Source organism: Hordeum vulgare, chromosome 3H (genome assembly GCF_904849725.1).
Source record: "Hordeum vulgare subsp. vulgare chromosome 3H, MorexV3_pseudomolecules_assembly, whole genome shotgun sequence".
Classification (NCBI taxonomy): Eukaryota; Viridiplantae; Streptophyta; class Magnoliopsida; order Poales; family Poaceae; genus Hordeum; species Hordeum vulgare.
In genome coordinates, this window is record NC_058520.1 from 249,670,666 (window position 1) to 249,814,844 (window position 144,179).

General features: G+C 46.8%; 1 protein-coding gene across 8 annotated transcripts; it reads right to left on the reverse strand.

The window, feature by feature from the left end:
• Positions 1-32,244: 32,244 nt before the first annotated feature.
• Positions 32,245-89,573, reverse strand: LOC123443615 (tetratricopeptide repeat protein 5-like). Of its 8 annotated transcripts, XM_045120083.1 has the most exons (14): positions 89,233-89,571; positions 75,410-75,519; positions 75,211-75,321; positions 75,077-75,134; positions 74,040-74,129; positions 63,507-63,601; positions 63,305-63,358; positions 63,079-63,216; positions 48,324-48,381; positions 48,118-48,232; positions 33,769-33,838; positions 33,329-33,400; positions 33,078-33,197; positions 32,395-32,562 (listed from the first exon to the last, which is right to left on the reverse strand). In XM_045120083.1, the coding sequence occupies exons 1-13, from the start codon at positions 89,471-89,473 to the stop codon at positions 33,084-33,086; spliced, it is 1,326 nt and encodes a 441-aa protein (XP_044976018.1). In that variant the 5' UTR covers positions 89,474-89,571; the 3' UTR covers positions 32,395-32,562; positions 33,078-33,083. The 8 variants fall into 8 exon arrangements, 6 of the variants coding, with proteins under 6 accessions (XP_044976019.1, XP_044976017.1, XP_044976022.1 ...); XM_045120084.1 differs by lacking the exon at positions 33,078-33,197 and having other exon boundaries at positions 32,245-32,562; positions 75,410-75,447; positions 89,233-89,567; XM_045120082.1 differs by lacking the exon at positions 33,078-33,197 and having other exon boundaries at positions 32,245-32,562; positions 89,233-89,567.
• Positions 89,574-144,179: the final 54,606 nt, after the last annotated feature.

A 144,179-nucleotide genomic window follows, 5' to 3' on the forward strand; every position in this document is an offset into this window, starting at 1 on the left:
GTATAAGAAGTGTCCTTGGTCATGTTGGACTCTATAGGTGCTTCATTAAAGATTTCTCAAAGATTTCTAGGCCATTAACTAATCTTCTCAAAAAATATGTTCCTTTTATTTTTGATGATGATTGTGTAGAAGCCTTTGAAATACTTAAGAAAACCTTAATTTCTGCACCTATTGTTCAACCACCTGATTAGAACCTACCCTTCGAAATTATGTGTGATACTAGTGATTATGATGTTGGTGTTGTTCTAGGGCAAAGAGTAGACTAGAAATTGAATGTTATTCGTTACGCTAGTAAGACCCTAGACACCGCTCAAAGGAATTATGCTACTATTGAAAGGGAATATTTAGCAGTTGTGTTTGCATGTGATAAGTTTAGACCTTACATTGTTGATTCTAAAGTAACTTTTCACACTGATCATGCTGCTATTAAGTACCTATGGAAAACAAGGGTGCTAAACCTAGACTCATTAGGTGGGTTTTACTACTCCAAGAATTTGATTTGAATATCGTTGACAGAAAGGGAACTGATAACCCTGTAGGAGATAACTTATCTAGGATGGAAAATGTTCTTGATGACCCACTACCAATTGATGATAATTTCTCTGATGAGCAACTTGCCATTAAAAAAATCACGTAGTACTCCTTGGTATGCGGATTGTGCTAATTACATTGTTGCTAAATATATTCCACCTAGTTTCACCTATCAACAAAATAAAAAATCTTCTATGATTTACGACATTACTCTTTGGATGACCCACATCTTTATAAAGGAATAGATGGTGTTATTAGACGTTGTATACTTGAGCATGAACAGGAATATATCCTAAGGAAATGCCACTGTGAAGCTTATGGAGGACATCACGTTGGTGACAAAACGGCACACAAGGTATTACAATTCAGTTTTTATTGGCCTACTCTTTTTAAATATGCTCGTATGTTTGTCCTTTCTTGTGATGAGTGCCAAAGAATTGGTAATATTAGTAAACTTCAGGAAATGCCTACGAATTATTCACTAGCTATTGAACCATTTGATGTACTTTATGGGACCCTTTCCTTCTTCGAATGGATATAATCATATTCTAGTTGATGTTGATTACGTTACTAAATGGGTAGAAGCTATTCCAGCTAGTAGTGCATATCAAAACACTTCTATTAAAATGCTTAAAGACATTATCTTTCAGAGCTTTGGTGTACCTAGATACTTAATGACTAATGGTGATTCACATTTTATCCATGGCGCTTTCCGTAAACTCCTAGCTAAATATGATGTTAACCATAGATTTGCATCACCTTATCATCCTCGGTATAGTGGACAAGTTGAACTCAGCAATCGTGAAATAAAAATAATCTTGCAAAAGACTGTCAATAGGTCCAGCAAGAATTGGTCTAAGAAACTTGATGATGCTTTGTGGGCTTATAGGACTATTTATAAGAATCCCATGGGGATGTCCCCATATAAAATGGTCTATCGAAAATCTTGTCGTTTACCTCTTGAGCTAGAACATAAATCCTATTGGGCAATTAAAGAACTTAATTATAATTGCAAACTTGTCGGTGAAAAAAGGTTGTTTGATATTAGCTCATTAGATGAATGGAGGATGCAAGGTAAAAAAATGCTAAGTTATTTAAAGATAAAATTAAAAGAGGACATGACAAGAGAATTCACAAACGAGAATTTAATGTAGGATACCTAGTGCTTTTTTACAATTCTTGTTTCACATTTTTTGTAGGTAAACTCCTTTCCAAGTGGGAAGGATACTATGTTGTCGAGGAGGTTTATTACTCCAGTGTTTTTGTACAATTTTTGTTTTAGATTTTTTGCATGTAAACTCCTTTCCAAATGGGAAGGATCCTATGTTGTCATGGAGGTTTATTGCTCCAGCGCCATAAAAATTAATAACTTCGTAGGTAAAAACCCGTGAGTGGTGAATGGACAAAGAATCAAACATTATATTTCACGTGCACCTTAATGAGGAGACCAATATCATCCAAGTCATAACACCAGAGGAGCACATAAAGGAAGTCTTCCACAACACTCCAGAAACCTGAAAAGGGGTAAGTACATGGTACGGTAAGTAAATCAACTCCAAAAATTCCAAAATAATAATTTTGGTAGGTTTTGGTATTTTAGAAAAAATACAAAAATAAAAAGGAGCCCAAGGGACCCACGAGGGAGGCACGAGCCAACACGGCCTCCCGAGGTCGCGCTCTCCTGGCTTGTGGGGCCCTCGTGTGCCTCCCGGCCTCTCACTTCTTCCCGAGCATGTATTCTGCTCTAGAAAAAATCATTATATATATTCCCGCTTGTTTTCACTATCGCATCACAATATTTTCCTCTCTTCTCATTTCATGTTGTTTTCAACACGCCTGGGAATATGCCATCTCAAAATTCGGATGGAGAGAGCTACGTCTCCCATTATATTTCACACCCAAGGATCTTTGGTGATATCTACCCCAATCTTTGGTCCACTGATGAGTAGGAGGACAGTGAATTGGAGGAAACAAAGGAAGCCAGCTCAGATGAAGATGAAGTTCCACTACCTCAACCCGAAGATATGCATGTGCAATTCAAGAAGTCCAGTCTACCAAATAGGGTAAAGATATAAAAGGATCAATTTATCCCCTCATGTTTTCTGCAGGAAAGAAAGATGGCATTATGCAAAAAGATATTGAAGCTCGAGAAAGAGAACGATGACTTGAGAAAGGAGAATTTTATCCTCCAATGTAAGTTGGAAAATAAGAATGCAACTACACCACCACCCTCACGTGAGAAGGGCGCTTGAGTACTTGGGTATGGGCACCACCCTTGGGTTGTTCCAAGCTTGGGGGAGGTGCTACGGTATCGTACCACCATCAGCCCCATCATCATTACTATCTATTTTAGTTTGATCCTTAGTTATTTCGTGATTTAGAGAAATACATTTTAGGCTTGCTTTGCTTAGTATTTTTCTTTGAGTCCCATCTACCCTTGTAGCCGAGTATGCGAGATATATAATAAAGATTAGTTGAGTTTTTGTGGTTTACTCGTGGGCACCCGTCATCATAGCATGTCCATAAAAAGAAAGTTATAGATCATATTCTTATACCATGTGGAGTAATGACTTCACATAGTAAAGAGTATAAGTGATGAAGATCGTTGAAAATAAACAAACATAGTATTAGTCGTGGTTAATCCAAGAAAGACTATGAAGGAGGAGAGGAGATTCTCATATAAATATATTATATTGGACATCTTTTGTTATTGTGAGCCCTCATCAAATATTATATAATGATCAAGTGTTGACCTAGGACATGGAAGACAACATAACAGTGATGGTATTTCACATTCATATAGAAGTTATATGGTCCTAAATCCTTTAACATGTGATGCTTGCATTAGACCTTTTGCTAGCTCCAAAACTTTGCACTAAGTAGAGATACTACGTGTGCATCCATAACCCGAAAACCCGGCTTATTGACATGAGAGTCCACCATACCTACCCACTGATTCAGTAAAATCCTTCAAGTAAGTTGTCATCACTACACCAAGCAATATAAAGTTGATCCTAAACATGTATGGTCTTTTATTGCAAGGGAAAATAAATTTTGTAAGCTCTTGTGATGGCAAAGAAATAAAAGCGACAGACTGCATAATAAAGTTTGCTATCATAAGGGGTAATATAAAGTGGCGTTCCTTTTCATTAATAGTTTGCACATTCAAAAACTTAAAAGCGCATGATAACCTCCGCTTCCGTCTGCGAAGGGCATATCTTTTATCTTTGAAGTTCACTCTTGTGCGTGATTCACTAGATTCATTCTTCTTTCTACCTATTAATTCTATAGTGGCAAGCAACATGTGTTGATGAAAGATTCAAATTTATATATCCAAGTGAATGTTGATTATCATGATATATTATTTTTGACATTACCCTTGAGGTAAATGAGCTGGGTGGTGAATCATTTAAGCCCCTATCTTCCTATGTGTCCTATGAAAACATGAGCTCCAAAAATATGAATTGAGTATGAGCAATCATAGAAGAATAAATGATAGTTGAGTATGTGAACTTGCCAATAAGAAAGCTCTTACATAGACTCTCCTCTAAAATATGTTTAATTATGATTGTCACAATGACTAAGAACATAGTTTGTTGTTTGTCAACAAAGTTTATTCTTCATACTCCAATATTTGTGAATGGATCGTTACTTATTTATGATAAGATATATGATAAAATAGTTGCTTCTATGCTAATATTCATGATGCTATCATGTCTGTATTTTATTTTTATCGACTTCTCCCTCTCAAATCATGTGGCCATTATTCTCGAGCTCGGCTTTCGCTTGAGGACAAGTGAGGTCTAAGCTTGGGGGAGTTGATACGTCCATTTTGCATCATGAATCATTATTGATATCTATCTTATTATTGTCCATTATTCTCTGTCATTATGTAATTCTTATGTATTTTCCCTCTGAATATGCAAGGTACATTACGAAGAGGGAAGTATCTCAAAACTGGAATTCTTGATCGAGAAACTGGGAAAAAGGCAAAAAAGTCAAGTTGCTCCAAATGACGTGAAACTTCACGTAGAATTTTTCTAGAATATATAAGAATTATTCAGCCAAAAATATACCAGATAGGGGCAGCCACGTGGGAACAAGCCAACAGGGCACCCACCCCCCTAGGCCGCGTCTTGATGGCTTGTGGGGGCCATGTTGGTCCTTCGACGCCCCTCTTCTCCTATATGGTGTGTTTTACATAGAAAAATCAAGACATAACTTTCGAGATGAAGCGCCGCCATATTGATGCAGAAACCTGGGCATAGGCCCTTTTGCTCTCTAGCAGAGCAATTCTGCCAAAGGAACTCCTCTCCGCGAGGGGGAAATCGAAGCCATCGTCATCACCAACGCTTCCTCCCTTGTGGGAGGACCAATCTTCATCAACATCTTCACCAGAACCATCTCATCTCCAACCCCAGTTCATCTCATGTATTCATTATTTTTCTTAAAACCTCAGATTGGTACATGTGAGTTGCTAATTGTAATTACATCTTGTAGTTGATGCTAGTTGGATTACTTGGTGGAAGACATAATGGTTAGATCATTAATAATATTTGTTACATATCCGAGGTTGAACATGTTGATGAGGACTGAGTAGTTACTATTGTTCCTGAGGACATGGAAGAAGTCTGGTTATAATTAATCATATAAAGTTGGCATCCATTCGATATTTTTATCATATGTATGTTGTTACTTAATTTAGTGGTGTCATATGAACGTCGACTACATGCCACTTCACTATGTTATGGGCCTAAAGGAAGTCATTATGGAGTAACAAGTAGATGATGGGTTGTGAGAGTGATAGAAGCTTAATCCTAGTTTATGTGTTGCTTCATAAGGGACTGATTTGGATCCACGTGTTTCATGCTATGGTTAGATTTATCTTAATTCTTCTTTCCTAGTTACGAATGCTTGTAAGAGGGGTTAATCATAGGTAGGTTGTTAGTTCAAGTAAGAACAACACCTTAGCGCCGGTCCACCCACATATCAAATCATCAAAGTAGCGAACATGAATCAACTTAATATGATGAACATCACTATACAGAAATTCCCATGTGTCCACGGGAGCGCTTGTTTTATATAATAGAACTTTCAGGCATGTCCTTTTCTATAAAAAGTGGGTTACCTTGCTGCATCTTTGCTACTATTGTTACGTGTCACTTGTTACTAATTACCTTGCTACAAAACTACATATCATTGTTACTTACAGCACTTGCAGATAATATCTTGATGAAAACTCTTTATTGTTTCCTTCTGCTCCTCGTTGGGTTCGACACTCCTACTTATCGAAAGGACTACGATTGATCCCCTATACTTGTGGGTCATCACCTATACCGGCAATGGAAGCCCCTCACGCTCTCCACCCCGTGAATCTCATCGACGACTATGATCTCTACAACACGGATCATAAGAGATTGGATGTCTGTCCCAGATCCTCACCTTGCACCCTGGTCTTGTGAATCGCCTTGACATCGGCAGGTTCTGTTTGAACAACAAGGTGCAAGCCAAGTTTCATGAGTATTTCCTATCATTCGTCCTAGATCATCTCTAGGAGCTTAGTTTTGAAGATGGACATCAACGTTTGTTGTCGCTGTCCGCACTCTGCCTCACCACCACTCTGTGGTGGGTGAGGTTCATGAATTACCTTTTTCCTTGGAATGATTAAGCACCCACTCTTATTGCCCCTCGAATGAAGCAACTCGTTCTCTTCTTCATCTTCATCTCTAAGGATGATATGGAGCGCCTACTCCACAGATGTACTATGCTCGAGTACCCTCATCTTTAGGTGATGTGTGGTTTAGTAGCCTCCAGATTGCCTCAACAAATGTTCTGTCGATTTATCTGTATTGTTGGTGCCGCAATAGAACTTTGAAAGCACAACTTCTCCCTAAGGTGGTTTTGGTAATTAATAACAACTTATGTGTCATTGATCTAATGATTCCATCTAGTATATTTTAGGAAATGTTCAATGATGCATTGGCGAAGGATTTTGAGGAGAACCCCTAGATGCAAGGAACATCTATTGGAAACACGCTTGAAGACTCTACATTTTATACTTTGTGAAAAAACACATTTGAGTCCATAGGAAAGCCAATACTATTAAAAGGGGGTGAGGTGAATATGATGATCTGGTAGCTCAAGTGCTTAGAGATAGCCACCAAAAATACTCATGAAATTCTCTCACAAATATTCTATCCAAATCCACAAAAGTCCAAAATATGGTGCCACCAGCTTTTTCCATTCGGCCCTATCAAATTTTACCTCGTACAAATCCCATGCCAAATCCTAGCATCTCGGTGACACCAAGTGCCATTTCGGCGCAACCGAAATCAGTGCCCCCAGCTCAGGTAACCAACTTCTCAAAATCAGAATTACCAAGTTTTGAGAATTGGTTTCACTAAGTTGTGGAAACTGACAAGGTCAGCCAAAATCGGTACCACTAAGATTCATATATCGATCTCACCGAAAAGACAAAAGTTGTCACATTTTGCACTAGTCGGTGCCACTGAGTTTCACTTTGGTTTCACCGAGTTGGGCAATAATGTTGTAATGGTTGGATTTGTGGAGATGTCTGTATATACCCCTCCACCACCTCTCATTCATAGGGGAACCAATCAAAATGACCCAACACTTGCCAATATCAATTTTTCTGAGAGAGAGCCACCTACTCATATGTTGAGATCAAGATATTCCAATCCTACCATTTGAATCTTGATTTTTAACCTTCCCAAGTTTCTTTCCACCCAATCAATCTCTTCTACCCAAGCCAAATATGTGATAGAGTGATTGAGTGTTGAGGAGACTCTCTTTTGAAGCACAAGAGCAAGGCGTTCATCATACTACCACATCTATTACCTTTTGGAGAGTGGTGTCTTCTAGATTGGTTAGGTGATGCTTGGGAGCCTCCTACTTCGTGTTGTGAAGTTGAACCAAGAAGTTTGTAAGGGCAAGGAGATCGCCTACTTAGTGAAGATCTACCCCGAGTGAGGCTAGTACTTCGTGGATATAAGTCGTGATGGAATAGACAAGGTTCCTTCTCCATGGACCCTTCGTGGGCTGAGCCCATCGTGGACTCGCGCGACCGTTACCCTGCGTGGGTTGAAGTATCCATCAACGTGCATGTACGATAGCACCACCTACCGGAACCACGCTAAAATCATCATGTCAATCTTTGCGTTTTGATCTTCATATCCCTACCCTCTATTTACATGTGCATGTATTTACTTTCCGCTGATATACTCTTATACTTTCATGTGTAGGGTGTGCTTGACTTGCTACAATTTCTATAACTTGCCCACAACTAAAACTGGGAAAAGACAAGTTTTTATTGGACAAGTAGTATAATCACCCCCCCCTCTAGACATAATTCATATCCTACAAGTGGTATCACAACTTTCGTCTCCATTGCATTGTATTCACAACCTAGGAGAGTATGGCGTCTAGTGAGGGAAATTACCAATGTATTGGTCATAACCCCGCCGTTTGGGTTGTTGTTCGTCTTGGTCTGCAAGGTGAATTCTTTAGTGATGGAAGGGAATCGTATCATGAAGTGACAGCGGAAGAATCAAAGATGTTGCAATACAACGCTCAAGTTCTATTCAACTACCTATTCCCTGAAGAGTTCAACAAGATAAGTTGTCTTGAGAATGCAAAGTAAATTTGGGATAATTTGGTTGATATGCATGAGGGTGCCGAATCCATCAGAGAATCTAAGTTGGATATACTACAAAGATAGCTTGATGAATTCAAGATAAAGGGTGCTCAAGGAGTCGTCGAGATGTACTCTAGACTAGCTCTCATCACAAATGAGATTACCGGCTTAGGAAGCGATGAGATGACCGACAAATTCATCATTAAAAAGATCCTTAGAGCCTTGGATGGAAAATACGACATCTTGTGCACATTGATCTGAATAATGCCAAACTACAAAGATCTCAAGCCAACAGAAGTAATTGGAAGGATTGTTGCTCATGAAATGTCACTCAGGACAAAGAAGAGCATCATAACAAGTTAAGCACGGCATACAAAGCTTCAAGTGATACTACCACTACTTAAAATGAAAAACTTGTCACCAATAAAGAGAAAAGCCTCATGGTCAAGAAATTCAACAAGTTCTACAATAGTAGAGGCAAAGAGAGAAACTCCAACTCAATATATGAAGAGAAGCGTTCATCTAGCCGTGATCAAAACTGCTACAATTGTGGAAGGACACTGCTCCAATGAGTGCTCGGCCCCCCACAAAATAAGAGAAGAGCCACCTAGAAGATGAAGCTCAAGAGATGAGTGTAACGCCCAAGATGCGATCCTATCCTCAATTTGGCACGAGGGCCTCGTCAGGGATAGAAGCGCATCTCGTCGCTTCACAAGAATGTATATCGTTACAAGTACATGTACTGAAAAGAAGAGATATATAGAATTGGCTTACACTCACCACAAGCTACATCAGAGTCACATCAGTACAATGCATAAACATCATGAAGAAGAGCAGGGTCCGGCTACGAACGAAAACAAACGAGAAAAGAAAACGACGCCCATCCTTGCTATCCCAGGCTGCCGGACTGGAACCCATCCTAGATCGATGATGAAGAAGAAGAAGCAACTCCAAATGAACAATCAACGCACTCGCGTCAAGTAATCTTTTCCTATACCTGCAATTGGTGTTGTAGTAATCTGTGAGCCACCGGGGACTCAGCAATCTCATTTCCAAAGGTATCAAGACTAGCAAGGCTTAATGGGTGAGGTATGGTTAAGTGGTGAGGCTGCAGCAAGCGACTAAGCAATGTATGAGGTGGCTAACTTACGAGTACAAGAATAGAGGGGGTGATCTACGCATAATAGACGTGAACTACTGATGATCGAACGAATGATCCTGAACACCTACCTACGTCAGACATAACCCCACCGTGTCCTCAATCGGAGAAGGAACTCGTGAAAGAGACGGTCACGGTTACGCACTCAGTTGACATACATTAATTAAGTTAACTTCAAGTTATCTCGAACCAGTGTTAAACAAAGTTTCCACGTTGCCACATAACCGCGGGCACGGATTTCCGAAAGATTTAACCCTGTAGGGGTGCTCCAACTAGTCTATCACAAATTACCACAAAGCCGCATAGAAATCCTCGATCACGACACTCGCGATCTCGTCGGAATCCTTAGTGGAAAACCTCAACTCTGAGATTACCCAAAGCATCACCGGAATCCCGACGCACAAGATATTTCGTCAAAGGTAACACTAATCCAGCAAGGCCGCCCGACGTGTCAACGAACCCGATAGGAGCCGCGTATCTCATTCTCAGGACACGAGCGGATGGAACTAGCTACGAGTGCCAAACCTCGAGTTTCCTCGTGGTGGCCCTGCAGGCAGACCGTTTTGGACTAACACTCATGCAGAGCACTGGACCGGGGGGGTTGATTAATTATCCGCGGGTGCCTGCGGGTTCCTATGCATTATTTAGTTATTAGGCAAAATTAAAACCAAAGTTGGGCCTTGCCAGACTAGTCTTTATCTAAAACGAATTATCAAGGGGTCCCCATAACAACCCCGAACGTGTTAGGAGCGCTCAATTATGGAACATAACACCGGTAGCCGAAACTAAGGGGGGCAAAGGTGGAACAAAACACCAGGATAGAAAGGCCGAGGCTTCCACCTTTTACCAAATATATAGGTGCATTAAATTAAATAGCATTAAATAGGGTGATATAACAAGGAACCCATGTTATCAGATGGAAGCAACTGTACCTGCAACTAGCAACACTAACACAAGGTTAAGCAAGCGATAACATAGCCAATTAGTGGTTTGCTAGGTTGTGAACAGGTTGAAGGTTTTCATGGCAATGATGACAGGTTGATATTTAACAGGTGATAGGAAACGAGACATAGTGACAGAAACGATAATACTAGCATGGCAATGATAGTAATGGTATCTGGGGAAATGGTCATCTTGCCTGGGATCCCGCTGAGAAGAAGAATGACTCCGTGAAGGAGACGAACCGATGTAGTCGAACGGGTCCTCACATTCCGACAAGCTTGCGAAACTCTATCAAGACGAAGCAAACCGGAAACAGGAATCAACACACGATATTCACCACACGATGCACAACACAAATGATGCATGAGCTCTGAACATATGCAAGACATGGCATGACAATTCGCAACAAACAAACACTACACATTAAGTGAAGTTTAATATGCAACTCGTTGCATGTTGACGGAACTCCACATTTTAATTATTTAGTTCACTCCCGTTTAGGTACACGGCAATTTTTAAATGTTATTAAACATGGCAAGAGGTGAAGCGGAATAAAACTGCCTATCTAGGCATTTTAAATGAGGCCGGAAACAACTTATAGCATCTCCAAAATGACCCCACGCGTTAAATTCTAATTCTGTCCAGATTTGTCCTAATCACATTTTATGTTTGTTAAACGGCAAAACAAAGTGGTTCACGTGATTCTACTCGTTGTTCTACTTGATTTACATATATAGATCATCTTCAACGGAGCTACGGATCAAAAGTTACGGTTAAAACGGTATTAGCACGGCACAACACGCAAAACAATACAAACAGCAAGCTTAACAGTTTTAATCATGCATGAGAGGTGTAAAATATTAATCTACGCGAAATTCTAGTCAATTTTCATATATAAATCACTCTGATCCGATGCACGGTTTAAAAGATATAAAGTTTTTAAAATCAATGGTTTTATATGAAATTAGCAAATTCGCAGGTTAAATAAAAACACTACAGGCAGGGTCTGACTATTGGGTGGAATGTGACAACACGGTGTAAGCTACTAGGTGCACAAAACGAAAACATGCAAAATAATGGTTCACCTGGGACTTGAACCTTGCACCTCTCAGATGAAAACGAGTGGCGCTAGCCACTCAGCTATGATCATGTTTACGTTCTACACGGGAACTCTTCTCCATATGATCAAAAGAAAGGCCAGGCCTTGACTTCGTGAATTAGCAAACTGGGCGAAGGATTCAGACCTTGGGGCGGTGACGGCGAGCCTTTCGGTGGCTGGAGGCGAGCTGGGGCTGCGGGGAAGTTCGCGAGAACGGGCGGACCGACTTGCCCCCGTCCAGACCCAGCACTTGGTGGTCCTTTGAAGGCGGGCGACTGGGTCAATGGCGACGGCTATCCATGGTGCTACTCCTGAAGAAAAGGAGAAGAGGAAGAGTGCTGAAAGGGGGAGAGCACCAGCGAGGGGAATTAAGCAGGGGCGCACGGGGTACTAGCCTGAGCAGCGACGGCTTGGGCGTGGCGATCCACCTGGGTGCAGCAATGCGCGAGGCGATGGGAACGGGGACGAGCCGGGCTCGGGCGGATCTGAGCATGGGAATCCATTCCCGTTGACTAGGCGGTCTGGTGCAAACTGGAGCTTGTGGTGGCCATGGCATGGAAGTCAAGGGTAAGGCGCCCCCCTCCTCTGCTCGATGCAGAGGCTACAGCCGAGCACGACGGCTGTCGAGGAGCGTACGACGAGGTCGAGGGAGGTGGATTCGGGGCGCCTGGTCCATTCCCGAAGGCGGGGCTCGACGAGGTTGACCATGGAACGACAGTAGTACTCCGTTGGGCTGTCCATGCGGTCCATGCTTGTGCTCATGCAGAAGAGGCGAGAGGAGGGAGATCAGAGGGAGAGCGCGAGAAGGAGGAAGGGAGGGAGGAGCCGACGGCATGACCTACTGCTGACTCAGTCACCAGCGGCGGTCGGGTCCTCGGGCGGAGGCAGTTGCCTTGATCTAGATTGGATCGAGCGCTGCGGGAAGAGGCGCTAGGAGGCCCATGGGTCGTTGGATTAGGGATTTGGCGGCTCTGATCAGCGTTGGGGAGATGGTGGCTGCGGTTGGTCAAGCACAAACTGCGAGGAGGGTTGGATCAGGGATGATTCTGAGGTAGGTGAGGCTAGCGGCGGCAGGTTGGGACAAGCCTCCTACTCCCTCCGTTCCTAAATATAAGTTTTTTAGAGGTTTCACTAAAAGACTACATACGGATGTATATAGACATACTTTAGAATATAGATTCATTCATTTTGCTTCGTATGTGGTCTTTTAGTGAAATCTCTTAAAAGACTTATATTTAGGAACGGAGGGAGTAGTTTTTAGGATTAGGCTAGATTTAGGTCTAGGTGGTCTATAAATAGGAAAAATGGGTTACGTTCGGACACTCCGATCATAATCGGACGATCGCGGTTAAATAGGTTAGGAGAGTCCAATAAACAAACCGATGACGATTAGCAGTAAAACGGGGTTGATCCGGATCCAACACTCACGACCACCCGGTTCGGGTCCCGGGAGGTTTTCGGGCTAGGTTGCACGCTGGTCAGTGCACTGTGTAGAGAGGCTAGGCGGAGATGAGAGGGAAAACGGGCAGCCCGGCATCGGGGTCTAAAACAACGAAAACGTTCGACGATACACCGAATACGGTGCCGCTACGGTCGACCGTTCGGGTACCAGACGGACTCCGATTGCGACGAAATCTGATAGGCGGCCTACCTATATTAAAATAATACCGCACGTAAAATTTCAACCCAATCATAGAAAGTTTTATACACACTTTTCAAACAGGGTTTTGACGATGCCACGGGCGCGTGCGTGTGTGGTCGGGCTCAGAACGGGCAACGACGAGAACCGGCAACTAACAACGGATGCAAGTTTGAAAACTGGCGGCAACGGGATGCCGATGCAATGCTGATGATGCGCATGATGCGACAAATAAAAATAATCACACGACAAAAACGGAAAGAAAAGGGGAATCTTCTGGAACGTCGGTCTCGGGCTGTCACAATGAGTCTCCTTGAAGAGAGACAATGAGTACAGAAGATCGGTATGAATGAAGACCCTCTCGAAGAAGCAAGGAATCAAAGACGAAGGACAAGTACACCAAGAGCCACCCAAGAAGAAGACATTAATCTCATGTTGGTGAATGGGTATTCGACTCCGAATTCGATGACCATTCTAAGAGAAGCTACCACTCCAAGTCTAAGTATAGTCAAGATGAAGGTGTTGTCGATCTTGCACTCGTATCCTCCAACTCCTATGACATATTTGATTCACCGAACGAAGGGATTGGAAACAGCTTCATGGCTAAAGGCCCCAAGGTATCACACCCCGAGTACTTTCACTTTAATAGTGATGAGGATGACTTACTTGGATATGATGACTTGCTCTTTGATCAAACTAGTGATATCAATGAAAATTAACTTGATGATAATCATGCTAGTCAAGATAAGTCATGTGATGATGATAATAAGTAGATTCAATATCTAACTAAAGAATTAAACACTCTTAAGTTAGCCCATGAATCTACTCTAGAAGATCATAGAGCTTTCAAGAACTTATGAGAAGCTACGCTTCGAGAAGATAAATTTAGAGCAAGAGCATGAGTTTCTAAAAGAAATTAATGATCATCTTTGAAAGAAGAGTTCTTCTTATCTAGCCAAGCGATTACTCTTCTCTACTTTTGTTCCACAAGTCAAATCTAAGCAAACTAGTAATAAAGGGAAGAAAGTTTCTTCATCTAGTAACAACAACACTAATGCTAAATCTAACAATGTTGTTGCTAGTAGGTCTCTTGATTACACTAATGATTCTCTTAGCCAAGTTACACTTGAGAAAGAAAACAATTTATTGAAAGGAATTATAGAGAGAGGTGTATTCAAGAGTCTTGTCGGAAGCAAGCAATTCGAAGTAATTGTACGCGAACAAGGAGGACATCAAAAGAAACAAGGCACTGACTACTTCAATGCCAATGGATTTGAATGGGAAGAAGGTCAATACCCCAACCCTAAGTTTGTTCCCCAAAAGGAGAAGTATGATCCTACCCCCCCCCTCCCCCCCCCCAAAGGGAACAAATGCTCAAGATGACCTTCTACCACAAGACCACAAGATCACGGGCAAGGACAAGCTTCAAGAGGAGATTGACTCATTTCAAGAAGAATCCCAAGCCATGGTCAAGTGGATTCCGATGTCCACCCCTAGCTCTACTTAATCAAGTGTTACCTCAACTCCAAGGATCCCCATCAAGTTTATGTGGGTCCCTAAGAAGAAGAACTATATACTTTCTTGAGGGGTGACTCCGCCAATGAAATTCACTCTTATTAATCTTGGTAAGAACTATTTGCAATCAACTACAACCATATGCATTAGTTCGAGGGGTCACATATTCTCTCAAATGTAAGCAAGGGACAAGGTAATTAAAGTATCAATGGACATAATCTCATATGTACTTCACTCCATGTCCTTAGATATCCTCGTATTTGTTCCTTGTGTGGGACTAACCCATGTAGGTGAGAAGAGTATGAAACAACAAGGATAGATCCCAACTCAAGATGATCTTCATCAACAATGAGCATCCACCACTACTACACCTACATGAAGTATTCTATGACAAAACCCAAGGTTAGTTTATACCTCTTAAGGGGGTATGTCACATCAAGGGGGAGCTTTACTCTAAGACTTGAGTTAAAGCATCTCTTAAAGTGTGAACACATTGAAAGCTATATGTAAAAGTGGCAACCCCACTTGTGCTTAACCAATGAGTATGACCTATGATCAAGTATTCTTGGTTGGATCCTAAGTCAATATACTCGTATATAGATGACTTTGTCATCGCCAAAGTGCTTGGTAGATACTAGAGTGGTTGTGCATGTTTGCGATGTTTTATTTGACATCTTATTGTGTGAGCATGTTGGTATGCATATTTTTGCTCATTCGAGGATATCCAATTGTTGTTATTTGGTTTTTCATTTTCTTTGGCCAATTGGATATACAAGAATGCATAAGTACCCCTCTCTAACTATGTATGCTTTCTCGTCTCAAATTCTATTCAAGCTTCACCACAAAATTTCAGCAAGCACTTTTCACACACTCTATGTGAGGTGCACTCGGAATTCCGTCTCGACAAGAGCTAACATCCAAAACCTCCCATGTGTGACTCGGTGTGACCAACACCACAAACTCGATCTCACCGAAGCACTAGGGTTGATCTGGTTTTTGAGCCTCAGTACAACCAATTTTGAAATCTCGGTCTCACCGAGTTTATGTGCCCTAGGAATATAAGAAACTCGGTGGCACAAAAAATTCTGAATCGGTGTCACCAACTCTAAGGGGATATATATATCCAGCAGACCTGACTTTTGAAATTACTCTTCAAGCGACGTCCACCCGCAAACCCTTGCTATAATGCTCATGTCTACGGACGTCTTGGCTTCATCTCCATGCGCCCTCGCCACCGAAGTCCTCGTCGTTGACTGCAATCAACCCTACCGTCGCCGCCGTAGGGGATCTTCACCGAGTTAGGGTAAAGATCTCACCCCTCTTGCGCTCCTCCTTATCAAATTTTGCACATTAAGAAATTTTCCTCTTCATTCCACAGATTGAGATAGATCCAACCACAAAAAATCATGTAGATTAGTCGAACGAAAAAAATTTAGGGTTAGCTCTCGCCTTGTGTGTCTCGGAGTCATCCAGGTGGATTGGATCGGTGTCGCCCATTCTTTGTTAGGTATTATGAGAACCGTCTCGGTGATACAGAGTCCCTCTTTTTTGTGAAACCGAAAGAGTGGCCAAGTCTCTATTAATGACATAGTCAGTCTCGGAGGCGCCAATTTTCTCAACTCGTTAGAACCAAACCACGCATAGCTGAAACTTAAAACTAAAATTTTGAATTCAACCTTTTGAAAACGTCTGTGTTTTTTATGCTCATCCATTCCTACTCTTTTATATCTATTCACAGGGTCAGCTTGTCAGCTTTTCAATATGACAAAATCTGAGGACAGCTAGAATGCATAAACAGAATATAATGTGGATGTGAACTCACGCACTAGCCCTGAGAGGAGTGATTCTGATCCAGGCATTCCTAGTTCTCATGATATGCCCAAGGAAACTACCGGGACAAGGAATAGGCTCAACTCAGATGAAGAATGTATTGATTTCATTCCTGGGGAAGGCACTTCTCACAAGCATAAGGAGAAAGTCACTGTTAAGAAGACTGTGAGAAAAGAGTATGCCAATCCTGAAGCCGTGAGAGCGTGTGAGATACATAGATGAGCTAAAACTCTAGTGGCTTATAATACCTCCAAGCTAGCCCATAAGCCAGGACAAAAGAGAGCCATGAATAGGATTGTGCATGTTGTTGGAAGGCCAACTTCCATGTATAAAGATCCAGTAGAAGCTGAGGAAGAAGAGGAGGAGTTACCTGCAATTCCACCTCCTTCTGAGAAGAATAAGTTAATGGGAGATGTTATGCCCAGCAAGCCAGCAACTAAGGTCAAGACAACTGCTCCCAAGGCTAAGAAGCCTATAGCTCCTAACCTTGAGAGGACTATGATAGATATACCTACAACAGAGAAGAACATCACAGACATCTTGTTGAATCAGAAGAGTCTCGAGAGGATCGTGGAAACCAAATTACATGACCTCGATATGAAGGTGATTGAGCTGACAACCATTGTTAATCAGTTGAAGCATGAAGTTGATGCAGTGCACACTCCCAGTTCCAGCATGGTGATGATGATGATACGTCTATCCCAACTAACACTCAGTTCAGGACCTAGGCCACATCTGCAGTTGTGATTGTTCCGGATTACAGACCGTCTTCATCAGCCCAAGCATCACCTCCATTAGCTCCACCAGCTCCTCCACCTCAAGTGTGTACACCACCACCTCAGAGGACATCTGTTGAAGCCTTCAAAGACACTCTCCTGTCAACTCCATCAACTACTATCGGAGGAGATCGAGCCTAGAGCGACGCTTAGTTCTAGACCTTTGAACTGTTTGGTAACTTGTTGCCAAAGGGGAAGAAGTGTATAGATCAATAGGGCTTCGAGAGAGAGTGTGTGTTGTTTTTGTTGCTCTCTTTGGTTTTCTAAACATTTGGTTATTTTGGATGTCTTAATTGCTATCGTTTTTTATCATATGTTTTGATTTTTTATGCTACTATTTCATATGTTTGAGCTATCTATATGATGACCATTCACTCATTTGTTTGGTGTTATGTGCATTACTATTCCATATCATTTATGTGCACCACTAGTTTGTATGTGAAATGGAAGAGTGACCCATGCTCCTAATCGATTGCGCATTTGCATTCCAACGCGATTTTAAAATAATGCACAAATTTAGGGGGGGGGGCTCATGCTTATCATATACTTCTCAAAGCGACGATGATATTCATTGATTTTATCTTATGTCAAAGCTTTGTTCTATATGTTGTCATCAATTACCAAAAAAGGGGAGATTGAAAGCACAAATTCTCCCTACGGTGGTTTTGGTAATTAATAACAACATATGTGTCATTGATCTATTGCTTCCATCTAGTATATTTCAGGAAAAGTTCAATGATGCATTGGCTAAGGATTGTGAGGAGAACACCTAGATGTAAGGAACATCTATTGGTAACAAGCTTGAAGACTCTACATTTATTTTGTGAGAAATCACATTTGAGTCCATAGAAAAGCCACTACTATTAAAAGGGGATGAGGTGACTATGATAATCTGGTTGCTCAATGTTTAGAGGTAGCCACCGAAAATACTCATGAAATTCTCCCAGAAATATTCTGTCCAAATCCAGAAAGTCCAAAATTCTATGCCACCAACTTTTTCCATTCGTCCCTACCAAGTTTTACCTCACACAAATCTCATGCTAAACCTTAGCATCTCGGTGACACCAAGTGACATTTCGGTGCAACCGAAATCAGTGCCCCTGACTCGGGTAACCAACTTCTCAAAATCAAAATTTCCCAGTTTTGACAATCGGTTTCGCCGAGTTATGGAAACTAACTAGGTCAACCAAAATCGATACCACCGAGATTCATATATCGGTCTCACCGAAAAGACAAAAATTTCCACATTTTGCAATAGTCGGTGCCACCGAGTTTCACTTCGGTTTCACCGAGTTGTGCAATAATGTTGTAACAGTTGGATTTTACGATATGCCTATATATACCCCTCCACCACCTCTCATTCGTAGAGGAAGCACTCAGAACGACCCAGCACTTGCCATATCCATTTTGCTGAGAGAGAGCCACCTATTCATGTGTTGAGTTCAATATATTCCAATCCTACCATTTGAATCATGATTTCTAGCTTCCCCAAGTTGCTTTCTACCCAATCAATCTCTTCTACCCATGCCAAATCTGTGTGAGAGTGATTGAGTGTTAAGGAGACTCTCTTTTGAACCACAAGAGCAAGGAGTTCATCATACTGTCGCATCTATCACCTTTTGGAGAGTGGTGTCTCCTAGATTGGTTAGGTGTCGCTTGGGAGCCTCCTACTTCGTGTTGTGGAATTGAAGCAAGAAGTTTGTAAGGGCAAGGAGATCGCCTACTTCGTGAAGATCTACCCCGAGTGAGGCTAGTCCTTCGTGGACATAAGCCATGATGGAATAGACAAGGTTGCTTCTCCGTGGATCCTTCGTGTGTTGAGCCTTCCGTAGACTCGCGCGGTCGTTACCCTCCGTGGGTTGAAGTCTCCATCAGCGTGGACGTACAATAGCACCATCTATTGGAACCACGCCAAAATCGTTGTGTCAATCTTTGCCTTTGATCTTCTTATCCCTACCCTCTATTTACATGTGCATGTCCTTACTTTCCACTGCTATACTCTTAGACTTGCATGTCTTTACTTTCCACTTGCTAGAATTGCTAAAACTTGCCCATAACTAAAATTGGGAAAAGGCTAAGTTTTTATTTGGTCAAGTAGTCGAATCACCCCCCCCCCCCTCTAGACATACTTCGGATCCTACAAACTTCAACTAAGTTCTTTAACGATATACTCATTGATGATGTGCCTTTACTTCAGAGGTTGATTGCAGTTGATTAAGAAGGTCCAATAAGAATCAAGGTCATCGATGTGCTAAAATTGATAGTGTTGGGTTATTCGTGTGCTAAATTCTTTGAACTTATTATCCCATCAATAACCATTCGGGTAAAGAAGTATTCTTCTTCTCCTTCTTTTTTTTAAATTATCATTGGTTATAATTTTGTTCATATATGTTCGTTTGTCATCCAGAAATTATTCATGTGAACTAGACACCGTGTGTGCGCACAGTCAAGGTCTTGGAACAACAATCTGTTGGCCCTGATCTAAATCAAATAGTTTGATTCCTTAGAAGCTTTCCATGCACCAAAAATTTATACATCAAGGTGATGTTCCTTTCGTGTTAAACTTTATCCACAATGGAGTTCAGTTTTTTCATAATTTTTCGATAGTGTACAATCAGGAATGTACTACGATTTCTGAATGAATTCAGAAGAATCTCAAAACATGGAACCTATATTGGTTGCGTGATTCATAGGATTACAATGCCTACATATTTGTCCTTTCGATTCAGCTATACTAGTATTTATAGGACTTTTCCTTACACTCGAACATCTTGTGAAGATTTTTTTTAAATCATGTAGGATTGAAGATGACATGCCACTCTATTGTGTATTTTATGAATCCTGCAATTCAAATAGGCTAGTAGTGTTCAAAACTTCATTTGGGGACTAATATGTTCTCTTCATTTGCAAATACAAAGAGGCCCGAAAGTGCAAAATCTGCCACAATATAATAATCCCATTGAATGCCTTGATCTCCATTTCATAGAAATTACTTTGAATGACCATCGAGGTACCAAACCAAAGATTAATTTCGCTAGGGTTTTTGTTCTGAAAGCAAATGTGCTCAACCTAACGAGGTTTGCCCTAACTTTAGTGCGCACAAATGATTGGTTTGTTAGTTAGCGTAGGTGTCTATAGCTGGATGAAAAAGGTTCTGCAGAAGATGAATTGCATTTTGGAAGTGGAGGTAACAGATTAACCAGAAGTCATTCTGTCAAGCCCATACATGACTTCTCAGTGCTTAATCCCTTTGGGAAAATATTGAAATGGAGAAACTATTTTTAATATGAATTTTAAGCTTATGTTCATGTTAGGGTGGTCAATGCACGGTCTAAAGTTGCATGACAAAGTTTCTATGAACCTGAGTTCCATTTGTAATATAAGTTTGAAGTTGTAGTCTATGAATTTGAGTCTCGTTATACTGAAATTTAAACCTTATAATATTTTGCCATTTGTGATACAATGATTTAAATGGCATTTTGGTATTGTTTATTTTAAATGTCCTCCTGCAATTTAAATGAGGAGTTCCGACTTAGAAAGGCCCTTTCTATACTCTTCAACATTCTGTATAAGATTGGATGCCATTGTAAGTAGAAATCTATGTATCAACGATTTTTTATTCTGAATTTTGTATGAATTTGGATTTGGTCTACAGTTGCTCAAGGAGAAGCATAGTTAAAATGTTGTACTACTCACTTAGATGCTCGTTACATTCATCAAGATTTAGTACTTCTGTCTCATTATATTTTCTTCAAATTATATAATAGTCCATCCTTTTCAATTGCGAGAATAATAGTCCATCCATTGTATATGTAGTTACATAATGCATAAGTTAGTACTACTGTTCTTTTACCAAGATATGATTATTAAAAGTGTACTACATAATGTTTAGGAGAAAAATAATTAATCATAGTGGAAATTCGAAAGATGAAACTTAGTCATCTGGCCCGAGTTTCAGCACATATTGCTTAATCACGTGTATATAAAAATTCAATCCATCTATGTTTTGAGTAAATTTATTTGTGGCCATCGTTGTATTGATAAACATTCACACTTTGTTTTTTGGTTGCTTTGCATCTACTCCTCCGTGAGCCGTGCATGTGTGAGTAGGTTGTCCTGAAAACTCTAGGGATAGATCCTATCCTTCTATTTTCCTCATCTTTGTGCTCGGGCGCTATGTTTAGTCTATAAACCTTGTTCCTTCCGTAGTATGCTAATTTATCTACATTTGCCAAACTTTTCGCACACAATATCTACAGCTTTTACCAAAACAAAAATGCACATTTTTGACGATGCATACATCTTAATACTTACTTCATATTTATTTGTGCCATCAAGTATGTATTTTTTATTAAATTTCTAAAGATCATTGTTGACAACTAAACGAGCATGAGGATGGTGTGGCGACAACAACATAACTCCATGTCACAAGGTTAACTTCGCTTGCAACCAAATATGTCTGCATCTTCCTGGCGATTTTCTAGACTGTGATGTACATTATAATGCAAATAATGTATCACCTTACGATTACTAACTTATATTCCCGCAAAAAAAAAAGATATACTAACTTATATGAAGTTGTCCTGAAATTGTTTAATAGCTGCTTTCTTTGAATTATGTTCAGCGCATCTTTTGTTGGAGAAGAACTGAATTCATCATAGAGTGAACTAGTTCGTGCAGGCACATGAAACATTTGATTAAGATGGCCTTATTAAATAATGCCACACCTTTCACGCTTATGTTCAGCAATGACCGGTGTCGAACATATTTCAATCGATTAATTTGTATATAGAGTGCAATTTTTCGTTGTATCTTGATTAACCACAGCATGCCAACAACATCCATCTGTTGCACTATGTCCTGTTGTCACCATAGCAGTTGCTTATAAATTGTCGTGTCATACGCATACTGATATCATACTAGTAGTGTATTTGAAATATATTTTGTATGTTGTTATTATGATATTATATTTAAGTGTTGAACGTTAAAGTCTTCATAAGCTAAACAATATATTTAACCAGTTCTATATATGAATCTACCATACTACATTCTGTTTTCAATTTCATAGCAACCAAAACAATGCCATTAACCACTAATTCCCTCTACACCCATGCCCACGCCCATCGTCAAGAGCACATGCTCTGCCCTCGGCCACCGTCATCGTTAACAGCACCAGCGACAACACCAGTGGAACGACCACGACCATACCCAAGGCCATGCCCGCGGCCACGGCCCAGGTGACAAATGCGACTAGAACCATACACCAATCTGAAGATGTTGAGGTTGTCTTCCTCCTGCACCTGGATCTCTTACTGAAACTCGGCCTTTGCCTGGCATCCTCCTCTTCCACAGTGTGAAGCCACCAAATATCCCGCAAGACCAGCTGCAACTTCACCCAAAACTCCGAAAGATGATCCTCTGACAAAACTCTGTGTTCGCTGTTGTCCGATATTGTTGAACAAGTGGACAGTGGATAAGAAAGGAATCGGTTATGAAGAGAGGAACTACCCCACGAAATACTCTAATTATATAAGAGGCCAGTGGACCGGTCAAATGTCTCGTCTTCCCATATTGTGTTGGATTCTTCTTGGGCTCGCTGACGTCCTTGTTGCTCCGGTCCCGATGACTTGGATCTACGTTACCCTCCAGATCTCAGTTTGCTTGGGCCTTCGTCCACTGTCGCACCCCCATCGCACCTCATCCTTCCAGCCATCCACCTTCATGCCCCATTTGTCCCACCTTCGCTTCATTACCCGCACGTCCAGTGATGCATGTTGCCTATTCATTGGCGGGCATGTCTCCCCTTCCTATGTTCATGGTTTCATTCTATGCCCGACTTCCTCTTCTCTGACTCATGCTTCGACGACTTGGGATTGCTCGGACTCTCGCCGGAGAGAAATCTTTGCATTCTATGATGGCAGCGACGACACCCGTGAGTGTCGTTCCCTTCTTGGAGGCGCTGTCATGGTTGTTATCTAGGCCCTTCTTCGAGCATCGGGGGAAACCCTAGGTATGATCTTTCAGATCGAATGTCGATGGCGCCTCGACGTCGTACTCCTTCGTGAAGGCACCGTCTTGGTTGCTTGCGGTTACCTCGGGCCTGGATCGGATGATGTCGGTTGTCTTGGTGTTGGTCTCAGCTACTTCTTAGGATGGCGAGTTTACTTGTGGTTTTATCTTGTTTGAACCAAGCATTCCATGTCACTCTGCTCTGAACACCGTGTTCACACCTCTTACGTTTGTGTCATGTGTTGTACCTCATTTTATACTTGTTCTAACTTCTTCTATCAATGAAATAAATACTCATACGTATTCATGAAAAAAAGCATTAGTAACGAATCTATTCGTTGCCATCAAACTTACACTTAAAAACTTACATTCAAGATTTACTTGCTCCTTCTTGGGACCTGTAAATACACCATTGATATTATGATACATATTTTTTTATTTTTTCATATTGACATGTGATTTGACCAATTCTAAAATAGCTATGAAATTACTTGTAATCATTATTAACACTATTCAATTTGAAAATATTTTCTATTTTCCGTTCTTAATTTAATTTGAACTATTTTCTTTACATGATTGTTTATTTTACTCTTATAATACATACTCTTCTTTGTAGTAACATTGATACCTCATGTACATCTTTTTTTAGAACGAAGGCTCGAGAAAGAGCCTGGCTTTGAATTAACAGAACCATCAACCGGCCAGGAATAACATAGGACAACACCTTACAGAGAAGAGAAAAGAAAATGGCAGATACATAGTGCTACTAGGCAACTTACACACATCAACTACACCAAGCACTACAACAGAATGGAAAAATAAAGCCCCGCTTGATATCGATGATGCTTCCTGCCATGTAATGTGCACCATACATGAAGCGGAACCCGGAAGAAGATGAGACCCGACACAGGGAGGGAGCATGCCCTCATCTACACAAGGAGAGGTGAGCTGAAACAACCACCTAGAAACCATCTCCGAAGGGGACCCCTGCCCCTCGTCCTCGCACGAAGGACGTCGTACCGTCGGAAGATGGGTAAGCTCACCCTATAGCCAGAATAGATGTCAACCACGAACTACCATCGTAGATACTCAGCCCTGCCCCCAACTCGCCTTGGAAGAGCCATACCCACACGCATACAACAACATACACGAAGAAATGAAGCCATCACGATCGAAAGGTGCTCAGGAAGGAAGCGAGGAACGAACAAACTGGATCATCCAGTGCAATGAGGTCAAGGACAAACCCGCAAAGAGCAGCAACATGTCCACCCCATCGTCATTGTGCATCTGCAGAAGAGGGGTGGAACCCGATCCACTCCTAACCCTAATCAAAGGGCGTCGACCCATCGGCAAGCAGACGAAGACGACGGAAATAGGGGATGTCCAAAGAAGATGTTGGATCGCCTATTGCCTGTCGAAGCACAACACTGATGCGACCAATCGAACCACGCGGCCATCGATTCCCCTATCCCTAAGAAAGAGCGTCGCCACAGCTCTAGAACCACCACGGTGGCACCTCCAGGAAGGTGACGACGAAGAGCGTCGCTACCGCCCCATCCACAAGGATGAGGTTTTCACCCGGGGAGAGAGGGGAGAGTGTGAACAGAACCTCAACGGAGCCTCCAGAGAGGGGCACGACACCAGTGATGTCGTCACCGTCGTGATCGGGTGTCGGGACCCCGAAAGCCATAGGAATCCAGCCTATAACACATCGCATCTCTTTGCGGTCTCACGCACGGTTATCCCCACGGCTGCAGCCTTACCTTAGCCGGGACCGCTTGCGCCTTTTGACTCGCGTATGCAATTGTGTCGCTAGCAATCCAATGTCAAAGAACCCGGATCGACATGTCTAGTCATAAACTAAAGTGGCAGTTCCGTACAGGGACAGGCATACATGACCCAGCAAAGCAGGTGTCGGTCATTAGCGAATGTAGACAAGTCGTAGCAAGCTACAAGGACTCCATTACAACGCGTGACATTTCCCAAAGGGACAGACACAGCAGCTAAGAAGGACACATGCCGGTCAACCAATGTGTCCGGAGAAGTAGCGAACTACCATGGCTCGATGGAATCACAAAGGGGCATTTCCCCGTAAGGAGTGCTACTAAGGCATACGACTAGGTATTCGAACCCCATACATACCAAGTACAACACACATACGCATGGCATATCGATATGTATAGATACATCGATGGCATCACAACATAACCATAAACATACAAACTTTATTTAAAAGGCTCGGAAGAGCCTCACACATAATATTACAAGGTAGGGGTCTCACGACCCATCATCACAAGTCATACACACAATTCTTACAAGCCAGCGAAAGATTTAAAACTGTCTGAGTACAGACAGATGGAAATATAAAGGCACATGGACTGACTATCTACAGACCCATCCTAGGGCCAGATCGTAGCTGGGATACCAGCTACTCGTCATCGTCGATGTCTAGATAGAACCCTCAATTAGGGTCATTAACAACCTATGCAACAATGTATTAAGCAAACGTGAGTACGAAAGTACTCAGCAAGACTTTAGGAAATCTATCTACTCATGCAATGTATCAACAAGGAGTTGTGGAGTTTCATGCGGAAAGCCAGCATTTGACTCTTGGCTAGACAACTTGCATTTTTAAATAGTTTTGACAACTATGTTTCTCGCACAACGAGTCCACTAACACCACAACAATACTCTATCATGGAATCATTTCATCTCCCTACGGAAATGCCGTCCATGACACTCACGCTCATCTTGACAATTTTATGAGTAGCCATTATAGTTGTCTATGAACAACATATGTTTCCAAGTAGTCCATATCCGCGGACGCGGCTATTCGAATAGATCATAACCCTGCAGGGGTGTACTTCTTCACACACGCTCTCGCCACTTATCGCCATGTGCACGTCATGCACCTTGGCAACCTTCAAGCGGAAGCCCAGCGAGGGAGTCGGCCATGACCGTTAACCATGCTAATACTTAGTCTAGGTCTATCGCCTATCTGAGGGTAACTCGCACGGAAGTCCGACCGAGGTTTCCGCCGCGGCCCCAAACGATGTGTGCAGGGTTCCCAAGCCCACCATCCGGGTGCCACTTGGTACACCGTGCCACTGCCTACCGCATCATAACCCACCTCTAAGGTCAGTGCTACGCACGGCCTCCAGCATGACTATAAACACCAGAAACTACTTGCAACTCCTGGACAGAGTACTAAACGATTAATAAGTCGAGAGGGTCAATTAAGTATCCCAACGTGTGGCAGTATCTAGTCTTGGATTACATACACAGAACTCGGTTCCTAAGGACGGTTCCAATGAAACAACCCGCCATGTACTCCTACATAGCCTTTCACCGGTACCTTTACCAAATCAGGTTCAACACACGACCTTTACTTACTGAACACATTCTCACAATTCTGTTCACCCAGATGACAGATCATACACAACTCTAAGCATAGCATGCATAGCAGGATAAGGCACATCATGGCTCAAGCATCTACCAGGTATGCTAGGTTGCAAGGTTCAGCTATTTACTGTGACAAGGACAGGTCATGCAAAGGAAGTGGGTTCAATTAATGTGGTAAATGCATTGAAAGCATTTTGACCTACTGCAATAAGTAAGAGCAGGAGCGAGAACATGGGATTTATCGGGATGATCAAAAGGTTGCTTGCCTTGTTGCTCAGCAGAGGGGTGATATCCGTCAGTCGGATAATCAGACGTATCCGGAGGGGCGGAGCCTACCCGAATAACAACAATCAATCAATATCAAACATATGCACCAAAATGATGCATGAAATGCAATGTACCATGGTTTGAAATGACTAGCAGAACCGTTTGGGGTGATCTTGATTTGAAATCATAATTCAAATATCATTTGAATTATAATTTATCAAATTATTTTAATTGATTTGACCTGATGTTGTTTCATAACTTTGTTTTTCATGCATGGAAATAGCACCATTGGATTCCTTGAATTTTTTTTCATCCATTTACATATATTATTTGTCAAATTTGGAGTTATATTCAATTTTTTATGAATTTCCAAAGTTTTGAACTTATTGTGGAATTATTTTTAAACAGAAAAGTCTTTATTGCATCAACATGACATCAGCAGGTCCAACTGGCCGTTGAAAGTCAAACCTAACCAGTGGGACCCACTGGTCAGTGTCTCTGGTCAGTTTTAATTTAGTTTTAACTTAATTAGTTAATTAACAGAGAAGGACCCACCTGTCAGTGTCCGTTTAAGATAATTAAATAAGTTATTTTTAATTATTACTAAACTTAATTAGCCAGGGGCTGGCCCCACCTGTCATAGGCTCAGGGGGGTCAGATCCACCGGCGGCGAGGTCGATCTCGCCGGCGGTGAGCCTCCGGCGACCACCAGAACGGCGGAGGGGCTCAGGAATGCATCTCCGGCGACCAAATGCATGGCAGAGGGCACCAAATGAACCAGCGCACAGCCGCGGTTCCATTTCTGCAAAGACCCGGAGCTAATATGGCTGGAGATGACGCCGGCGACGAGCTTGGCGGCGGCCGAAGCTCGGGCATCATCGGGGTCATCGAAACAGAGGGCATCACGCGTGGGGCTAGGCTCCTACAGCATCTATGCGACGCACTGAAGCCATTGGTGGCTTCAGATGGACCAGCCGATCATCGGAGAGCTACCGGCGACGAGGTCCCGCCGCGGATCTCGTCGGGCTCCGGTGGAATCAAGGCCTAGAGGAAGGGGTCGAGAGGGAAAACTTAGGGGAAAGGACCCTGAGCTCACGGGGAGTGCAGAGGCATCGAGAGTGGGCGCGGGGATGGCCTGAGAAGGGAGAACGACGGCGGCGAACTCCGGTGACCCGAGGAAGAAGATGATGGCTTCATGGCGTCTCAGGGGTTCTTGGCGTCGCGCGACTAGCTGGGGAGCTTCAGGGAGCGAAGGCGAATCCGTTGTACGGCTCAAGAGAGAGGGAGAGGGACAGGAGCGACGGCGAGCTCAAGCTTGACCTTGCGGTCATGGCGGCCGAGAGGGGGAGAGAGAACATGGCAAATGGGGAGGGGATGAGCACGGGGAGGCCTCAGAGAGCTTATCCCCGTTCGCGCCAGCGCGACGCGGCGGCCAGGCAGGCACGCAGCTACGTGGGCGCGCCGGGGAACGCGGCGGCCACCTCCTGCTCCGACTCGCAGGAGGAAGACGAAAGGCTAAGGTGGGCTGGGCCTCAGGTAAGCGCTAGATTGGATTTTTGCATTTTCTTTCCTTTCTGTTTTCTGTTTATTCTTTCTAACATTTGTTTTGTTTTATTTTTGGCTCCAAACTATTCCTAAAATAGTTTGAAAAATACTAGGGGGTTAGTTGGAATATTTCCAACCACTCATAAAGTTTTCAACAATTTTGGAAACTTTGAATTATTTGAAATCAAATATATAATTGATTTCAGTAGCTTTTAACTTAATTTTAAAATACCAAAAGTAGTTTGAAAATAAGTTTCATCTCTGATATTTTGTTATCAACATTTATCAGAAAAGGTGAACTTTTCTTAAGGCCATTTTGGGTTCATTGATTTGACATCAATTTCGAAATGCTTTTGAATGAGGGGTTGCTAGGGTTTTGCTTTGGTTTTCTTGCTTCGCTTTTGGGTTTTCATTTCATTTCCTTGGATGCATTGAAAGAAAACATGAGCACATCTTACTAAACCTAATAGGGATCAGGGATGTGACATCGGGCACCAACCAAGGATTTATCCCGGACTGTCGCCTCTCCCACACCCCAAACGCACCAGATCCGGCGACCAAAGACCGCCAAGGACAGGGGACGGGAGGAGGCAGGAGGACGTTATGAAGGGGGAGGGCAAGACCTGTAGATCTAGCGTCGTCCACTGAGGGGAAGACTGCACCCAAAGACCAGCCACCAATGACCGCCGCCACCACGTCGCCCATGCGACTGAGGGGAAGGAGCAACGCCCGCTACCACTGGTCGCCGGAGAGCCAGGGTCGTCGCTCCTTCTGAGGCCGCCGCCTCGGTGTTCGGGGCTCTCCACAAGGAAGCGAAGCAGCAGATCCTCGCCGCCACCGTCCTCGTTGGTCATCGTGGCTTGCCCGGAGACCTTCTTTGGCGACGGCGAGGGAAAAATAGCAGGATGGCGGCGGCGCGTGCTAGGGTTTCGATGCCGCCTATCTTTTTATACTCATATCATTGTGAAATAAAATTACACAAAATTAGGTCATACATATGCTTTACTCTGACTAACACACACACACACACATACATACATACATATATATATATATATATATATATATATATATATATATATATATATATATGTATATATATATATATATATATATATATATATGTATATATGTATATATATATATATAGGGTGGCGCTATTCATCACCCTGGATGAGGAATGGTTATTTTTCACTCCCCTTTATTTTAACATCAATGCATCGTAATTTTACTTTCGTAAATTTTGTCTTCTTTTATACGTAAAAATAGACCATAAAAAATATAATCAACGTGAAAATATTTTATGTCATGTAAAATTACGAACATAAAAAAATTGTGCAAAAGATACAATAAATTCATTTTTTCTGGTCTTGTGACCTATATTTTTTTTGTCAAATTTTACATTGTAATTCACTATAAATGTAACTATTTGTATTTTAAATGTAATTTATTTGTAAATTGATCGCAAGATTATCTCGGGTGAAGAATAAATTATTTGATGATATATATATATATATATATATATATATATAGAGAGAGAGAGAGAGAGAAACTACATTTACAGAGCAAGCATTTTGGGTTTGGCGATTAGGGCTTGCCCATTTAGCATTTAATATTTAAGGCTTAGCGTTTTAGGGTTCGGGGCTTGGAGTTTAGATTTACGATTTAAGAATTAGGATTTAGTTTTTAGAATTTAGAGGTTGGTTATAAAAAAATCATACAAATTAATGTGTACGATCTTGTAACATATACTCTTGAATTAAATATCAAATCACATTTCTTTTAAGTCTATATATCGACATCTTCAATCTATCTTTTTGTATTGAAATCATTTTGAAATAAATTATACTAAATTCGATTATACATATGATTTACTTTGACAAACATACATCTCTTACAATTAATACTCATTAAATAAGATTTCATTTTACTGGTAATAATTTATACTTATTAAAAAACATATCTTAGTGTTATTAATCATACTTAGACAGTGAGGGGTAAAACAACAGAAAATTAAAGACATAAAATGATTAATAATAGTAAATTACTATTATATTCTAATTCAATCAAGTCCAAACATTCATTTATTAGAATCATATGAACCTGTCTAAGTATGCAGGCATACAAATAAATACCAAAATAAAATATTAGGTTCATCTTAAGTTTCGCTACTTGTAACATCTCCATAGAGCGTCTCAATATAAAGTTTCGCTGACTCTAACTTGTTACATGTAGTGCCTGTAATTGTAGTCTGAGATCCAATTCTTCCAAATTCAAGTTTCAAACACAAATATTGTTCTGAGATGGGAAAAATGAAGGAACAAAGAACATTAACGACGAAATTTCAGACCGCTCATATTTTTCAAGTCATTCAATACGTGCCTTATCTCTATTGTATAGGTAAGAAATTCAAGCTTCTGAAAGAAATATGTGCCTTGTACTACTCATATATGTTGCATGTGTTCTTATGTTTCAGGGCTCAATATGCAAAGGCCAACTAAAATAAGCTTAACCATGGATGTTTTATTAAAGACAGAGATTAGAAAAAACTAGAACTAAGAAGAACAAGAAAAGAAAGGCTTAATCAATAATAGTATAAGTTATACTTCATCTTTGTGAAGAAGCTGATAGATTGGATTGCTGATAATCTGCATCGATTTGAACCAACCTTCCGCTAGAAGTTCACTTAAGTTGATAATACTCCCTCCCTCCGTCCGAAAATACTTGTCATGAAAATGGATGTATCTAGATATATTTTATTTCTAGGTATAATCAATTTTATCCATTATGTGACAACTAATTCCAAACAGATGGAGTATATATCTATTGTAACATAAGTGAGAGATAGCATGAAGAAAGAGCTAGCAATCTGTACTGTCAATGGATCGTTTTTCTTCAGACTTGTATATGTGCAGATACACTTACCAAACACACCAAGCAACAAATATATGCATCCTTGCTTCAAAAAAAAACGCATAGATATACATAACATTACAAATATATACAAAGTGGTGTACAACATAAAAAGATAATATAGTACACAGACGTATGTGTGAATCTTGAGGCAGATCAAGCGTCCGTGAATCCGCATGCCCCACACTTGCGTGCTCTAAATCCTCTACCCGTGAGGCAGAATTTTGTGTTTTGACCTTTTTAGAAAAGCAGATTGAGATCTGGCAACTTGACCTCTTTCCTACCGTTGAGTCCATAACGATAGAGTATAACAACACCGCTAAGGCCCCTAACTATAGGAAACTTGTCCACATCATCACCCCTGTCGCCAAATAGACTGACAGTAGGCCATACAACCCTACCGTCGAGGTGTGTTTACCCAATACTTACGACAAATTTACGGTGTTATTATACCCTACCGTCATGGACTCTGGCGGCGAAAAAAAAACATATCCCGAATTTTTTACAAAGTATTCCCTCCGTTCCTAAATATAAGGTTTTTTAGAGATTTCATTAAAAGACAACATACAAAACAAAATGAACGAATATACACCCATATGTAGTCCCTTAGTAGAATTTTTAAAAAGACTTGTATTTAAAAACGGAGGAAGTCATCAGATCTTGATCAACTTTCGTAAAAGAGTCGAAATTTAGCCCCGTGAGGAGCCTGACACTTTCACTGATGATCCAAATAAAAATACTTATTGTATGTACTTGCGGTTGGAGACAAAGACAGCTGCTATGCAATGCTGAATAAATTATGCATGTCTATCCATCACGTCAGCCTGCATTTCTCCTACGGTCACCCAAACACATTCTTGTATAGCCTTTACTTTGTTTTCTGGTTGCTATGGTTTGCTCTAGTCTTCTTTTTCCCATACCAACGTTTTCTCAAATTCCCGTCTTAGAACCCTTTGTTCCGAATAGGGCCTAAATTTGTTTGCTGCCATCTATAAAAATATCATGTCACCGGTGTACTCCAAAAACAAATATTTACATGGAACTACATGCATAATGAGTGGATGGACATCAATTAATAACCTTTTTGCGTACACTTTCTCTTGGACACCAACAAGTCCAGTACAACAAAATAAGGTAATAATAATTGGAGTATTTTGCCAACAATTATGGTTTATGCTGAGCACGAATTGAAGCCCGGGCAACATGATGAGCAGCTGGAGCTTTCTCGTTGATAATAATTTGTTCTGGGAAGTCCACACGAATTGACTTGAACTTATAGTGCTGTTTGACATGGAAGAACAGAACATGTAAATTTTATATGAGCGTAACAGGTTATGAGGCTTTCAACATCACCATAAAGTACAACTGACAAAGAATTTTACTAAGCCATATTTTCCTTGACTACCTTCACTTGGAAACAGTCAAATTACTAACTTCCACTATTAATATATTGTTATTTAGATTAGCCAAGTGAAAATAGCGTCTTTATATTCATTATTAACAACAGAAATAGAATTTGTAATGTTTAATATAGGTCCATATGAAAAGACTCAAAGTTGCATGCTAGAGACCATGTGTATAAGACCCAGAACAGCATGTATTGGTTAAGAGTGAGTACAAACAACACTCCTGAAGCATGCTATAAATGCTGCTGCAAGAATGGGATGCAGTCAAATCATATTGAAGACGGATTCTATGGTGCTGAAGCAGGTTCCAACTCAAGATTGCAATAAAGCTGCCCTAGGTTCTCTGTTTCAGGAAATAAAGCTCTTGATGTTGTTAAATTGGGTACTTGCCCAGGATCATGTAATGTTGCTGCCCACTAGCTGCGTATGGAGCTGGGCTAGGGAATGGCAACTTTGAACTCTGGGTTGGCCATTTTCCAGACTTTGTAACGAACTCTGTAGCCGGCGACTCTGCCAGCATGTATTAGTTTAATCGAATACTAGCTGTTCCTTTAAAAAGACAATAGAAGGTTTATGAAGAGTTAACAGGAATAAAAGGTTTATGAAGAGTTAACTGGAAGATGATGGTATCAAAGGTATACCTGTTCTTTCCAAGATATATCTAGAATTTTGTAGTATGGTTCCAGCAGTTCCACTTGATCGCCTTCTTTAATCTATGGCATACAAGGATTACACCAGAATGGTTACATAAAATACAGTATCAGGAAGAACAGCTTGGGGAACTTCAATATCGATGAGCTTGCTAGCTATTTAAATAGTAATGAATTCTGGGACAGTAAAAACTATTGGCACATGAAGGAGATTGGATCGTATGTTTTAAGATTGCTCTTAGTAATCCCAATTGGCATGGCACTATAACAGCATAGGCGCCAGTTTATGTTCCACACATTTGAATCCTGATGTTATTCAGTATACTGACGCTTTAAGCATGCAAGAACAGCTACACCCACTAGGATAAAATCATGATGCAATATCCCAATTTTTCATATAAAATGTATTCAGCAGAGATATGAGATCTTACTGCTTCATTTTGTAGCCCATAAACTGATAGTATGAAATAAGACTGATCCAAGTCACATGTTAAATAATACCTGAAAGACCATAAAACTGTTGTCTCATTGGAATGTAGCATATAACTTTACATATATGAGATAAAAATAGGAACAAACGAGATGCAACAATCTTGTATGGACTTTGTAAAAGAATAAAGTTGTATAGATTTACCTACCTAACTCTATCGTGCTTTGACATATCATAAAAAAGGTGCTGAATCTTATCAACAAATATTAAAGGGCACACAGTTGTGCAATGGAATTTTCCTATCTTTCTAGCTGAACAAGGATAATAGCTTATTTAATCTATTCAGAAATATTATTTGGCTCTGACAATACTATAATATTTCTTCTAATTTGCAATTGGTTGCATCACAACTATTCTGGAATATTTCTGTACCACATTTGCTACCTTCAGCACACTATATATTTGAGAATTTGGGTACTGCGCATCACAATTCTGTAATTGTATATGGATTTTGGCATAGCGATCTGAGACCTTGTTTGTTTGGCCTTGTGCTTCAGCCTTTGGAGCTTCTTGGCTCCTAAAAGCACAAACCCAAGCAAACACACATTGCTTTTTGATGAGCTTGTTGTTAGGAATAAGCAACTTGTATTCCCATGAGGCCATAGGCCGATATATATACATGTACAGGTGATGGACTATATGCAGGAAATCCCTTATATATTGGGATAAATACAAAAGGGTACATGACTTATATTATAAGTCTAACACCCCCCTCAAACTCATGGTGGATGAACAACACTGAGTTTGGAGAGATAAAAGCCATGTTGTGCTCTAGTCTGGGTCTTCGTCAGGAAATCCGCTAACTGTAACTCGGAAGGCACATACTGAAGAGCAACAACCTGATCCTGCACAGCAGCGCGCACATAGAAAGCATCAACACCAATATGCTTGGTGAGCCCATGCTTCACAGGATCGCGCGCAATGCTAATGGCACATGTACTGTCAGATAAGAGCAGAGTCGGCGTAGTGACAGAAACACCAAAATCCTCAAGTAACCACCGTAACCAAGTCACCTCTGCCGTCAAAATAACCATCGCTCGCAACTCAGCCTCTGCACTCGAACGGGAAACTGCAATCTATTTCTTCGTCTTCCAGGCAATGAGAGAACCACCAAGAAAAACACAGTAACCAGAAAGTGAACGGCGATCTGAAGGATCACTAGCCTACGTAGCATCCGAATAGGCCTGAAGCTGTAAAGAACTGGAGCGAGGAAAGAATAGACGGTGAGAGATCGTGCCCCGAAGATATCGGAGAACACAGAGGAGTGGGAGTAGAGACGAACTGACTCAGAATATGAACCGGATAAGAGATATCCGGACAAGTGACAGCTAGATAAACAAGACTGCCAACAAGATGACGATAACGCGTCGGGTCAGGCAGGGGATCACCATCAGTAGCAGAGAGGTGAACATTGAGCTCCATAGGAGTCTCAACAATGCGCTCATCAATAAGAGCAGCACGAGCAAGAAGATCCTGAATATACTTTTCCTGGGATATAAAAAAGCCATCAGAGGTAGAAGAGACTTCAATCCCAAGAAAGTAGCGAAGAGGTCCAAGATCAGACATAAGGAACTGCTCACTAAGACGGGCCTTGACAAAGGCAATATACTCGGGGTCATCCCCAGTGATGACCATGTAATCAACATAGAGAAGAAGAAGAGTCCGACCACGAGGATAAAGATGAATAAACAATGCTGGATCATGAACACTGGATGAAAAACCAGCGGCAGTAACCACAGAGGCAAAACGCTCAAACCAGGCGCGGGGGGCTTGCTTAAGGCCATAGAGAGAGCGATGAAGACGACATACAATACCATCAGGAACAGAATACCCAGGTGGAGGCTGCATGTACACCTCCTCACGCAACTCACCATTAAGAAAAGCATTCTTAACATCAAGCTGAGAGATAGACCAGTGGCGTGTAGAGGCCACGGGAAGAAGAGTACGAACAGTGGTCATATGAGCCACAGGAGCAAAAGTCTCGTCATAATCACGACCATACTCCTGCTGAAAACCACGAGCCACAAGACGAGCTTTGTGACGCTCAAGAGAACCATCGGAGCGAGTCTTAACCTTGTAGACCCACTTACAAGTGATGGGACGGACTCCGGGAGGAAGGGAAACAAGATCCCACGTACCAGTGCGTTCAAGAGCAGCAATCTCCTCTACCATCGCAAACTGCTATTCAGGATGAACAACAGCCTGATGATAAGTAGTCGGCTCAAGAAGAGCGGCACCAGCGGTGGAAAATCCAAAGCGATCAACAGACGGACGAGGACGAGAACGCAAGCCATAAGTAGGCTGAGACGAGGATGACGACACATCCACAGAGGCATCCACAGAACGTGAACGACGAGTGTAACACTGAGGAAAAGATGGAACAATGGAAGGAGAAATCGCCAAGATAGAATCGGGGAGTGGCGACGAAGAAGTCACCGGAGATGAAGGTGTAGAATCCGGTGACATGCTAGACGAGGAGACCGTGGAAGATGGTGGCGACAAATCGACTGGAGGTGGAGAAGCAGAGGGAGCGGAACGAATAGGCAAAGGCTCGACGGGTGTGATAAGTGTGTCAGGAAAAGTGAGGAAAGAGATATCCTCCACTGAAAAAGTCGAGGAAGATGGGCGTGGGTAGAAGGGACGAGACTCATCAAAAGTCACATCCCGAGAGATACGCATCCGACGACCGATAGGATCCCAACAACGATAGCCCTTATGCTCATCACTATAGCCTAAGAAGACACACTCAACAGACTGAGCGGTCAGTTTTGGTCAGACCGAGAGATACGCAAGAAGAACATAGCAAACACAACCAAACAAGCGAAGCATCGAATAACCGGGAGAACGATCAAAAAGACGGTCGAAAGGAACACCACCCTGTAGAGCAGCGGAAGGCTGGAAATTGATGAGATAGGTGGAGGTGGAGACGGCCTCAACCCAAAAATGAGGCAGGAGAGAGGCAGCAATCATCAATGCACGAGCCGTCTCAAGAAGATGACGATGCTTGCGTTCAGCCACGCCATTCTGAGCGTGAGCACCAGGACAAGAGAATTGAGAGAGTCCCTTGCTCAGCAACATCTTAGAGATATACTCGCCAGCGGAGTCAGCACGGAACACACGAATGGGAGAAGAGAACTGAGTATGAACCATGGCAGCAAAACGCTTATAAATGGACAACACCTCACTACGAGAAGTCATGAAATAAAGCCATGTGTAACGAGAGAAGTCATCTATGAAAATAATATAGTATTTATGACCCCCTTTCGAAGCGAAGGGAGTCGGACCACATACATCGGAATGAACTAAATCAAAAGGACGCATAGACACTGACTCACTATGTGGATATGGTAACTGAATCTGCTTGCCAAGACGACAACCCTGACACTCTAAAGAGGCATCTCCTGAGACAGACCACAGAAGACCTCGACGAACTAACGACGACAAACGAGAACCACACAGATGACCAAGTCGATGATGCCACTGCTGGAAGGAACCAGTAGCCGAGGCGACCAAAGCGGAAGAACTGGCGATAGAGTGGGCAGCGGAAGGAACATGAAGCCAGTCCAACTCCCAGAGACCCTCAGAATCACGGCGGCGAGGACCAGCCCCAACCAGAGTGTGCGTGCGACGGTCCTGGACAGAACAAGAGTCAAGGTCAAGGATGACACGACAACTAGAATCAGCAAGTTGACCAGCGGAAAACAGATTCATGGTAAGTTGAGGAACATGAGTAACATCAGGAACAAAATAAGGAGTGGTAAGAGTGCCTCTACTAACGACAGGAAGGGGAGTACCATCAGCGGTGAGGACATGAACAGGAGAATCAAGTGATCGAAGAGAGGACAGAGTGGAAGAATTAGAAGTCATATGAAAGGAAGCTCCAGAGTCCAGAACCCATGGGGATGTACCTGACTGTGTAGAAGGTGGTTGCTCAGTGCGGGAAGCTTCAGTCACAAATCCAGCAGTACCCGCCGAGGAAGAACCTGAAGCAGCGAGCAGACGCTTAAGTCTCAGAATATCCTGCTCAGTCAAAGCGATGGCTGAAGCTGTCGAGGTAGATGACGAAGTCGCTGTAGATGATGATCGCGCCTTGCGCAAGTGTTTCTTCTTCGTGTAGTAGTTGGACTCAATATGACCATCATTGTTGCAGTAGCCACAATGTGAACGGGGGCGACCGAAGCCTCCAGAAGGAGTGGGCAAGAAACGGAGCACTCGAGCGAGAAGGGGTCGGTGCAACAGGTGGCGTAGAAAGAGCCCGAGCTGCGAGCACTGAGGGAACCTCCAGCAAACCAGCACCACATAAGTGAGTCTCCTCAGCACGAATCTCAGAAAGCGCCTCCATGAGAGAAATACGGCCACGAGCAAACAACTGAGCACGGCGAGGCTCAAACTCCTTACGGAGCCTAAACAGGAACTCGTAGACGCGATGAAACTCCAAGTTGGCCTGGACAGCCTGGCAATAGGGGCAAGTACGACAACCAGCAGTGCGGAGAGAATCGAGCTGGCGCCAGATAGCAGAACTCTGTGCATAGAAGTCATCAACAGTAGAGTCACCCTCCTGAAGAGCATGCTCCTAACGAATCACAGAGAGGTATAAGGCATCACCAGAGGACTGATAGCGCTGACGAAGGCGGGTCCACATCTCAGATACAGTAGGAAGGCCCAGAAACTCTGACGCAAACTGAGGCAGAACACTAGCAGTGAGAACAGCTGCAGCACGAGCATCATCATCAAGCCACTGGGTGTAAACAGTCAGAGCACCATGATACACCTGAAGAGCCTCCTCATAAGCCAAGACCTTCTCATCATAAGCACTCACAGCGGCCTCATCAGCAAGCTTGGCCGCATCCTTTGCGGTCTGAGAAGCATCCGCAGGAAGAGCCGGTGGGGTCGGCGGAGTGGGAGCCACGGAAGGAACCGGATATGGCGGACAGCAGACCTCGCCAGAAAGAAAGCCCCAGAGGCGGATGCCACGCATGTGAATGCGCATGAAGCCAATAAACTCGATGTAGTTAGTGCCACCAAAGATCACCGGACAACGAGGAACAGCAACGTAGCCGGATGCAGTAGACATTTTTTTTTGGAACGCAGTCAACGAACCAGGTACGCGTCTGACAACAGGATTGGAGCCGACGCGAGACGAGGAGCCGGCTGATGGGAACGCGTCCGTGTGAGGGAACCACGTCCGCGTCAGGAGCAGCAACGAGGGTCCGGCGACGGGACCAAGAGCCGCCTCGATCTGGCGAGGAGCCGCGTCCACGTGAGGCTGGCAAGAGAAGGAGGATTCAATCCTATAGGACCCGTCTGGATCTCGCTGGAACGGGCGATCCCGTCCGAATCACGGCAGCAGGAGGAGGCGCTGGAACGTGCGATCCCGTCTGCACGGCAACAGGAGGAGGCGCTGGACTGGATCCCGCTGGAACGGGCGATCCCGTCTGCACGGCAGCAAGAGGAACGGGCGCTGGAACGGGCGATCCCGTCTGGATCCCGTCTGCGATCCCGTCTGCCAGAGGCGAGAAAAGAGACGAACGGGGTCTGGATCGATCCGAGACGGAGCGGGAGTAGAAGCTGGGATCGATCCCATCCTGGATCGTGGGAGAAACGATGAGGTAGGTGTTTGAACGGGATCTGGCGACGAGGATGACGAGGAGGAGCGGATCAACAACACAAGTTGCGGCGTGCAAAAGTTAACCTAGCTCTAATACCATGTTAGGAATAAACAACTTGTATTCCCATGAGGCCATAGGCCGATATATATACATGTACAGGGGATGGACTATATGCAGGAAACCCCTTATATATTGGGATAAATACAAAAGGGTACATGACTTATATTATAACTCTAACACTTGTGGGGTCTTCTAAAAATTGCACTAGAAGCAAAAAAACACTGATCTCAGTACTTCCTGGTTCCCGCAATCCCCCCTCTTCGTGCGCGTGCCATCACAGACCGAAGGTCCATCACATCATGTCCGATTATGATTCCACAAATAGAATAGATGATGATATGATATGGGATGAGCAATATCCGCCCATATTCGTCTATCTATGTTTGTGGAACTATCCGTATAATTTCATATAGGATATTGAAGTGGATCTAACTTGCTCGGCAATCCCTTGTGCCCGCCCCTCCGAAGACTCATCCAACCGGCTCATGTACTCATGCCTTAGGTCATGTTGTACTTCCACATATTTGTAATGAGAACTTGCTTCCAGAAGATGCCCTCTTATTTTCTTTGGATTATTTTGTTGGTTGTGTAACTTACACTTGGATGTGTTAATTTCCTTTAGCTTGGAACAATTACTTGGTCATGTAACATTCAACATGGATAATCTTAGCATGTGATTGATGTTAAACAAATGTTTGAATTCTTGTTGTCTTATATGTGTTGATTTGTTGTGTGATTTGGTCATGTGCATTTGTTGATTTTAACTTTCTTTTTGGAATGCAAGAAACTTAATTAAATAGCCATATGTTGCCGATTCTCAAGATGTACACAATTAATAATGATGAAGGGACTGATATGGATAGCTCAAACAAAAGAAGATGAGCTCATGCTTATGGCTGCCTATTATGTTATGGATCATAACCTAAATACTTGAAGAAAAAGAGGAGAGACCATTATGTACAGCGCAAAGTGGTATGACGAGGAATGTGTTCTATAGAGGCATTAGGCATGTTTTGTGGGCAGTTGGAGGCCCTCAATCAGCGAATCAAGTTGAGAATCACTTCAATCGGTCCACCAGGACTATACAACGAAAGTTTGAAGAGATGTTGCGAGTGTTTGAATTGTTTGACTACTGATATTACTAACCAAGAGATCCCCCGTTTACCACTTTGCATGAAAGGCTTCAAGACTCTACATTCTCACCCCACCTTAACAATTATATCGGTGCAATTGATGGGGCACACATACGTGTCGTTGCATCAGCTGACCGGATTGTTAACCATGTTAGACGACAAGGATATATGACACAATGTGATGGCACTGTGTGACTTTGACATGAGATTAACATCAATTGTCGTTGGATGACCTTGCCCTGGAGAATGAATGAACGATTGGTCCCTAGGATCTCTTTGATTCAATGGAATTAAATGTACTTATTAATAAATAGAATTTAGTTTTCACTAAAAACCCGTGTTAAGCATTTGGTTTGTGCAAAGCTACAATAGAATCAGATAAATCATGCTTAATCGGGACTTAAACATCATCTTAAGCCTACGGGGATATTTCAGACTTCCCCCCACCATCTACAGGTCCACCAATCAATAAACCCAAAGCATCTTGCCTAATGATTCTGATGTTTCTCACTAGCTGTCCAGCTCCAGTTGCTTCTCAAATCCAACGCGCAACCCCATCCTGTCCGCCCGCGTTCGTTTGGGGTAAAAGTAGACACAACGGAAAGACCCAAACAGACAACTCTGGCCGTTGGTGTCCCTTTTTGTCCGGTCGGACCCCAAATGCTCCCGGACGGATAGAAACGGACGCTCTCGTCCGTCCGTGTCCTGGTTGGTCCCACAAAACAGACACATGACGCTTCCTTCACGACCCGTGCGACCAAGAGAAGACGTCGCCGCTCCGTCGAGGCCGCCGGCCCAGGGCTCCGCCGCGCGGGAGGGCAAGCAGCACGGCGCGCTGGCGCAAGCGGGCGACGAGACACGCAGGCGCGAGCGGGCTGGCGAGCACGCTGTTAGAGTTATAATATAAGTCATGTACCCCTTTGTATTTATCCCGTCGTATAAGGGGTTTCCTGCATATGTTTCACACCTGTACATGTATATATATCAGCCTATGGCCTCATGGGAATACAAGTTGCATATTCCTAACATGGTTTTAGAGCATTAGGTTTTTTTCTTCCTCGCACGCGCAACTCGTGCTCCGATCCAATCTCGTCTCCACGCAGCCGCCGTCCTTCTTCTGCTCCTGCTGCGATCTCCTCCTGCTGCTGCAGCCGCTGCTTCTCCAGATCCCGCTGGAAATCGCTGGACCCGCCTGGTCTCACTCATTCCGCTGGAACGAGGCTCCCGATCTGAGCCAGTGCCGCCTGCTCCCGCTCCCGCTGGAACGAGGTCCTCCCGTCAACGCCCCGCTCCCGATCCGGTTTCGCCTCCAGCCGCCGCCGCCCCATCTCGCCAGATCAAGGCGGCTCCAGATCGACCCCGTCGCGTTGCCTCGGATCCAGATCGACGCTACTCCCATCCTGCTGTCGAAGCGGACGCGTTTTCAGACACACGTGCAGCCAGATTCGTCCACAAGCTGTTGCTGAATCGTGAGGTTGTTGCTACTGCTTCACGCCACCGACGCAAGGCTGTTCCTGCTGCTCCACGTGACGCAAGAACTAGTTTTGCACTCCCGATCGGATCTGGTATTCCCTGGTCGTTGACCTCTAAAAAAAATGGTCTACACCAGCACGCAACGTTGCAGTCCCTTGCTTCACGTGACTCCTGACAGCTGTGCTGGTAGTTCTTCTTTTGCTCCTGCGAGCTCTACATATGGTGATTGTCACTCTACACCGACTCCTCTCGCGACTTTCATCGGTGCATGTCGCTCTTCCCCGACACCTCTCGCGACTTTCACCGGTTGTCATGGTGCCTATGACTCCATGGACTGCTCTTCGTCCACGCGTCTTCCTTTGGCGCTTGGTGCTTGTCTGCACACGGCCTCGTCTTCTCCACCGGTATTTGCCGACGATACTGGACATGCTACGCCGCCTACTTCAGTTGTGTACTTCACCGAGGACGAGATTGCGCGACTTCGAGCCCTGCTGCTTGCCTTCAACTCTCCGTTGTCGGGTGTGTCTACATCGACATCTTCAGTTGCGCCCCTGACTGAGCAGGAGATTGGACGATTTCGATGTCTGCTAGCTCCATCTTTTGTTTCTTCATCGACAGGTTCTATTGGTTCTGCTACGGACTCTTGTGGCATTGTGAGACCACCTTCTACACACGCAGGTACATCTCTGTGGGTTCTTGATACTGGAGCATCTTTTCATATGACTCATGATTCATCCACTCATCGACAGGTTCTGTTGGTTCTGCTACGGACTCTTCTGGCATTGTGAGACCACCTTCTACACACGCAGGTACATCTCCGTGGGTTCTTGATACTGGAGCATCTTTTCATATGACTCATGATTCATCCACTCTATCATCTACTCGACCTCTTGATCCTCTTGTTCATGTTTTTACTGCTGATGGTACTTCTCTCCCGGTTACTGGCCGAGGCACTCTTAGCACTTCATCTTTTCATGTTCCCGATGTTGCTCATGTTCCTCGGCTTACCATGCAGCTCCTTTCTGGTGGCCAGATTGTTGACTCTGGTTGTCGGGTCATTCTTGACTTTGACTCATGTTCAGTTCTGGACCGTCACACTGGTGCTCTTCTTGGTGCTGGCTCCCAGCGCCGTGACTCTCAGGGTCTCTGGGAGCTTGACTGGCTTCACCTTCCATCCGCTGCCACCGCTGCCAGTCTCTCCTCCTCTGTTGCCTTGTCTACCAGCTCTTTTCAACAGTGGCATCATCGTCTGGGTCATTTATGTGGCTCCCGTCTCTCATCCTTAGTTCGACGTGGTCTTATTGGATCCGTCTCCGGTGGTGTGTCTTTAGACTGTCAGGGTTGCCGGCTTGGTAAACAGGTTCAGTTACCTTATCCTCATAGCGAGACTGTGTCTCAGCGTCCTTTTGACCTTGTTCACTCGGATGTTTGGGGTCCAGCTCCCTTTTCCTCGAAGGGAGGCCATCGCTACTATATTATCTTTATGGATGATTTCTCTCGATACACGTGGATCTATTTTATGTCTTCTCGTAGTGAGGTATTATCTATCTATAAGCGTTTTGCTGCCATGGTTCACACTCAGTTCTCTACGCCTATTCGTGTGTTCCGTGCTGACTCTGCTGGAGAGTATATCTCCAAGATGTTGCGTGGATTTCTCGCGGAGCAGGGTACACTTGCCCAGTTCTCTTGTCCTGGTGCTCATGCTCAGAATGGTGTGGCTGAGCGCAAGCATCGTCGCCTTCTTGAGACGGCTCGTGCGATGATGATTGCTGCCTCTCTCCCGCCTCATTTCTGGGCTGAGGCCATCTCCACCTATCTCATCAATCTACAACCTTTTGCTGCTCTACAGGGTGGTGTTCCTTTTGAGCGTCTTTTTGATCGTTCTCCCGATTATTCGATGCTTCGCCTGTTTGGTTGTGTTTGCTATGTTCTTCTTGCCCTCACGAACGCACCAAACTGACCGCTCAGTCTGTTGAGTGTCTTCTTAGGCTACAGTGATGAGCATAAGGGCTATCATTGTTGGGATCCTATCGATCGTCGGATGCGTATCTCTCGGGATGTGACTTTTGACGAGTCTCGTCCCTTCTACCCACGCCCATCTACCTCGACCTTTTCAATGGAGGATATCTCTTTCCTCACTTTTTCTGATACACCTCTCACCCCCATCGAGCCTTTGCCTATTCGTTCCGCTCCCCCTGCTTCTCCACCTCTTGTCGATTTGCTACCACCATCTCCCACGGTTTCCTCTCCTGGCATGTCACCGGATTCTGCACCTTCATCTCCGGTGACTTCTACGTCTTCACCCCCCGATTCTACCTTGGTGATCCCCCCTTGCATTGTTCCATCTTTTCCTCAGTGTTACACTCGTCGTTCACGTCATGTGGATGCCTCTCCGGATGTGTCGTCATCCTCATCTCAGCCTACCTACGACTTGCGTTCTCGCCCTCGTCCGCCTGTTTATCGCCTTGGATTTCCCACCGTTGGTGCTGCTGTTCTTGAGCCGACTTCCTATCATCAGACTGTTGTTCATCCTGAATGGCAGTTTGCGATGGCAGAGGAGATTGCTGCTCTTGAACGCACTGGTACGTGGGATCTTGTTTCCCTTCCTACCGGAGTTCGTCCCATCACTTGTAAGTGGGTCTACAAGGTTAAGACTCGCTCTGATGGTTCTCTTGAGCGTCACAAAGCTCGTCTTGTGGCTCGTGGTTTTCAGCAGGAGCATGGCCGTGATTATGATGAGACTTTTGCTCCTGTGGCCCATATGACCACTGTTCGTACACTTCTTGTCGTGGCCTCTGCACGCCACTGATCTATATCTCAGCTTGATGTTAAGAATGCCTTTCTTAATGGTGAGCTGCATGAGGAGGTGTACATGCAGCCACCACCTGGGTATTCTGTTCCTGATGGCATGGTATGTCGTCTTCGTCGCTCTCTCTATGGCCTTAAGCAAGCCCCTCACGCCTGGTTTGAGCGTTTTGCCTCTGTGGTGACTGCCGCTGGTTTTTCAGCAAGTGCTCATGATCCAGCATTGTTTATTCACCTTTCTCCTCGTGGTCGGACTCTTCTTCTTCTCTATGTTGATGACATGATCATCACTTGGGATGACCCCGAGTATACTGCCTTTGTAAAGGCCCGTCTTAGTGAGCAGTTTCTTATGTCTGATCTTGGACCTCTTCGCTACTTTCTTGGGATTGAAGTCTCTTCTACCTCTGATGGCTTTTTTATATCCCAGGAAAAGTACATCCAGGGTCTTCTTGCTCGTGCTGCTCTTACTGATGAGCGCATTGTTGAGACTCCTATGGAGCACAATGTTCACCTCCGTGCTACTGATGGTGATCCCCTGCCTGACCCGACGCGTTATCGTCATCTTGTTGGCAGTCTTGTCTATCTAGCTGTCACTCGTCCGGATAACTCTTATACGGTTCATATTCTAAGTCAGTTCGTCTCCGCTCCCACATCAGTTCACTATAGTCATCTCCTTCGTGTTATCCGATATCTTCGGGGCACGATCTCTCACCGTCTATTCTTTCTTTGCTCCAGTTCTTTACAGCTTCAGGCCTATTCGGATGCTACGTGGGCTAGTGATCCTTCAGATCGCCGTTCACTTTCTGTTTACTGTGTTTTTCTTGGTGGTTCTCTCATTGCCTGGAAGACGAAGAAACAGATTGCAGTTTCCCGTTCGAGTGCAGAGACTGAGTTGCGAGCGATGGCTCTTTTGACGGCAGAGGTGACTTGGTTGCGGTGGTTACTTTAGGATTTTGGTGTTTCTGTCACTACACCGACTCTTCTCTTATCTGACAGTACAGGTGCTATTAGCATTGCGCGTGATCCTGTGAAGCATGAGCTCACCAAGCATATTGGTGTTGATGCTTTCTATGTGCGCGCTAGTGTGCAGGATCAGGTTATTGCTCTTCAGTATGTGCCTTCCGAGTTATAGTTGGCGGATTTCCTGACGAAGGCCCAGACTAGAGCACAACATGGCTTTTATCTCCCCAAACTCAGTGTTGTTCATCCACCATGAGTTTGAGGGGGGGTGTTACAGTTATAATATAAGTCATGTACCTCTTTGTATTTATCCCGTTGTATAAGGGGTTTCCGGCATATGTTTCACACTTGTACATGTATATAAATCGGCCTATGGCCTCATGGGAATACAAGTTGCATATTCCTAACACACGCAACGCGCCCAGGGTGGGCGGCGCGAGCAGCAACACGGCGCAGGGCGGGCACGAGCACCAGCGGCGCGGGACAGCGTGAGCGGGCGTCGGGCACAAGCGGGCAGGCGCGGCGCGGGGCACATGGGCTGCAGGGCGGGCAGGCGCGGGACACGCTAGCAGCAGCTGCGTGCGGGGCGAGTAGCGGGGCCAGCACGTGCGGCGCGGGGCGGCCACCAGCAGCACCGCACGCGGGGCGGGATGCGTGGGCCGACGTGACGCAGGGCAGAACAGGGCATGCATGGCGTGGGGCGGGATGCGTGGGTCGGCGTGATGCATGGCAGAACGGGGCATGCATGGCGCGGGGCGCGCATACAGCAGCAAGCGAGCGGTCGGCACGATGCGGAGCACGCATGAGCAGCAACGAGCACGTGCAGGGTGGCCGCCAGCAGCACCGCACGAGGCAGACACTAGCAGCGGCGGCACGCCGGGCAAGCGCACCGCTAGGCATGGCAGACAGCAGCAGCGCGTGGTGGGCTGGCGCGGCACAGGGTGCCTAGGCAGCAACAGCGAGTGGGCGGTTGTCGTGGCACAGGGCAAGCGAGCAGCTACGCGGGGCAAGCGCGTCAGTCAACGACAAGCAGGCAGGCGCGGCATGGGGCGCCCAGGCAGCAGCAGCGAGCGGGCGGCTGGAGCTGGGCCAGGACCCGGCGTCGAACACGTTCCAGGCGGAGGAGCTCGGGGTGGGGAACGCCCGTTTGGGGTCAGATGATCTTGTGCGCGTTGGGCGCAGATGCGTCCAACGACCGTCCGCCCCCCGGACGTCCGGCGAAATCCTCCCCAAACGCACAAAAACGACGTCCAGATGGGGTCGTGCGCTGCAGTTGGCCTTACCTGCTTCGGCTGCTTGTCGAGAAGCTGCAACCCAAAAAACAAGGCCAGAGGGGACACAAACATGAGTGAAAGCAGCACACTCTTGTAGCATTTATTCGAAATAGAAAGAAATCGACTTTTCAACCCTCAGCTTACCACTTTGTTTAAGACTCTACCGTGAACTCCAAAACCGGTTACTTCACACCCTCGAACTTATCATACCATTCAAGACTCAACCCTCGCATGGGCAGGTTGTCACAGAAAATAGAAAACCTAGGTGGCAAGGTCCAGTGGTTAGGGTGTGTGGGAAGGCTCCAGTGAGGTTCCACAAGTGGTGGTGGAATGGGTGTGGACTTGGTGATATGTGCAGAGCTCAGAACAGAGCACTATGTACTGCATTGTATATAGCTGCAAATTCCTGTCAGTTTTGAATCTGCACTGCTCTTCTACATGAAGTGAAGTTTAGGGTTACACATTTTGCCAAGAAAGAGCATAACTGCCTCCTACAGTGGTGATGGACTTGTGACCATGTGGATTATTGTGGCGACCAAATAGCATGATGCAGCACAGTGAGACGCAGTGCATCGACAGTATTCATTTATGCTAGTGCAAATCCCGCTCCTCATCTATACCATTAAGCAGAAGTTCTTAGATGTAGTTAATCTCACTTATGAGGTCGAGGATCAGCATATTTGGAAACCATCTTCTTGGGGAGACCTAACGACCAAATCAGTGCATCATCATTTCTACCCACACTAGTACAAAGAGCTCAAAATCCATACAAACTAGATGATGCATCATAGAGTAATTTTTGTACTCAAGCTGCTAGCACAGCAGACTGTTCAAGCATACATACTAACAATTCATGTTTTATTTTTTTAGATAATTCCAAATGTTCTGAAACAAAGTGGTATGATGATAACAAAAAACAAGTTATAATGGAGCAAGCATAACAAACCTATTGAATTTAAGGACCGAGCCAACTTACAGTGGAGCATCTTCGTCATGTCTTATCCAAAGAACCACTTTACACACAACAGCAACTGTCTTGTTCAAACCTCCTGATAAGATGCTTATGGTTGCTTTCTTGTGGGATGACTTGACTACAATGGCACAGAGGGAGAAATTAAACAACAGTAGAACAATTTTAATATGGTATACAACTTCAATGTTTGCAGTGCCAACGAGTATTACAATTGACTTCATTCATAGATGACACCAATGATGCTGATCTCTTGGGTTGTAGTTGTCCCTGCAAAAGAAGTCATGCGTAGAAACTTTTACCAACAGACAAAAAATAGTTCTGAAAACCACAATAATAGTGTGCTTTAAGTCATTGCATCAGCATTGGAAATAGTTGGGCAAATAAAATTTGAATCATGGAAAGCATTTGTGCCTCTTAGGGCTGTTAATGGTTTGGGCTCAAAACACGAACCAAACCCAGACTAAACTTCCTACGCAGTTTTCTAGGGCCAAGGTCAAGGTCATGTCAGAACCACTGAACACATCTCTATCCAGGTGATCAGCCCCCTAATCAGTGGCCCCACGGCCATTCACCGCCACGACAGCGGCAGCTACCGATCTTCTCCACCACAACCTCATGGGTGTTAAGAGTTATATTTATGGTGGCCTTTGGCCTTTCACATTCTGGCCTTTGGCCTCCCCTGTACATGTATATATGATGGCTTGTGCCTCCTCATAATACTAAGTTGCTATTCCTAACATGGTATTAGAGCCCTAGGATTTGTTTTTCTCGCACGCGCAACTCGTGCTCTTCCGATCCAATTTCTCGCGTCGGCTGTCGCAGCTCCTATCTCCGGCCGATTACTGCTACTACTCTGCTATACGCCGTCTTCTACTATCTACTCTGTCCGCCGGTCACCGGTTTCCGCGGCTGTCTGCATCCGCATCCACCGGTCGCCGGTTCCCACTGCCGGCCGCCGACCACTTGTTTCCGCCCAAGATCGGCCGCCGGTCGCTATGCGTGCGTACGCTGTGTGGGGCTGTGATTTTGTGAATCGATCCAACTGCTTGCTGCCTGGCTGTGTGTTCTCCTACGCGGCCTGTGAATCTCGTTTCTTTTGGGCTGCTGGTGGGCAGCCGGGCTGCTTTGGCAGTAGGCCTGCTTCATTTGGCTCCCTGGTTTGAGTTATGTTATATTCCAAAAAAAGAGTAAAAAAAGGGCACAATGGTTCTATCAGGTATGCCTCTTCCTCGACGCGCGGTGTTTTTCGACGGTATTCCATACATTGATCCGGTCTCGCACATGCGCCTTCCCTCGCCTTCCCTCGGTGCTTGGTGCTCGCCCGTTTGGAGGTGGTGGTTGTCTCTCTACCTCGACATATTTTGCGACTTCCACCGGTGCTGTTGGCCGCTCTACGTCGACTCCCTTTACGAGTACTGCACGCTATGGTGACCGCTATATGTCGACTTCTGTCGTGGCTTCTACCCACGGTTGTAGCCGCTCCACGTCGACTGGTTCTATGTTGACTCACCACACGGCGTCCAAGGGTGATGGCAACTGCTCATCGCCGACAAGTGTTTCTACCTCAACCTTTTCTGACGTGTCAGTTGGCTGAGCGTGAGATTGCACAGCTACGATGCCTGCTTGATGCTTGGGATTCTTCATCGACAGTATCTGCAAGTTCTGTGACCGACTCTTCTGGCATTGAGAAACCACCTTCTACCCATTCAGGTACATCTCCATAGATTCTTGATACTGGAGTGTCTTTTCATATGACTTATGATTCTTCTATTTTGTCCTCCGCTCGACCAGTCAAGTCTCCTATTCGTTTCTTACGGCCGATGACACTCCCCTTTCTGTAGCTAGTCGAGGCACTCTTAGCACTTCTTCATTTCATGTTCCCTATGTAGCTCATGTTCCTCGACTTACCATGCAGCTCATATCTGGTGCTCAGATCGTTGACTCTAGTTATAGGGTCATTCTCGACTTTGACTCGTGTTCTGTTCAGGATCGTCGCACGGGTGCTCTGCTTGGTGTTGGCCCTCGACGCTTTGATGGTCTCTAGGAGCTTGACTGGCATCGTCTTCCCTCCGCTGCCACTGCCGCCAGTCTCGCAACCCCTGTTGCTGCATCTACCAACTCTTTTTAGCAGTGGCGTCATCGTCTTGGCCATTTATGTAGGTCTCTCATCTTTGGTTCATCGCGGTGTTCTGGGGTCTATCTCCAGTAACGCGTCATTGGATTGTCCAGGTTGTAGGCTTGGCAAGCAGATTCAGCTACCCTATCCTCACAGTGAGTCAATGTCCGAGTGCTCTTTTGATCTCGTTCACTCTGATGTTTGGGGTCCGGCTCCCTTTGCTTCGAAAGGGAGTAATCGCTAATATATTATCTTTATAGACGATTTTTCTCGGTACACTTGGATCTATTTCATGTCTTCTCGTACTGAGGTTTTATCTATATACAAAAAATTGCTGCCATGGTTCATACCCAATTTTCCACCCCTATTCGTGTTTTTAGCGCAGATTCAACTGATGAATATATCTTCCATGCGCTGCGAGGATTCCTTGCTGAGCAAGGTACTCTTGCTCGGTTCTTTTGTCCTGGTGCTCAAGCTCAGAATGATGTGGCCGAGGGCAAAGCATCGTCACCTTCTTGAGAAGACGCGTGCAATGATGATCGGCGTCTCTCTTCCGCCTCACTTCTAGGCTGAGGCTGTTACCACCTCCACCGAACTCATCAACATCCAGCCATTTGTTGCTCTACAAGGTGGTATTCCTCTTGAGCGTCTTTCTGGCCATTCTCCTGATTATTCGACGCTTCGCTTTGGTTGTGTTTGCTATGTTTTGCTTGCCCCTTGTAAACGCACCAAATTGACCGCTCATGCTGTTGACTGTCTTTCTCGGATACAATTATGAGCATAAGGGCTACCGGTGTTGGGATTTTGTCAGACGGCGGATGCGTATTTCTCAGGATGTCAGCTTTGATGAGTCTCGTCCATTCTACCCGCGCCCATCCTCCTCGGCCTTTTCCATGGAGGATATCTCATTTCTTACGTTTCCGGATACACCTCCCTCTGTGCCTAGTATTCCTACTCCTCGTCCCGTTGTTTCAGATCCGACATCGTCCTCTCCTATGGTTTCTTCTCCTCCCTCATCGCATGACTCTCCACCTTCATCACCAATGTTAAGCTTCACGCACTAGCCAACGTAACCAAAAGTCCGAACTGATGGAAAGGGCTAATGCAATCCACATATACTGTAACACCCCCTCTCACGTGTGACGGGGAAGACAAGTCAACACGTGCAACCGGAAGAGAGCGACGGCGCGCGAAACTCACGTATGACTCAAGAGGCCTCTACGTGGACACAAAGGGGGGCTACCAACAATTTTTAATAAATTGTGAAAGCCAGGACTTGAACTCAAGACCTTAGGCTCTGATATCATGTTAAGCTTCACGCACTAGCCAACGCAACCAAAAGTCCGAACTGATGGAAAGGGCTAATGCAATCCACATATACTGTAACAACCAATACCTCCCTCTTCTCCACCTTCATCACCGATACATTCCCCGTCTCCACCTCCAGGGATTCCACCTCTCCCATCCTTTCCTTTCCATTATACTAGTCTTCAACATGTTGTGGATGACTCTATTGATGTGCCCTCTACTTCTGACGTATCGTCTTCCTCCTCCCAGCCGACTTATGGTCTTCGTTCTCGACCTTGTCTGCCCCCTGATCAATACTCTCCTTCTCGCTATGGTCTTTCGACCGTTGTTGAGCCAACTTCTTATCGAGATGTTCATCATGAATAGAGTTTGCCATGACAGAAGAGATTGCTGCCCTTGAGCGCACCGGCACGTGGGATCTGGTTTCTCTTCCTCCCCGTGTTCGTCTCATGACTTGTAAGTGGGTCTATAAGATTACGACACGCTCTGATGGTTCTCTTGAGCATTATAAAGCTCGTCTTGTGGCTCGTGGTTGTCAACAGGAGCATGTCGTGATTACGATGAGACTTTTGCCCCTGTGGCCCATATGACCACTGTTCGCACACTTCTCGCCGTGGCCTCTGTTCGCCACCGGTCCGTGTCTCAGCTTGATGTTAAGAATGCCTCTTTTAATGGTGAGTTGCGTGAGGAAGTTTATATGCAGCCACCACCTGGGTATTCAGTTTCCTGATGGCATGGTTTGCCGTCTTCGTCACTCTCTCTATGGCCTTAAGCAAGCCCCCCGCGCTTGGTTTGAGTGTTTTGCCTTGGTGGTCACTGCAGCTGGTTTTTCGTCCAATGCTCATGATCCAACATTGTTTGTCCACCTTCATGCTCGTGGTCGCACTCTTCTTCTATATGTTGATGACATGATCATAACCGGCGATGATCTTGAGTACATTGCTTTTGTCAAGGCCCATCTCAGTGAGCAGTTTTCTATGATTGATCTTGGTCCTCTTCATTACTTTCTTGGGATTGAGCTTTCCTCCACCTCTGATGGTTTTTTTATTTCTCAAGAAAAGTATATCCAGGATCTTCTTACTCGTGCGGCTCTTAGTGATAAGCGCACTGTCGAGACTCCTATGGAGCTTAATGTTCACCTTCATGCTTCTAATGGTGAGCGACTCGTTATCGTCATCTTGTTGCGAGTCTTGTCTATCTCGCTGTCACTCGTCCGGACATCTCCTATCCTGTCCATATCCTAAGTCAATTTGTTTCTTCTCCCACTTCGTTCACTATAGTCACCTTCATGTCCTATGATATCTTCATGGCACGATCTCTCACCGTCTCTTCTTTTCCTCGTTCCAGCTCATTATAGCTCCATGCCTATTCAGACGCTGCCTGGGCTAGTGATCCTTCGGATCATCACTCACTTTCTGCTTATTGTGTCTTTCTTGGTGGTTCTCTCATTGCCTGAAAGACGAAGAAACAGACTGCAGTTTCTCGTTCGAGTGCAGAGGCTGGGTTGCGAGCTATGGCTCTTCTCACGACAGAGGTGACATGGTTACGCTGGTTACTCGAGGATTTTGGTGTTACTGTTACTACACCTGCTACACTCGTCAAACAATACACGTGCTATCAGTATCGCACGGGACCCAATGAAGCATGAGCTTACCAAGCATATTGGTGTTGATGTTTTCTTTGTGCGCGCTGGTGTGCAGGACCATGTTATTGCTCTTCGGTATGTGCCTTCTGAGTTATAGTTGGCGGACTTTTTCACGAAGGCCTAGACTAGAGCACAACATGGATTTTATCTCTCCAAACTCGGTGTTGTGGATCCTCCATGAGTTTGAGAGGGGGTAGAGTTATATTTATGGTGGCCTTTGGCCTTTTACATTCTGGCCTTTGGCCTCCCCTGTACATGTATATATGATGGCTTTTGCATGCTCATAATACTAAGTTGCTATTCCTAACAATGGGATGATTCCTTAGACTAGTGGCTTTACCATTGCCGCAGTTGCCATTGTAAGATATTGTTCCATTGTCGCATTCGCCACAGTGAGTGCAAACATGTGTTGCTAAGGAACAGGTGCTGACCACACCATTGATTGTTGTTGCTCCGTCAACAACAACCACAAAACTAGTTCAATTAGCTCAACAGTTGATGAGTGCAAACAACAGTCGCCCTCCCTCCCTCCTTCTCTATCTGGCTTTCTATTGTCTGCTTATCGAAAACCATCGACCCATATAAACCACTCTCTATTCAAAGTTTCAAACCCATCAAAGGCATTCACTTTCAGAGCTGGGTTGGTTTTCATCCCAAACCTGATTAATCTGGGGATCAGAACAACAGGCCCACAAATCTTTCCCATTTATAAAGATTTGAGTTGGTGGTGAGTTCACTCCCCACCCATTCTCCGCTCCTCCTATCAGTGGGACCTATCACATATTAAAATAAAAAGCGAACAGGGGACATTTCATAGGGCAATCATGCCCTAACAATCCTCCTCCTTGGTCAACCGCTGCTCTTCACCAATCGTCATACTACGGCCTGTTGTGGTCTCCTGATTTTCAAATTTTAAACCTGCCATATCATCGTCTCGTCGCTGGGTGGTTGCAACACCGAACTGTCACCATCATCCGCTCGTGGGCAACATCAACGGCTGCTCCCTGACAACAACTGCACAGGTAAAAGCTCCGGCTGCCGGACCGAGCCAGCCAAAAGCTCCGGCAAGCCCCAACATGAGGCTCCCAACAACCAGCCCTCTAGCCCGGGTCGCTCGTCTGGCTCACCGGCCTGGTGGCACTGGTCAAATATATTCGTAGGTTGCTGTCGGGAACGTGGTCATGGAGCACCTGAGCATAGTGAGAGGAGTGTTCGTGGACGTCGTCGAGGACTCGAGGTCGTGGAGGAGGAGAAGCTCTACGGCGGCTCCGGTCGCCGGGGCGGACACCACGAGCCCGTGCAGCGTGGAGCTTGGCAACTGTGCGGCGTGCGTGCACTCAACGACGATGGCGTGGCAGGTTCGTGAGGTCCAGCGGGGTAGCCGGCGTATAGCGCGGTGGGGCCGGGGTGTGCAGCGGGGGCACATGGCCAAGAGAAGACAACGACAGCTTGGCAGGGTGGCAGCGTCCAGCGGCGCCAGCCATGGATGGATGTGCAAGCGTACGCTCCTAATATGTCAGGCTTTCGTAGGTAATTAGGCTAATTTAGGCAACGTGATTAAACTGCTCTTATTAATTCCCTCTGTTACTCACATGGGCTGGGCATCCACTGCATTAGAGCGTCCACTTGCTAATTCCCGGACTGGCAAGCCGTCGTCTACGCCGACCCAATCTCGCACAGCTGCTTGCTTTGCCCCTGTTCGCTCACTCCCCCCTCAATAATTCTACACTTACGGATGCCATCTATGGAATTTGCTTATGGACTCTCTCCCCAGCCAATTCCACTAATCTGCCCCATGGATCTCAGGGTGGACCCCATTCCTCCCCAATTAACCGTTGCCAACTCATGTTCGTAACAACCTTTCCGTAAAATTGGTTCGTAGATGTAGCAAAACTCCTCATCCCTCCCCCCTAAAAAACTTGTCCGCTGTTTTTTTCCTGCAGTTCCAAGAAAAATAAGTTGTTTCTTTCGCAAAAATTATAAATTCTTGAATAGGAAAATTTAACATGTCTTACACAATATTACATGAATTCAAAAAAGTTTGCCAGTTATAAAAATATTTATAAAAAGCATTCATGAAATTTAATAATATTTAAGATTTTGTAAAAGCTTTCATGAATTCATAAAATGCTCACCGATCTAAAAATGCTCATCGTTCTAAAAAAGTGAGAAATTATCGAAAAATTAATAATAAATGTTTGCAAATTGAGAAAATGTATTCAGAATTTGAAAAATAATGTGTGCAAATTTTTAAAGTTCATGACTTCAAAAAAGCATGACGGATTTTTTTTCTTCAAAAGTTGATGATTTTTTAAAATAAATCAAAAAACAAAATGATAAGAAAAAGGGGGGAAAAAGATAAGTAAAACAACACAGAAACCCGACCCAGCAAATTGGATGGAACCTTCTAGAAGGTTCAACTTATGTGGGAGAAACATATGGGCCAACCCATTGAGGACCTAACAAGGTGTGCGTGATGTACCAACATATGTCTATTTGACACCTTAAGCGCCTAATATAATTTCCCCTAGGCTCTCCTCTTATCCATTTGGATTGTGTTGGAGCAAGTAATATCAAAGGTCATGGCCTTCACGACGGAGGTCATGAGAACCACTAGGAAGTCCTTGGACATAACTATGCTCGACCCATTGGATGTTCGATAGATGCAAATGCCTCCCCTCAACCCAAAACAAGTACTATTTGCACCCGTGAAAACTTAAATTCCTTCACCCTTCATGCCGTTATGTTAAAAAGATATCATGCACTCTCGATGAAATCTTTCGTGTATGGACTAACAATATTTTCTTATCATCCAATGCCTTGCATTAACGTGCTCTATGTCTCTTCTTTTCTCTTGTTGCATTTTTGTCAACCTTTTGTGTAGCTTAGGGGTGGCAAATAATGTGAAATGTCATGTTGAACATTGAATCTCTGATATGTTTACAAAACAACGCTTATTCCCTCATGCTTCCCATCCTTAAGTACTTTTAACTAAATCTAGATATCCTTTTGTTAGGTTGCAGCTTGGCTTATATCTATTTCAAGTCTACTCAAAATCTATAAGCGTGGGATTTTAAAGAATGGTATTAATCTGGCATAACATTTTAAATTGGATATAGTAAAATGTGGAGATCTCAAATGTACTTCTGAACTTTAGCATTAGGAATATCTGACAAACATAAAATGATGATCCGTTATGCAAGAGGCAAACATATCATTAGTCTTTTGACTACCTTGCAAAGTAGAATAACACTATGTATAGTAGCATTAGTACAAATATTCAGGATTAGTACATACAATAAGAAAACAAATAAATTCTTTTTTTCTTGTGTAACTTCGAAATATCTTGATTGGATTTTTTTCAATAACCGAACGAGGATAAACTACTTTTACCTCTACTTCCATGTTGTTCCGTAGCATAGCACAGGCATCTTACTAGTAAGTTATATCCTAAGGAGTTATAAAAGGAAAACGGCTAGCCCTATAGATTGCTCATCCATAGTTAACTAACACTTTTTTTAACGGCAGAGGGTCTCAAAGACCCTAGATTTGATTAGATAAGCTTGAAAGCACTTTTTACTAAAGGACCCCTCAGGAAAGGCAGATTACATAACAGACCCTGAAGTTTACTAAAAGGAACCCAAAAAGAAATTAGAAAACAGAATCAGGTCCTTAGGTGCCGCCCAGATTGAACAACGTCGGGGACGCAACTTGGTTTGTCGGCATCTCCACAGCTCTGTTTTTGCAGAGGCTTGCAAGCACGACATGAGAGAGAGGAGTAGAGAGAGATCGAGAGGATGGAGACGATAGTGTTTTGCGCTCCTCTTAAAACGCCGCAGCTTTTCGGTGTTGTCTTTATTTGACTGAACCCATAACGAGCTCCTGAAAACAAGCAAGAAATGGCCGTGCTCTCCGAGCTTACAGGCCGTGCCATCCCACGACGCTCGGACGTGCATGATCCCTACTGCCCGTGGTGAGGAATGCGTGATCCATGCCATCCCATGGCGATTCCTACGGCGGGCTGAAGACTAGCTAACTAACTAACTGAAGTCTAACTGAAACTGACTAAAACCTGAACCCATACGTGCACAAACACACGCTGACGGTCAGTGTTATTCAGAGACTGAAAACTGAGAACTTGTGTGCATGAATGTGTGCAGATTATCCAACAAATCACCCCCTAATCTGCTACACACTGAACGATCCCTAGCTTGTGCCGCAGCTCAGTGTAACGGCTCCTTCCCAGGGACTTGGTGAGAGCATCTGCAACTTGATCTCCGGTTCTGACATGGACTACATCCACTCGTCCCAGCTCAACACATTCTCTGATATAGTGATACCTGAGGTCAATGTGTTTGCTTCTTTCATGGTGCACCGGATTCTTGCTCAACTCTATTGCAGACTGATTATCGACGCGTAGTTTCACTTTCTGGACTTCTGCCCCCAGTATTTCAGCAAGTAATCTGCTCAGCCAGACAGCCTGACTTCCTGCTGTTGCTGCTGCTATGTACTCTGCCTCACAAGATGATTTTGCCACCACCTTATGTTTCTGTGAAGACCAAGTAACAGCCCCGGATCCAAGGAAGAAAATAAGGCCTGTGGTGCTCTTCATGTCGTCAAGATCTCCAGCATGATCACTGTCACTGAAACCAGTGAGGACAGTATCCTCTTCTGCTCTGTAGATACACCCAAGGTTCAGTGTCCCTTTGATATACCTCAAGACTTGTCTGATCGCCATCCAATGTTCCTTCCCTGGTGCTTCCATGAACCAGCTCAGGACCCCCACAGCATACGCAATATCTGGTCGAATGTTCACCAGATACCGCAAACTGCCAATCAAACTGCAATATTTTGTCGCATCCACTGCTGCTCCCTTGTTCTTCGTCAGTTTCAGACGATTTTCCAAGGGCGTGTGAATGGGGTTGCACTGATCCATCCTAGCATCTTCGAGAATCTTCTTAGCGTAACTGGACTGGCAGACTGTAGTTCCACCCTCTTCCTGTTTTACTTCAATTCCCAGGTAATAAGTGAGAAGACCAAGATCGCTCATCTGGAACAGGTCCTGCATCTGCTGCTTGAACTGTTTGATCGCGTCGTCAGAACAGCCGGAGATGATTAGATCATCAACGTAGAACCCAACCAGCAGATAGTCATCACCTTCCCCTCGCTTGTACAGAGCATGATCCAGCTGACATCTCTTGAAACCAAGGGAAACCACTGAGGTGTCCAGCTTGGCATTCCAAGCTCGCGGCGCTTGCCTGAGTCCATATAACGCCTTTCGCAGCTTCAGAACCTTGCCAGGGTTGCCACTGTCAATGAATCCTGTGGGCTGATGCACATACACCTCTTCTTCCAGCTCTCCATTGAGAAATGCAGATCGCACGTCCATGTGATGCACTGACCACCGCCATTGAGCTGCCACTGCCGGTAGCAGTCTCACTGTCTCCAGTCGAGCCACAGGGGCAAATACCTCGTCAAAATCCACCCCCTGCCATTGTGCGTATCCCTTCGCCACCAGTCGAGCTTTGTGTTTGACAACAGCTCCAGCCGGATCACGCTTGACTTTGAAAACCCATTTCAGTCCAATGGCGCGGTGCCCTGCAGGCAGCGAGGATAAAACCCAGGTGTTGTTCGATCGGATGGAATCCATCTCTGACTCCATCGCACTGCGCCAAGCAGGTTCATCCAGCGCCTCCTCAACTGATGCAGGCTCCTCTGCAGTGGAGAGACAGAGTCCACTGTACTCCAGGGTACATGCCGGTGCATGGTCGATGAGATGCTCCACCGTTTTGTAACGGAGGGGCACACCGTCGGTGTCGAATGTCTCTCCGGCAGGCGGGGACACCCAACCATCATCAGGCTCGTCGGGAGTTGCTGGTGCGGATGCACTTGGTCCCGCCAAGCTTGGCATGCCGTACGCGCTCGGCGTGTCCAGGCCAGACCCGATGGGGCTAGGTGTGCGAGAGGACACAGGCGATGCAGGCGAGCTCCGCCCTCCCACCTCTGGTGACACGGAGTATGTGGTCGTCACGGGTGCGCCTGCGTCCGTGTACACCACCGTGAACTCCCCGTCGTTGGCGCGCACGTCGTCGCCATGTGCTCCGTCCCAGTCGCGGCGTTCTTCCTCAAAACGAACATCCCTGGTGATGTAGAGCCGCTTGCCAGTCGGGTCATAAACCCTGTACCCCTTCGCGTGCCCGGCTCGTAGCCCAGGAACACACCTGCCACGGAGCGGTCAGACAGCTTGTTAACGCCTGGTCCGATGATCTTCACGTGGGCGACGCAGCCGAACGTTCGGAAGTATCCAACACTGGTTTCTTCTTCCGCCAGGCTTCGTAGGGCGTCATCCCTTGCAAACTTCTCGTGGGCGATTGGTTGAGGATATGCACCGCCATGCGCACCGCCTCGCCCCAGAACACGCTGGGCACACCCATCCTCTTCATCAGGATGCGGGCCATCTCCACCACCGACTGGTTGCGGCGTTCAACCACACCATTTTGCTGCGGAGAGTACGTCGTCGTCGTGTTCCTCTGAATCCCAAGTTCCTCACAGTATGTGGTGAACGCATTCGAGTTGAACTCACCGCCTCGGTCAGTGCGGAATGCTCTGAGCTTGGTGCCGATCTGGGTCTCAGCCGCTGCCTTGATCTTTTTGAAGAACTTGAACGCCTCATCTTTGCTCCTGAGTACTTCCAGCCACATATATCTACTGTGGTCATCAACAATAAGCAGAAAGTACTTGTTACCAGACATGGTCGCCGGCGTGATGGGGCCGCAGAGATCGCCGTGGACTAGCTCAAGTCCCTGCTCCGCGCGGTACGCCGATGCGCGCGGGAACGGCGTCCTATGCATCTTCCCGAGCGTGCATCCTACGCAGAACTGCTCGATGTGTAGGATCGTCGGCATGTCGCGCACCATGTCCTTTGCTCCCAGGTCATGCAGTGCACGGAAGTGCAGGTGGTCGTACCGTGCGTGCGACCGCCAGGCATCGTCGTTGCCGCCCGCAAGCAGACACACGGGCTTGGCCAGGTTCAGAGTGATGGCATACAGCCTGTTACTCGTACGCCGCACCCGCGCCAAGAGCACGCGCTGCCTGTCATAGAGACAAAGTGCGCCGTCCTCGATCACAGACTTGCAACCGTGTTCGTCCAGCTGGCCCAGGTTGACGATGCTAGTTCGAAGTTGTGGGATGTAGTAGACGCCCGAGAGCGCGCGGTGCTCGCCGTTCTTGCATGAGAACATTACCGCACCGCGCCCACGGATCTGTAGCGCTGAGCCGTCGCCGAAACGCACCACCCCACGCACTGACTCGTCCAGGTGCGTGAGCATGTCACGGCGCCCAGTCATGTGGTTGCTGGCGCCCGTGTCCAAGTACCACCGGTCGTCGTTGGTCGGCACTGGCACGACACGCGCCTCGTTGAGGAGGATCTCCTCCTGCGCTCCCGATGCTCCAACTGTCGGCGCCACACCTGCGGCGATCGTCTCGTCGGAGGCTGCGAGAAGGAGGTCGGGCTGCTCGACGTCGACCTCTGCCACGTGTGCCTGTTGCTCCTGCTGCTCGCGGTCCTTGGCCCTCTTGCGACACTCCTTCGCCCAGTGGCCAGGGATCCCGCAGTAACGGCAGTCACCCTTTCTCCTTGGTGCCGACGTTCCACCGTTGCCACGCCCTGCACCTTGGCCGCGCTGCGGCGCCGCGCCCCGCTAGACGAGCTGCCACCAGCGTCTTGTTGCTTCTGATGCGCGAGCCACTGTTCTGCCGTGAACATCAGTTGTGCACCGGGCGCGGGCGATTCTTCGCGCTCGCGCTCCTCGATGACGAGCAGCCGACCGCAGAGTTCCTCGAGGGAGAGGTTCTTGGTGTCGACGAGCGATTCGATCGCCACAGCCATCTCACGGTACAGACGTGGCACCGTGCGCAACACCTTTTGGACCGCTTTGTGTTCGTCCACAGGGTCGCCGAGGGGCTCGAGGTCGTCGATGATTGTTCTGAGCCGCATGATATACGACTCGATGCCTTCACCATCCTTGTACCGCAGCCCTTCGTACTCCGAACGGCGAGTTTGCGCCTTGGCCTCCCGCACGCGGTCGACCCCGACTCTCATGGTCTTCAAGGTATCCCAGGCCTGCTTTGACGTGGCCTTCGCGCCCAGGATGCGCATCAGCTCCGGCGGTACTCCCCTGAGAATGGCGATCATGGCTCGTCGGTCATCGCGGTCCGTGCCTTGACCGGTTTCCACCACGCACCAGATTTCTTCGGCCTGGAGTTGCAACTTGGTGAACATGGCCCAATCTGCGTAGTTTGTTCGTGTGAGCATCATCGGAGGACCGCCGCCGCCGTGCACGACCCGTTCGACAACACGCACCCCTGATCCCTCCTCTGTGGAGAGACGCGCCAGGGATTTCTCCAAAGCCACCGCTTCTGAAGCTGCCTTCTCTTCCTCCTGCTACTCCTTCAACGTATGTTCATCGCTGCCGGCCATCTCTTCGACGGATCAGACACCGCCGACGCCCAGGATGGATCGTACACCACCGTGGCTCCGATGCCAATTGTTGTTGCAGAGGCTTGCAAACACGACTCGAGAGAGAGGAGTAGAGAGAGATCGAGAGGATGGAGACGATAGTGTTTTGCGTTGCTCTTAAAACGCCGCAGCTTTTCGGTGCTATTTTTATTTGACTGAACCCATAACGAGCTCATGAAAACAAGCAAGAAATGGTCGTGCTCGCCGAGCTTACAGGCCGTGCCATCCCACGACGCTCGGACATGCATGATCCCTACTGCCCGCGGCGAGGAATGCGTGATCCATGCCATCCCATGGTGATTCCTACGGCGGGCTGAAGACTAGCTAACTAACTAACTGAAGTCTAACTGAAACTGACTAAAACCTGAACTCGTACGTGCACAAACACACGCTGACGGTCAGTGTTATTCAGAGACTGAAAACTGAGAACTTGTGTGCATGAATGTGTGCAGATTATCCAACAAGCTCCACTTCCGACAGCCGCCGGAGAAATGAACCGCGGACTCCGAACAGAACTGGAATGCCTCCTCATCGGCAACATGGACAGAAGGATTGAAAACGAGCGCCCTTCGGCCTGCAAATTCGATGGCGAGGCGACAGAGGCCGGCTGTATACCGCCGCCGCGGGCGTCGTAGCCCGGCCGTGAGCGCCATGGATGGAACACCTCAGCCCTGACTGCATCTTCCATTCCCTTTGTCTTCTCCTTGTTCATCTCCACGATGGCCACCGAGATAGGAGAGAAACAAAGAATCATTCTCCACCCCAGGGTAGTAGCAACAAGCGAGCTTATTTTGGGGAGCGCCGGCAAGGAACCATCCTGCGGAAGGCAGCACCTCGTTGCCGCCACATCCATGGTCACCTCCGCTAGCCGTCAGACGCTGCTCGCCGGCGCCGGCAGCACAGTACCCATCGGCATATCCCCAAACACCGGCATGACGCAAAACTCCCCTGAGGAAACTCCAAACCTAGTTCTATTTACGCGAAGGCACCAAGCACCTCTCCCATCACTTCCCCGACCAACAACACCGGCAGTGAAGCTCAGGGATCCCTGAGCTCACGAAGCTGCCTTTCGCCTCTCTCAAACAGTAGTTGGTGCGGTGTTGAAATGATACGATAACATTTGTTACAACATCGATTACTAAGGGAAGAATTGCTTCGCCCAAGCATGGAATTGATGTTCTAACAAATGTTACAACATCATTTCATCTAAGTTATACCAAATCCCATGAAAATTGTTAACTTCTACATATATGCATAACCACTAAGTAGCATCACATGATCCAGATTAAAGCTCAAATGAGACCAAAGAGACAATTATGTTAGTTCATGTCCAGCGCTACAGTTTGCAAGTGCACTTGCTATAGTTACAGAAGGTACCTTCGTTGCATTCTCTAGCATATCAAGGAGATTGATGATCTTCTGAACTTCTATGTCAGCCCGGAGAGCAGGATCTTTTAACGCAGCAGCTTCAAATCCATGAAGGGCACTTTCATAGTTCTCTAAGTATTTGTAGGCCTGGAAGGAACCAAAAATTATGGAAATGGAATCTATTGGTAGAATTTTTAGTTGACTCTGCTACCGAGTAAAAGATCTAGCTACTCACTGTGGCACAATTATAGTAGAGGTCTGGATTTCGTTTCATAGTTTCATCCTTTTCCTGAAACAATTTATCAAAACAACATAAATACATGCTTTACATTTTGAAAGAATGGAAATCGATATTAAAAAAAATCCATCTCATAATTTCAAGAAATTACAATTTGCAAACTAATAAGATGTGCAGAAGTATGAAATGCACAACTTACAGCATTTTGATATGCTTTGATCGAATGATGAAGCCTAGCGTTGTCCCAAGCTCCGCTCGCAAAAAAGCTTGTGAGGTATGCATTACCCATATTATCTATATACAGGAAAAAGCAAGTGAACAGTTGTTGAAATGGTAGTCTTGCTGAAAAATTTGAAATTATATCTTAGAATAGTCAGTAAAGGTTGTTTCAGCAAGACAATCATTGATCCTCATTTAAAATGCTAGCCTAAACAAGCGGAGGAAAAAACAGATATAATGTACTCATAGAGCAAAAGAACAATTTATCTTTTGTTCCTTTCGATAGTACTAGTTGTTAAGCTTCATGCACTAGCCAAGGCAACCAATAGTCCGAACTGATGAAAAGGGCTAGGTAATCCACATATACACTTCAACACCCCCTCTCACGTATGACACGGAAAGTCAACACGTGGATAGACTCAGAGGTATGGCTCAAGAGGCCAATATGTGTACCCAACAGCAATTTTTTTAGATAAACTATGAAAGCCAGGATTTGAACTCAAGACCTTGGGCTCCGATACCATGTTAAGCTTCATGCACTAGCCAACGCAACCAAAAGTCAACACTAGTGACCCTATCCTATTAGCTTTTATTTCTCAAACGACCTGTTAGCTGTTTTCATATATATAACTTCTAGTAATGCCAGTAATAGAAACCTTTCGCATTTTAAATGTGGGTTGAGTACCACTTCGGCTGCGCTTGTCATTGTGGTTAGTTGAAACTATCTTTTGTTTAGAAAGAATTATTCCATCCTTATATAGTTCAGCAACCACAAACTAAGTCATCATCTAGAAGTGACGCTTATCTTAAAGAAACCATTCATATGGAATATTCGCATATGGCATGAGGAAGGATGATTGAGAGAAGAAATATTAGTATTAGTATTGGGGGTGCTAAGGAGTATTAGTACTGGTCTATTGAGTTTGTATTAGTTCCTTGTCCCCCATGTCGCTTGGGCTATGCAATAGAGATAAGTTGCATCCATAACAACACCTACTACTTCCACAGCCAAAGCACCTTCCACTTCTGTTCCTCCACCACCACCAGTTCGGATGCCCCCACAGAGGTTCCAAAGACTAGTCGTGCACAATTCTCCTTTACCAGTGCCGCTTTTGCATAGAATGAGCAAGGAGTAGCTACCCTTCCTTCTCGTCGAGAAGTTCTCGAGGGTTGTGGCGTTGGACAAGTTTCACTCCATGAACACTCAAATCAAAACTCTTGCCAAGGACATGAAAGCCATCAAGGCACGGATGGAGTATGATGAATATGCCACGCAATCTAGCGATGACAGTGACCTGCACCTGGATTTTGTTGGTGACCACCACCTCCTTCGGCAACCGGTTTCTCTCAAGTGACTGCTCACCTCTAGTTCAAAAAGATCCCCCGTCAGCCAACGCTGCCAAGATCAAAACCATGACCTTTCCTTCAGACTCCTTCCACGATCATCGATAACGAGACTGTCATAAGGGCTTCTTCGCCTCCGGCCGTTGATCAAGCTTAGTCTAGTGGGATGATAGTTCTCCCATTTTTTGATGTCTTGACGCCAAAGGGGGTGAGGGTGTAATTCTAGACTAACTTCATGCTTTTTGGGAGAGAGCTTTTCAAGGGGGGCAGTTGTTTAGGAGTTAGTGTTGTTGAGTTCTCTCTTGCCACTTCAATTGATTCTTATGACTTGTAAACTCATAAGTTACATGTTATGATGTTGTAAGCAACTTTGCACTTGCGCTTTATGTTTATGCTTTAGTGCATCTTTTGAGGTCATTAAGACGTGTTTTATCCGTTGTTTGTTGTGCAGTAGAGAGCATATTTACATTCTTGTACACACTATGCACTCCCACGGATTCTATAGTATAGAGAGTTTCTCACATTCCCAAAAGATTGTTCTGCATTTACATTTCAAAAGCATATTCTAAATAATGCACAAACTTAGACGGAGCTCTCATATCACATATATATATGTGTGTTTTTATAAGCTTCATACACTTGTTGAATATCTTCCTCAAAACTTCCATAAATGTTTTCATCAATGACCAAAATGGGAAGACTGAAAGTGCATCTATTGCCCTTAGGGGGTTTTGCATTATATGACAACATGACTAAAGGGACTATTGGTTGGTGACCCCCACTTCTTCAAGGACAAGTGTTGGTAGGACAAATTTTTAGTTGTTAGTGATCCAAGATCAAACTCCGCCTATGTTGTCTCAACATAGCCAGTCCCAAGCCAGGGCAAAGGAGGAGTGTTGTGATAGGCTTGGCAGGCCAACGTCAAAACTCAGCCACTCTTATGGAGATGAAACCCAAATGATTTTCATTGGGGCGTAACCCTCAGCGATGAGCCACATCGGAACCCGGGTGTGGTGTCAAATGGGCAAGGGCAAGGGCAACGTCCGGGCCGTCACCCTCCAGGTGGCGCGCCGTATCGTGTTCTGGATACGGTGGCAAGTGAGCGAGGATCGGGTCATCGCATCCTTAGTGGTGCGCTACATCAGCGCCCGGGTGTAGTGGAAAATGAGCAAGGGTCTTCGCATTTGACTCGACGAGTGAGAAGGGTAAGGAAGCTAACCGAGCCTAGGAGGATTCGCTTAGGTAGCTGGAACGTATGGTATCTGACAGGTAAGCTTCGGGAGATAGTTGATACAGCAGTGAGGAGGTGTTGATATCCTTTGCTTCCAAGAGACCAAATGGAGGGGATAGAAGGCGAAGGAGGTGGAGGGTACCGGCTTCAAGTTGTGGTACACGGAGACGGATTGCAAACAGAAATGGAGTAGGCATCTTGATCACTAAGAGCCTCAAATATGGAGTGGTAGGCGTCAAGAGATAAGCTTCAGGAGATAGTTGATACAGCAGTGAGGAGAGGTGTTGATATCCTTTGCGTCCAAGAGACCAAATGGAGAGGACAGAAGGCGAAAGAGGTGGAGGGTACCGGCTTCAAGCTGTGGTACACGGGGACGGGTTGCAAACAGAAATGGAATAGGCATCTTGATCAGTAAGAGCCTCAAATATGGAGTGGTAGGCGTCAAGAGACGCGGGGATTGGATTATCCTGGTCAAGCTGGTAGTTGGGGACTTGGTTCTCAACATTATCAGCGTGTATGCCCGCAAGTAGGCCACAATGAGAACACCAAGAGGGAGTTCTGGGAAGGCCTGGAGGACATGGTTAGGAGTGTATCGATTGGCGAGAGGCTCTTCATAGGAGGAGACCTCGATGGCCACGTGGGCGCATTTAACACAAGTTTTGAAGGGTGCATGGGGGATTTGGCTATGGCATCAGAAATCAAGAAGGAGAAGATGCCTTAAGCTTTGTGCTAGCCTACGACATGATCGTAGCTAACACCCTCTTTAAGAAGAGAGAATCACATCTAGTGACTTACAGTAGTGGTCAACACTCGAGCCAGGTTGATTTCATCCTCTCACAAAGAGAAGACAGGCGTGCGTGCCTAGACTGTAAGGTGGTACCTGGAGAGAGTGTTGTCCCTCGGCATAAGCTTGTGGTTGCTGACTTCTGCTTTCAGATTCGTGTCCAACGGGACAAGTGTGTCAAAGTCGCTAGAACAAAGTGGTGGAAGCTCAAGGGGGAGGTAGCTCGGGCGTTCAAGGAGAGGGTCATTAAGGAGGGCCCTTGGGAGGAAGGGGGTGATGCGGACGTGTGGATGAAGATGACGACTTGCATTCGTAAGGTGGCCACATAGGAGTTTGGAGTGTCCAAGGAAAATAGAAGAGAAGCTAAAGATACTTGGTGGTGGAACGATGATGTACAAAAGGCAATTACGGAGAAAAAAGAGTGTTTCACACGCCTATATCTGGATAGGAGTGTAGACAACATAGAGAAGTACAAGATGGCAAAGAAGGCCGCAAAGCGAGCTGCGAGTGAAGCAAGGGGTCGTGCGTATGAGGACCTCTACCAGAGGTTAGACACGAAGGAAGGTGAAAGGAACATCTATAAGATGGCCAAGATCCGAGAGGGGAAAACGAGGGATGTTGACCAAATCAAGTGCATCAAGGACGGAGCAGAACAACTCCTCGTGAAGAACGAGGAGATTAAGCATAGATGGTGGGAGTACTTTGACAAGCCGTTCAATGGGGAGAGTGAGAGCTCTACCATTGAACTGGACGACTCCATTGATGATACTACCAGGCGTTTTGTGCAACGAATCCAGGAGTCGAAGGTCAAGGAGGCTTTAAAGAGGATGAAAGGAGGCAATGTGATGGGCCCTAACTGTATCCCCATTGAGGTGTGGAGAGGCCTCGGGGGCATAGCGATAGTATGGCTAACCAAACTTTTCACCCTCGTTTTTCGGGCAAACAAGATGCCAGAAGAATGGAGGCGGAGTATATTAGTACCAATCTTCAAGAACAAGGGGGGTGTTTATAGTTGTACTAATTACCGTGGAATTAAACTGATGAGCCATACAATGAAGCTATGGAAGAGAGTCATAGAGCACCGCTTAAGAAGAATGACAAGCGTGACCAAAAATCAGTTTGGCTTCATGCCTGGGAGGTCGACCATGGAAGCCATTTTCTTGGTACGACAACTTATGGAGAGATATAGGGAGCAAAAGAAGGACCTGCATATGGGTCAACTTTGAGCCCTTATCTTTTTGCCTTGGTGATGGATGAGGTCACAAGGGATATACAAGGAGATATCCCATGGTGTATGCTCTTTGCGGACGATGTGGTGCTAGTCGATGATAGTCGAACGGGTGTCAACACAAAGTTGGAATTATGGAGACAAACCTTGGAATCAAAAGGTTTTAGACTTAGTAGGACTAAAACCGAGTACATGAGGTGCGCTTTCAGTACTACTAGGCACGAGGAGGAAGATGTTAGCCTTGATGGGCAGGTGGTGTCTCAGAAGGACACCTTTCGATATTTTGGGTCAATGTTGCAGAAGGATGGGGATATCGATGAGGATGTGAACCATCGAATTAAAGCCGGATGAATGAATTGGCGCCAAGCTTCAACCATTCTCTGTGACAAGAGGGTGCCACAAAAGCTAAAAGGCAAGTTTTATAGGATGGCGGTTCGACCCGCAATGTTGTATGGCACTGAGTGTTGGCCGACTAAAAGGCGACATGTGCAACAGTTAGGTGTGGCGGAGATGCGCATGTTGAGATGGTGTGTGGCCACACGAGGAAGGACCGAATCCGGAATGATGATATACGAGATATTGTTGGGGTAGCGCCAATTGAAGAGAAGCTTGTCCGACATCGTCTGAGATGGTTTGGGCATATTCAGCGCAAGCCTCCAGAAGCCCCAGTGCATAGCGAACGGCTAAAGCGTGCCGATAATGTCAAAAGAGGCCGCGTAGACCGAACTTGACATGGGAAGAGTCTCTAAAGAGAGATCTTACGGATTGGAGCATCACCAAAGAACTAGCCATGGACAGGGGTACGTGGAAGCTTGCTATCCATGTGCCAGAACCATGAGTTGGTTGCGAGATCTTGCATGTTTCACCTCTAGCCTACCCCAACTTATTTGGGACTAAAGGCTTTGTTGTTGTTGTTGTTGTTGTGATCCAAGATCACATTGAATCCATAGGTACGTCGATACCATCAAAAGGGAATCAAGGATGTGTGGTCATGAGCTTCTCGCTAATATGCTTAAAGATCGAACCCCCAAAATCACCCAAACACCTCAACCATTTCCTTAATATTCTTGCTCTCTTTACACTGTTCAAAGCCACCAAGCCAGATGCATTCAGAGAGATAGTCGTTCCAAAACCCTTGCCCATCAGGAGCCTACATGAGAACTCCACTCAAAGCCACCAAAGCACCCGTGCAAGCCTCAGTACGAACCATCCCTGATCAGAAATTCTGAATGAGGTCCAGTAGCGTGCGTAGGTGTGTCAATGACAGTCAAAGCCTCTGGTACTTTCTACTCAGACCCTTCGAGCTACACAAAACTTGCCTCTTTGCAGTTCAGTCAGAGCCTCCGAGATGATCATTTGGTGCCTCTGAGCTGTACAGAGAAGTTTGCAACGGTCAGACTTTTTAGGTCTAACCTATATATACCCTCACCCTGTCCGACCAAGTTCACTCAAGCGCTTCGACGCAAGCATCCGCTTCTAAGAGAGAAGTCAAGTGTTGTGTGATGAGGACTTGTCTACTACAGTTATACTCACAGTCCCAGCCACACCTCCTCAAGTGACAGAAAGACAAGGACCAACCATCAGAGCTCACGCAAGTCAACTTAAATATCATGTAAATTCAATTCTACAAACTTACACTATTGTTCATGAGAATATGACTAACTAAATCAAATATGTTGCACGTTCCAATATTCGAGCTAGTCAAGAATGTGCTCCGCTCCCCACCTCCCGCCGCCTAGCCCGGTCCCACCAGTCTCGCCGACGACAAACTCTCGCCCGTGCTTCCTTTAAGCGCACCATCGCCCGCCAACGTACCCGCCTAGCGACCCTTAAGGACGCCGACCCCAACACATCCTTCTACCACTAGCAATGCTCCCATCGACGCAAAAGAACAGGGTGCATAGCCTTGTGGTTAAAGATGAGGAGATCACGAAACCGAGCGACATGGTTGCGACGGCATACGCGCACTTCGATGCTTGGCTTATCTCCATCATGCCTGTTGAGTGCACCTTAGACCTCTCTGCTCTCATCACGCATGGCAACCTAGACGACCTCGATACACCCTTTGATGCCGAGGAAATCTGGCAGGCCATCAAGCGGCTGCCCGCATGCAAGGCACCAGGTCCCGACAGCTTCACCGTTGAATTCATGCATGCAGTTGGCCTACTGTCAAACAAGACCTCGTTGACGTATTCCAGCAGCTCTTCGCGCTTCGAGGCCGGGGTTTTAGCTGCCTGAGTCAGGTGCTCCTCGCGTTGCTTCCTAAGCACGTAGATGCTCGCAACCTCAATGATTACAGGCCCATAAGCCTTATCCACTTCGTCGCCAAGATCTTCACGAAGGTTTGTCACTGTGACTCGCTCCCATGCTCAACACCCTTGCTAGCGTGAACCAAAACGCGTTCATCCCATGATGAAGCTTGCACAACTTCGTCCTAGCTTCGAGCCCCTCGCGCGCTGGTAAAGCCTGACCTGGCACACGCCTTCGACTCGATCAATTAGCCATTCCTTTTCGAGGTCTTGCGACAATATGGATTTGGTGATCGATTCCTAGACTGGCTGGCCATTCTTCTCTCATCGGCCAGCACCAAGGTGCTCCTCAACAGCAAGCCCGGCATGGCCATTTGGCACCGTTGCGGGCTTATACAAGGTGATCCCCTCTCACCCCAGCTCTTCGTCCTTGCGGCCAACACGTTTGGCCGCCTACTACGTCGCGCCACCGAGCTGGGCATCCTGCAGCAACTACATCCCCGGAGACCAATCCCCGTCGTCTTGCTATACGCGGATGACGTGATCCTATTTTGCCAGCCCTCAAAGGACGACATCTTGGTAGTGAAGAGTATCATGCAACTCCTTGGACGTGCCTCGAGCCTCCAGGTGAACTTCCTGAAAAGCTTGGCCACCCTTATTCGTTGTGATGCCGACAAAGCCGCATCCATTAACGACCTACTCGACTACCCCGTTGTGGACTTGCCCATCACCTACCTTGGCATTCCGTTTACGATCAGGCAGCCCTCAACAACTCAGCTTCAGCCGGTGGTAGACAAAACCGCTGCCATGCTCCTTGGATGGAAGGCACGATTCATGAACAACGTTGGTCGTCTCGCGTTCGTCAAGGTAGTGTTGAGCGCAATCCCCATCGATCAACTACTTGTGTTGACTCCTCCGAAGAAGATCATCAAGGCGCTTGAAAAAATTCAAAGAGAATTTCTCTAGGTCGGACACACGAAAGCCAATGGTGGCAATTGCCACGTTAACTGGCGTCGCGTCTCGTGGCCAATCTCGCTTGGAGGACTCGGCGCCCACAATCTTGAGCACACCGACCTCGCGCTCCGCATGCGTTCCTATGGCTAAGCAGCACCGACAACACCAGGGCTTGGAGTGGTCTTGACCTGCAGTTTTTGGGCCAAAGGGCGCACCTTCTTGTTTGCTTCCACCACCATGCAGATCGATAACGGACTATAGGCCATGTTCTAGGAGAACCGCTGGATTGGGGGTTGTTCAGTCCGTGAGATCGCGCCACTCCTATACTCCTTCATCCCAAAACGCCGCCGCAAACTACGAACAGTGGCAGAAAGCCTTCAGGCTAACCGTTGGGCGCACGACATCCACGGCAGCATTGGCATCCAGGAGAGAGGTCAATACCTACACCTATGGCACATGATCGAGCATACAATGCTCTCCACCAAGCCAGATTGCCTCCTCTGGAAGTGAAGGTCGAGCAGCACCTACACCGTGAATCTGCATACCTCGCCACTTTCCATAGCTCCACCACCTGCGACGCCTTGAAGCTTACTTGAAAGTGTTGGGCACTGCCGCATGACAGGTTCTTTCATTGGTTCGCCCATTTTGAACGGTTTTGGACCGCAGACCGACTCTCACGCCGCTGAGTGTAGCACCCCGCACTCTGTCCACTTTGCAACCAGGTGCCGGAGACCATACATCATCTCCTCCTCGCATGCCCCTTCTCTCAGCAAGTATGGTACAAGGCACTGAGCTTGATGAGGGTATCCTACAACCCGCCCGACAACGAACCCTCAATTAAAGCATGGTGGCTCTCCGCAAGGCAGCTCACATCCAAGCCCATGCACAAGGGCCTCGCATCCGCGACCCTGTTCATACCATGGATGCTTTGGAAGCACCATAACGATTGTGTCTTTGACAGAGCCCGCCCCTTGGTCACTACCCTGATGATGAAGATCAAGGACGAGGCGGCCCTTTGGGTAGAGCCGGAGCTCTAGAACTTAGAGCTCTCACCCCTACACCTGGGATGTTCACTGATTTCGAAATTTTGCATTGTATGTTAGCCTCCTACGAGGATTGTAACTCAAACCCTTCCTTATCAATGAAATGAAACGCAAAGGTCTTATGCATTTTCTCGAGAAAAATATGTTTGTATTATCAAGGAATAAAGCACCTAGCATGGACGAGAGGGACAAGTACTGCAGCATGAGCAAGCATACGAGGAATGAAGATGGCCCTTCTAGCAAGGATTCGAAGACTTTGAGGCCGCCATAATGACAGATGGAAACATGGATGAAATATACAAGACGACACTTCGTAATTTTGTCCATAATCATCCAATAAGTGTTGCACGACCTTGCTTTTAGGCCAGGCCCATAAAAATGAAATATAGAACAATAAGCAGTTTTTAGAGTCCGTATGAGTGGAGAAAACTGACTTAGGGTGAATTTTGGCACCCTCCCTGGGCTGGCGGAATTTCCCCTTTGTCCCACCATAAATACCGCCCCTAGGGCATCATTTAGAATTGGGTTTGGTTTACTCAAAAGCTAGCCATTCCAATTTGATGTAACCTGGCATGTCCAATGACCGTCGACGAACCGCATCTGGAACCCCCGGTTTAATCAATCCTTCATCCATGTTCGCAATACTTAGATTGCTATTATTAATTCTTGTTTGTTCTCGGTTGAACACAAAGCTTAGACATTCATGGTCAGGTTGGTCGTGCCTCCGACATCACCGATAAACTCTAGGATATAAGTCTAGCGGTAAGGTGCACCGTCTAGTGACCGGTGTGGTTAGGTAGTCAAGGACCTAAAGGTCGATTTCGACGCAAATCGAATAAGTGCCTCCATCGAAAGATCAAACACCATTGTGGTTATTATTGAGCTGACTTCAAAAAGCATTCTACTCCGAAATCCACGTCAAACCTTTGAATATCTTCTCTCCTATTTGCTTTCAAGCCTATCTTTCAAACATCCAAACTCTTCAAATCCAAAGATCTATCCTATGACACTTTGAGTGTGGAGGAGATTATCTTTTGAAGCATAGGGATTCATCAAAAGCAACCTCATATTGTTGATTTTGGAGGGTGCGCCTCCTAGATCGATTAGGTGTGCGCCTCCTAGATCGATTAGGTGTGCTTGGGAGCCTTCAAGGTATGAAGACACCAAGAAATTTGTTAGGGCTTGGAGATAATTTAGTCCCGAGTGAGGCTTGACCTTTGTGGTTTAAGCCACGGTGGAATAGGTTGGTTTGCGCTTCGTGGGCGATGGAACCAAGACCTACAACATGTCATGCAATCAAATGTTCTGACATGCAAAACTGAAGGTTAGAATTACCATGTTCAATAATTTCTAAAGAATAAGAACAAGAAAACAAAAGGCAATTTATGCTCTAGGAGGCAGAACATGCTCAAGAACATATTCCTGGTCAGAAAATAGGTTCAAGATCTTGAGTGGCCATTTTAGATTCCGATTATGCATCCATACAGCTAACTCGAGCTCTAGGTCATACACTGTATTGATAATATGCAAAAGTCACATAAACAATGCATCTTCAACTCAAAGATCACCTACTATATTTTATCAACAAACTAACATGATGGAATTAAAACTACAATACCATCTCTAGTTAGGTAAGAGCACAAAACATATGCAAATATATTTAGAACGAGGGACTCATACACCAGGAATTTCCATCTTTTATGTCCAACATTACAGCTTCTTTTGCATGATTAATGCTCTCTTCCACTAACAACGCTTGGTCCTCACTAGCTGCAGACACAAATAGAAAATACATGAGTGCAACGAGATGAAAAAATGCCGACACCAAAAATCAACTTTCATCAAACTAGGTGCAAACTATTATCTAAGAAAAAAAAACTCATGTACAGAAACAATCAACAATAGAAAACCCAACACATCAGAAAATTGTGTTGGACTTGCCCAAAATAGTTATAACAAATAATGCCAAGTCCTTTTTCTAAAGAGGACTGGTGGGCAATAGGCTAATCTGAACACCTATGAGAGAAAGGGGTATACCATAAATTAAAGCTCACGGACCACCCATGAAGTTCTCAAATTCTACTCAATTTAGTGTCAACTCCATCAAAAAGGAAACTAACCAATTCAAGTCGAAGTCAAGATTATCTATGGAGTGTGCCCACCTCCAGACGTGCACCCCCGCTGCTCAGACGTGTGTCCCCTCCCTCCCTCTCTCTTCGCTATCTCTACCATTCCGATTTCCCCCACACCGTCGGAACAAAACGCTCTCCTCTTCACGGTACTGCCGGAACGAATCTCCGACAGTATTATTAGCCTATGTCTCTTTACATATTCGTATTAGTATAGATTTCCTTCCTTGTAACCCAAGTCTATTGTACTACGTATTTGCCCCATGGGCTTATGCAATACATCTATGTTGCTCCTCTTAACAACAAGCACCATGGCACAATAACATCAGCACTACAACTAATAGCTAATGCTCCGATTCAATACTAAGCATCCAAGTAATGCTATAAGATAATTTGAGCAAAAGTGGCAGATTAATTTTATTATCTCAAACAAAAAAGAGCAGAAATTTAGATTGTAATTGTATACGAAAAACATATTATGCATGCCTAGCTATTCATCGGTGGAGTTAGGACAGCAGCATAGTTTGCAATAGAACTTTGAAAAAACCATCGGCTGAGTGGTTTTTATATGACAGAAGACATCCTTACATTGAGCCATACTCCTTTCAAGCATTGAGAGTTGACATAGTATTTTCTTATCTGCACCCTGCCAAATGAAATTATGCTGGAGAATTTGGAAACATATAAGAACAGAATAAGTAACTACATCCAGATTAATTTACCTTACTTAGTGCTAACAAAAAACAGTTCCTTGCTGATGCCAGATTTCCCTTCTTCCAGATGCAGTTACCCAAACATAGCCATGCATCCACAAGAGATGGATTCAGCTTTACCTATCCAGGAGCAACAGACATATTTAGGATTCTAACCAGGAAAACTCCAGGAGGGAGAAAAGGAATTGTTTAGTCTTCTGCTACGTACTGCTTTGGATAAATGCTCTTCAGCCTCCTTACAATAATCTGGGAAGACATCGAGTATTTTCCCCATCAGAAATTCATAAATAACACGCTCTTGTGGGGATTTTCTTTGCTCTGTAACGTATGAGAAACTAAAATTAATACAGAAACAGAGCATGGAAGGAACATTTCTACAAGGGTGAACTATTACAAGAAATCTGATGAAGATACATATGCACATATTTTTATGAATAGGCGTAAAAACAGTTCGGGTAGTTTCCAACCAATCTGAACCCTTTCTTTAAGAAAACCAGTCAGATAATTAGTTTACATTTTTTTAAGAAAAGGTAGAACATTGTCTACCTTATGCATTCAAAACGAGCCGTAGTCCGGGTGACCAGAGGTCAATTACATGAGTGGTGGAAACAGAGAACTTCCAGGCACAACTTAGAAGATAGTTAGGGGGGGAGCGGGGTAGAGAAGTGAGACCAAGGCAGAAAAATTAGTAGCCTAAGCAACAAGAATCAAGTATGAAGCCTTTCCGCCCACGGTAAAAGAGATGATCTGACTATTTGACGCTGTGCCAGGTGACTCCATAGTCTGAGAATCTCAGCAGCGTTAGAGCACAATACCCCAGCGACCATCTTTTCTTGCCACGACGACACAACACAAGAAGCAAAAAAAACACATCACGTAGGCCCATAGGTGTTACCTTCACTAATGCATTCAACAAACTCCGCAATATTGGCAGCACTGATCGCTAAATCCACAATTCCAAGCCTATTCCAGAGCTCATAAGCAAGCTGACAGCGTAATATTATGTGACTGATTGTCTCAGTGGCAGGGCAGATATCACAGTCCCGTACCAGAGATAAGCATTCCATTTTTGCGAACCATATTGTCTCTGGTGTTTAGGTGTCCTTTAAAAGCAAGCCACAGAAAGACCATGTGTTTTAAAGAAATCAGAGCGTTCCAAACATAACTTGTGTACTGCCAGGAGACACCTCTGAAGATCAGCAAGTTGTAAAAGTAAGCAGTGCTTATATCTGAAAGTTGGATTGAAGTCAGGCGTTTGCCTTGTGCGTCATCCCCTGGCTGAAAATCAGCTAGGCAGAGCAACATCCGTTCTAACTCTCCGGAAGGCATTGACGACAAATTTGGGTGCAGCTTGAGTGCCCAAAATCCTTGGTCAAACTGAGAAGAGATGTTGCAGGAAGGGTCTCGAGCAAAAGAATAGAGTACCGGGAAAATAAGTGCAGCCTACCCAGGGGTGACCATTGATCATGCCAGAAAGAGATGAGCGAGCCATTACCTAGCACACAGCAGGAAGATTCCAAATCCAAGGGGATGCAGGATTTTACGGTTTTCTAAATATTGGTGTCACTGCTTGAACTGGTGCTGGGAATCCTTTGCCGGCAATACTTTTGTGCAAACCATTGATAGCAAGGGATGTTGCTAACCTGCATGATTCTTGCTGCAAATTTACAGATCAATGCTATATTGTGAGCCTTGAGATCCCTAATGCCAAGCCCTCCACATTCCCTGGCGTCATAACTTTGTTCCACGCAACCAAACAGTGCCCCTCGTGGACAATTTTTTTGCCTTGCCAGAAAAACGCTCTCAATAGCCGCTCATGCTTTTCCAGAGACTCTTTAGGCCACAAGAAATATGCCATATAATAATTAGGAATTGCCGACAGCACTGCATTGATCATGATTAGGAGGCCTCCCCAAGAGAGAAGGGTAGCAAGCCATCCAGACAGCCTTTTGTCAACACACTGGATGACAAGCATCAAAAGCCCATGAGTGATTTGTGGATGGACAGAGGTAGACCCAGGTAAGTGCAAGAAAATATGACAATGGGCAGCCCAATATCTCCACAATCATTGTTGCAGTCCCTTCATCTACACTGATTGCCACAAGAGTACTCTTGTGAAAGTTGATCTGCAGCCCTGTGAAGTCAGAGAAAATATTGAGGATCTCTTTGACTACGTTAGCTTGATCTATATTTCCTTTGAAAAGCAACAATGTATCGTCGGCATATTGTAGCACCAGGAAGGAGTGCACATTCAGTTGATGTGATAAATTTCCCTCCTGGTAGGCCATGCAGCAAAGCCTCTGAAGAACATCTGCTACAAGGATAAAGAGGTATGGGGATAAAGGATCGCCCTGCCGTAAGCCCCTTCTAGACTGGAATGGCTCCCCCACCTCGCCGTTGATAACTATCCGAAAAGAGCTAGTGGGTGCCAAAACCTCCGGCCTTCAAGATCTCTGGTAGGACTAGGGTTCCTACCGGGCCTCCGGCGTAGGTTGTAAGGGCAGGGAGGAGGGGAGCGAGGGCTGGAGCGGGCGCGCCGGCGAGATGGCGCCGTCGCGGCTAGGGTTAGGTGCGGCGGAGGCTAGGGTTCCGGCTCCTTGGAGAGCCGGGCAACAGAAGATAATATCTTTATTGCTTGATCTCAATTGATGTCTTACAACTAGTATTTATAACTCGAGCCTAAGATAACTTTCCTAAAGTAATTTACCTAAGATAACTTGCGGGCCAAGCCGCTAATATTAACGCCCAATGGGCCTACGCCGGCCATAGGCCAAGCCGGTCATAACATCTCTCCCCGCCTGCACAAACAGCTCGTCCTCGAGCTGAAAGTTTGGATAGTGTTGGCGGAATTCCTCACGCTGCTCCCACGTAGCCTCCTCCTCCGGAAGCCCCGTCCACTGAACGAGGAGGAACCACACGCCACGTCGAAGCTGTGCCTGCAACACCTTGGCTGGTTCCGGAAGAATGCGACCATCGGCGATTGGAGGAAGCGCCGGAAGGGCCGCCGGTGTGTCGCCATGGAAAGGCTTGAGTAGCCCCACATGGAAGACGTCGTGGATACGAGCGTGGTCTGGCAGCTGAAGACGATAGGCCACCTTCCCAATGCGCTCCACGATAGGGAAGGGTCCAGCGTAGCGAGGGCCGAGCTTGCGCTTCGCGCGTGGGTCGAGTGACTGCGTAGAGCGGTGGAGAAGACGCAGCCACACCCAATCACCCACGGCGAATTCCGCCTCGCGATGGTGATTGTCGTAGTAGTGCTTGGCCAGCTGCTGGGCCTGAAGGAGGCGCTGACGGACCTCAGCAAGCATCTCGTCACGGGTGCGGATAAGGTCACCCGCAATCTCTGTCCGAGCCGTCTCCGGGTCCACCGGAAGTATAGGCGGAGGCGGGCGACCATATACCACCTCAAATGGCGTGGCACGAAGGGCGGAGTGATAGGAGGTGTTGTAGCAGTACTCCGCCCAAGAGAGCCAGTCCACCCAAGCTCGAGGCCGATCACCTGTCACACAACGCAAATACATGGCAATGACCTTGTTAACCACCGCGGACTGACCGTCCGTCTGAGAATGAAATGCCGTACTCAGGCGAAGCTGGACGCCCGCCATCCTGAAGAGGTCGCGCCAGACATGTCCCGTGAACACCGGGTCCCGATCACTGACGATCGAAGCTGGGAACCCGTGTAAGCGAACGATGCCGTCGAAGAAGGCCCGGGCCACGGACGCCGCCGTGTACGGATGACCGAGCGCGATGAAGTGGGCATACTTAGAAAAGCGGTCGACCACCGTAAGGATGACCGACTTGCCGCCCACCTTGGGAAGGCCCTCGATGAAGTCCATGGAAATATCCGCCCAAACCTGAGACGGCACCTCCAAGGGCTGAAGTAACCCAGCCGGTCTCAGGGTCTCCGTCTTGTTGCGCTGGCATGTCTGGCAAGACCGAACCCAGTCGCGGACGAGTGCGCGATCGCTGGGGATGTAGAAGTCAGCGCGAAGACGATGGAGGGTTTTCTGCACACCCTCATGACCTGCCGAATGGGCGAGCTGGAGCACCTGGTGACGGAGATCATCATGCGCCGGAACAAAGATCCGGCGCCCATGGAGAAGCAGTCCATCAGTGAAGCGCCAGGGCTCCTCAAGGTCACCGGCCGTGAGCTGCTGCTGGAGAAGAACGGCGTCGTCGGCTGTTGCAGTTGCGCGGCGGATGTCGGCGAAGAGGCCGAACGTCGGCCCGGATCGGATGCACAGGGACACCCCAGCGACCTCGTCGGTGGAAGGAGCGAGATCGGAGTCGCGACGGGACAGCGCGTCGGCCACGGTGTTAAGGCGGCCCGGACGATACTCGACGGAGAAGTCGAAGCCGAAGAGCTTGCTGATCCACTGGTGCTGCGGCACAGTCGACAGTCGTTGGTCCAGTAAGAACTTCAAGCTGTAATGGTCCGTACGGATGTGGAAGACCCGTCCCCACAAGTACGGCCGCCAATGGCGCACGGCCTGCACCAGGCCAATGAGCTCCCGCTCGTACGCCGCCAGCTTAAGATGGCGCGGAGCAAAAGGCCGGCTGAAGAAAGCAATGGGCCCCTCACCCTGATGAAGCACGACGCCGAAGCCCACGCCCGACGCGTCACAGTCCACCACGAACGGGCGGTCGAAGTCGGGCATCTGGAGGACGGGACCCGTCGTGAGGGCCCCTTTGAGGGCCTCGAATGCCGTTGTCGCCTCGTCGTCCCAGGCGAAAGCATCGCGGCGGAGCAGCCGCGTGAGAGGTGCCGCGATGAGCCCGAACTCCCGAATAAATTTCCGGTAGTATCCTGCGAGGCCGAGGAACCCGCGGAGAGCCCGCGGTGAGTGAGGCGTCGGCCAGGCGGAGACAGCTGCCACCTTGTCGGCGTCCATAGCCACCCCGTCGGCCGAGATGACATGGCCGAGGTAGGCAACAGTAGGTGTCCCGAACGAGCACTTCAAGCGCTTGAGGTGGAGGTCGTGCGCCCGAAGCTCGTTGAAGACGATGGCGACGTGCTGGAGGTGCTCGGCCCAGGTGGCGCTGAAGATAAGAATATCATCAAAGAAAACAAGCACAAACCGCCGTAAGTAGGGTCGCAGAATGTCGTTCATCAGGGCCTGGAAAGTCGCCGGGGCATTGGCGAGGCCGAAAGGCATCACCAAGAACTCGAAGTGGCCATGGTGGGTGCGAAACACCGTCTTGGCGATGTCGTCCGGGTGCATGCGCACCTGGTGATAGCCCGACCGGAGATCGAGTTTGGTGAAGAAGCGCGCCCCATGAAGCTCATCCAAGAGCTCGTCGACCACCAGTATCGGAAACTTGTCCTTGAGTGTGAGCGCGTTCAGGCCGCGGTAGTCGATGCAGAAACGCCACGTGCCATCTGTCTTGCGAACGAGAAGGACCGGCGCGGAGAAGGGTGACGTCGAGATCCGGATGATGCCCGCTGCGAGCATAAGGGCACACTGTCTCTCCAACTCATCCTTCTGCAGCTGAGGGTAGCGGTAAGGTCGCACCGCCACGGGAGTGGAGCCCGGAGCAAGGTGAATGCGATGGTCGTATACCCGAGCAGGTGGGAGTCCCCGCGGCTCGTCGAAGAGGGCGCTATGTTGCTGCAGAAGGGGATCCAGCAGAGGGTGCTCGGTCTCGGAGGAGGTGGCGGCTAGCTGAAGATGTGGCACGGCAGGTGAAGCGCCCCCAATGCCGTCCCACCGAATTTGGCGTCCCAGCCGCCAGAATGTCATCGTGAGGGCGTCGAAGTCCCACACGATGGGCCCGAGGGTCCGGAGAAAGTCCACACCGAGGATGAAGTCGAAACAGCCGAGGTCGATGCCGGCACAGCTAATGGAAAAGTGTTCGCCCCCGATGGTGATGGGAACGTCGCGGGCCAGTCCATGACACTGGAGGCGGTCACCGTTGGCCACCGTGATCCGAAGGCGCTCCCCGCCCGTGGTCGGAATAGCTAGACGACGCATGGTTGCCTCGGGCAGGAAGTTATGAGTGGAGCCCGTATCCAACAGGGCGACCAGCTGCTCGCCATGGATCGTCACGGGCAGCAACATGGTCCGCTCATGACGGATTCCGGCGAGGGCGTGGAGAGAGACGACGCAGGCCGTTGCCGTAGGATCTGCGGCCGTGTCTGGTGCGTCGTTCGTCTCGTCCGCCTCGGTGTAGTCGACCGTCTCCAAGTAGAAGAGGCGGGGGCAGACATGTGTCGGCGTGTAGGGCTCATCGCAGTTAAAGCAGAGACCCTGACATCGACGCTCCTGCTGCTCGGCCGGGGACAGCCTGCGGAAGATCCGTGTGGCGGCCGGAGGTGCGGCCGTTGCGGCTGGCGGAGGCCGGCCCGGTGCTGGAAGGGTCGGGGCGGGTCAACTGAGCTGGCGGCCGCCCCGTCCGGGCGGTTGCTGCAGTGCCTGGGCCCGCTGCTCGAAGGCCCGGGCGTAGTACATGGCGGACTGAAGGTCGGGGGGTTCCCGGAGCTCGACATCCACGCGAATATGGTCCGGTAGGCCACCCACAAAGAGCTCAGCGCGCTGAGACGCGGATATGCCTGGCGCGTGGCATGCCAGGGCTTGGAATCGGTCGGCGTAGTCCTGGACCGTTGAGGTAAACGGTAAGCGGCCGAGGGCTGCCAGTCGGCTGCCACGGATGGGGGGGCCAAACCGGAGAAGGCAGAGCTCGCGAAATCGGTCCCACGGTGGCATGCCGCCCTCGTCCTGCTCGAGGGCGTAGTACCAAGTCTGGGCAGTACCACGTAGATGATAGGACGCGAGCCAGGTGCAATCCGACGCGAGCGTCCGCTGCCCCCGAAAGAACTGCTCGCACTGGTTGAGCCAGTTGAGGGGGTCTTCCGCGCCGTCGTAAGTGGTGAAGTTCAGCTTAGCGAACCGAGGAGATGTCGGCCCGTCGTGTCCGGGAGCCGCGGATGGCGGTGGCATCGCGTATGCCGGGTCGGGAAACTCCAGGCCGTAGGGCGCCGAGCTGGAGGACCGCTCGAACGACAGAGAGGGCGCCGGGTGTTCCGGTGCCGGGGTATAGATCGGACCCGAAGATGATCTGGCTGCCCACGCGGGAATCGGCGATGGCGATGACGGGAACTGCACCTGGTGCAGGGGCCGACCGGTGGTTCGGGGCGCTGGAGGTGCTACTGTCGATGGCGGCGGCGGCTGCTGGTGCGGCGCCGGAGCCTGCGCCGTGGTGGCCGGTAGCGACTGGTGGGGCAGCCCCCCCAGCGGCGCGGTGGTGGCCGGCCACACCGGCCAGGGAGTGCCCGCGGCGTGGTAGTGCTGCAGCAGCAGCTGCGGCGGCGGCGGCGCCCCTCCGTGGAGCGGCTGGAAGGCCGGGGTGGCCCACGGCAGCGACGGCGGCCCGTAGGTAGTGGGGGCGACGCTCGGCGGCGGGGGTTGGGTCCCAGCGAGGTAGAGGCTGATGCCTCGGACCGCTTGGACAAGCTCCCGCAGGGTGCCCGACATCGCTTCGGGCGAGAGTATGGGGAGCGGCTCCTCCGCGGTGATGATCGGCACTGGCGAGGGAGCGGTCCCGGACGTGAGCGGCAGCGGCGGCGGGGCGGTGGTGGTGGTTTGCGGCAGTGGGGCGGTGGTGGTGTTGAGCGGCTGCGGTGGTGGTGTTGAGCGACATGATCAGCCTGGAATCTCTGGATACCAAATTGGTAGGACTAGGGTTCCTACCGGGCCTCCGGCATAGGTTGTAAGGGCAGGGAGGAGGGGAGCGAGGGCTGGAGCGGGCGCGCCGGCGAGATGGCGCCGTCGCGGCTAGGGTTAGGTGCGGCGGAGGCTAGGGTTCCGGCTCCTTGGAGAGCCGGGCAACAGAAGATAATATCTTTATTGCTTGATCTCAATTGATGTCTTACAACTAGTATTTATAACTCGAGCCTAAGATAACTTTCCTAAAGTAATTTACCTAAGATAACTTGCGGGCCAAGCCGCTAATATTAACGCCCAATGGGCCTACGCCGGCCATAGGCCAAGCCGGTCATAACAATCTCAAACAGTCCAGACCAACTAACACTGTCAATGGCCTTCCTGAAGTCTAGCTTTAGAGCCATCATTGGTAGTTTTCTCCTATGAGCACACTGCACCAACTCCGATGCTAAAGCAAAAAAAATCCACAATGGACAGCCAAGGCAAGAAACCAGACTGTAATGGGTGGACTAAATCCATAATTTTACGGTGCAGGTTGACCAAGACCTTGGTAGCCAGACTCTAATGGGTGGACTAAATCCATAATTTTACAGTGCAAGTTGGCCAAGACCTTGGTAGCAAGTTTTGGAACTGAGTGCACCAGGGATATTGGCCTGAAATCTGAAACTTCCAGGGCAGTCCTTTTTGGGCAGAAAGGTAATAAGACTAGTGTTAATACCATTGAACTCAGCATTTGTGGTTGTAGAAGTCTGTGAAAAAGTTTATAATGTCATCTTTGATCAAATGTGCAAATTTCTTGGAGCGGTCATTGGTGAAACCATCGGGCCCTGGACTCCTATTATTGGGAGAGGTTGGTATTAGAGTATATATAATATAGCCATGTACCCTTTTGTACTTATCCCATTGTATAAGGGGTTTCCTGCATATATATCGGCCTATGGCCTAATGGGAATACAAGTTGCATATTCCTAACATGGTATTAGGGCCTAGGTATTTTTTAGCACGCGCAACTCGTGCTTGATCCTCTTCTCGTCACCGCCGCCGCCGTGTTTCCTCTGGTCTGGCTGCGCTTCCTCCTCCTGGCCCAGGATTCCGTCGGGCTGGTTGCTGCTGCAGATCGCGTTCCTGACGAAGCCGATCTCAAGCTGCCGGTCTCCCGTAACGATCCAGCCGCCGGCCGCTGGGTCTCATCTGCCCCGTAGTCAGGTCTCTCCCGATTGGTTCGCCTCATCCCGCAGTCTTCCACTCACCGTCGAGTCTCCCGATTGGGTCCAATCGCTACCCGATCCGGCTCGCTACGCCACCAACCCCGCCACTGGATCGCTACGCCACCAAACCCGCCACTGGATCGCACTGCTGGTTGTCTCGCCCCAAACCGCCAGATCCCACAGCCACTCGAAGCCGTCGGCCTCCTCTGCCAACTGCTGGATCTCGTCGGATCTCGCCGGCCCTTGCTGCTCGTTGCTGCTCTCCGTCTGTCTCGCCTGATCCCGCCCCTGCTCTCTACTGGTTCTCATGATCTCTGCTGCTGCCGGGAGAGCTGCATATTCCAAAAAAAAATGTCTACTGCATCGGGCTATGTTACTGTTCCTCGTTGTCCGGTGATTTTTGATGGCACTAACTACACCGAGTTCGTTGGCTTCATGCGCATTCATATGCGTGGCATCCGTCTATGGGGCGTTCTTTCTAGCGAGGTTCGTTGTCCGCCACGTCTGGTTCCTCCTTTGACCCCCACTCCGCCGACGCCACCGGTTCTTCCTGCGGATGCTAATCAGGCTGCGAAGGATGCGGCTAGGCTTGCTGATGAGGCCGATGTTCGTGCTCTGATACCATGTTAAGCTTCATGCACTAGCCAACGCAACCAAAAGTCCGAACTGAGGACTAGTGCAATCCACATATACTGTAACACTCCCTCACGTGTGACGGGGAAGACAAGTCAACACGTGCAACCGGAAGAGAGCGACGGCAGGCGAAACTCACGTATGACTCAAGAGATCTCTATGTGGACAAAAAGGGGAGCTACCAGCAATTTTTCAAATAAATTGCGAAAGCCAGGACTTGAACTCAAGACCTTAGCTCTGATACCGTGTTAAGCTTCATGCACTAGCCAACACAACCAAAAGTCTGAACTGATGGAAAGGGCTAGTGCAATCCACATATAATGTAACAGTTGGATGGCGGTGACAGTTTCTCCCATGAAAAAATAGCAGCTAAATTAGTCATGTGAACTTCCTCATATAACAGGTTGAATTGTAGCATAGGCAGAGAGTGGGACAGCTGACCAAGAAAGGCCTTCAAGTACTCAGTAGCTATTTGTAGCTTCTTTGGGTTGTCAAAGTGCTCAATGCACTCATGCATAAAGACCTTGACCTTATTTTTCCTGGTGTGGCAACTAGCTGCAGCGTGGAAAAGTTTACTATTTTCGTCACCAAAGACACAAAAACTGATCTTAGCTCTCCTCCTCCACATTGCTATTTGCCATAGAATGAGCCGCTCAGCCTTTGCAGCAGCAAACTTCCTTAGTATGGCCTCCAAAGGAATTAAAAACCTCCTTTCTTCAACAGCATTTGGTACTCACCACATGTTTTTTAGTGTCAATGAGCAGCAGAAGACCGGGCTTCTTTCTGCTCCATTTACAGATAGCAACTCTAATTCATCTCATTTTAAAACTGATCAAAGTAGAAGATGCAGCTATAGACCTGGTCCCTTTACTCCACCCATCAACGATGATCTTCCTAGTCGGCGTCGGATTATCAAGCGGAGACGGCACGCAAGGCTAGGCCAGGTGGCGTTGGCGTATGGCATTTCCATCCATCAATGGAGGGACTGCTGGAGCAGGACTGTAGAGGGCTCATACGGCAGCGAGCAGCTAGACAACTAACAGGCGAGTGGCGGAACATGGATGGCCAGATTCCAGCAGTGGCAGAGTTCATAAAATTGGAGCGCAATTGGCTGGTAAGCCTCAATTCCCTGTATAGATGTTCTTGTCTTGCATACCGATCTGGGGGCATCGTCAATTGATCGGGGTCACAATCTATTCAACAACCCAGCTTGACCCTAACTCGTCCCCGACCCTCGACCAACATCAATTGACCCCGGATCAGGGTACGCACCTCAACCCGTGAACCCCGCTACTATGGTTGGGCCTCTTCTTGACTTGGGCTCATTTGTTTGACTTGGTCTTCTATTTTCTCCTCTTCTTTGACTTGTTGACCATGAGGACTTGCTTGGATTTTTGTTGACCGACTTTGACTTGTGTTGACCGTTTGTGTCAATGCCACTTAGGATTAAGAGGGACCCATGGTATAATTTAGATATTCCCTCAACAAGATATTTCTTTCTTCAAAGGCTGAAATGTGAGCTATGTTCATATCTGTTGGTGTATATAAGACTGAAGTAGGAACAAGAATGCTCTTATTTCATCAAGGTTAACTACATAGTGTGGATAATTTCTATGTCACACCCACCACTTTATATCCAAGGGAAGACTCTGGCATCCAAAGCTTCTTATCTCTCGTATCAATAGTCCATCCCCCTATTTCTCAAATTTCCAAGTATCATCTCAATCCTATAGTTCATTTTTTATTATTCAAGAATGAAGATTACGCATTGTGCGAAATAGTTTTGCTGCCGCTAAGCAACCCTATTTTTGTGTTGTTACGGGCTTGTAACTTTCTTAGAATACAATACCAACAGGACAACCGAGCTTCCACGTTTGTACAATTAGTTCTTTAAGTGTGTTCGGCTACGTCAGAAAATCATCATATACATACCAATGGCATTCAAACTGTCATCTTACCGTGACCATCACCATCTTACCCTAATGCTTGTTTTGTCTGTTCTGTACTACCATACATCCCCCCCCCCACTGGCGGAGCGCTCCGTTGGGCGAGGTATGGCACCCGCCATACCTTGATTTTGGCCCAAAATTTTTTATAGGTATTCATCGCTGGTGGGCCGACTTGGCTGGGCGACTAGGCTGCTCCAGAACGCACACGACACACACACGAGTACACGACCCTATCACGCCACGCACACACCTCACGGACACGGGACGAACCAAAGATGCAAGTACGCAACCCTAGCGCCACTCCTCTGAGGGCGGCAATAGCGGCGGCTGGCCAGGTCGCGATGACCCAGACGGCCGAAGAGGGCAGCCGACGACTGGCCAGCGAAGGGCAGCGGTGGCAGCGGCAAGCACCAAGGGCGGCGGCGGCGGCAGGAGCAAGGGCAGTGGCGGCAGCAGCAGCAAGCGGCGGCGGCAAGTACCAAGGGCGGCGGCAGCAGCAAGGGCAGTGGCGGGGCAGCAGCAAGGGCGGCGGCAGCAGCAAGGGCAAGGGCGGCGGCAGCAGCAAGGGCAGTGGCGGGGGCAGCAGCAAGGGCGGCGGCCGAAGCTACAACTCCGACCGAACCAATGGATTGTTGGGGATTTGCTGGTATTTCCCCAAGGTCCGACACTCCGACTCCAACCTAGCCACTTTGTTTTGTTGATTTTTTCTGTCAATTCTTCAGGATCTTGTGTAGGTATAAGTTTTGTCTTTAGATGATTATACTCTCCATACAAGCTAATAAGATGCCCAACCAATGCAGTTATGTCCATATTGTCAGAAGATGGAAAGAAAGGGGGAGGAGTAGCAAATCCAATAAAAAGGGGAAGAGGTAATTTTCCATTTTTCTGAAATTTGAAGTGCTTGGTAGTGGCAGCAGATTGTATTGATATTTTAATGTTGTGATTAAAGATTTAAAATGGTATTTTGAAGTGCTTGGTAGTGGCAGCAGCTCCAAATCGAATCCAAGCACCCGCAAAAGTGTCAATATTTCATCACATCACACTCATCAAGATTAAGTGATTTCCGTGGAAGTGGAGCATGAAAATTTGATGCCAACCGAACAAGTGGAAGAACAAACTACAGATTCCGTTGAAGCTATAGTGGAAGAGAATGTTGAAGTTCACAGGGTTGAAGGTATAACTATTTTTAGTGAAGATTACATAAACGGTGATCCGGGACTTCGCATTCCACTTGGAAGATGTCAGTCTTTTGCACCAAAAACAACATTCCAATACCAAGTATGGATGACATCTTCACAAAGTGGGTAAATCAAGAAAAAGTAGACGAAACGATGCCACAGCTGATCATTTTTTCATGTGGACACCTTCTATGCTGCTATAGACTCCATCACCAAAGAGTTTGATCATCGTTTTAATGAGGTATCTTCAGAGTGTTAGACCTTTCAGCCTGAGCATTGATAGTTGTAGATGACACTAGGAGAGTTGGGATAATTTTCGTTGGTTTATTTCTCACACAGTGCCATGCCAACCTGAGGGATTGGGGATACATATTTATAGGCTGCTAGCCAGCCAAGCATATGCTAAGATGCTAGTCTAAGATGCTGCTAAGATGCTAGTCTAAGATGTTATCCTAACTGCCAGTCCTTGGTGGTCAAGGATTCTATCCTAACAGCCACAAGGACCATGTGCTGCAGCCCCACAAAGGACCATGTGCTGCAGCCCCACAAAGACCCTAGTACAGAGACTTATCCACCACAGAGCTGCTCCAGAACTTCTCTTGTCTTGACCCAAGAAACTCCTTTTCTAGGCTCAACCTGAATAAGCTTGCTAGGCTCACAGAGATTTACCATGATGATTTCTCTGATTATGAACGTGGACATATAGAAGATAACCTTGATCTATTCGTTGTCCATATGAGAAGAATTGAAGACTTTAGATCTTGTCATGATATTGTAAGCGTAGCTAAAATGATGGTTGAACTTGAAAGGCATGTCATGTTTCCTACTGTTTATCGCCTCATTGAGTTGGCATTGCTACTACCGGTAGCGACGGCAACAGTTGAAAGGGCCTTCTCATCAATGAAAATCATCAAGACTGAGTTGCACAGCAAGATGATAGATGGTTGGCTTAATAACTTGATGGTTTGTTATATTGAGCGGGAGATCTTCAAAAATATTGATCTTGGTAAAATTAAGGAAGATTTTCAGAATGAGGGTAGGGCATTGCCATTGCCTGGGTCTTATAGACGTCACTGAAAGCTTCATTATCGATATGTTTTTAGGTTCTTTTCCTATTGAAACATGTCTATATTTTCATTGTATTCCGTTTTTTCATTTGCAATGTGTATCCCCCCCCCCCCTCCTCCCCCAGTGTATGCCATGCCAGCCACCACGCTTAATAGCTCCCAGACACTGGCGCCACGTATCTACAGAAGCTGTTGACACCCATGCTAGAGTTTTCTTCTAAATTAGGAGTATCAATACACGTGACAGTAACAAAAATAAAAGGGCAGGCTAGAAAACAAGAATATTAACACGAAGATGAACAGTTTGTTTGGCGGTTGGGGGTGGGGATGCGTACCGGGGGGCAGGGAATCGAGGACTCCCAGGGCGGCGTCAGCGCAGGCGCGGAGGGACGCAGACTTCTCGGAGGGGTCTCGGGGGAAGAAGGTGTCGCGGAGACTGTACAGCTCCTCCACTGTATCCGCCACCTTCTCCAGCGGCGTCCACCCCGCCTCCTCCTGGTTCCCCTGCCCCTGCTGCCGCTCTGGCTCGGGCACCGGGGCAGAGCTCACCGACGCGCCGTTGGCCTCGCGGCTCATCGTTTCCCTGGGCGGCGATGCGATCTGTGAAGGCGGAGAGACGGTAGAACTGGCATGCTTTGTAAGATGCCCTCTCCCCAGATATTTACATTGCACTTGAGACAGTTTGCCACAAATCATGGAAACGTTTCACAACAGACGATTGGGACTTTTTTCTAGTCCCAGCTAAAAGCCTAAAATGTCTCTAATCCTTACCCCTTTTTTTAATTAAAATAGACTAGAAGTCATTAAATGACATGCAAAAAACCATGTCACCCTTAATAATGTCCTAGAAGTTATTAAATGACATGATAAAAGTAGGGACACTGTTGGAAAAAGTCTTAAAAAGTCCCTCTCATTCATAGGGACTTCTTCCTTTAGTCCCAATACCCCATTTTAGTCCCTGAAAATCCCTTCTTTTATCTTTTAGTCCCTACACCAAAAAGTCCATGGAAAGAAACACCCCTGATTTTAGGAAAACTATTTGCAAAAATCCATTTGTGAGCCGAGGTTCATCTGCACCTATGCCTGAAAAAAAACTAAATCTACATTTTTAGGACAAGTATTTCCGGACGGAGGAAGTACTAACGAAATTAAAAAGATAAAACAGATCTACATTTTTTAAGGTAGATAATTTGATGCATGGGTCCCCTTCAATTTTTGAATTATTTGAACATCCGATTAGCTTTCGGCAAAATGATAAATTCTAGATCTTCAAAAAAATTACTGTTTATGCACTCCTTTGACCTAATTTATTGTTTTTGCTCAGAGCTGCTCTCATGTTTAAATGATACAAAAAATAAAACGGACCTCACGTGTCAAATTATCTATCACGGAAAAAATTAGAATTTTTTGAATTTGTTTTGATATTTTTTATCGGATGCAAGATGAGCCTAGACATTGAAACGCTGCCCTCAACTATTCGACCAACCGACTAATCTTTTCTCATATAAACCCCCTCCTCTAGGTGTAACGTGCCTATAATCTTATCTTTTAAAGCATTTTTAGCATAGTCGTTGTCGGTGCACTAAAGTTTGGGCCTTTAGCGCCCCAAATTTGTGCACGGACAGTAGTAGCCACGCTTGCGGCAAGGCCTGACGGGGACAGCGGAAGGTAAATACGAAGCCATCAAGGAGACACTCAAGTCCGTGAGCTAGAAGCCTCAAGGAGGGGTCCCCGCAAGATCCTATCCGGGGTAGCTAGTGAAGCCCCGGCAAGACGAACCCCTAGCAAGCCCCAACAAGGTCTCAGCTCACATGTGCGTCAGCGCAGCGGTCAGCTGCCCCTTCTCACTTGATACGTGTCGATGCGCCCGATACGTGTCGAGCGATATCTGGGAGTGAACATCGCTGAGGGGACGCGTTCATGTTCCATGTTTGGGACACCTCACGAAGCATTTAACGCATCTGCTTAGACGCGAGTGACACTGTACTTAATCGTACGCCCCGTGGGTGCACTGTTTCACTGTGCACCCCGTGGAAGTCATGTGTTGCCACTGTTGGTGACCTCTTTGACCTATAAAAGAAGGCCCAAGGCATGTACTAGGGGGAGGAGTCATCTAACAATCAGAAAGTGCGTCATTCCGCAGCTAGCCACCCTGAAACTGGCATAACTTTCCATACACGTCAAATATACACACAAAGCAGGAGTAGAGTATTACGCTTCCGAGCGGCCCGAACCTGGGTAAATCTCCCTCGCGTTGATAGTTAGTTCTGCTCTTGGTGCATACATCTACCCCACCGAACCACAAGGGATCCCCTCGATCCCATAGGCATCTCGTGCGCATCCGTTGCGCCCAACATCTCTGGCACGCCAGGTAGGGTAGAAGAGGTGCGCTAACCTGACCTAGCGAGCGGCGCGTCCGTTTCCTTCATCACCTTCACCGCCATGGCCCCCAAGAAGAGGGCTGCCATGGCGGCTTATCCATCCGCAACCACCGCGCATGTGGCTCTACAGACAGGCAACGGCGCGAACGCATGCGGAGAAAGTGAGGGCACTGAGCTTCCACACTCTCCGGCAAGCGCACCTCCCTTAGAGTGCAACGCTGCTGTCGGGTGCGTGCCAAAGGGCTCCGGCAAGACCTATGGTTCCCACTCGAGCAAACGCACCTCCCCTGGAGTGTTGCGCTACTGTCGAGGGTGTGCCAGGGGGCTCCGATGAGACCCCAAACGCGCACTCCGGCAAGCGCGCCTTCCCAGAATGTTGCGTTGCAGACGAGGGTGGGTTGAAGAGCACCTCCGACAAGGCGTTATATCCTCGTCAGGGCCTGTTGCTCTGCGGTAGGCTCGGCATCACCCCCGGCAACTTCCTGGCCGGCAAGACCTTTGGCGCCCACTCCAGCAAATGCACCCCCACTGGAGTGATGCGCTGATGTCGAGCGTGTGCCAGGGGGCTCCGTCGAGACCTTAGACGCCCCCTCCGGCAAGCGCGCCTCCCGGAGTGTTGCCCTGCTGTCGAGTGTAGGCCGAAGAGCGCCCCCGACAAGACGTTACATCCTTGTAGGGGCCTGTTGATCTGCGGTGGCCCAGCGTCGCCCTGAGCTACTTCCTGGCCTGCAAATTCCTTGTTGGCAGCCCATGAGGCGCGGTTGCCAGTCCTTCCACGGACCAACCTTTGTGCAAGTCTCGTCGGCAAGGCATGTAAACCTTTGCATAAAGCCAGGTGCACACCCTGCGCACAGTTAAAGAAAGTTCAGTGTTTCGCATTTCTTGACGACTTTCATGTTCATTGATATGCATGTTTTATCCGAGATTTTGTGTTACGCTTACCTCCGGCAAGTGCTAATGAACCGCCAAGGTTCCGAAACTTGCACGCGAGTGGAACTTGTCATGATCGGATACGCCCTTACTTTGTTTCGAGCCCGCTCAACAAACCTAAGTGGCTACGCTGAGAACGCCAAGGTATCTTGCCGGTAGCGACACCTCCAGCAGGCTGCTAAGGATCCGCTCCTCGAAGCTCTCGTGGCGGGGCTAGCCGCACCGGGCAAGTTCCCAATGAAGCGATTATTTTCCTTGGACGATTTCAACCTTTTCGGTACGAAAGGCCTACACGCGAAGGAATCCTTGTCGTGATCAGCTGCACCCCTACTCTGTTTCGAGTCCGCTAAACGATTTAGGCGGTTGCGCTGAGAACGCCAAGGTGCCCTTGTCGTGATCGGCCACTCCCTTACTTTGTTTCGAGCCCGCTCAACAAAGTGATCGCGCCGAGAGCGCCAAGGTGCCTTGCCAGAAGGGACACCGCCAACAGGCTGCTAAGGATCGGCTCCTCGAAGCGCCACGGCGGGGCTGGACGCACCGACAAGTTTTTGATAAGGTGTAAGGGTGTACCATGCGGGAAGAAATCGAACAAGGAAAATAGCATAAATTTCATGCATAACGTAATCAAGTATATTACACTGGTAGTTGTCGCTATACTAACTTAAGATAATGTTATCTTTTGACACGAGGCGGCGTCTACAAGAAGAAAAAGAGCATAGAGGCCTGCAGCAAGAGCCCAGATTGGTCCCTCCTGGACCGACACTACGCAGAGGACAGGGCGACCGGAAGGGATGATGAAGTTGGGGTCCACGAGCGTGCTCGAAGATGAGGCAGCATCGGAGCCCCTGGCAAGTCCACCCTGCCGGAGAGGGGGAGAGGTGTGAGCTGACCGTGATGGTGCGGTCGACGGTCAGTACAAGCCCAGGTCATCATACTCTAACCTAACGGCGTGGAGTTCGGATCCGTCGTCGCCGCCGCCGCCATCACTGTCCTCCTCGTCGCTATCGCTCGGGGAAGGACTTTCGGTTCCACTCGAACTCTCTTCGCAAGAGCCGACGCGCGCACCTGAGCGCCCATAAATCTTGACGGAGAGCAGATCGGCCTCCATCATTTTGAGGAGGAGGACATGCCCATCCATGAGGTTGTGAGTGCGGGCGAAGCTTTTCCACCCGCGCTCGAGGAGCATGACGCGGTGCTCCGGGTACTCAACGTCCACCTGCGCGGCGCCATTACAACAACCATGCACCCGCAGCCACAACGCGGACGGCTTGTCAACCTCCATCACCCTCGTGAAAGGGTGAGGGAGGCGTAGACCACCCCGGATGAGACCGCACAGCTTGACGATGAACTCAAGCGTCGTTCCCTCTGCATGGGTCCCCACGGGAGGGGGGGTCTGGCACCAGAGGAAGGGGTGGAGCAGCACTCCGCCTTCCCCAACCACGGGCTCCACGTCGACCACGGCCCCTCGTGCATCTTCCACCACGGGCGTTTGGGCCGTCCTCCGCATTTGTAGCTAAAGCGACGCATGATCTGAACGGGAACCTCTCGCCGTTGAGGCGGAGGACGGTGGCCGCCCTCTCCCCCTGGCCATGGCCAGGAGCGAGAGCAACTCAAGACTAGGGAGGTGGAGAAGGATGGACTCTGGGAGTGCGCGCTCTAGGAGGAAGGATGGGTGAGCATCGCCCCTCGCAACCCCCCAGATTTATAGGGGTGCGAGGGCTGGCTCTCCTCCACCCCCAAGAGCCGCCGCCCATTTCCATTAATCCCCTCGTCCGCGATCATGGGCGAACAGGTGACCGCCCCGCTCCTCCAATCCATGGTGTTGCGGTTTCTGCCCTAATCAGGACTTTAAGTCTTGAGCGCCACTTGCCATGTCCTTACTACGCATGCAACATGCGTGGCAAAAACGGCCTGTCATGGTGGGCCAATTCAGCTGCGCGGATATCTCGACCACTTTGCGCACGTCTCCCACGTCGCGCGTTCAAAGGTGCATAGTGGGGGACATAGTAATCAAAGGAAGCCCAACTGCAAACCCGGGCCACACGTGCCCATGCACTGTTTGGGCCTAGCCCAACAACGCCTTGCAAGCATGTGTGTGATGACGAGATGATTTATATACTTCTCGCACCTCGTTAGTTACCCCAAGTGGAAGGTTGAGATGTAGTCAGCATCAAGTTTTCCCTTACATGGAGACTGTAAGGTTTATCGAACCAAGATGACTCCTAGGCTCAACAAGTAGGTGTCTCCCACTCTGGCGCTAGCAGAAGGCGTGGACAAGCACACACAACAAATAACTTTGCTCCCAACGAGTACAGAGAGTTTGTCAATCTCTCCGGCCTTGTAGTTTGCAAAGGACCAAAACACAAGCGGGAATAGTAATAGTGATTGCAACGGAAAAGTAAATGAAAGCGGTAAATGGTGGAGGTGTAAACAATGGTGGTGATATGGACTGGAGTCACATGATGTTCACTAGTGATGTCTCACTCCCAAAAGACGATAAACAACTATGCTTAGGTAAACAAATTACAGTTGGGCAATTGATAGAATTTTGAATGCACCACAATGCTAATTATGCTACTTGATACTTAGAGGCTCAATAGTAATGGGCAATACGCCAAGACAAGTAGACCGTTTATTCATCAACATCTACTTACTAATCATCCACCTTGAGATATCTATCCAGAACATCTCGCCGGTACGAAGTTGCGAGCCACACCCAAAGTGCAAACTCAAAGCAACAGACAACTGCGTTAACGAACTATGCGTAAGGTAAACAATCCTTGCAACCGTGGTCACAAGCACCGTTGTTTTATCCCTCGTGGCAACATCACATCCCCTAGTCTCATGTTTCTGTCACTCAAGCTAGACATCGAGGGGCATGAACCCACAATCATGCATAACGCTCCCTCTTGGAATTACAATATACTACTCGGCCAAAGCAATAAATAACAACGGAGAACATGCATGAATCACTAAGGAACATAATATAAAAGGATAATCAAATATATAACTCATAACAATCTGAACATAATGTCATAATCCATCGGATCCCAACAAACTGAGCATAGCAGTAGCAAGAGAATTACATAGATGCCTTGATCATGTAGGGCAGCTCACAAGGACTAACCATTTAAGCACAAGATTGGAGAGAAGACATCACACAACTACTGGTCATGGACTCATGGTCAAAGGAGGACTACTCATGGTACATCCGGGAAGCGTCCATGACGGTGGAGAAGATCCCGGAGGTCAATCCTCCCTCCGGCAAGGTGCCGGTAAGAGGTATCCTAACGCTCCCGGTCTCGGAAGCACTACAACGGCGGAACGATGGAGAAATTCGCGATTCTGGATGTGATGGAAGGGTTTTCTCTCGGGGAAGTAAATATAGGCAAAAGGAGGGCGTGGGACCCACCCAGGCAGCCTCTTGGTGCGGCCTAGGGGTGGGCCGCGCCCACAGGTCGCCTGGGAGGCCCATGGCCCCCCTCCGGCCCATCTTCGGTGATCTCGAAGCTTCCATTACACTAATTTTTTATATATTTTTCTTGGGATTTTTCGGGCTTCAGAAAATTGGGTAAAAGCCCGTGCAAAATAGACATCAGCACACAGAAACTCGCACTGGGTGCACTGAGTTAGTAGGTTAGTCCAAATATGTGTAAAATGATATAAAAGTGTAGCAAAACATATAACAATGTCACCCAAAAGATCATGGAACAAACAGAAATTATAGATACGTTTTGGACGTATCAACATCCCCAAGCTTAATTTCTACTCGTCCTCGAGTAGATAAATGATAACACAATAATTTCTGTGGTGACATGCTCACACATATAAGAACTTCAAAGTAAAGCAAGTAAGATATGCAATTCAGTGAAGATAATAACAAGCAAGAGTCTATATCTAGTATTGAAATTAGCAAAGTAAGAACATAAAGGTGCAAGATCTCTCGCTGTCCATGACTCGAATGTCTCCAAATGGTGTTCGCGTGCAAGAAATGGGAGATGGGTTGAGATCATAAACTATTTTTTAATTGAGAACTAAATCTACTAAAATTTCACACTTGGTGTCCTTTGGAATCTTATTTTGACTCATCCCGATACCACTAGTCAGGCACAAGTCAAAATGATCCTCTTTCTTTCGACTTTGAGCACTCATGAATGGATGACCGTAAGCAAGATATGTTGGCACTTAGGATGGCAAATAAAATAATGATGGGGAAGGAAGACAAAAGGTGTGAAAGGCTCACATCAATGAGGACAATCATAGGCGAGAGAAAATCAAATGATAGATATGATGTGAGGAGTAAGGATTGCCATGTAAGGATGCACATATGAGCTAAGGTAAGCTCTTCAATGGAACTAGTGGGGGTGCATCCAACTTGTTTGATCATGAAGACCGAGAGCTCATTTGAGGAGGCTATAGTGTAAGGGTCCCCACATAGTTCTATAGTGTAAGGGTCCCCACATAGTTATGCATGAATGATAATCTCTATGTAGTACCAATATAGCAATGGAGTACGAGTGTGGATCTTTAAAAAGGAATAGTAGTGTTGCCCCCTTCTCTCTTTTTATTTCACTTTTTTTCTTTTTATTTTTTACCCTTTTTGTGGCCTCTTTGGCTCTTTATATTTATCTCTCATTTGTCCTCTTTGGGATCTTTTGTTTTGTCCTCTTTGGGATATTTCCCTCACTTAAGGGCAACACTCTATGTTTAACATGAATAAAAAGAAGATCATCACGCTTTACAAGAAGTACTCAAAATAAAGACAAGTGAAAACTATCATGATGTATGCAAATGCATGCCTCTCGAGTGTAGCAGGATATGCAATGATACTAGTGTGACATCCTCGACTTTTGCTACAGTGTTGATTGTAATTAAGCTACAGTGATCACACGCTAATGATGCCACGTCACCGTGATTCTATCGTTGATCTCGTGATAGTCGAGGCCGAGTCAAATTCAGAATTTAAGACTAAGTCAAGCGATACAGTTATCGGATGCGAAAATAAAGATGTCAACTGAACTATAAAAATCCTCTAATGATTTATAAAAATAAATCGGACATTTTTAGAAATTTATATAAACCCTATATATTTAAAAGAGAAACTAAAAAACAAAAAAAGTATTTATAAAATAAAATGAATAAAAAATGAATAAAAAAGGTAAAAAAAGGAAACACAACCCCCTCGCCCGAATTGGGCCTACCACCCACCAACTTGGCCCACTAATGGGTGGGGGTACAAAGCCCCCCCCCCACGAGGGCTAAACCCTAACCCTCACGCCACTCCCTCCCCATGGCCGCCGCCACTCCCTCCTCTCCTCGCACCAGGAGTCACCACCCCACGTCGCCACCCGCTGGCTCCCCCGCTCGCCCCATCCCCCCCACTTCCCACGACCGACCCTCTCCCCTCTCGGTCCCTCTCTCCTTGCGAGAGCCCGAGCCCCCCATCTCTGCGCTCGCCTCCCACCTCGGTCTCCGTCCACCTCGCTCCACCCCGCCTCCAGACCCGGGAACCCCAACCTCCCGATCCCATCGCCCCCTCGATCCCCTGCCCCCCTGCCGGCCTCCATCCCCACGTCACGCCGGCCCTCCACCTCACCCCCACGGCTCGCCCCTCCCCTCAACTAGCGCCGCCCCTGCCTCCCGCCGGTCATCACCATCACCGGCCGGAGCTCCCTCCCTCCAGCGGCCCTCCGGTCGCCGCCTCCCCTCCTCCGGGCTGGCCCCGCCCCCCCTACGTCACCGGAGCCTCCTCAACGTCGTCACCACCACCAGAAGGCTCCTCCTCGTCAGAACCGCCCCAACTCCCCATGCACTCCATCTTCACCGGGCCTTCCAGTCAACGTCGATGAGCTCCGAGCCCCGGCCATCCTCTCCTCCTCCCTCTCCGGGTTCCATTCCGGCGATCACCGCCGCATTCCGGCCTCGTTGGGTTCGTGGAGGTGGAGGTTGCCTCCTCCGTGTGTGTGTTGAGATGAGAAGGTTCGTGTGAGAGGATGTGTGTTAGCACAGAGGTTAGAGATGAGTTAGAAAAGAAAAATATGTATAATGATGTATATGTGTATGTATGTATTAGATGCATGTATGTACGTATGTTATTATGTATGTATGCATGTATAGGGGAAAATACATTAGGTTTAATGTATATAGGTAAATATGGATATGTGTGTGTATTAGACCGCTGTCACTTACCGGTGGGGCCAAACCCCTACTCCCACTTACAGGGAGGCCCCACACGCTGTTAAATAAAAATAAAATATAAAAATAAAAATACGTTTTTACTAAATAAATAAATAGATATATTATTTAATTAATTAGTTAATTAATCAAGTAGATTATTTAGATAATCTATTAATTAGGATAACTAAATTATCCTATTAGAATATGACATGTGGGTCCCCCACTAAATTAATCTGATTTATTAATATTAAACATAATTAAAAACTTGTGTCTATGATGCATGAGACCCACTAGTCACTTGACCAGTCAACTACTCATGTGAGCATGACATCATGTTGATGTCAAATTGCATTTAATCAAATTAAATAAATCTGTTTTTAATTTCTAATTATTGAATAAAACTTTAAAAATTAATATAAAATAATCTGTAAGTCAGATCAAAATATTTTCAGCATGAAAGTTCATCAGCAGAACGAGACGAACCCAGATACACGGTCCATTCGTTTGTCACGCGTCACTAGCATTGCAAACGTGGAAGTTTTCCATCGTTTTCAGTGTGACCGATAGTAGCCCGAGACCTGGAAAATATCGTCACATATTCTTCCGACCCGTCTATTACGGATGTTGATGTGTTAGCTCATGCCTAGTCTGCATATTGCCATGTCATGCTTAATGTTGCACCTGTTGCTATTATTTACTGTTTCTTCCCCGTCTTCTTACCGGTAGACCCCGAGACTGACGCTGCTACCGGGTACGTCTACGACCCTGCCGACCAGCCTTTTGCCGCAGAGCAGCAAGGCAAGCAAACCCCCTTGATCATCCCTATATCGCCTATGTCTTTCTCCCTCATGCTTGCATTAGTATTTTGCTATTGTTGTAGTTAGCTCCTATATCTGATGCATGGCCTATTTTTGATGAACTGGTATTTCAGTACTGTACCTTTAAACTTCTTAGTATAGGTGGAGCAGTCTTCTGACCCCGTAGTCCAGTTGCCCCGCTTTGCTTTCAAATCTCGATCCCTGATCGACGAGCCAGACCCGGCACAACACTTACACCCCCTTAGTTGTGCGATGCTACAAAGATAATATCGGGTACCAAGGGTGACACCTCGCTAAGTACTCCTGATGATATCTCTGTAGTACCGTTAGTCGGTCATGGTTATCGAGGGTGATTCCTCTTTCACCATTCTAGATGATTCCTCTATCGTGCACCCCGCAAGTGTGGGAACCTCGAGGGTGATTCCTCTAAGTCCACTTTGATGGATTACATTGTTCTGAATCCAACGAGGGTCATACCTCGGATTCCCTCGATGTTACAACCACACAGTTACTTGACTATGTTACTGGGATCTTTGATGAATAGATGTTAGGCGGGTGGATTCCCGCGTGTTTGTGTCGATGACTTAATTAAAATGATAATGGATTTGGGTATTTGATCTGGGTTGGTCGGAAGGCCTTATTATGCACTAACCGTCTGCGTGGGAAGAATTATGGGTACTCGACGTCGCGGTATCAGCCAAAGCTCTTTAGACGTCAGCGATGTAGCGCCGCGCGCGCCGAGTGGTCCCGAGATGCATCGCTCTTGTATTAAGGGGTGCTAGGACTGACATCGGCCGCCCTGCATCATGCAGGAGCGCGGAGGGCAAGTGGGCCCATGAACCCTCTGTGCTTAGGAGTTAGACCGGGGGCTGGCCTCTCTGCTGAGCTTAGGTGGGGCTGCGACGTGTCGATATTCCGAGGTCGGGCATGACCTAGAAAAGCGTGTCCGGCGAGAATGTTATCTAGTGCGTCAGGGAATATGTTGTGCACTCGTGCAGGGAAGAACTTATCTATTTGAATAGTCGTGTCCACGGTTAAAGGACGACTTGGAGTTGTGCCCTGATCTTATACAACTACAATTGTTACTTAACTGGAATTAGTTGCCCCGGGATCGCTTCCTCGGAGAGAGTCGAGGGAGGATCTCTAGGCGTGACCTCACTTTAATATTGGTGCAACAATATGACTACTATTTGTGTTCCTTGCTCTATTCTCGTCTATTGTTGCAAGACCCTGAAGATGTTAGCCTTCGATAGGACTAGGCCTTCTCTCTCTATTTCTTGCATTGCTGCAGTCAGTCCACATATAACCCCCCCTTCTTTGATACTAATGCATAGTTAGATTAGTTCTTATGTAAGACTTGTGAGTACTTTGGATGAGTACTTACCATTGCTTTGCTCCCCCTTTGCCCCATTGATCCGTTGTTGTGACCAGATGATGGGGCACAGGAGATGGAGGAGCCCGCCGCTGATGACTGTTACCCCGACGGTGCCTACTACTACGTGGAGGCCGCTGAAGACCAGGAGTAGTTAGGAGGTTCCCAGGCAGGAGGCCTCGCCTCGTTCGATTGTTGTATCTTTTGTGCTAGCCTTCTCTAAGGCACCCCATGTTTTATGTTCGTGCTCAGATATTGTTGCTTCCGTTGACTCATGTGTTTGTCGAGCTTCCGTATTCTAGCCCTCGAGGCCCCTGGCTTTGTAATATGAAGCTGATATTGTTTTATTTGTGTCTAGATTTGTGTTGTGATATCTTCCCGTGAGTCCTTGAGTTTGATCAAACGCATTTGCGTGTATGTTTAATCGAGGGCGTCACAAGTTGGTATCAGAGCCGACTGCCTGTAGGTAGCCCCCTTTCCAACTCCTTGGCCGAAGTTGAGTCTAGTGTTTGAAAAACTTTACTAACACTGATGTTGTGGCTTACGGGCCCACATCTCAATTGGGTGGTATTAGTATCTTTTACTCCTTTTCTATACTCTCGGTTCTACTCTCTTTTCTCTTTCGGGTTAAGGATTTTACTAACTCTAACATTAGGTTCTCATAGTCACCTCGACCCGGAGCGCTGGACTATCTACTTTGTTCTTCCGAATATATATTGCACACACTGTCATTTGACATCTGATGACCCACAAGTATGGGGGATCAATCATAGTCCTTTCGATAAGTAAGAGTGTCGAACCCAACGAGGAGCAGAAGGCTCTGATAAACGGTTTTCAACAAGGTAATAACTGGAAGCACTGAAAGTAGCGGTAACAAGTGATGGTGTAGCGAGGTGAAACGTAGCAAGCAAAGAGTAACAAGTAACAAGTAGTAGCAATGGTGCAGCAAGTGGCCCAATCCCTTTTGTAGCAAGGGACAAGACTGAACAAAGTCTTATAGGAGGAAAAATGCTCCCGAGGACATACGGGAATTTCTGTCATGCTAGTTTCATCATGTTCATATGATTCGCGTTCGTTACTTTGATAGTTTGATATGTGGGTGGACCGGCGCTTGGGTACTGCCCTTACTTGGACAAGCATCCCACTTATGATTAACCTCTCTCGCAAGCATCCGCAACTACAAAAGAAGAATTAAGACAAAGTCTAGCCATAGCATTAAACTAGTGGATCCAAATCAGCCCCTCACGAAGCAACGCATAGACTAGGGTTTAAGCTTGTGTCACTCCAGCAACCCATCATCTACTTACTACTCCCCAATGCCTTCCTCTAGGCCCAAATATGGTGAAGTGTTATGTAGTCGACGTTCAGATAACACCACTAGAGGAAAAGACAACATACATCATATCAAAATACCTGTCGTGGGTATAAGCCTGACAGTAGATGTGTAGGGTACGAATGAGATGGGCAGAGTCCTAGATACGGCGAGGTTGTATGAGTTCAGGCCCCTCTGCGGTGGAGGTAACAACCCTACGTCTCAGTGCTCTCGGAGCTTGTTACCGAGTGTGATATGGAGTACAAAGATTTGCTAACCCCTTTACCAGTGGGGGAGGGCGGCTTACATAGAGTGCGCTGCCCCCCACAACGGTTCTGACTCAGGGGTGGAGTAGTGGTGATTGAATGCGGACGTTACAGGTAACGTATGCTCTAAATGCTAATAGATGCACCCGGAAACGTACGGCAGTTTCCCTCCGGAGAGGTTACGACATACCGAGTGTATCCAGTCGGTGAGCCTGGTGTCCTCTGAATGCTAGTTACCGACTGAATGATTCAGGGCCTGTTACCGACTGGATGACGGGGATACCTTGGTTCAGTCGGGGCAGACTTAGGGTCCTGTCCTTTGTGTGGGGTAGTCCTTGGATAGGACGTGTACGGCAGGCCTATGACCCTACCCTAGGACTATGACCCCATCATTAGTCCCCGAATGGATTGGGGCTGAAACGTAGAAGCGGTGCTTGAGGTTCAGATCCGACTGAAATAGGTTCGGCTTGGGCATTGCTTGCCTCTATCCATTTTATGTCTCTCGACCAACGCTCCGAGTGGAAGTGCTTGCGAAACAGACAGTCGGGAACCGAGTGCTTCCACGACATCTTTTGACGTGACCGGTCAACTGACAACGGCGGATTTTCCGGGATCTCAAATTTCGGGTTCTGCGCACTCAGCGGGGGCGACGTAAGCGCGCTCGAGTAGTGCCTGACTCCTCGATCCTCGTGCCTTTAACTCCTCCACCGATATCGCCGCAGTTGGTTGGGTGGATAAGATTTCAGGCCCGCTCGCCAGCGACCCAGTCGGTGTTCTATTTAACTCTGGGCGACGAGACCTTTCGGTTACAATCGCCGAATCCTTTGCTCTTGCTTGCTCCGTCTTCCTCGCCACCTCCTGCGCCTGTACGCCCTTCCCTTCCCCTCTTTCTCGAGAGCTCGCCGTCGCCGCCATGACCAAAGGTCAGACCAGCAAGATGGAGGCAAGGAAGAAGAAGAACAAGGCGGCGGCTGCTCAGCGGCGGCAGCAGCCGTTGCCGGCGGGGTGGATCCAGGGAGACTTTCTCCCCTCCACGGTGACGGAGGGGGACCTGCTGGAGCTGGTAGAGGATGGTCAGCTCGTGCATAAGTCCTGGAGGCTGCCGGCGGTCGACGAGGTCGAGCCGGCACCACGGGAGGGGGAGCGCGTCTTGCTCCTCAGCCATGTTCACAGAGGTTTCTCTCTGCCCCCGCATCCTTTCTTCAAAGGTATCATGAATCATTTTGGTGCTCAACTCCATCACTTCCCTCCGAATGCCATCGCCCACCTTTCTGCCTTCATTGTTTTGTGCGAGTGCTTTATCAGTTGCCCCCCATTGGGGTTTATTCAAACATATCTTCTCCGCCCGCTCTCAAACCATCAAACGTCTTAGTCAGTCGGATGACAAGACACATCTCCTCCAGCTCTGCGGGGGTTTAGGGTTTCAGAAAAAGAGTCGGAGTAGCTACCCTGCTCTCTAGTTGAGCGAGTCGGTTAGGAACTGGCAGTCGACGTGGTTCTACTGCCAGGACATAGCCTGTCCGAACGCGTCGACTGGGCAGACTCCATTTAGTCTAGACTGCCCTGCTCCACCCAAGCAACTCGCCCTCTCGAAAGCCGAGAAGAACGACATCCAGCCTTTGGTCGAGGCACTCGTGGATGTTGTCAGGAGGGGGGTCACCGGTATTGACCTGTTGGAAGTCTTCATCGGTCGACGAATCCAGCCTCTGCAGGCCCGCCACCATGCTATGTGGCACTACTCAGGGCCCGAGGATTACACTCGGACCAACGTGGAGGGCATTCTCGAGGAGAAGGTGACCTCATGGGTGCTCCAAATCATGGGTCCCTGTGAGAACCCCAAAGGAGCCCGCCGAGTGGCGCCTTACAGCGCGGACAACCCTCCACCAAATCAGGTGAGCAGCATAGCCGAGTGCATTGAACTGTCTTGATTTCAGTCATTTATTTATATCTCCGTGTGATGCTTAATGTTTCCGACTGAACCTCATGCAGGAGTGGACCAACTGGTCTTCCCCCGTCTCGAACGGGAATCCGGAGGAGGAGGAGGAAGAAGGCAGTCAGGAGGGGAGCGTGGAGAGCGCCGAATACGTCCCCGACAGCGGGGAGTCGGAGGAGGAAAACAGCGAGGAAGAGGAAGAGGACGAAGAGTCAGATTCGCCACCTCCGCGGCCAGAGCATCGGAGTAAGCGTCGGCATGAGCCTGCCGTCCCTTCAGCCCCTCCTACGTCGTCGAGTGCTCCGCCTGCTGCTCCGGCGGTACCGAGTGTTAGAGGCACCAAGAGGGCCAGGGACGCAACCACTGAACTTGCAGGTCAGTCCTCCAGGGCGCCCAAGCCGAGTGGGCCCAAACCTAAGAAGGCTCTGCCGCGGATGAGGATGTCCGTCCCCGTCACCTCTACGTAAGTGAATCTAGCTTTCGGCTCTTTCTGTTGACCGAGTGAACTCCTGTTTTACAAGTCGAATGGACTTCACTCGACAGGGTTGCCACTTCTGTGACCTCGCCGGCCCGCCAAGGGAACGACCCCATGGACACGGACGACGTCGTTTCATCTCAACCAGGTATGCTGTGGGAGAGTCGGGTATTTTATTTCTGTACACTCCCCATCCTTTTCTTTTTCTGAGGCGTTATGTTATTTGGCTTGTCAGGGGCGATCTACCTGGACGAGGGTGACCAGGGGAGAGCTGACCCCGTCATGGAGCCTGCCCAAGAGCCTGTCCTGGAGCCTGTCCTTGAGGCCGCTCTTCCTGCTGCCGCCCCCGCCGCCAACGCTCCCCCGACCAAAATGCCTCCCCCGACTGAAGTGCCTCCACCGACTGAACCGGTGCCGGTGGGTGAAGAACCTACTGGGGCGAACCTTGGGATGCCCCATGAACTTTCCACGATTCCCGGTTCGTCGAATGCTGAATTCAGCATTCGGCGTGTCCCAGAGGAGCAGGTGGGGGCAGCCAAGGGGGCCATGATCCAGGTGGAGCTGATGGCCGGAGAGGCCAAGAGGGCTTATGACTCCGTTGCGGCCTTGTATCGGCAGAGCTTGGAGCTGCGCGATGACATCCGAGTAAGTAGCCTAGTAAGTACTTACTTTTCTTCTGTAGCCCACTCGGTGGTATTGTTGTTGCAATGGGTTCACTCCGAGTGAACCCAGTGGGTGTAGTCCCCGAGACTTCTGTCGAGTGCTTGCACCGACAGTTGTCTTTATATATTTGGTCTTTATTTTGGTTGTGTCCGTAGACAATATTTCCGAGTGTGAGTACTTATTGCAGTCGCGCTCTTGCGTTAAGAGTCGCCGAGAGTAAGTTGCACGTAGGTGGAGTAGAATTAGCCTTTGAGGCGTAGGAAAACATGCATCTCAACAGGGCGGACCTGCGTGAGGTGCATGCCAGTGGGGTCACTCTCAGTGAACCCACTGGGTGTAGTCCCCGAGACCGCTGTCGACTGCTTGCGTCGGCAGGGGTCTTAAGAACTTAGCCTGTGAACTGATAAACTTGTTGATTACCCTTTGTTTCTTGTTGCAGAAAACTTGTGAAATGGGAACTGCTTATGAAGCCTTGAGAGCGGAGAGGAACCAGTACGCTGGTGAACTGGAAGATGCAATGCTCGTCATGGCCGGCATGAAGAGTGCACTGGAAGTACGAGAGAAGTCCTTGGAGGAGGCGCTGGAGGCAAACAGGGTGTTGGTGGCGGAGGTGGAAAGGCTGAAGAAACAGAGGACCGAACTGCACAATCAAATGGTTGTTCGGAACAAACGATGGACAGCTCAGGAGAAGTATGTCAACGACTGGGCTGTCCAGATGATGTCTCGTCTAGCAGGTAAGTCTTATGCTTTGTCGAGTGGTTGTGCCGTGTGACGAACACTCGGTTTTTACTGTCTATTTGCTCGTTTGGTGCAGATTTTTGTACTGATGCCGAAGCTGAAGCAGCGGCTGTGGAGCGGTCCATGAAGGACAATGTGCCACTCAGCGAGGACGCCAACCGGGATCTGCTCCGGGCGCATATCCGCGTAGGCAAAGTGGGTCCTTTCATCAGCCGATTGAGAGAAGTCTTCGGCCGCATTGAGAAGGAGCTTTGGCCGGAAGACGAGTCGCGACAGGAGATGGGGAGTCTGTTGGCGCGACTGGATGAGATTCCGGCCCGAGTGCAATCCTGGAAGAAATCGGCAGCGCGTTGCGGTGCTGACGTTGCGCTGTCCTTGGTCCGAGTCCATTGCAAGGAGGTGCGGGAAGATAAGCTGAAAGTATTGAAGGTCGCCAACACGAAGAAGCTTCAATTCGAAGACTTCATGGAGACGTTCCTTGAGACTGCTACCCGCATCGCAGATGGAATCGACTTGGACACTTTTGTGGAGCCCTCCAGTCCTGACGCCGGCCCAGCTGACGCGTGATCGAACTGTATCCTCGGTATGCCGAGTGTTTACCTGTAATATACTCTGGCCACTTCTGTTGGCGGTCGTACTTTTAAATCGGTGCGGGTAAGCTTGATCCGCACCGAGTCAGCTATCATTTTTGAACTTATGTTGTCGGAATGAAAACATTTATTCTTTTGTTTGAATGTTGTTTCGAGTGCAACACTTAGTGCATACTCGGAGAACATTAAGACTTAGGTGATTCTTGGTCACGTCTAAGCCCCCGAGTGCAACGTATAGTGCACACTCGGAGGAGGTTAATACTTAGGCGATTCAGAATCGCAGCTAAGTCGCCGAGTGTGACGTATAGTGCACACTCGGAGGAAGTTAATACTTAGGCGATTCAGAATCGCGGCTAAGTCCCCGAGTGCAACGTATAGTGCACACTCGGAGGAAGTTAATACTTAGGCGATTCAGGATCGCAGCTAAGTCCCCGAGTGTGACGTATAGTGCACACTCGGAGGAAGTTAATACTTAGGCGATTCAGGATCGTAGCTAAGTCCTCGAGTGTGACGTATAGTGCACACTCTTGGAGGAAGTGAATACTTAGGCGATTCAGGATCGCATCTAAGTCCCCGAGTGTGACGTATAGTGCACACTCGGAGGAAGTGAATACTTAGGCGATTCAGGATCGCATCTAAGTCCCCGAGTGTGACGTATAGTGCACACTCGGAGGAAGTGAATACTTAGGCGATTCAGGATCGCATCTAAGTCCCTGAGTGTGACGTATAGTGCACACTCGGAGGAAGTGAATACTTAGGCGATTAAGGATCGCATCTAAGTCTCCGAGTGTGACGTATAGTGCACATTCGGAGGAAGTGAATACTTAGGCGATTAAGGATCGCATCTAAGTCTCCGAGTGTGACGTATAGTGCACATTCGGAGGAAGTTAATACTTAGGCGATTCAGGATCGCAGCTAAGTCTCCGAGTGTGACGTATATCACACACTCGGAGGAAGTGAATACTTAGGCGATTAAGGATCGCATCTAAGTCTTCGAGTGTGACGTATAGTGCACACTCGGAGGAAGTTAATACTTAGGCGATTCAGGATCGCAGCTAAGTCCCCGAGTGTGACGTATATCGCACACTCGGAGGAAGTTAATACTTAGGCGATTCAGGATCGCAGCTAAGTCCCCGAGTGTGACGTATAGTGCACACTCGGAGGAAGTTAATACTTAGGCGATTCAAGATCGCAGCTAAGTCCCCGAGTGTGACGTATAGTGCACACTCGGAGGAAGTTAATACTTAGGCGATTCAGGATCGCATCTAAGTCCCCGAGTGTGACGTATAGTGCACACTCGGAGGAAGTTAATACTTAGGCGATTCAGGATCGCAGCTAAGTTCCCGAGTGTGACGTATAGTGCACACTCGGAGGAAGTTAATACTTAGGCGATTCAGGATCGCAGCTAAGTCCCGGAGTGTGACGTATAGTGCACACTCGGAGGAAGTTAATACTTAGGCGATTCATGATCGCAGCTAAGTCTCCGAGTGTGACGTATATCGCACACTCGGAGGAAGTTAATACTTAGGCGATTCAGGATCGCAGCTAAGTCCCCGAGTGTGACGTATAGTGCACACTCGGAGGAAGTTAATACTTAGGCGATTAAGGATCGCAGCTAAGTCCCCGAGTGTGACGTATAGTGCACACTCGGAGGAAGTTAATACTTAGGCGATTCAGGATCGCAGCTAAGTTCCCGAGTGTGACGTATAGTGCACACTCGGAGGAAGTTAATACTTAGGCGATTCATGATCGCAGCTAAGTTTTTTTTGTGTGAGAACTCTGAATCTGCACAAAGCTGAATCTGCGGAATATATTATTTCTTCAAACTTGTTCGTTACACTGCTTCAGTCGACGATCATGTATAAAAACGCTTGAGGAGATTTCCGTTCCATGCGCGCGGCTCATCTATCTCCCTCTGAATATTGTAGAGTCTGTATGCTCCGTTGTTCAGCACCTTGGAAATGATGAAAGGCCCTTCCCAGGCCGGGGCCAACTTGTGTGGTCTTTGCTGATCCACTCGGAGCACCAAATCGCCAGCTTGGAACGTGCGACTCCTGACGTGACGTGCGTGAAAGCGTCGTAGATCTTGTTGGTAAATTGTTGAGCGAGTGAGTGCCATCTCGCGCTCCTCCTCTAGAAGATCGACTCCATCTTCCCTTGCTTGTTCTGCTTCAGCTTTGAAGAAGAGTTTGACTAGCGGGGCATTGTGACGCAGGTCGCTCGGAAGGACCGCTTCTGCCCCATAGACGAGAAAGAACGGTGATCGCCCCGTTGATCGATTTGGAGTGGTGCAGAGGCCCCAAAGTACTGAAGGTAACTCGGTGACCCATGCACCAGCAGTGTGTCCTACCTCTCGCAAGAGTCGAGGCTTCAAACCTTGAAGGATAAGTCCATTTGCATGCTCAGCTTGTCCATTGGATTGCGGATGTGCTATGGAAGCAAAATCCACTCGGATACCCTGACTCGCACATAAGCCTTTGAATCTGTCCAAGTCAAAGTTTGTCCCATTGTCCTTGATTATGCTGTGAGGCACCCCAAATCTGGAAATGATGTCTCTGACAAACTTGACAGCTGTTGAGGCATCGAGTTTCTTGATGGACTTGGCTTCTATCCATTTGGTAAACTTGTCGACTGCCACCAACAGATGTGTGTAGCCTCCTTGGCCTATCTTGAATGGTCCGACTGTGTCTAATCCCCAAACTGCAAATGGCCACACAAGTGGGATTGTCTTTAGTGCAGATGTTGGCTTGTGGGACTTGTTGGAGTAGAACTGACAGCCTTCACATCGGTCGACCATAGCTTTGGCCATCTCGTTAGCCTGCAGCCAGAAGAATCCAGCTCTGAACGCCTTGGCGACGATTGCTCTCGAAGAAGCGTGATGACCGCAGGTACCCGAGTGGATTTCCTCTAGGATTAACTGTCCTTCCTCTGGGGAAATGCAACGTTGGAAGATGCCTGAAACACTCTCCTTGTACAATTGACCGTCAATGACAGTGAATGCCTTCGACCTGCGAACTATTTGCCGGGCTTGGACTTCATCTTCTGGAAGTTCCTGTCTCAGGATATATGCCATGATCGGCACAGTCCACTCGGGAATGACTACCAGAATCTCTGTGACTAGATCAACCACAGCAGGCACATCGACTTCAGTCGGATCTGTTGTGCTCTTAGGTTGTACTGGTTCTTCCGTGAAGGGATCTTCTTTGACTGAAGGAAGATGGAGGTGCTCGAGACAGACATCACTCGGGACTGGTCTCCGAGTGGATCCGAGCTTTGCCAACTCGTCAGCTGCTTGGTTCTTCAGTCTTGGAACATGATGAAGTTCTAGACCCTCAAACTTCTTCTCCAGCTTCCTGACTGCATTGCAGTATGTCGTCATGGTGGGGTTCCTTACATCCCACTCTTTCATCACTTGATTGACCACCAAATCTGAATCGCCGTAGACCATCAGGCGACGGACGCCGAGTGAGATGGCCATGCGCAATCCGTAGAGGAGAGCTTCATACTCTGCCTCGTTGTTGGAGGAATCAAAGTGTATCTGGAGCACGTATTTGAGCTTGTCGCCTTTGGGTGATATGATCACAACACCAGCGCCGGATCCATTCAACATCTTAGACCCATCGAAGAACATTGTCCAATGAGCCGAGTAGATGTGAGTCGGTTGCTGTTGTTCTACCCATTCTGCTATAAAGTCAGCCAGGGCTTGAGACTTAATAGCTTTCTTGGCCTCGAACTTGATGTCACAGTACAGCATCTCCACCGCTCACTTCGCCACTCGGCCTGACGCGTCTCGATTGTGGAGAATTTCCGACAAAGGAGAATCAGAAACGACAGATACCGAGTGGTCTTGGAAATAATGGGCAACCTTCTTCGCAGTCAAATAGATCCCATAGATAAGCTTCTGATAATGGGGATACCTCTGCTTGGAAGGGGTCAGGACCTCGGAGACGTAGTACACTGGCCGCTGAACTTTGTAAGCTTTGCCTTCCTCCTCTCACTCGACTGTAAGAACAATACTAACCACTTGATTTGTGGCCGCGATATATAGAAGAAGGGGCTCTTTACTGAGCGGAGCAGTAAGAACCGGCTGGGTGGAAAGTAGGACTTTGAGGTCGTCGAATGCGATTTGGGCTTCGTTTGTCCACTCGAAGGTATCTGACTTCTTCATGAGTCGGTACAGAGGAAGTGCTTTTTCGCCGAGTCGACTGATAAACCTGCTCAAAGCCGCCAGGCAACCTGTGAGCCGTTGAACATTGTGTATTCTGACCGGCCTATCCATTCGGACGATGGTCCCGATCTTTTCGGGGTTAACATCGATCCCTCGTTCGGAAACGAAGAAACCGAGTAACTTTCCGCTGGGGACGCCGAATGAACATTTGGCTGGGTTTAGCTTGATATCGTACCTACGAAGGTTGGCGAATGTTTCTGCCAAGTCAGTCAGTAGGTCGGAACCTTTGCGTGACTTGACTACGATATCATCCATATATGCCTCCACATTGCGACCGATCTGGTCGAGGAGGCATTTTTGGATCATGCGCATAAAGGTAGCCCCTGCATTCTTCAAACCGAAAGGCATGGTGATGTAGCAGAAGCACCCAAACGGGGTGATGAAGGCTGTTTTCAACTCATCGGGACCATACAGACAGATCTGATGATAACCCGAGTAGGCATCAAGGAATGACAAACGCTCGCATCCCGCAGTCGAATCGACAATTTGATCTATGCGGGGGAGCGGAAAATGGTCTTTCGGGCAGACCTTATTGAGATGCTTGAAGTCAATGCACATTCGGAGTGACTTGTCCTTCTTGGGCACCATGACGACATTGGCAAGACACTCGGAGTGGTGAACCTCGCGAATGAAGTTGGCAGCAGCAGCTTGGCCACCTCTTCTCCGATTGCCTTCCTCTTGTGCGCGGCGGACCGACGCAGGCGCTCTCGGACGGGCCGAGCGACAGGATCCACATGCAGTCGGTGCTCAGCCAACTCCCTGGGTACACCCGGCATGTCAGAAGGTTTCCATGCGAAGATGTCCTAGTTCTCACGGAGGAATTGGGTGAGCTCGGCTTCCTATTTAGGATCGAGGGTGGTGGAAATGTTCGTCGGGGCGGCAGACTCGTTCGTCGGGTGGATGCTGATTTTCTTCGTCTCTCCCGCCGACTGGAACGCGGACTCAGAAGCTGGTTTCTTCGAGCGCATCAGGTCGGCAGGGTCGACTGTCTTCTTGTATTCGTCGAGCTCGAGTACCGCCATCTGATGGTCGGCGATTCTTGATCCCTCTTGTAGGCATTCCTCGGCTCGCTGGCGGTTGTCGGTGATGGTGATAACGCCCTTTGGGCCCGGCATCTTCAGCTTCAAGTACACATAGCACGGGCGTGCCATGAAACTCACGTACGCCGGGCGGCCCAGAATTGCATGGTAAGCACTCTGGAAATCTACCACCTCGAATGTGAGCTTCTCCTTGCGAAAGTTTTTGTCGAAGCCGAAAGTGACGTCCAACGCGATCTGGCCGAGTGACTTGGCCTTCCACCCGGGGACGACTCCGTGGAATTGCATATTGCTCTCGCTGAGTCTGGACATCGGAATGCCCATTCCCTTGAGGGTGTCGGCGTACATGATGTTCAGTCCGCTACCGCCGTCCATGAGGACTTTGCGCAGACGGACTCCCATCACCACCGGGTCGACGACCAGAGCCTGTCTTCCTGGAGTGGGGACATGCGTTGGATGATCCGACTGATCAAAGGTGATCGCAGTCTGAGACCATTTCAGAAACTTGGGAGCAGTCGGAACGGCCATGTTGACCTCTCTGTTCACTAACTTCAGACGACTCTTGCTTTCGACATCAGCAAAAATCATGAGGGTTGCATGGACTTGGGGGAACGGATCCTCCTTGTCTTCCTCGTCCTGCTCAGGATTCTTCTCACTCGATTGTCCTTCGCTGAACCCCTGGATCAGGAGACGACACTGCCGAGTGGTATGCTTCGCATATATGGGATTGCCTTCTTCGTCCATCTTCGTGTGTACTGGACAAGGCTGATCCAGGACGGGATTCGTGTGTACTCGAATGCCATCTTCTTGGGGGCGGACTGCGCTTTCCCCTTGCCCTTGAACTTGGCGGTGGTCACAGCTGTAGCTTCTGCCTGCGGTGTGGGTGGAACCTTCTGTTTCTGCTTCCGAGTGTTACCTCCGTCGGTATCGCCGACTGTCTTGTGTTTGCCGCTCCGGATGCGGTCTTCTTCCTCGCCATTTGCATAACGAGTAGCTATCTCCATCATCTTGCTCATGGAGATGTCGCCTGTCCGGCCGAACTTTAGATACAACTCTCTGTACCGCACGCCTGCCTTGAATGCGCAGACCGCTTGATGCTCGGTGACGCTCTCCACCGTGTGGTAAAGAGTCGTCCATCGCTGGATGAAGTCGCGCAAGGGTTCATTCGGCTTCTGGACACAGTGTTGAAGCTCCACAAGGCCTGCAGGGCGTTTGCACGTCCCTTCGAAGGTCCTGATGAACACTCGGGCAAGATCTGCCCAACCGTAAATGCTTGAGGGGGCTAACTAGTTCAGCCAAGCTCGCGCCGAGCCGTCGAGCATCAGAGGGAGGTGCTTCATAGCGACATAATCATCCCCTCCTCCGATCTGGACTGCCACTCGGTAGTCGTCTAGCCATGTTTCAGGCTTGGTTTCCCCCGTAAATTTGCCGATTCCCGCTGCCAATCGGAAGTTGGGCGGGATGTCAGCCGAGCGGATGGCTCGACTAAAACACTCGGGGCCGGACACGATGGCCCTGCCGCCACTTGGACGATCCAGATCGTGGCCATCGCGGTGGGCTCGACCCCTGTCGACTCTTCGCTGGGCGATTCGCCCTCTTGCGTTGGGTCTCGGGTCGTAAGTGTCGCCGACTGAACGCCGATCATCGTGATGTCGGGACCCATAGGGCCCACCCCGCGGAGGGGTGCGTGAACGGCGGCGATCTTCACGGATCATGGAACGACTGCCTCCCCTGTGGTGCTGATAAGAGCCGGGGCTGTGAACCGACCGATGCGTGTTTGCATGGGCGGAACTGTTGTGGATCCGACTGTGTGACTGGGAGACCGCCGAATTCTGCTGCTGTGCCGTGTGCAACAGAGCACGGATCTGCTTGATTCCTCTTCCTACCTCTGAATCAGTCGGCTGGAGGGAATCGGCGATCTTGGCTGCCGCACCCAAGTTGAGGAGAGGTGTGCGAAACAACTCTACATTGCTCTGCCGGGTGTGCCGACTGGCAGAACGGCGAGGCGGACGGCGTGCACCGGATGCTTCACCGACTTCGCGCTCGTTCCGGCCGGCCTGATGAGGATCTTCATGGGTGTTGGCCATGTGAACTTCTGCTGCAGGCCCGTGGCCCATGTACTCGGAAGGGAGCTCAGTCGGAACCGAGCCCGAGCACTGGGGACGCGGGGCAACCACAACAAACTCCAGAACCGCCACTTGAGAGGACGCGAACTAGCGTGCTCGGGCATGCTGCACCCAACGTTGTAGACGCGGACTGCGAGATCGCCTGCTGCGGCGCGTGACGAAGGTGCAAGCCGGCAATGGAGCCGATTGTTGGAGAAGAAGAATGCCGCGAGCGCCGGCACGGAAGTGCGTGGCCCCGCGACGGGGAAGCGCCTCGACGTCGAGAGGTGCATCCCGAAGCCACGCCGAATCGTCGACGACGAAGGAGAGAGCACCGAAGAGGATCTGGTGACCCATGCTCGAACCTCCACCGGACGACATGACGAAAGGAAGTAGTCGCAAACTCGTCGGAAGTCGCTTAGACGCCTGCCCCACGGTGGGCGCCAACTGTCGTGGGTATAAGCCTCACAGTAGATGTGTAGGGTACGAATGAGATGGGCAGAGTCCTAGCTACAGCGAGGTTGTATGAGTTCAGGCCCCTCTGCGGTGGAGGTAACAACCCTACGTCTCAGTGCTCTCAGAGCTTGTTACCGAGTGTGATATGGAGTACAAAGATTTGCTAACCCCTTTACCAGTGGGGGAGGGCAGCTTATATAGAGTGCGTTGCCCCCCACAACGGTTCTGACTCAGGGGTGGAGTAGTGGTGATTGAATGCGGACGTTACAGGTAACGTATGCTCTAAATGCTAATAGATGCACCCGGAAACGTACGACAGTTTCCCTCCGGAGAGGTTACGACGTACCGAGTGTATCCAGTCGGTGAGCCCGGTGTCCTCCGAATGCTAGTTACCGACTGAATGATTCAGGGCCTGTTACCGACTGGATGACGGGGATACCTTGATTCAGTCGGGGCAGACTTAGGGTCCTGTCCTTTGTGTGGGGTAGTCCTTGGATAGGACGTGTACGGCAGGCCTATGACCCTACCCTAGGACTATGACCCCATCAATACCGAACGAATATCAAATTCACATGACTATTATCAGCATGACTTATCCCATGTCCTCAGGAACAAAAGTAACTACTCACAAAACATAATCACAATCATGATCAGAGGTGTAATGAATAGCATCAAGGATCTGAACATAAACTCTTCCACCAAGTAATCCAACTAGCATCAACTACAAAGAGTAATCAACACTACTAGTAACCTTACAAGTACCAATCGGAGTCGCGAGACAAAGATTGGTTACAAGAGATGAACTAGGGATTTGAGAGGAGATGGTGCTGATGAAGATGTTGATGAAGGTGCCTCCCCTCCGACGAGAGGAGTGTTGGTGATGACGATGGTGACGATTTCCCCCTCCGAGAGGGAAGTTTCCCCGGCAGGATCTTCCTACCGGAGCTCTAGATTGGATCTGCTCAAGTTCCGCCTCGTGGCGGCGGTGAAACCACGAAAAAGCTCCCTTCTGATTTTTTCTGGACCAAAACCCTTCATATAGCAAAAGAGGGGGGCTAGTGGGCCGTCAAGGGTGGCGGTGTCAGGGCTTGTGGCGCCCTGGCAGCCCCCCTCCAGTAGTTCTTTCGCCTAGTATTTTTTATATAATCCCAAAAAAATCCACGTAACTTTTCAGGGTATTTGGAGAAGTGCAGAATAGTGGACTAAGATTTGCTCCTTTTCCAGTCCAGAATTCCAGCTGCCTGAATTCTCCCTCTTCAAATAAACCTTGCAAAATAAGAGAGAAAAGGCATAAATATGGTACCACAAGTAATATAACAGCCCATAAAGCAATAAATATCAACATGAAAGCATGATGCAAAATGGACGTATCAACTCCCCCAAGCTTAGACCTCGCTTGTCCTCAAGCGAAAACCAAGTTCCATAAACATGTCCACATGTTTGGGGATGAAGGTGTGGATAAAACATAATACTGACATGAGGGCATCATGATCACACAAAGAACAACAAATACATCATAAAGACTCTTATGGGAAAGTAACAAATCCTTCACAAAGTAAAGCATGAAGCAAAAACCTTACCGAGAAGTAACCAACAATAATCCATAGTCATTGAAGTAATTGCAATTTATCACAACATCAGAAAAAGTCAAATAAGAGCTTGTAAGGCAAATCCACATACTCAATCGTCTCTTTTGTTTTCCACAATTGCTACAACTCACGTGGTACTCATGGTCTCAAAGTTTCAGCTGGACATAGAGGAAGATAGGGGCTTATAGTTTTTGCCTCCCAACGGTTTACCTCAAGGGTAAACTCAACAACAATAAAGCATAAGTACTCAACTCCAAGTTGATATATGAACATAGATCTTTCCCAAACATGTGACGGTAGCCAAAACAAAGGCAAAAATAAGGAATTGGTGATGATCACCATGACTCTTACAAGGACAAAAGATAAAGGTGCAAGATAGGCCCTTCGCAGAGGGAAGCAGAGGTTGTCATGCGCTTTTGAGGTTTGGATGTGTGTCCTCTTAGTGCGGAGGAACGCCATTTTATATTGTCTCCTGTGATAAAGAACTTTATTATGCAGTTTGTCGCTTTTATGTCTTCCTTATCATAGGTTCGTACAAAACTTATTTTCCACACACTAATAGATCATACATACTAGAGAGAAATTTTTATTGCTTGCACCGATGGCAACTTACTTGAAGGATCTTATTCAATCCATAGGTAGGTATGGTGGACTCTCATGGCAAAAGTGGTTGGAGGTTTATGGATGCACAAGTAGTATCTCTACTTGGTGCGGGAGTTTTGGCTAATATGAGGTGGAAGCAATCGTCACATGCTAAGGGATCTCTAATCATATAACATTGTTTGGAACCAAGCAAACACAATTCATTAGGTTGTCTTCCTTGTCCAACATCTACTCCTAAGCATGTAATAGTTTGGTGAGTGTTCACAATTGTAAAAAAGTGTCTAAGATGATATATTTACATGTGAACCTCTTTTTCCTTATTACTTCTTATTAATTGCAACAATGACTGAGGTCTACGTTGATCTATTCTCAACAAGTTTCAATCATCATACGTGTCATAAGTGAAGTTATCACTTTCCATAAGATCGTCTCATGATATTTCATGTTATCATTCTTTTCATACTTTTGATCATGGCACTAAGCAAAGCCCTTGACTAAGATACTCTTTATTATATAGCTCGTAAGCTCGAATACATCGGGGGAGAGACAAAAGCAAAAGACTCAAACTAAAAACTAAAGACTTATTCCTCTAAGAGAAGAAATAAGAACTGAAAAGGAAAGAACTAAAAAAAGGTAAAAGCAAAAGATATAAAGGTGATACGATACCAGGGCAACTCCCCCAAGCTTGGCAAAAGCCAAGGGGATTGCCCATACCAATGCTTAGTCGTCTTCCTTTGGTGGTGATGGTGGTGGAGGTGTTGAAGTAGTCTGATCCTCCGTCTTCCAAGGCATAGGTACTCCATCATGGCAGGATGAACGAGTCGCCGGAATCCTCAAATCTGCAGCCAACCTTATTGATTTAAATCTGTACTCATACTCACAGTTTTGGTTCTGCAGGTCATAGATCTGGCCCTGAAGTTGATCAACCCTGTCATAGAGCCTGGAGAGGTGTTTCCCAATATCAATGGCATCCATCTTGTGATTGCTAGTGAACTCCGTGATCATCGTGTGGTTGGCGTTGAGTCCACGCTCCACCATCCCTTGGCACTTGAAAACTTGTTGCTCCATTGCTTTGAGCCTCGTCTCCATGCTTCCGGTCTTCTTAGGCCCCTCAACATCACAGATGTGCAACATCCCCTCGCTCATCTTGATAGATTGAGGGTGTTTCAGCTCCTCCGTGAGGTAGGGATTGATGACCTTCTCAAAGATCTTGTCCTTAGGAGCGTTTGGGGAAGTCATGATGATCTAGATCTGTCACAGAAACAGGCTCGAAACGAAAATAGAGGAAAACTACGCGATACGGAGATCAAAACCATCGGGCGACTATATATTGATTTTTTCTGGGCCAGAAGGAGTCCTCCGCAAGAAAACGGAGTCCGGGAGGCACACGAGGTGCCCACAAGCTTGCCCTCCGCCACCAGGGGGGTAGGGGGCGGTTGCAGGGCTTGTGGCCGCCTCGCTCGCTCTCCGGATTGCTTTTTATTTTTCTAATTTTCCAAAAATTCCAAAACGGGGGAAATTTCCTATTGGAAAAGCATTGGAGTCCAATTTCTTACCGAAACAGATACCTCTTCGTTTTCAGGGTCTGAAACAGGCTCATAAACATCCCTTATGTACTCCTCTGGAGTTATGACATTGATGATATTGGTCTGAACATTTATGGGAGTACCAGAGATGTAATGCTTGATTCTTTGCCCATTTACCACTCTAGGAAAATTTCCTTCTGTGTTATTGATTTTGATGGCATCGGAACGATATACTTCCTCGATAACGTAAAGACCTTCCCATTTAGAGAGAAGCTTGCCTGAGAAGAATCTCAAACCAGAATTGTATAGCAGGACATAATCACCAACATTGAACTCTCATTTCTGTATTCGTTTGTCGTGCCATCTCTTAACCTTTTCCTTGAACAATTTGGCATTCTCATATGCTTGGGCCCTCCATTCATCTAACGAGCTGATATCAAGCAACCGCTTCTCACCGGCAAGTTTGAAATCAAAGTTGACCTCTTTGATTGCCCAATAAGCTTTGTGTTCCAGCTCAAGAGGTAAATGACAGGCCTTACCGTAAACCATTTTATACGGCGACATGCCCATGGGATTCTTATAATCAGTCCTATAAGCCCATAGTGCATCGTCAAGTTTGCTAGACCAATTATTTCAAGATCTATTGACGGTCTTTTGTAGGATCAACTTGATCTCCCTATTACTCAACTCCACTTGACCACTAGACTGAGGATGATAAGGAGATGGAACTCTATGGTTGACATCATACTTAGCTAGCATCTTGCGGAAAACACCATGAATGAAGTGTGAACCGCCATCAGTCATCAAGTATCTAGGGACTCCAAATCTTGGGAATATGACTTCTTTAAGCATCTTAATAGAGGTGTGGTGATCGGCATTTTTAGTAGGGATAGCTTATACCCACTTAGTGACGTAATCCACAACAACTAAGATGTGAGTGTACCCATTGGAACTTGGGAAGGGTCACATATAATCAAAGCCCCAGACATCAAATGGTTCAATGACAAGTGAATAGTTCATAGGCATTTCTTGACGCTTACTGATGTTCTGTGTTCTTTGGCATTCGTCACAAGACAAGACAAACTTAAGGGCATCCTTGAAGAGAGTGGGCCAATAGAAACCTGATTGCAATACCTTATGAGCAGTTCTATCTCCAGCGTGGTGTCCTCCGTAGGCTTCAGAATGACACTTCTGCATGATCTGTCCCTGTTCATGTTCAGGCACACAACGTCTAATAACACCATCTACTCCTTCCTTATATAGGTGAGGATCATCCCAAAAGTAGTGTCTCAAATCAAAGAAGAATTTCTTCTTTTGCTGATAGGTGAAACCGGGTGGTATGTATTTGGCTACGATATAATTTGCGTAATCGGCATACCATGGTGCACTATGTGAAGTGCGGATGACACTTAATTGCTCATCAGGAAAGCTGTCATCAATAGGTAGTGGGTCATCAAGGACATTCTCTAGCCTAGACAAGTTATCTGCTACAGGGTTATCAACACCCTTTCAGGCAACGACGTGCAAATCAAATTCCTATAGCAGGAGAACCCATCTGATTAGCCTAGGCTTAGCGTCCTTCTTCTCCATAAGGTACTTAATAGCAGCATGATCAGAGTGAATAGTGACTTTGGAGTCAACTATGTAAGATCTGAACTTTTCACATGCAAACACGACTACTAAAAATTCCTTCTCCGTTGTGGCGTAGTTTCTTTGGACACTGTCTAGAGTTTTACTAGCATAGTGAATAACATTCAACTTCTTATCAACTCTCTGTCCTAGAACATCACCAACAACATAATCACTAGCATCACACATGATTTCAAAGGGCAAGTTCCAGTCAGGTGGTTGAACAATAGGTGCGGTTATCAAAGCCTTCTTAAGTATTTCGAAGGCTTCCTCACAATCCTCATCAAAAACAAAAGGAACATCCTTCTGCAAGAGGTTGGTAAGAGGCCTAGAAATCTCAGAGGAGTCTTTAATGAACCTTCTATAGAAACCAACATGACCTAGGAAACTTCGTATACCTCTGATATCTGTGGGACAAGGCATTTTCTCAATTGCATCAACCTTAGCCTTATCAACTTCAATGCCTCTTTCAGAAATTTTGTGTCCTAAAACGATACCTTCGTTAACCATAAAGTGGCACTTCTCCCAATTCAAGACGAGGTTGATTTCTTCGCATGTGTGTAAGACTCGATCAAGGTTGCTAAGGCAATCATCAAAGGAAGACCCGTAAATGGAGAAGTCATCCATGAAAACCTCGACAATCTTTTCACAAAAGTCAGAGAATATAGCCATCATACATCTTTGGAAGGTGGCAGGTGCATTGCATAAGCCAAAAGGCATACGTCTATAGGCAAAGGTACCGAAAGGGCAGGTGAAAGTGGTTTTCTCTTGATCAGATTGTGCAACAGGTATTTGCAAGAAACCTGAATAACCATCTAGAAAGCAGAAGTGTGTGTGTTTTGATAGCATTTCTAGCATTTGGTCGATAAACGGCAAAGGATAATGCTCTTTCCTGGTTGCCTTGTTCAGTTTCCGGAAGTCTATCACCATCCTATAGCCGGTAATAATCCTTTGTGGGATTAGTTTATCCTTATCATTTAGAACGACGGTGATACCTCCCTTCTTAGGTACGCAATGTACAGGACTTACCCAATCACTATGAGCAACAGGATAAATGATTCCTGCTTCGAGAAGCTTTAATATTTCTTTTCTAAAGACCTCTTTCATCTTAGGATTTAATCTCCTTTGATGATCAGCAACTGGTTTAAAGTCAGGATCGGTTTTAATATTGTGCTGACATAGAGTAGGACTAATACCCTTAAGATCATCAAGAGTATATCCAATAGCAGCACGGTGCTTCCTCAGAGTTCTTAGCAACTTCTTCTCTTCGTGCTCTGAGAGGAGAGCACTAATAATAACAGGATATATCTCCTTCTCATCAAGATAAGCATATTTAAGAGTATGAGGCAACTATTTAAGCTCGAACACAGGATCACCCTTTGGTGGGGGAGGATCCCCAAGCAGTTCAACAGGCAGATTATTCTTGAGAATAGGATATTGTTCTAAGACAATTTTATCTATCTCATCTCTCTCCTCCATATGCATATCATTTTCATGCTCAAGAAGATATTGCTCTAAAGGATCCGTAGGAGGTACGACAATAGAGGCAAGAGCAATGATTTCATCCCTACCATACGACTCTCTTTCATGGGGTTGTCTTCCAAACTTGGAGAAGTTAAATTCATGAGACACACCCTCGAAACTAACTGTGACGGTCTGCTTAGTGCAATCAATGTGAGCATTGACAGTGTTGAGAAAGGGTCTACCGAATATGATGGGACAAAAGCTATCTCGTGCAGTACCAAGGACGAGGAAATCAGTAGGATACTTCGTCTTACCACACAGGACTTCTACGTCTCTCACAATTCCCAGAGGGCACATAGTGTATCTATTAGCTAGAGTAATATTGACATCAATGGGTTCTAACTCAGCAGGTGCAATGTCATCTTTGATTTCATCATATAGAGAACGGGGTATTGCACTAACACTTGCTCCCATATCACATAAACCATGGTAACAGTGATCTCCTATCTTGACAGAAACAACGGGCCGGCCAACTACAGGTCCGTATTTGTCTTTTGCGTGAGGTTTAGCAATTCTAGCAGAGTCCTCAGAGAATTTTATAACATGCCCGTCTATGTCTTCGGCTAAGAGATCTTTGATAATAGCAACACTAGGTTCAACCCTAATCTCCTCAAGGGGTGCAAGTGGTATAATGTAACCCCTACGTATCACAGTTGGAGCTTTAGAATAATCCTTTATCCTAGCAGGGTATGGTGGTTTCTCAGTGTAAGCACAAGGAACAACAGGATCACTAAAAGCAATGATTTTCTCCTTAACTAGATTGGTTTTGGCTATGTTGCTTTCTACAGGAGGATGATATTTAAACCACTTCTCTTTGGGAAGATCAACATGAGCAGCAAAAGATTCACATAAAGAAGCTACTATCTCAGAGTCAAGTCCATACTTAGTACTAAAATCTCTAGAATTGTTTGTCTCAACAAAAGATTTAATGCAATCAAACTGGAAATTCATACGTGACTCCTTACCTTCCTCCAGCTCCCAATCTTCAGAGTTGCGTTTGATTCTCTCCAATAAATTCCACTTGTGATCAATATCCTTCTTCATAAAAGAACCGGTACAATAAGTGTCAAGCATGGTACGATCTTCATGAGAAAGCCGAGCATAAAAGTTTTGAGTGATGATTTCTCTCGAGAGCTCATGATTGGGGCATGAATATAGCATTGATTTAAGCCTCCCCCAAGATTGAGCTATGCTTTCCCTGTCACGAGGCCAAAAGTTATAAATAAAGTTCCGATCACGATGTACTAAATGCATAGGATAAAACTTTTGATGAAATTCCAATTTCAACCGATTGTAGCCCCATGATCCAGTATCATCACATAGCCTATACCATGTCAACTCCTTATCCTTCAAAGATAAAGGAAAGACTTTCTTCTTTACCTCATCCTCGGGCAAACCTGCAAACTTAAATAAACCACAAACTTCATCTACATAGATCATATGCAAGTCTGGATGTGAAGATCCATCTCCTGTGAAAGGATTAGCCAGCAGTTTCTCAAGCATACGGATTTCATAAAAGATATTTTCAGTAGGTACCTCAGGTTGAGGAACAACTCCTCGTGCTTCCATTCGTGGTGAAGATACCCCGAACAAACTCCTCAAAGGAACAGTTTCCATAGTGACAAATAACAATAAATTTCAGCATAGTATATAAATGTTTCATTACCAATTTCCACTTACCAAAGGCACTTCACGCCCTGGCAACGGTGCCAGAAAAGAGTCTTGATGACCCACAAGTATAGGGGATCAATCGTAGTCCTTTCGATAAGTAAGAGTGTCGAACCCAACGAGGAGCAGAAGGCTCTGATAAACGGTTTTCAGCAAGGTAATAACTGGAAGCACTGAAAGTAGCGGTAACAAGTGATGGTGTAGCGAGGTGAAACATAACAAGCAAAGAGTAACAAGCAACAAGTAGTAGCAATGGTGCAGCAAGTGGCCCAATCCCTTTTGTAGCAAGGGACAAGCCTGAACAAAGTCTTATAGGAGGAAAAACGCTCCCGAGGACATACGGGAATTTCTGTCATGCTAGTTTCATCATGTTCATATGATTTGCATTCGTTACTTTGATAGTTTGATATGTGGGTGGACCGGCGCTTGGGTACTGCCCTTACTTGGACAAGCATCCCACTTATGATTAACCTCTCTCGCAAGCATCCACAACTACAAAAGAAGAATTAAGACAAAGTCTAACCATAGCATTAAACTAGTGGATCCAAATCAGCCCCTCACGAAGCAACGCATAGACTCGGGTTTAAGCTTCTGTCACTCCAGGAACCCATCATCTACTTACTACTCCCCAATGCCTTCATCTAGGCCCAAATATGGTGAAGTGTTATGTAGTCCACGTTCACATAACACCACTAGAGGAAAAGACAACATACATCATATAAAAATACCGAACGAATATCAAATTCAGATGACTATTATCAGCATGACTTATCCCATGTCCTCAGGAAAAAAAGTAACTACTCACAAAACATAATCACAATCATGATCAGAGGTGTAATGAATAGCATCAAGGATCTGAACATAAACTCTCCCACCAAGTAATCCAACTAGCATCAACTACAAAGAGTAATCAACACTACTAGTAACCTTACAAGTACCAATCGGAGTCGCGAGACGAAGATTCGTTACAAGAGATGAACTAGGGATTGGAGAGGAGATGGTGCTGATGAAGATGTTGATGAAGGTGCCTCCCCTCCAACGAGAGGAGTGTTGGTGAAGACAATGGCGATGATTTCCCCCTCCGGGAGGGAAGTTTCCCCGGCAGGATCGTCGTGGCGGAGCTCTAGATTGGATCTGCTGAAGTTCCGCCTCGTGGCGGCAGCGAAACCACGAAAAAGCTCCCTTCTGATTTTTTTCTGGACCAAAACCCTTCATATAGCAAAAGAGGGGGGCTAGTGGGCCGTCAGGGAGCCCACAAGCCCCCACTCCGCCACCAGGGGGGTGGCGGTGTCAGGGCTTGTGGCGCCCTGGCAGCCCCCCTCCGGTAGTTCTTTCGCCTAGTATTTTTTATATAATCCCAAAAAATTCCACGTAACTTTTCAGGGTATTTGGAGAAGTGCAGAATAGTGGACTCAGGGCTTGTGGCACCCTGGCAGCCCCCCTCCGGTAGTTCTTTCGCCTAGTATTTTTTATATAATCCCAAAAAAATCCATGTAACTTTTCAGGGTATTTGGAGAAGTGCAGAATAGTGGACTAAGATTTGCTCCTTTTCCAGTCCAGAATTCCAGCTGCCTGAATTCTCCCTCTTCAAATAAACCTTGCAAAATAAGAGAGAAAAGGCATAAATATGGTACCACAAGTAATATAACTGCCCATAAAGCAATAAATATCAACATGAAAGCATGATGCAAAATGGACGTATCAACATTCATCAATCTTATTTACAGATGCATTCCGCAAGACAACATGTGCGCTTGACACAGGCCACTGAGACGACTGGGTTCCCGGCCATTTTGGTCGACCTCCTGACCAGGCTGGGATATCGCTGGTACCCCGAGTACATTGTGTACGAGGACTTCCGCGAGTACAGCCAGTACCAGTACCAGGCTGAGGTTCGCATCTTCGCCCAGATGGGCGGTGACACACTCGAGCGCCACGTCTTCTGCGGTATTGGAGTGTCGGTCGAGATGGCCATCCATGATGCGGCCTACATCGCTATCACCCATCTCCGTGGAGCGTACCCTCACCTGGAGGAGAGTGCTTTCAGATACATCCCGCATGCTCCTGCTGGGGATGAGACCGGGTATGATCTCACTGCCTACACTGCTAGCGTTCGGGACCGCAACAACCGATCCTACGTCGCTGTCAGCCCCTACGTGACGCGTCGCTACGACGCACCGGTTCTGGTGCAATACACTGAGGCACTGGATCGTGCTTTTCGAGCTCTGACTGTGGAGTTGTACGCTACGCGTGCTCGTATTTACGACGCGTTGACAGAGTTGGAGCCAGCACACCACCCGAGGGTTCCCCCTATGCACATCTGCGAGCCGAGCAGGACAGAGCTACCATCAGGTCTCGAGTGGACTGATGTTGGGGGTAGAAACCCTGCACCTGGACCTCAGCTCCTCGAGTGGATGCGGTACCCTCACCAGAGTCACCACGGGACACAGGGTCGTGTTCCTACCTTCTATCACCGCCAGCAACAAGGATTCGTTGCTCCTCTCCGACGTTGATGTAGCCTTATCGCTATATCTCGTTATGGTACTCTTCCACCGCGTGCCTGCATGCCGCCTAGTGATGCGTCCAGGTTATCGCCAAATTTTGAATTTGTAATCTTTGGTCTGTAATCGAACTTATGTATGGGTCTGTATGTCAAACTCAACTACTATGAATTATCTATCGCATTTCCCTTTCATCATGCTTGATTACTTCATGAATGCGTGCGATGCCTTTGCAATTACTTTAAGCTAAACTACCCATGTTAAATATTTAGCAGGATGGTTAGACCAGCTGGCTGCTCGCGTGTCCCCGCCAACGATGCACCACCCCCGCCTCCTGAGTATATGGCGGGGATGATCCAACAGTTTGAACTGAACCGCCAGTTTATGCAAGGGCTCATGGATCAGTTCCAAAGGCCGAACATGAACCAGCAACAAGGCATGACACTCCAAGACTTTTGCCGCCTCAACCCTGCGATCTATCGCACCTCAACTCAGCCTCTTTGATGCTGATGACTAGCTCCGTGACATTGCTTATGAGCTGGAGTCTGCCAATGTGCCCCTGGCGAGCTATGTCAACTTTGTCGCCTACTTCCTGAAGGGTCCCGCTGCTCAATGGTGGGACAGTCACAGGCGCTCTCAGCCTGTTGGAACTGTCATCACTTGGGCAGAGTTCAAAGCTACCTTCCGTGCTTGCTACATTCCTCAGGGAATCATGGACCAAAAGAAGCGTGAGTTTCACAACCTGGTCCAGGGCAACAAGACTGTTGATGCTTATCAACGGGAATTTATGGACTTATCTCGCTATGCTGAAGAAGACATTGCAACTGATGCACGCAGACAGGAGAAGTTCCGTGAAGGCCTTCACCCTGATATCAAGCTGACACTCCTCGTTCAGGACTATGCTGATTTCGCCACCCTGGTGAACAAGGCTATTCAGGTTGAGACTGGTCTGCAGGAATACAAGGATAGCAACAAGCGCAATCGTGACATGGGCTCATCTTCGGGCTCATCTACACAAAAGCGGAAGAGCTGGATTCCCAACAACATGTACCATGCACCTGCTCGTGCTCTGAGGCCGTCCTATGCTACACCTTGCCTGCCTCCTCCACCACCTAGGCAGCCGAGGCTTCCAGCTCCACCGCCTCGAGTTCCTCCTTCCCATCCTTAGGACGGGTTGTGCTTTAAGTGAGGTCGTGCTGGTCACCGTGCTAGAGACTGTAGGCAGAATCCAAATTAGCCGACACTTCCCTCAACTGGCAGTGGCAACAACCAGAACCGCAACTTGAACGCTAAGCCTGCTTATGTTCGTGGTCAGGCCAACAACATTGATATGGGTCAAGCTCAAGACCAGTCTGCTACCGTGATGGGTACACTTCTCGTTAACTCAGTACCTGCTTCTGTATTGTTTGATACAGGAGCATCACATTCCTTCATGTCAGAAAATTTTGCATTCATGCATGGCATTAAGTACGAAGAGATGAACGTCCCAATAGTGGTAAGCACCCCCTCGGGCCAATACCGACCCTCCATGGTCTGCCCCAATGTCCCCATTGAAATTCAAGGATTGGAATTCCTTGTCGCTCCCATGTTATTGAGTTCTTCCAACATTGATATCATACTGGGGATGGACTGGTTGAAAGCTCATACGACATCGATCGTTTGTGCCACCAAGACCGTCCACCTCCTACACCCTTCAGATGAATTAATAAGCTACCATGCTCATCTCGTCCGAGATGCTGAGGCACGGCTATATGCCTTGAATGCATTAAATGTGTCGCCTCTTGAAGGGATTGAAAACATTCCAGTGGTCCGAGAATTCCAAGATGTCTTTCCAAAAGAATTTCTGGGGATTCCCCCTACTCGAGCTGTCGAGTTCGTCATTGACTTGGTACCCGGTACCACTCCTATTGCCAAGCATCCTTATAAAATGCCACCACATGAACTTCTTGAACTTAAGCAAGAAATTGACAACTTGCTTCGTCTGGGTTTCATTCGTCTGAGCTCCTCTGCTTGGGGAGCACCTTCTCTCTTTGTTAAGAAGAAGGATGGGACAAATCGAATGGTTCAATACTATCGTCCTATCAACCAGGCCACTATTCAAAACAAATATCCTCTCCCTCGGATAAATGATCTCTATGATCAACTTGCTGGTTCCACCGTCTTCTCTAAGCTCGACTTGAGGTTGGGATACCACCAGATCCGTGTTCGCGAAGAGGATATTCCAAAGACCGCCTTTGTTACTCGTTATGGATCATACGAGTACACCGTCATGTCCTTCGGCTTAACCAATGCACCAGCGACCTTCTCTCGATTGATGAATTATATATTCATGGACTACCTCGACAAATTCGTCGTGGTATATCTCGATGATATTCTGGTATTTTCGATGAATAAAGAAGAGCATGTCGAACATCTTCGTCTTGTACTGGATAAGCTTCGGGAGCATAAACTCTATGCGAAGTATTCGAAATGTGAATTCTGGCTAGACGAAGTGACTTACCTTGGTCATGTGATTTCCAAGGATGGTATTGCAGTCAACCCCAAACAAATTAAAGCTATTCTTGACTAGACTGCCCCGAAGAATGCCAAGCAAGTCAGAAGTTTTCTCGGACTCGCCAGCTATTGTCGTCGATTCGTCGAGAAGTTCTCCAAGATTGTGAAGCCCTTAACCAACCTGCTTCACGAAGGTGTTAAGTATGAGTGGACTGATAAATGTCAGGAAATTTTCCAGGCGCTCAAGGACAAACTGACATCCGCTCCGGTACTTGCTCCTCCGGATACGAAAAGAGATTTTGTCATATATTGTGACGCTTCTCGTCAAGGATTGGGTTGTATCCTGATGAAGGATCGCAAGGTGATTGCTTATGCCTCACGTCAGCTGCGTGCTCATGAAGAGAACTATCCAGTTCATGATCTCGAGCTTGCCGCAGTTATTCATGCACTGAAAGAATGGCGACAATACCTTGTCGGTAATCGCTGTGAAATCTACACCGATCATCAAAGTTTGAAGTATTTGTTCACTCGACCGGAGCAGAATCTACGTCAACAAAGATGGATGGAGCGTATAGCATATTTTGACTGTAGTATGTCATATACCCCTGGCAAGGCTAACGTAATGGCTGATGCCTTGAGTCGCAAGTCATACTGCAACCACCTCCAGGTTCATAAGGTTCACGATCGTGTGCAAGAGGAATTCTGTAAGCTGAACCTCCATATTGTTCCTCAGGGTTACCTTGTTCCCCATCCTGAAGAGTATCGAAAGATGAACCTTCATGTTGTTAATCAGGGTTCCCTCAGTAACCTAGTTGTTGAACCAGATCTTGTGGGCACCATCAAGAATCTGCAATGCTTTGACGATGATGTCGATAGGATTAAGAGCTATATTGCGAAGGGTAAACCCTCCTTTTGCACTGTTGCTGAAGATGGCGCCTTGTACTTCAAGGGTCGCCTATTTGTCCCAAATAAGAAGGAAAATCTCAGAATGACCGGAAAGGTGATGAAAGAAGCTCACAACACACCATTCTCTATTCACCCGGGTAGTACCAAGATGTACCAAGACATCCAGCAAATATTCTGGTGGCCTAACATGAAACAAGACATTGCACGATATGTGGCAGAATGTGATATTTGCCGGTGGATCAAAGCAGAACATCAAAAGCCTGCTAGAACACTGCAACGTGTCTCTATTCCTGAGTGGAAATGGGACCATGTTGAAATGGACTTTGTCACCGGTTTTCCCCAATCTCATAAAGGTAATGATGCTATTCTTGTCGTCATTGACCGACTGTCCGAAGTTGCACATTTCCTGGCCATCAAAGAAACAATTAATGCTAGTCAGCTGGCAGATTTTATATGTAAAGAAGGCTATGGGGACTCATCTGTCCTTCAGCACTGCATTTCATCCTCAATCCCAGGGACAGGTTGAACGAGTCAACCAAATTCTTGAGGACATGCTTCGAGCTTGTGTCATTTCTTTCGGTAAGAAATGGGAGGAATCTCTCCCATATGCCGGGTTCTCTTACAGCAATAGCTATCAAGCTAGTCTGAAGATGGCCCCTTTCGAACTATTGTATGGACGAAGGTGTCAAACTCCTCTGAATTGGTCAGAAACTGGGGAACGATCGCTCTTCGGTCCGGATATTATTCAACATCCCGAAGATCAAGTCCGCATTATTCATGAGAATCTGAAGGCTGCTCAGTCTCGTCAGAAGAGTCAGTATGACCGTCATCATCAAGATATGGTCTATCAACCTGGCGAAAAGGCTTATCTTCGTGTCACACCAATGAGAGGTGCACACCGTTTCAGGATCAAGGGCAAGTTAGCTCCTCGCTATATTGGTCCTTTCACGGTTCTCGAAAGGCGTGGAAGAGTGGTTATCAATTGGAACTGTCGGTGAACCTTTCTCAGGTTCACAATGTCTTCCATGTTTCTTAGCTCCGTCGCTGCTTCAAGGATCCTATTCGAGCAGTGGATCATGATATGCTTGAGCTGCAACAAGACCTCTCTTATAAAAAGCATCTGGCCTGCATTCTCGACCAAGTTGAACGTAAGACTCGTCGCAAAGTCACCAAGTTCCTTAAAGTGCAGTGGTCAAATCATTCTGAAGATGAAGCCACTTGGGAACGCGAGGATCATCTTTGTGATGAATACCCCGAGCTCTTTCCTTTTACCTCTTAATTCTCGGGACGAGGATTCTTGTTAGTAGGGGAGAGTTGTGACATCCTCAACTTTTGCTACATTGTTGATTGTAATTAAGCTACAGTGGTCACACGCTAATGATGCCACGTCACCGTGATTCTATAGTTGATCTCGTGATAGTCGAGACCGAGTCAAATTCAGAATCTAAGACTAAGTCAAGCAATACAGTTATCGGATGCGAGAATAAAGATGTCGGGTGAACTATAAAAATCCTCTAATGATTTATAAAAATAAATAGGGCATTTTTAGAAATTTTTATAAACCCTATATATTAAAAAGAGAAACTATAAAACAAAAAATAAATAATAAAATAAAGTATTTATAAAATAAAATAAATAATAAAAGAATAAAAAGAAAAAGAAAAGGTAAAAAAAGGAAACACAACCCCTCGCCCAAATTGGGCTTGCGAGCCCACCAACTTGGCCCACCAATGGGTGGGGGTATAAAGCCCCCTCACGAGGGCTAAACCCTAACCCTCACGCCACTCCCTACCCGTTGGCCGCCACCACTCCCTCCTCTCCTCGCGCTAGGAGTCACCACCCCACGTCGCCACCCTTTGGCTCCCCCGCTCGCCCATCCCCCCACTTCCCACGACCGACTCTCTCCCCTCTCGCCCCCCTCTCCTCGCGAGAGCCCGAGCCCCCCATCTATGCGCTCGCCTCCCACCTCGGCCTCCCTCCACCTCGCTCCACCCCGCCTCCAGACCCGGGAACCCCAACCTCCCGATCCCATCGCCCCTGGGTCCCTTGCCCCCCATGCCTGCCTCCATCCCCACGCCGCGCCGGCCCTCCACCTCACCGCCCATGTCTCTCCCCTTCCCTCAACCAGCGTCGCCCTACCTCCCGTCAGCCATCACCATCACCGGCCGGAGCTCCCTCCCTCCGGCGGCCGACTCCCCTCCTCCGGGCCGGATCCGGCCGGCCTTGGCCCCCCCGCGTCACCGTAGCCTCCTCAACGTCGTCACCACCACCGGAAGGCTCCTCCTCATCAGGACCACGCCGACTCCCCGTGCACTCCGGCTTCACCGGTCCTTCCCGTCAACGCCGGTGAGCTCCGGCCCCTAGCCATCCTCTCCTCCTCCCTCTCCCGGTTCTGTTTCGGCGATCACCGCCGCGTTCCGACGCCGTTGGGATCGTGGAGGTGGAGGTTGCCTCCTCCCTCTCTCTGTTGAGATGAGAAGGTTCGTGTGAGAGGATGTTTGTTAGAGAGAGGTTAGAGATGAGTTAGAAAAGAAAAATATGTGTAATGATGTATATGTGTATGTATGTATTAGATGCATGTATGTACATATGTATTATTATGTATGTATGCATGTATAGGGAAAATACGTTAGGTTTAATGTATGTAGGTAAATATGGATATGTGTGTGTATTAGACCGCTATCACTTACCGGTGGGGCCAAACCCCCACTCCCACTTAGAGGGAGGCCCCACACGCTGTTAAATAAAAATGATAATAAAAATAAAATATAAAAATACAAATATGTTTTTATTAAATAAATAAATAATTAGATACATTATTTAATTAATTAGTTAATTAATCAAATAGATTATTTAGATAATCTGTTAATTAGGATAATTAAATTATCCTATTAGAATATGACACCTCGGTCCCTCACTAAATTAATCTGATTAATTAATATTAAACCTAATTAAAAACTTGTGTCTATGACGCATGGGACCCATTGGTCATTTGACCAGTCAACTACTGATGTTAGCATGACATCATGCAGATGTCATAATTGCATTTAATCAATTTAATTAAATCTTTTTTAATTCCTAATTATTGAATAAAACTTTAAAAATTGATATAAAATAATCCGTAAGTAAGATCAAACTATTTTCAACATGAAAGTTGGTCAGCAGAACGAGACGAACCCGGATACACGGTCCATTCGTGTGTCACGCGCCCCTAGCATAGCAAACGTGGAACTTTTTCATCGTTTTCAGTGTGACCGGTAGTAGCCCGAGACGCGGAAAATATCGTCAAATATTCTCCCGACCCGTCTATGACAGATGTTGCTGCGTTAGATCATGCCTAGTCTTCATATTGCCATGTCATGCTTAGTGTTGCACATGTTGCTATTATTTATTGTTTCTTCCCCCTCTTCTTACGGTAGACCCTGAGACTGACGCTGTTGCAGGGTACATCTACGATCCTGCCGACCATCCTTTTGCCGCAGAGCAGCAAGGCAAGCAAACCCCCTTGATCATCTCTATATCGCCTATGTCTTTCTCCTCATGCTTGCATTAGTATTTTGCTATTGTTGTAGTTAGATCCTATATCTGATGCATAGCCTATTGTTGATGAACTATTACTTTTAGTATTGTACCTTTAAACTGCTTAGTATAGGTGGAGCAGTCTTCCCCTCTGACCCCGTAGTCGAGTTGCCCCGCTTTGCTTTCAAATCTCGATCCCTGATCGACGAGCCAGACCCGGCCCAGCACTTACACCCCCTTAGTTGTGCGACGCTACAGAGATAATATCGGGTACCGATGGTGACACCTTGCTAAGCACTCCTCATGATATCTCTATAGTACCGCTAGTCGGTCGTGGTTATCGAGGGTGATTCCTCTTTCACCATTCCCGACGATGCCTCTATCGTGCACCCCGCAAGTGTGGGACCCTAAAGGGTGATTCCTCTAAGTCCACCTTGATAGATTACATTGTTCGGAATCCAATGAGGGCGATACCTCGGATTCCCCCGTTGTTACAACCACACAGTTACTTGACCATGTTACTGGGATCTTTGATGAATAGATGTTAGGCGGGTGGATTCCCGCGTGTTTGTGTCGATGACTTAATTAAAATGATAATGTATTTGGGTATTTGATCTGGGTTGGTCGGAAGGCCTTATTACGCACTAACCGTCTACGTGGGAAGAATTTTAGGTACTCGACGTCGCGGTATCAGCCCAAGCTCTTCACACGTCAGCGATGTAGCAGCGCACGCCCGAGTGGTCCCGAGATGCATCGCTCTTGTATTAAGGGATGCTAGGACTGACATCAGCCTCCATTGCATCATGCAGGAGCGCGGAGGGCAAGTGGGCCCACGAATCCTCTGTGCTTAGGAGTTAGACCGGCGGGCTGACCTCTCTGCTGAGCTTAGGTTGGGCTACGACGTGTCGATATTCCGAGGCCGGGCATGACCCAGAAAAGTGTGTCCGGCGAGAGTGTTATTGAGCGTGTGACGTAATATGTTGTGCACCCGTGCAGGGAAGAACTTATCTATTCCAATAGCCGTGTCCACGGTTACAGGACGACTTGGAGTTGTGCCCTGATCTTATACAACTACAATTGTTACTTAACTGGAATTAGTTGCCCCGAGATCACTTCCTCGCAGGGAGTTGATGACCCACAAATATAGGGGATCAATCATAGTCCTTTCGATAAGTAAGAGTGTTGAACCCAACGAGGAGGAGAAGGCTCTGATAAATGGTTTCCAGCAAGGTAATAACTGCAAGCACTGAAAGTAGCGGTAATAAGTGATGGTGTAGTGAGGTGAAATGTAGCAAGCGGAAAGTAACAAGTAACAAGTAGTAGCAATGGTGCAGCAAGTGGCCCAATCCCTTTTGTAGCAAGGGACAAGCCTGAACAAAGTCTTATAAGAGGAAAAACGCTCCCGAGGACACACGGGAATTTCTGTCATGCTAGTTTCATCATGTTCATATGATTCATGTTCGTTACTTTGATAGTTTGATATGTGGGTGGACCGACGCTTGGGTACTGCCCTTACTTGGGAGAGCATCCCACTTATGATTAACCCCTCTCGCAAGCATCCGCAACTACGAAAGAAGAATTAAGACAACGTCTAACCATAGCATTAAACTAGTGGATCCAAATCAGCCCCTTACGAAGCAACGCATAGACTCGGGTTTAAGCTTCTGTCACTCCAACAACCCATCATCTACTTACTACTCCCCAATGCCTTCCTCTAGTCCCAAATATGGTGAAGTGTTATATAGTCGACGTTCACATAACACCACTAGAGGAAAAACAACATACAACATATCAAAATACCGAACGAATATCAAATTCACATGACTATTATTAGCATGACTTAGCCCATGTCCTCAGGAACAAAAGTAACTACTCACAAAGCATAACCATAATCATGATCAGAGGTGTAATGAATAGCATCAAGGATCTGAACATAAACTCTTCCACCAAGTAATCCAACTAGCATCAACTACAAAGAGTAATCAACACTACTAGCAACCTTACAAGTACCAATCGGAGTCGCGAGATGGAGATTGGTTACAAGAGATGAACTAGGGATTGGAGAGGAGATGGTGCTGATGAAGATGTTGATGAAGATGCCTCCCCTCCGACGAGAGGAGTGTTGGTGATGACGATGGCGACGATTTCCCCCTCCGGGAGGGAAGTTTCCCCGGCAGGATCGTCCTGCCGCAGCTCTAGATTGGATCTGCTCAAGTTCCACCTCGTGGCGGCGGAGAATACACGAAAAAGCTCCACCCTGATTTGTTCCCGGACGAAACCCTTCATATAGCAAAAGAGGGGGGCCAGTGGGACGCCAGGGTGCCCACAAGCCCTGTTGCCGCGACCAGGGGGGTAGGCCGCGGCAACCAGGCTTGTGGGCCCCTGGTTGCTCCCCCTGACACTTTTTTCGCCCAATATTTTTTATAAAATCCAAAAAATCCACGTTGATTTTCAGGGCATTTGGAGTTGCGTAGAATAGAGCACTCAGACTTGCTCCTTTTCCAGCCCAGAATTCCAGCTGTCGGTATTCTTCCTCTTCAAATAAACCTTGCAAAATAAGAGAGAAAAGGCATAAGTAAGGTTCCACAAAGTATAATAACAGTCCACAAAGCGATAAATATCAACATGAAAGCATGATGCAAAATGGACGTATCAACTCCCCCAAGCTTAGACCTCGCTTGTCCTCAAGCGAAAACCAAGACCCAAAACATGTCCACATGTTTAGGGGTGATGGTGTCGATAAAACAAAATACGGACACGAAGGCATCATGATCACACATAGAACAACAATGCATCATAGAGCTTCTTATGGGAAAGTGAAAATTCCTTCACAAAGCAAAGTATGAAACAAAAACCTTACCGAGAAGTGGCCAACAACCGTCCAAAGTCACTGAAGCAATTGCAATTTATCATATTATCATAAAGTGTCAACTAAGAGCTTGTAAAGCAAATCCACATACTCAATCATCTCTTTGGTTTTCCACAATTGTTACAACTCACGTGGTACTCATGGTATTGAAGTTTCAGTTGGACATAGAGAAAGATAGGGGCCTATAGTTTGCCTCCCAACCATTTACCTCAAGGGTAAAGTCAACAATAATAAAGCATAAGTACTCAGCTCCAAGTTGATATATGAATATAGATCTTTCCAAAGCATATGACGTTCACCAAGAAAAAGGCTAAATAAGGAATTGGTGAAGATCACCATGACTCTTACGAGGGCAAAAAGTAAAAGTACAAGATAGGCCCTTCGCAGAGGGAAGCAGAGGTTGTCATGCGCTTTTGAGGTTTGGATGTGTGTCCTCTTAGTGCGGAGGAACGTCACTTTATATTGCCTCCTGTGATAAAGAACTTTATTATGCAGTCTGTCGCTTTTATGTCTTCCTCATCACAGGTTCGTACAAAGCTTATTTTCCACACACTAATAGATCATACATACTAGAGAGCAATTTTTATTGCTTGCACGATGGCAACTTACTTGAGGGATCTTATTCAATCCATAGGTAGGTATGGTGGACACTCATGGCAAAACTGGGTTCAAGGTTTATGGATGCACAAGTAGTATCTCTACTTGGTGCGGGAGTTTTGGCTAATATGAGGTGGAAGCAATCGTCACATGCTAAGGGATCTCTAATCATATAACATTTTTTGGAACCAAGCAAACACAATTCATTATGCTGTCTTCCTTGTCCAACATCTACTTCTAGGCATGTAATAGTTTGGTGAGTGCTCACAATTATAGAAAGTGTCTAAGATGATATATTTATATGTGAACCTCTCTTTCCTTATTACTTCTTATTAATTGCAACAATGACTGAGGTCTATGTTGGTCTACTCTCAACAAGTTTCAATCATCATACTTGTTATATGTGAAGCTATCACTTTCCATAAGATCATCTCATGATCTTTCATGCTACCATTCTTTTCATACTTTTGATCACGGCACAAAACAAAGCCCTTGACTAAGATACTCTTTATTATATAGCTCGCAAGCTCGAATACATCGGGGGAGACACAAGGCAAAAGACTCAAACTAAAACACTAAAGACTTATTCCACTAAGAGAAGAAATAAAAACTGAAAAGGAAAGAACTAAAACAAAGGTAAAAGCAAAAGATATAAAGGTGATACGATACCAGGGAAGCTCCCCCAAGCTTGGCAAAAGCCAAGGGGATTTCCCATACCAATGCTTAGTTGTCATCCTTTGGTGGTGATGGTGGTGGTGTTGTAACATGAGTTTGATCCTCCGTCTTTGATTCCAAGAGAGCTATCAATCTTTGATTTATACCTTTGAGATTCGCGACATGGTTTTCCAGCAAAACAACTTCACGAGAAAGGGAAATATTGCGAGCACGAGTTGTTTCACAAAACCTCAAGAGTTCAATCAAGGATGGAGACAACACATGGAGGAAGGGTTGGAGGAAATCTACTCCTTCAACGTCTTCAATGTTGAACCTAGGTTGAGCTTCCTCCCTAGCTTGGGTTTTCTCCTTAGTTTTGTCCCTGGCTTCCGTGACTTCTACTTTTCAGATCAGCATCTTCTTCTTCATGAACTTGAGGGAGATTATTCTCCCCAACAGATTCCTGAGACATCTTTGCTCTAAATCTGCGGCACACAACAGTCTCGAAACGAAAACAGAGGAAAACTACGCGATACGGAGATCAAAACCCTCGGGCGTATATATAATGATTTTTTCTAGACCAGAAGGAGTGCTCCGCAATAAAAGGGAGTCCGGGAGGCACACCAGCCGCCCACAAGCCCTGTTGCCGCGGCCAGGGGGGAGGCCGCGGCAACCAAGCTTGTGGCCGCCTCGTGCGCTCTCCGGACTGCCTTTTATTTTTCTAATTTTCCATAAATTCCAAAACGGAGAAAATTTCCTATTGGAGAAGTTTCGGAGTCCAATTACTTACCGAAACACATACCTCTTGGTTTTCAGGGTCTGAAACAGGCTGATAAACATCCATTATGTACTCCTGTGGAGTTATGATATTCATGATATTGGTCTCAACATTTATGGGAGTACGAGAGATATAATGTTTGATTCTTTGCCCGTTTACCACTCTAGGAAAATTTCCTTTCGTGTTATTGATTTTGATGGCACCGGAACAATATACTTCCTCGACAACGTAGGGACCTTCCCATTTAGAGAGAAGCTTGCCTGCGAAGAATCTTAAACGAGAATTGTATAGGAGGACATAATCACCTACATTGAACTCTCGTTTTTGTACTCTTTTATCGTGCCACCTCTTAACCTTTTCCTTGAACAACTTGGCATTCTCATATGCCTGGGCCCTCCATTCATCTAATGAGCTGATATCAAACAACCGCTTCTCACCGGCAAGTTTGAAATCAAAGTTGAGCTCTTTGATTGCCCAGTAAGCTTTGTGTTCCAGCTCAAGAGGTAAATGACAGGCCTTACCGTAAACCCCATGGGATTCTTATAAGCAGTCCTATAAGCCCATAGTGCATCGTCAAGTTTGCTAGACCAATTCTTCCGAGATCTATTGACGGTCTTTTGTAAGATCAATTTGATCTCCCTATCACTCAACTCCACTTGACCACTAGACTCAGGATGATAAGGAGATGCAACTCTATGGTTGACATCGTACTTAGCGAGCATCTTGCGGAAAACACCATGAATGAAGTGTGAACCGCCATCAATCATCAGATATCTAGGGACTCCAAATCTTGGGAAAATGACTTCTTTAAGCATCTTAATAGAAGTGTGGTGATCAACATTTTTAGTGGGGATAGCCTCTACCCACTTAGTGACATAATCCACAACAACTAAGACTTGGGTATTGCTACTGCAACAAAAGACCTTCCAACGGCGCCATAAATAGGTGTTTCGACGGCACCAGGAATCCTTCTACTACAGCTACGCCTTAAGGGACTTCCTAGGCAAATATGCAAAGGATTTCCCCCGTGGCCTTGGAGCCTTGCGTTGGTGTTCCCTCGAAGCGGAAAGGGTGATGTAGCGCAGCGGTGGTAAGTATTTCCCTCAGTTTGAGAACCAAGGTATCGATCCAGTGAAGGAGTATCTCAAGTGCGTGCACAAACACAAAAAGCTTGCTCCCAACGCTATGAAGGGGTTGTCAATCCCTTATAGATTGTTCGCCAAGTGAGAACCGAAAGCAACAAAGTAACAAAGCAAAGTAAAAGCGAAAGTGGAAATGATAGATGTGAATAGACCCGGGGGCCGTAGTGTTTACTAGTGGCTTCTCTCATGAAAGCAAGTAGACGGTGGGTGAATAAATTACTGTCGAGCAATTGATAGAACCGCGCAAAGTCGTGACGTCATATATGGCAATGATTATATCTGTAGGCATCACGTCCAAAACAAGTAGACCGATACTTTATGCATCTACTACTATTACTCCACACGTCGACCGCTATCCAGCATGCATCTAGTGTATTAAGTCCAAAAGAACAGAGTAACGCCTTAAGCAAGATGACATGATGTAGATGGACAATCTCATATCTACGACAGAGTCCACCTTGTTACCCTTGATGGAAACTACACGATGTGTTCCTTACTGCCCCTACTGTCACTGGGAAAGGTCACCACATGGTAAGAACCCAAAACCAAGCACTTCTCCCATTGCAATAATCATAGATCTAGTTGGCCAAACAAAACACAAGACTCGGAGAGACTTACAAGGATATCAAATCATGCATATAAGAAATCAGCAAAGACTCAAATATATATCATAGATAATCTGATCACAAATCCACAATTCATCGGATCTCGACAAACACACCACCAAAGAAGATTACATCGGATAGATCTCCATGAAGATCATGGAGAACTTTGTATTGAAGATCCAAGAGAGAGAAGAAACCATCTAGCTACTAACTACAGACCCGTAGGTGTGAAGTGAACTACTCACGAGTCATTGGAGGGGCGATGATGTTGATGTAGAAGCCCTCCAACTCCAGAGTCCCCTCCGGCAGGGCATCGAAAAGGGTCTCCAGATGAGATCTCGCGGAAACGGAAGCTTGCGGCGGCGAAAAAGTATTTTCGTGGATCCCTTGATTATTTTCTGTATTTTAGGGAATATATAGGCGCATGATCTAGGTCAGGGGGGTGCTAGGGAGGCCACAAGCCTGCCCCCTGGTGGCGGATGGGGGGCTTGTGGGCTCCTGTAGCCCTCCTGACTTGGCCCACAAGCCCCCTGATCTTCTTTCATTCGGAAAAAAAATCATTTCGGGGATTTTATTCCGTTTGGACTTCGTTCCAAAATCAGATCTGAAAAGAGCCAAAAACACAGAAAAAACAGGAACTGGCGCTTGGCACTGAATTAATAAGTTAGTCCCAAAAAAGATATAAAAGGTACCTAAAACATCCAAAGATGACAAGATAACAGCATGAAACCATCAAAAATTATAGATACGTTTGAGACGTATCAAGCATCCCCAAGCTTAACTCCTGCTCGTCCTCGAGTAGGGAAGTGATAAAGAATGATTTTTTGATGCTTTCATGCTACGTAGCATAGATGTCCTTTGTAACTCCTCTTATGTGACGTGAATGTTCAGATCCATTAGATTCAAAACAATAGTTTGCTATTGACGTGGAAACAATAATAATTCAAGCAAACTAGCAAGGTAATCATGAACTTTCAAAATAACAAGGCCAAAAGAAAGTTACCCCTACAAAAGCATATAGTCTGGCTATGCTCTGTCATCATTGCACAACGAATTTAAATCATGCACAACCCCGGTATTGGCCAAGTAATTGTTTCACACCTTTACTTTCTCAAACCTTTTCAACTCTCACGCAATACACGAGCGTGAGCCATGGTTTTAGCACTATAGGTGGTGTGGAGTGTGGTGGAGATTGCAAGACAAAACAAGGAGAAGATGGTCACATTAACTAGGCATATCAATGAGCTATGGAGATGCTCATCAATAGATATCAATGTGAATGAGTAGGGACTGCCATACAAATGATGCACTAGAGCTAAGAGTATGTGAAAGCTCTTAAAGAAAACTAGTGGGTGTGCATACAACTTGCTTGCTCACGAAGACCTAAGGAAAATTTGAGGAAGCCTATCATTGGAATATACAAGCCAAGTTATATAATGAAAATTTCCTACTAGCTATATGGTGGTGACAAAACGAGAGACTCTCAATCATGAATATCATGGTGCTTAATATGCACAAGTGTGGAAAAAGTGGTAGCATTGTCCCTTCTCTCTTTTTCTCTCATTTTTTTGTTTGGCTCTTTGGCCTCTTTTTTTTGGTGGTCTTATTTGGCCTCTTTTATTTCCTCACATTGGACAATGCTCCATCAATGATGATCATCACACTTTCAACTCAAAACTTAGAGCAACGATGACTCTATATGGAATGCCTTCGGTAGTGTACCATGGCATAGACATTAATGGAAACATCATGCTAGCTATCTTACGATCATGCAATGGCAATGTAGACGTGATGACACATGTCATGGTGGTAGTTGCATGGAAATATATCTCGGAATGACTTTGAAAAAGCCATAGTAGGTAGGTATGGTGGCTGTTTTGAGGGAGGCTAATGGTGGGTTTTGTGCACCGGCGAAAGTTGCACGACACTAAGAAGATAGTGATGGTGGAAGGTGAAAGTGCATCTAAACCATGGACTCAACATTAGTCATGAAGAACTCATATACTTGTTGCAAAAGTTTTATTAGTAATCGAAGCAAAGCATTCAACGCATACTCCTAGGGGAAGGGTTGGTAGGTATAAACCATCGCGCGATCCCGACCGCCATGCAAAGGATGACAATCAATGGACTAATCATGCTCAGATTTCATCATATAGCGGTTCACCATACGTGCATGCTACGGGAATCACTAACTTCAACACAAGTATTTCTAGATGCGCAACACCTTACTAGCATGACTTCAATATTACCATAACCACAACTCAAAACTAAATGAAATGAATCAAACTTCTCTAACTATTCAATGCACATGAAGGTGGAAGTTTTCGTATCCCTTTGGATAACTACCCCTTTTGAGACTACTTTCAAAGCATAGATCAACTACCAAGCCACGCACCTCTGCGCTCTAAAAGATATAAGTGAAGCACATAGAGCAAAAGTATCTAGCTCAAAAGATATAAGTGAAGCACATGTGAGCTGAATTGTCTACCAAAAGATATAAGTGAAGCTCGACAAAATCATGGTGAGTGCATGTCTCTCTCTAGGTGTGCAGCAAGGATGATTGTGACACAAAAAAAATAAAAAACTCCTACGATACAAGACGCTCCAAGCAAAAACACATAACATGTGGTGAATAAAAATATAGCCCCAAGTAACGTTATCGATGGATTGAAGAAGAGAGAGGGGATGCCTTCCAGGGGCATCCCCAAGCTTAGGCTTTTACGGTATCCCTGAATCTCTTGGGGTGCCTTTGGCATACCCAAGCTTGAGATCTTGCCACTCTTTATCTTTTTGTCCATAAGAACTTCACCCAAAACTTGAAAACTTCACAACACGAAACTTAAACAGAAACTCGTGATAACATTAGTATGAGAAAGCAAACAACCACTTCCTTAGGTACTGTAGCAAACTTAATTTCTAATTATGGTGATGTTGGGTTACTGTATTTTCAATCTTCCATGGCTAATACCCCCTGATACTATCCATAGTTTCATCAAAAGAAGCAACCAACACAACAAAAACAGAATCTGTTAACAGCAGACCAGTCTGTAGCAATCTGTATATTTCGTATACTTCTGGTACTCCACAAATTCTTAAAAATGACGACAGTCTAAATAATTTGCGTAGACATCAGCAGCAAAAAGAATCAACTCAAAATCTCTTACAGAAAAAAATGAAAATTCTTTTCGTGAGCAGAAAGTTTCTGTCTTTTCCAGCATGACCAAACGATCATCCCCAAGACTAATCATAATGGTTTTGCTTGGCACAAACGCAAAAAGAAACACAAAAACACAATCATAATAGAATTATGAAAGTGTGGAAAACACAAAACAGAAATAAGGATAGATTCGTTGGGTTGCCTCCCAACAAGCGCTTTTGTTTAACGCCCTTAGCTAGGCATTGATAGTTCAATGATGCTCACACAAAAGACAAGAACTGAAGCACAACGAGAGCATCATGAAGCATGTGAAAATCACATCTAAGTCTAACATACTTCCTATGCATAGGCATTTTATAGGAAAACATATTGTCAATACAACCAATAGCTGCCATATGCAAGGAAGGAGAAAGATACAATAGCAATCTCCACATAATGAGAGGTAATTTGGTAACATGAAAGTTTCTACCAAAATATTTTCCTCTCTCATAGCAATTACATGTGGTATCATATTCAAATTCAACAATATAGCTATCCCATAGGATATTCTTTTCATGATCCACATGCATGCAAAGTTGATGCTCTTCAAAAATAGTGGGATTATCATCAACTAAAGTCATGACTTCTCCAAACCCACTTTCAATGTTATTGCAAATATCATATTCATCATGAGGTTTGAACAATTTTTCAAGATCATAAGAAAGATCATCACCCGAATCATGATTATTGCAACAAGTAGTGGACAAAGAAAAACTAGCATCCCCAAGCTTAGGGTTTTGCATATTTTTAGCATGATTGTCAGTAATAGAATTTATAGTGAAACCATTGCAATCATGCTTTTCATCCAAGGAGCCCTCGTGAATCACTTCATAAATTTCTTATTCACAATTTTCAGATTCACGCATCTCAAGCAAAAATCCATAAAGATAGTCAAGTGCACTCAACTCACTAGCAATTCGTTCCACATAAGTGGGTCTCTTAAAGAGATTAGCTAGTGGATGAGGATCCATATCAATAGATTTTCAACAAGCGAAGATGCAAGCATAATGAAGGCACATATCACACAAGCGAACAGAAAGCAAGTGAGAGAAAAGGGCGAACGAAATAGGCAAATTGGTGAAGTGGGGGAGAGGAAAACGAGAGGCAACTGGCAAAAAAAAGTAAATGAGTTTGTGAGACCTACTTGGATAGATCTCTTCTTCCCTGGCAACGGCGCCAGAAATACTTCTGCTACTGCAACAAAAGACCTTCCAACGGCGCCAGAAATAGGTGTGTCGACGACACGAGGAATCCTTCTGCTACGGCTACGCCTTAAGGGACTTCCTAGGAAAATATGCAAAGGATTTCCCCCGTGGGCTCAGGGCCTTGCGTTGGTGTTCCCTCGAAGCGGAAAGGGTGATGTAGCGCAACGGTGGTAAGTATTTCCCTCAGTTTGAGAACCAAGGTATCGGTCCAGTGAAGGAGTATCTCAAGTGCGTGCACAAACACAAAAAGCTTGCTCCCAACACTATGAAGGGGTTGTCAATCCCTTATAGATTGTTCACCAAGTGAGAACTGAAAGCAACAAAGTAACAAAGCAAAGTAAAAGCGAAAGTGGAAACGATAGATGTGAATAGACCCCGGGGCCGTAGTGTTTACTAGTGGCTTCTCTCATGAAAGCAAGTAGACGGTGGGTGAATAAATTACTATCGAGCCATTGATAGAACCGCGCAAAGTCGTGACGTCATATATGGCAATGATTATATCTATAGGCATCACGTCCAAAACAAGTAGACCGATAATTTCTGCATCTACTACTATTACTCCACACGTCGACCGCTATCGAGCATGCATCTAGTGTATTAAGTCCAAAAGAACAGAGTAACGCCTTAAGCAAGATGACATGATGTAGATGGACAATCTCATATCTACGACAGAGCCCACCTTGTTACCCTTGATGGCAACGACACGATGTGTGCCTTCCTGCCCCTACTGTCACTGGGAAAGGTCACCACACGGTAAGAACCCAAAACCAAGCACTTCTCCCATTGCAATAATCATA

Bases quoted from the DNA above. Each gene is read 5' to 3' on its own strand.
- LOC123443615 (XM_045120082.1), bottom strand. From the start codon at position 89,473: ATGAGCCGCGAGGCCAACGGCGCGTCGGTGAGCTCTGCCCCGGTGCCC. The intron at 75,520-89,232 runs GTACGCATCCCC...CATACGTTACAG, and splicing joins CCTCGATTCCCTGCCCCCCG to AGCAAAGAAAATCCCCACAA. The intron at 75,322-75,409 runs GTACGTAGCAGA...GCTCCTGGATAG, and splicing joins AAGAGCATTTATCCAAAGCA to GTAAAGCTGAATCCATCTCT.